At 37.2% G+C, this 134,823-nt stretch overlaps 5 protein-coding genes across 9 annotated transcripts in view; 2 read left to right on the top strand and 3 right to left on the bottom strand.

Annotated features, from left to right (window-relative positions):
• Positions 1 to 12,491: 12,491 nt before the first annotated feature.
• On the top strand, positions 12,492 to 26,314 carry imp4 (IMP U3 small nucleolar ribonucleoprotein 4). Its single transcript, XM_030144637.1, has 9 exons — positions 12,492 to 12,563; positions 15,601 to 15,709; positions 15,812 to 15,895; positions 15,985 to 16,094; positions 19,313 to 19,445; positions 24,445 to 24,599; positions 24,693 to 24,787; positions 25,493 to 25,566; positions 25,880 to 26,314. Exons 1-9 carry the CDS (start codon positions 12,561 to 12,563, stop codon positions 25,990 to 25,992), a joined length of 876 nt encoding a protein of 291 aa, XP_030000497.1. The 5' UTR covers positions 12,492 to 12,560; the 3' UTR covers positions 25,993 to 26,314.
• Positions 26,315 to 27,422: 1,108 nt separating this feature from the next.
• On the top strand, positions 27,423 to 45,122 carry araf (A-Raf proto-oncogene, serine/threonine kinase). The gene is made up of 16 exons (XM_030144636.1): positions 27,423 to 27,488; positions 32,306 to 32,519; positions 33,525 to 33,628; positions 34,469 to 34,571; positions 34,715 to 34,869; positions 35,006 to 35,104; positions 35,205 to 35,349; positions 36,412 to 36,439; positions 36,531 to 36,661; positions 36,810 to 37,012; positions 37,172 to 37,348; positions 37,764 to 37,810; positions 38,999 to 39,117; positions 39,584 to 39,715; positions 40,933 to 41,067; positions 44,227 to 45,122. Exons 2-16 carry the CDS (start codon positions 32,409 to 32,411, stop codon positions 44,365 to 44,367), a joined length of 1,830 nt encoding a protein of 609 aa, XP_030000496.1. The 5' UTR covers positions 27,423 to 27,488; positions 32,306 to 32,408; the 3' UTR covers positions 44,368 to 45,122.
• A 9,701-nt stretch (positions 45,123 to 54,823) lies between these two features.
• Positions 54,824 to 76,394, bottom strand: LOC115426494 (leukocyte surface antigen CD53-like). The gene is made up of 8 exons (XM_030144638.1): positions 76,162 to 76,394; positions 75,411 to 75,495; positions 73,610 to 73,798; positions 63,013 to 63,087; positions 62,826 to 62,930; positions 60,789 to 60,890; positions 60,617 to 60,700; positions 54,824 to 55,342 (listed from the first exon to the last, which is right to left on the bottom strand). The coding sequence occupies exons 2-8, from the start codon at positions 75,471 to 75,473 to the stop codon at positions 55,271 to 55,273; spliced, it is 690 nt and encodes a 229-aa protein (XP_030000498.1). The 5' UTR covers positions 75,474 to 75,495; positions 76,162 to 76,394; the 3' UTR covers positions 54,824 to 55,270.
• A 19,441-nt stretch (positions 76,395 to 95,835) lies between these two features.
• On the bottom strand, positions 95,836 to 123,571 carry LOC115426305 (ras-GEF domain-containing family member 1B-A). 5 transcript variants are annotated; one of them, XM_030144339.1, is made up of 14 exons: positions 123,356 to 123,571; positions 117,136 to 117,315; positions 116,866 to 116,988; positions 116,586 to 116,723; positions 114,163 to 114,378; positions 113,842 to 113,916; positions 111,433 to 111,528; positions 110,887 to 110,989; positions 107,446 to 107,525; positions 105,388 to 105,483; positions 100,938 to 101,033; positions 99,686 to 99,809; positions 97,605 to 97,677; positions 95,836 to 96,735 (listed from the first exon to the last, which is right to left on the bottom strand). In XM_030144339.1, exons 2-14 carry the CDS (start codon positions 117,307 to 117,309, stop codon positions 96,711 to 96,713), a joined length of 1,419 nt encoding a protein of 472 aa, XP_030000199.1. In that variant the 5' UTR covers positions 117,310 to 117,315; positions 123,356 to 123,571; the 3' UTR covers positions 95,836 to 96,710. The 5 variants fall into 5 exon arrangements, with proteins under 5 accessions (XP_030000199.1, XP_030000200.1, XP_030000195.1 ...); XM_030144340.1 differs by having other exon boundaries at positions 111,433 to 111,519; positions 114,163 to 114,381; XM_030144335.1 differs by having other exon boundaries at positions 114,163 to 114,381.
• An 864-nt stretch (positions 123,572 to 124,435) lies between these two features.
• LOC115426353 (uncharacterized) overlaps positions 124,436 to 134,823 on the bottom strand; it is an 11,513-nt gene continuing 1,125 nt past the window's right edge. The window contains exons 2-3 of the mRNA XM_030144421.1: positions 131,575 to 132,225; positions 124,436 to 128,252 (exon numbers count right to left, since the gene is read on the bottom strand). Coding sequence (XP_030000281.1) covers positions 127,759 to 128,252; positions 131,575 to 132,225 — 1,145 coding nt within the window. The 3' untranslated portion in view covers positions 124,436 to 127,758. The remainder of the gene's footprint in view (positions 128,253 to 131,574; positions 132,226 to 134,823) is intronic.

The following is a 134,823-nucleotide window of genomic DNA, read 5'->3' on the forward strand; positions in this document are numbered from 1 at the left end:
GACCGAATTTGGTCTTCATATCTTAATCCTTTCCATGTTAGGCTCAAAACGTTTCAGTCGCCCCTCGTACCATGAGCCATCAAACATTTAACAACATCTAATAAATTAGAGTTGTACTTAATTAAGTAGAAGTGTTTCGTTTTACCTGACGTATTTGTTTTGTTGTTCCTGAAAAGAAAGATGTTACAGGTTACATAATATTCTTTTCATGTGAAAATGTATATTAGCACACACCTTATTTCCCTTTCTTTTTTTTATCATTTACAGAGAGAAATGAGTCTGTTTATTATGTTTCTTTACTTGTAAGTTTGGATTGGATTGGTTATTTACAATGTTAGGAACAGTGTGAATTGTGTGTGTTCAGAACAAATTAAGGAATAAGTTTTAGTTGAATGGTTCTTATCCCTCATTGCAGAACCAATGACCATTAAAACTGTTTTGATTCCACTTTTTTTTCCCTTTAATTTGTCACTAGTCTATAAGGTGCAAGTCTTCCTTTGGTGGTGGAACAGGAGTGGATTTCCCCCTGGGGATCAATAAAGTCTATCTATCTATCTATCTATCTATCTATCTATCTATCTATCTATCTATCTATCTATCTATCTATCTATCTATCTATCTATCTATCTATCTATCTATCTATCTATCTATCTATCTATCTATCTATCTATCTATCTATCTAAAATTATACATTTACACAAACATGCACACATACATAGGGAACCACACAGACACAATATATACAAACTAATTATACAACAAACCTTGAAATCTACCAAACGCCCAAAAAAGAAAAAAAAAACACAACAAACAAACAAACAGAAAAACAACAAGATAAATAACGTTATCAACTCCTCTTTACAATACTCAGGGCTGACCAAGAGTCAATACAATGCAAACCAACCACACATTTCTCCATCAAAAGGACCTTGAAGACAGCAGGACACTCTTGTTGACAGTAGAGAAAAAGGGATTCCATTGTTGATAAAACAAATTAATTTGTCCACGGACAGAAAACTTACTCTTTTCCAACTTTAAAAAAAAAAAAAAAAAAAAAAGTAAATCATGCACCCAGTGCACAAAAGTGGGTGGCAGAGGAATACAGTTTATTTATATCTGCTGGAGAATAACTTACTTCTGTAGTAAATGAAGGAGAAAAGGCTCATCAGGAACAGAAGAAGCAGCAGAATCCAATGAAAGAGACTCCAGACGTAAGCAGCAGGAGCTACAGGGAAACGTTATGTCATTGTCAAATAATGCACAGCAAAACAGCAGTATGGCAGTATAAAAACTTTACAGAATAAAAACTCCATACTGTCTATACTGGAGGGCTGTAAACCAGAACATGATCATGTTAATGTTGAACCTTAGAATAATTTTTCAAAGATTTCTAAAATGATGGATGTTGCATTTCTGGTTTTATTTTTGCCTCATATTTTTATTCCTGACACCAACTGCACTAAAACTGATTTAATTCCAAATACATAGAGTTGGTATGAAACGCTGGGTTGTCTGTGTAAATCTGGGCTGTTATGGAACAAGTTTATTTAACGCCAGAGTGTAAAAATACTCCAGAACATGTGAAAGTCATCTTTTAAAAGTGCTGTTTCAGAGATTGTAAAGTATATCATTCAAGTACTAGAAGCAAAATATGTTTATGTACCTGACAAAAATAGCTTAAAATTATGCAGAAGAGAATTTAGATTTCAGATAGTTGTTGTTCCTCTAAGTACACAGTTAAATCGAATGAATCTTCTTTATTTTAGTCAAAGATTATGTTTCTGTGTATGATCTGAATCTGAAAAGTTGCGAGTGTTGCTGTTTTATAAATGCACAACAATAAAATATACAATATAGGTGAATATTCAAAGTTCAGCAAAAAGATATTGGTAGAAATATATAGTATAAAAAAATGCAGTAGATATGCTGAAAAGCTGCTATCGTTTTATCTCTAAACTGAGACAGCATTGGTGCAATAGTTTGTATATTTTATAATGTGCTTAATTTTTTTTTTATCTCCTTTTTATTCTTTTTATTCTTTTTTATCATTTTTATTTTATTTATTCTGTATGTTGTGTGCTTGTGGTTTATGGACCTGTGTCTGCAATAAAGTTTATTATTATGTGGAGCCATTGTACAGATCTAAACTGAACTTATTTTCAAGTACACTACTGTGAAAAACTCTTAGTCCACCTTAGGTTTGTTGTTTTTCAGGGTTAAAATGTGCATTTGTATTTATTACTCGTTCTCTTTTCTTCAGATAAAACAAGAAAATACAGTAAATATGTGCATGGCCTTAAAAGACGCACAAAGAACTGACCTAAATGAGTTGTAAAGGTTAAAGTCATTATTTAGTTTGACCTCTGACCCCATGAGAAGAAGCAGCACAAACAGCTACAAACATCTGGCATGTGTTGAATGAAATCTGGAATAAAACATCAGAAAATTAATGCAATAAATGTCATATTGTCTGAACAAAAGGGTTAAAGACATGTTAAGTACAAAGGGAGGTCGAACTAAATACTTTGGTTTGGCTCACTTTGTTTTTCCTGCTGTACATACCAAGGATATTATCGTTAACGAAAACTAATGAAATGACGAAACTAGAATTGTAAAAACATTTTCGTTAACTGAAATAAATAAAAGCTATTATTAAAAGAAAAAATGGTAACGAACTGAAACTGTATTGTGTGTTTATAAAACTAACTAAAACGTATAAAAATTATGGATGAAATTCCCTTAGTTTTTGTCTTTGTCAATGGCGGATTGGTACGAAATCGATTTATATTCCTCAAGCAATTTTAGCTAGCGGCACCATATGATATTTAACGGTCTGTCACTTCTCATTACATGTTGTTTAGTCGTCTTCTCATCCCCACTCTACCTGGAAATATGGAAACTAAAGTTGGGAGAAAGCAGAGTCCTGTCTGGGATTTATTTGAATTCGACGGCGAAGAAGATAAAAGATATGAAAAAACTCAAACTAAACTAAAACAAAGCACTTCGAAAATAACAAAAACTAATAAATATCGGACCAATGGCCCTGTAGCTTACCGGCCAAATTAAAAGCTTTGGGAAATGTATCCAGATGCCATTTATTATCACCCAGTTATGTGTATGTATTCTATTACAGAAATAGCCCATGTTTTGGTCATATTCCAATCAGATCTGTAAAAAATTCAAATTCCAACTTGATATCATTGATACTGATTTATTGGATCAATCCACTTCCTATCTGTTATAATGGGAAAATTTTTCAAAGTCGCACCAAATCCAGAATCAGATCCAGATGAAAAGAATTTCAATACCTTGTGTTGACATCATCATACAGAAGCTGTATACCAAGTTTGAAGTCAATCAGAACTGGAGTTTCGGAGAAAAAGACGATTGAAATTTTTTCCCCATAAGAGCCCATGGATCCAGAAGAAGATCCTGATCAGCATGTGGACATTATGTTTTGGTCATCTCCTCATCAGGGCTGGACTGTAGACATTTACACTGGATATCATTTATATTTACTGAGTTATTGCATCCATCCACTTCCTATCTCTTATAATGGGGAAATTTTTCAAAGTCGCACCAAATCCAGAATCAGATCTGGATCCAAATAATTTCACTAAATTTTGTTGACATCATCATAAAGAAGTTGTATACCAAGTTTGAAGTCAATCGGAATTGTAGTTTTGGAGAAGAAGACGATTGAAGTTTTTGTAACAGACGACAGACGATGACGATGACGATGACGACAATAGCTTATGGCCTGTCGGCCGGTAAGCTAAAAACTAGCAAACCTGCTCTAAAAACTAATTAAAACTAACTGAATTAGAGAAAAAAAGTCAAAACTAAATAAAACTAAACCATAATGAAAAATCCAAAACTATTATAACCTTGGTACATTCTACAGTAAAGTATGTAGAGCAGGAAAAACCAAAGTTTCAGTGATAAAAACAGCTTCTGTAAATATATAAGTGGTCGTATTCAGTGTGACCTTCCTTTTACACTGAACGTGTCTTTAATCCTTTCGTTCAGACAATATGAAATCATTGTCATTCACTTATTGATTTTTGATTCCAGGTTTCATTCAACACATATCAGATGTTTCTAGCTGTTTTTGTTGCTTCTTGTCATGGGGTCAGGGGTCACACTAAATATCAGAGTTGTACAAAATTCAGAACTGAATTGAGAATGACCCCTAAATTTGAGTTCAATTCTTGAATTTGAATTTGAGTTGACATTGCAAAGAAGATGTGGAATTGCAATTCAAATTCAAATTCCAGGAAGTAGAGTTAGAATTCCATGAAATTCAAAGAAATTCACGAAACATAATTAAGATGTATTTAACAATGAAGCTTTACAGTATATATTATATATGATTACAACATGAATTTAATACGGATATTATTGCATGGACTTTATGTCCACAAGACTTTATTATAGTAAATAGGCCTATTTTCTTTCTTTCTTTTTCTTTCTTTCTTTTTTTTTTTTTTTTTTTTTTTTTTACCACAAATTAACATTAAAAACATACTCTACAGAACAGATCATTAAAATTTGTAAATGATAATTGCATTTACCAAAACATTGTTTCATTTGATGACTTTGAATTGAAGATATTGCTAATTATTCAACATTAAGGGAATGTCTGCTTAATGTTAGTGTCTGTACTTCCATTTGGAAGAAAAGTAAGAAAAGTTTAAAGGATCACATTCTCACTGATATGTGATAAAAATGAACTTCTCTGAATTGCAATAAATTCAATTCCACTTCCTGTAATTCCAATTCAAATTCAACGTCCTGTAGGGTGGAGTCAATTCAAATTCAAATTCATTCACTGAATTGAAATAAATTCAGAATTTTGTACAACCCTGCTAAATACTGACTTAAATCTTTATAACCCATTTAGTTCCATTTTTTGTGTGTGTCTTTTAAGGCTGTGCACATATTTCCTGTATTTTCTTGTATCTGAAGAAAAGAGACTGAGAAGTAAATCTGCATGTTAACCCATAAAGACCCAGTGCTACTTTAGTGGCAGTTCCCAAATGTTTTTTCTCTCTATTTAACCTTTCCTAAGTGATTTATTAATTTATTATGACATTATCCTCTGTATTGTGCGTTTTTTCAGTGAACATCAGGTATTTTCTTTTATTTAATTCACTGATCATGTAGATGTTCATAAAACCTCAGATTAAAGTTGAGGGTTATTATGTCAGAAACAGAGAAAACTGAAGATAAAGTAACTTTTTTCAGCAAAATCTGTCATTAACTGAACATAAACCCAGTGTCTCCTTCCACTGTCATTGATCCAACTCCATGGGTTTTACTGGTGAATCAATGTTGTAGAGATGTCGTTGTTTCCATGGTAACTATGGAGCCTCTGAATATCCAAATGGGTCATATCTGATGACCATGAAAAGATGACAAACTGTATTTTACACCAATTATTTACATGTAATGATAGAATTAGTGGATGAACAGTTATAAAACAGTTCAGAGCAGTAGATGGTTTTGGTCGTCGGTAGCTGTTTGGGTCTTTATGGGTTAATTTCAACAATACGAAAACAACAAATCTAAAGGCCGCCTAAAACTTTTGCACAGTGCTGTATGTTGGGTAATGTGTGCACTATTCCATTTTTTTCCCCTATGTTTTCAAGGTTCAAAGTTCAGGGTTACTTTATTTATACCCGTGGATAGATTTGTTTTGCAGAAAGAGTGATTGCATTTGGCATTACAAAAAAACACACACTGAACCTGTAAGGCAGGTATTTGATTGAGTGTCAAGACAAAAAGTGCTCAGAGTTCCACCATTCAACAGTATAGCAGCACAGATAAGTAAAAGAATAAATGGCCTGATCACAATCAAGGTGTACAAGTATATTTGCATCAGTTATTAATCAGTATTGCAAAAAGATCCCCCCAAAACCATTCCAAAAATGTTTCTTTGCCCATCTTTTTACTAGATCTTGCAATCCTCCAAATCTGAAGAAAATCAGATAAAAACTGATAAAATGGCGACCCAATGAGCGTGAAAACGTGCACAATTTTATTGTGATAAGAGAGCAAAATTATTGTACATAATGTTTTGTAACACAATAAATAATTCCTACTCAACTCCTGTGTCTTTTTTATTACAAAATACACACATCACATTGCTGTTCATTTATTGATCATTTTTGTTGAACAGCTGTTTGATTATCAATTCTTATTTTCAGTATTAAGACAATCAACCATTTTGTTCTGAAAACCCTTCTTTTACAGCCCTTTAATTGTAATAATAGAATGGGAACCTGTTATTTCAGTATTATTATGACTAAATATGCACAACTAGACAGATTTTGCTCTGCTCCCTGGCTGCAGAAAATTTGGGAACAATGTAACAAACAGATGTTTATGTCGAACCGCATGTTTTCAATGGTGCGTTGTTCACCAAAATTCATGTAGTGTCCGAACACCATTATACTTCCATCAATAATATGGTGTATATGCCTTATAGATATATTGTTATAACTTGTTCACAAATGTTTATTTCCTCCTGTACCAGGAAGACTTAGTTACAGATCTAACACAGATGCCACCATGTGGTAAGCCAGATTTCCATTCCAGTCTTGTAGAGTCCGTACACCAAGTAGTGTCTGTACACCATATTCAGAATATGTGGGTCTAATTTTATTGTTTCTGTCAATATATGGAATTTTTCAGCACGCATGCTTTGGACACGACATCTATGCAATAAACAATGCATGATTATCCTGAGTGCTGAAATATTTGTATATCTTTGTAGGCATTAAATATGGAGGCTATTAGGCTGGAGTGTCCGTACATCCAATAAATTCTGATTTGACAGGGGTACAAGCCTGTGAAATTTTTAGCAGACACCGTAATACAAAAATATTTTGGACTTTTAAATAGAGAAATATCAGACAAATAAAATGGCCTGTCTGATTTTTTGATAGAGCATTATTATTTTTTATCTATATGTGCACCCTTTCTGGTACCCTGGATTGTGATCAGGCCGAAAATAAATAAATAAGATCAAATAAATAAAAACAAGATGCAAAAAACACAATAAAATCTTCAAGAAGACAAAAATAGACTCTGGGATAAAAAAAAAAAAAAAAACATGATAAGAACATAAAATTTACAAATTAGAAGTCACTTTAATGATAAATAGAGCAAAGAAAGAGTGCATTCCTCCACTCACAGCTGTAGAAGTATCCTTCAGCCAGCTTGATGATGGTGTTATTTCTGCCCAGAACTCCACACCAGTACACCCCAGCTCCATCAGGGGGCTCCAGCAGGGCCACAGTGAAGGAGTCCAGGTCCTGGGTCACCTTCATTTTCCCTCCACCCAATAAAGTAGAGTTGTGGCTGAGGATGAGGCCTACGCAGCAGTTGACGGAGCTCTGTCTGCACCAAACTGTCTGCAGGTTCCTGCTGGTTTCTGCATAAGGACATTTTAATTTCTGCCACAGCAGTCCATGACAGGCACCTGTAAACAATCCAACAGTAAAGAAAAACAGAAAATGATACAATCGCAGAAGTCTCTTGGTTTGTTTGTTTGTGTCTTTCTTTTTTCTAGAAAAAAATGCTCCATAATCTGCCAGATCAGAAGTCAAATACATAAATCTGAGTTTACATTATGACTAAAAACCATTATGTTCGCCATCGTGTAACAGTGCGTGTAAATCAACACATACCCACTGTAAAAAGTGATATAAAAATCAGACGCTGCATCATCTTGGTGTTGATGATTTCTTCTGACTGATGAGGTGTGAGGCAGAAGGAGCTTTAAATTGTTTTTTTTTTTTTTAGATGTAACAGTTTCAGGAAGTGGCGCACTCAAACCCTTATCTCTGTTCCTGAACACCACATTCTGTTATAAGTTTATATGATCACAACAGTGGATTAATGACTCAGTTTATATAATTTCCTTTACCTACATCTGATTTAACCCTTTCATTCATACTGTTCACTGCAGTGGACAGCTATTCTACAGCTGTTCTTTTTTTTTTTTTTTTTTCAGATTTTTATTTAGAAATATTGACAAAAATTCAGCATACATTGAAATTACATTATGATCACGTAACAGGTATGTGACCAATGACCAAACTTTCCATTCTCAACATTTCAGTTTTTCTTTCTTTTTTTTTTTTTATTGTTAATAATAAACAAAACAATTGAACAATGAACAATGGATGCATTGTTACGTAAAGAAAACACACACGAAAGACCAAGAGACTTTGACCTCCTTTCTCGAAAGAAAAATAAATAAAAAAATAAAATATAAAAAGTAGAATTAATTAAATACACAAAAAACAGAACAATTCCAGATATATTGTCATTATATTGTCATTTCTTGTACATTTAGGGTTCCAGCAGATTGTGTTTGGTAAGTGTAAACAAAAAATATCTATTTTGACCATAGATTTGAAAGTTTGTTCATTTGTAACCAAAGGAAGAAGGTTAGTCTTTCCATCTGGTAAATTTCATTCACAGTATCTGCCCATTTTTCCAGATTAGGTGGTTCAGGTTGGAGCCAGTGCCTGGTCACAGCCTTTTTGCAGCAGTTATTAAAATTCTACACAAGTAGGCATTGTTCACTAAAATGTCAGTTTTTCCCCATAATTAAGGTGGCAAATTCAAAAGGTAAAGTGACATTTAGTACATATTCTATATTTTTTTGTATATCCTTCCAAAATTGTTTTATTTTTGGGCAGTCCCAGAATATGTGCCAGTGATTGGCATCTTGGCTTCCACACTGTCTCCAGCACTTCAGCCCCTCCCCGCTACAGTGGCTTTTTTGTTTAGGAGTAATGAAAAACCTAATCAAGCATTTCCAATTGAATTCCTTCCAAGAATATGAGTTTGTGCATTTCCACACAGATGTACAGTAACCTTGCCATTCTTCATCAGTAATAATAGTATTCTACAGCTGTTCTGTTGTTTATTCATGGGTTTTGTTGTTTTAGTTCCATATCAGCCAACACAGTGGACGCTTATGCATCATCCAAAACACTGCAATTCATAAAATTATTGTAACTTTGCTGCTCTTGATAAACCTGATCTGCAGTAACATGTTTAGTGTAAATCAATTGCTAATTGTTATTAGACTGTAATTAATGGTTTTCTGGAACAAAAAGGTATGATTTTTTTTGCATATCCTCCTGAAACCAAGCAATGCATTTTGTCCTCTATAGGGCACAAAAGTTTGACAATTTAACTTGAATGCTGTCCATTGCAAAGGGCATTCCATTAAAAAATCAATCAATAAATAAAAATGATTTTAAAATGTATCTGAAAAAAACGATGCATTATGCAGTTTCCAAACAAGACAATTTTTTTAGTGTAAAAAAGCTAAAATTGTCAATTTCCTGGGTCTCAGGAGGATATTATCTCTGTGAAATGAGTAATAACTAGTATTAGAGTATAATAAAATGTGAGAAAACATCAGATTAGCTGCATTAAAAATGTTTTTATGTCATTGTTTTCACACAGTATATCACTTTGCTGTTTCTTTGCTTCAAAAATCATATTTATGGCGTCCAGCTGATTGGACATTTTTGTGACTCAACAAAAGAATAGGTTCATAAAAAAAAAATTCAGTTGCATTGTTTTTTTTAATGCCTAAAGAGGAATAAAAGCACTCAAGAAAAAAATATTGACTAAGGTTCTCATAATTCATGAATGAAAGGGTTAATGATGTTCTTGTGGCTGAAACACGTTCTATACATGAAGTCACCTGGTATTACAAACATGTCATCATTAAAATTAAGTTATAGTTAAATTGATGCTTTGACACATCGGCACATCTGCACTTTATCTGATCAAATGATGTGTGTCCACGCTCTTTCTTTAAAGCAGATTAGTCAACATCTGTTGTTTGAGCCCTTTGATACACAAGCTGTAATAATCCCTTCTACAGGGCAACACTTTCATTTCCTGTTGTGTTTATTTTCAATATATTTTAAAACTCATTTGTTCCATCATGTAACCCTTTATCGCAGGGGTCACCAATCCTGGTCCTCGAGGGCCGGGATCCTGCATGTTTTAGATGTATCCCTCTTCCAACACACCTGATTCAAATGATAAGTCTATCATCAAGCTCTGCAGAAGCCTGATACTGACCGTCAGGTGTGCTGGAAGAGGGAAACATCTAAAACATGCAGGATACCGGCCCTCAAGGACCAGGATTGGTGACCCCTGCTTTATCGGGCAAGTGACTATTTTTGGTTATTTCCACACTCATTACCAGACAGTGACAGTAACAGTTCCAGTGAGGACAGTGAGTCAACACTCTCAGGTCCAATGTGGTCTCAGCTCGACATGATGTGAAATTATAATCGCAAATGTAAAAAAATATCAACTTTCCGGAGTGCTGCCTTGGAGCACTTTTGTGTCCCCACCAATGTCAAAATCAAACCTACTCCCTTGACTTTTTGTTATATCATCCTCTGAATTTTGCGTTTTACAGTGAAGATCAGGGGTTTTCTCATATTTACCTCCGCCAAGGAGGTTATGTTTTTGCCGGCGTTGGTTTGTTTGTCTTTCTGTCTGTGTGCAAGATAACTGAAAAAGTTATGGATGGATTTGGATGAAAATTTCAGGAAATGTTGATACTGGCACAAGGAACAAATGATTAAATTTTGATGGTAATGGGGGGGGGGGGGCACTGATCTGCCTTGGCGGAGGCCTGCGCTCTCCAAGTGCTTTTCTAGTTAATTTATAGAACATGTAGATCAGTGGTTCCCAACCTTTTTTGGCCCGTGACCCCATTTTAACTTCACAAATTTCTGGCAACCCCAGACATTCAAAACAGAGACATTTCTTTGCTAAAATTAACCCCTTTTTGGCCCGTGGGCCAAAAAAATTATATTAATATTCATCTACTGTAAAAATATAATAAATCAGGACAATTAATGTTTTTCTCAACTTTTGCTCAAAGTTTAGACCCTAATGTTAATAAAAGTACATCGAAAGTGTATTTTAGTGCAAACTTTAATGTTCAAACATTATTTTTAATCTTTGTGGGGTGAAATATACACTATTAAAAATCTCGGACACGAACAATTAATTAATGCTTATCATCGTCAATCCAGCCGAAAAAAAACAGGCGAGGATAAAAAAATCAAATTTCTCTTTTAGTTTGTTACAGTTTACTCAGGCATAGTAATAGATACAATATTTTAGACAATGGGAACAGATTATGTGAGGTCTGTAAATGTCCACAGACACCAAGAACATCCATATGAACCTTATTATTGTGGAGTAATTCTTCATTTACTTTGGGTATGTCTGTTTAGGCATTTTCCCCTGAAAATATGGTCAGGGTTGAACAGGTTAATTTGTTTTTGATCATGTAATAGTTTGCTATACTATGTTGCAAATAAACGTTAATTTTAGATGACATTTAGTCTATATAATGTATATTATTGTGGATGGAGGCAGAAAAGCCAGGTGCAGATTACTGCACAAAGTCAGAATTTTATTTTCTTTGGTCAGGATATGTACAGTCAGTCCAGCTTGGATTTACAAGGCTGACAATTAATACTGAACAAACAAGAACTCAAACTATGAATTATGAAAGAGCTGCAGCATCTGAAACTGACCACAATGAACATTTGACAGATAAACAGAACCACAGTGCTTCAGTTTCAGCTTCACAGTTTGTCATGTCTTGTATGGATTGTGATTGTCTCTGTCAACTCACCATATTTTTATTAGTAAGTTTTTTATTTTTATTTTCATCAATTACTAGAAATTTCAGGTGACCCCATTTGAATTCCAGGCAACCCCACGTGGGGTCCCAAGCCCAAGGTTGAAAAACACTGATGTAGACGTTTGTAAAAGCTCAGAGTAAATTCAAAGGTTATAATATTAAAGCATAGAAATAGTGACTTTTTCTGGGAAATATATCATTACTTGAATGTAAAATCAAGCATCTACAACCACAATCATTTGTCAAACTCCATGGGTTTTACTGGTGAATCAACATTGCAGAAGATGATGATGTTTCCATGTTCTATATGGATCTTCTGAACGTCCAAATGGGTCATTTCTGATAAACCATGAAAAGCTAAGAAACTGTATTTTACCTGGATTGTTTACACATATTGACAGAATTAATGGATCAGAAATTATTAAACATTTTAGATCAGTAGATGCTTTTGGTCACTGGTCGCTGTTTAAGTCTTTGAGAGTTTATTATGAAAAAACAACAGATCAATACATAAAATACTGGATGATGAGGCGGATTTATTGCAAAAATAAAGAAAATAAAAGCTTTATTATTAAAAAAACTGACTTGATTTTTCTGAGTCATTATAGGTGACGTTAGCCTTCTTTCTGTCTTTCTTTGCCTCCGTCTTTCTCTGGATCAAGTCAGCAAAAATCTGTATATCTTGGCCATTCCAAGTATGCTTTTATTTTGAAAGCGAACACGTACGTCAGTCAGTAACGCGCCTTCTCATTGGCTCGTCTGTCAGCCAATGAGAGGAGGTCTTATACGCAATACTTCCTGTGTCCATGTGAGACACACACACCGCTGCTACTAGCTAAAGGAAAACATGGTAAGTGTAAAGTTAATGTCAATAAATGTAACTTTTAAGAGTCGCTTGGAATGAACTGTGTTAATTGGTTCATTAACAGCGAAGCTATGGGCGAAGGAGCGGTAAATAATGTCTGTCGGATCTTTATTTAATGTAAACATGTTCACAGCTCGATAAAAGTGGGAGAAAACGCGTGGAAAACGATCACAGAGAAAAGGCTAGTACACAACATGAATTGCGTGATTTCTACTGCATTTTAACGTAGTGTCAATGGTAAAAGAAATACTCAAGCAAAAGTAATAATGGTGAAAATATTGCACGAGTGGAAGTTGCATGCATTCATTATTATATTGGTGTAAATATATAAGGGTCAGTCCATATAAAATCAACAGATTTTAAGAAAATTTCCCACCTGACCCTCTCAGATTTTTCTAAATTTTTACATACTTATAGAACATTATATATGATGGGAAAATCCAAAATTTCAAGGCTTAATTGTAAATAGTCCCATATATCAGTTCCATATCCCATATTTTAGCCGAAAACGTCCATATTTAATTTGAACATTTAACAAAGAAGGATTTGTAGAAGCAAGTTGTGCTTGGTGTCGAAATTTAAAAGTAAAAGACACCATGTGAAAGTACAGGAATTGCCCTAAATTTTGACATCAAGCACAACTTGCTTCTACAAATCCTTATATGTTCAAATCCTTCTATGTACAAATGTAGTTTACAACCACCAGAGTGTGAATGTGAGGGCGAATGAATAATGGGTTAATAATGTAAAGCGCTTTGGGCGTCTAGAAAATATATAAAATCTAATTTAAAAAAAATAATAATAATCCAATCCATTATTATTATTATTATGTTCAATATTCAAATTAAATATGGATGTTTTCGCCCCCATATTTTAGCCATAATGGCCCATATTTTAGCCCATATTTTAGCCATTATGGCCATATTTTAGCCATTATGGCTAAAATATGGGATTTATAGAAGTAAGTTGTGCTTGGTGTCAAAATTTAGGGCAATTCCTGTACTTTCACATGGCGTCTTTTATTTTGTGAGACTACCTATCCCATGTGCTGATATTGACCTTTGAATCCGAAGGTCGGACAGATATTTTTGATTTTAAGCTGGTCATATATCACACATAACATAACATAGGACCTTCATTTTACACAGATCCATTCCCTAAGTAGCCATGATATAGCACATAAAATTTCTAATTAATATGATGATTAGTGTTTGTGTAATGAGTGGCCAAAAATAGCATTTTAGAAGTTCGCGATGGATAAAATCTCAACTTTGTCATTCTCTGTAACATGCAATTATAAATTTTAAGTAAATATTTTCACATTTCTTAGGACTATAGATTCCTGTGAAATGATTCTGAAAATTTCCGACCTCTAGCTCTTGTTGTTCAGAAGTTACAGAAACCTGAAAATAGCTGAAAATTTCAAGTTGTAATTTTGGTCGCAATTTGAGGGTACCCCCTACCTACTTCAAATGGTCATAACTTTGGAACTATTTACAATTAAGCCTTGAAATTTTGGATTTTTCCATCATATATAATGTACTAGAAGAATGTGAACATTGAGAAAAATCTGAGAGGGTCAGGTGAGGACCACTTGATGAAATTATATGGAATGACCCATAAGTGTTAACAGGGAGTGCTTTAACAAACGGTGAAGTATGAACAGTAAATGTAAAATGGCCCCAGTTGATATTTGACTATTGTATGTGAGGTTTCTGGGTTCACATTACAGCTGCAGTCATGTGTATGTTGTGTTTTCCTGCTGTAAATGTTAAAGAATGACTTCATCTGAGCTCTTTATACACTGTTGGTCTGTTAATCTACAATGATGCATTAGCTTCAAGATCATATGTTGTATTTAGCATTTTTTTTATCCAAGATTTGATTTGATTTGATTTATTTATTTAATTCGAACATGCAAAGAAACAAAATAAAGCATTTAAATGGACAGAATCTATCTCCAAGCACATACAAGTCTGAATTTTGTATGGTCGAAAAGACGTAGGAAGAAATATGAACTTATTTAATCCTACCCCTCAGTGCTTTTACACCTTTATTACTAACTTGATACAAGAATCAAACAATACTATTTTCATAATTTTGGCATCAAACCACAACAAATACATAATGCAGTAACTGAATTACACACAACAATATGATCATGGCAGTACCATCATACAAACAGACTCAACAATTGAACTATTTTCTTCACTAATTACAGCAGATTTATCAGTACAACATCATCCATAAACAAACAGGCCTCACTGTCATTATTAAATACTGAACCTCTCAAGAATAATTTTTTTAAATCTTTTTTTAAACTGAATTATGTTTGATATTTGTTTTATCTCCACACACAATTTGTTCCACAATTTAACTCCACAGATGGTGATACAGAAGCTTTTTAACGTAGTGCGTACTTTATGAATCTTTAAATTTAATTTTCCTCTTAAATCATAGCCTCCCTCTCTTTCTCAAAACATTTCTTGAATATTACCCGACAGTAAGTTATTCTTTGCTTTATACATTATTTGAATAGTTTCGAACTCAACAAGGTCAATGAGTTTTAAAGTTTTAGATTGTAAAAATAGTGGATTTGTGTGTTCACGAAAACCAACATTGTGAACGATTCTTATTGCTCTTTTTTCTTTAAGTTTCTTAAGCTCAAGATGGAGGAGAAATTGAAACTCGAACTACAAAGGAACACGTCATTGCTCACTTGATCATAAACAAAATTAACACATTTAGAGATACGTGGTTTTCTCTGGGACCAAAATTAATTTTAAATGTAACTTAAGTTATCAAAGTAAGAGAGAGAGGAGTAAAGACTTAAAAGTCATAATATTTGCCACTTAAATGTGGTACAGTAGTAGAATAGAGCTGCAAAAATTGGAAATACTCAAGTGAAGTAGAAGCACCAACAAACTTGAGTTGCATTCCATCAGTGCCTTCAGTAATAGTGATTTACTTTAACTTATGTGTCAGTGAATGACTTAAAGTGGTGTCCCCCCCCCAACAACAGCTTCGTCGGGAGGTGAGGTTGAGGCGGGAGTACCTGTACAGGAAGGCTCAAGAAGACAGGCTCCGCACGATCGAAGAGAAGAAACAGAAGGTGAAGGGAGCCCTCGAAGGTAGGATCATCACTTCCTGTTTGCAGGCAACAGCCTTTAGTCTAATCACAAGTTCTCATGTGACACAGGACTTATGAACTACTGGTTTTATTTTCACTACAGAAAACCGTGTCCTTCCAACTGATGTACGAAAAGATGCTCTGCAGCTACAGAAACTACTGGAGTATGACGATGAAGGGGCAGAAGGCGAGTATTATTTCATGCTGTTCTCATCAGTATCCTATCTGATACCAATAACTTATTAATTGCTAAAATTCATTGATTTCCCTGTGCAGGAGTCAGCTCTCACATGGATGATGAGTATAAATGGGCTGGAGTTGAAGATCCAAAAGTCATGGTCACCACATCCAGAGACCCCAGCTCTAGGCTGAAAATGTTCGCCAAGGTCAGATGAGTTGATGTGTAGATGAAGAGAAGGGAGGTTAATAGTTGAGTGGTGGAATTTTGTTGGCGTTGGGTAAGGGGTTTATTCTGCTTCTCTAGGAATGTGAAATCCTCATGATAATCACTTGTCACAGCATAGCTAAGATGCGTTGGTTAACAAGTTAACTTCAGTCCAAATATGAGCTAATTCTCTAAATTGGGGTGTTCGGCATTTTTTATGAGTTACTCCATTCATGGTTGGAGGTTAGAAATGATTAAGCATTAAGAACCTCTGAGTTGCATCATTTAACTCAAACTTAGCAGAAGTAGCTGATCTAGATCACAGGTGTTAAACATGCGGCCCGGGGACCAAAACCGGCCCGCTGAAGGGTCCAGTCTGGCCCCTGGGATGAATTTGTGAAATGCAGAAATTACACTGAAGATATTAACAATCAAAGATGTTTAAATCATATTGGGTCAATTGAATCTAAAGTGGGTCAGACCAGTAAAATACAATCATAATAACCTATAAATAATGAAAAAGGCAAATTTTTCTCTGTTTTAGTGTAAAAAATTTATATTGCACAAAATTTACAGACTAGCCTTTTACAAAAAAAATGTGAATAACCTGAAATGTCTGAAGAGAAGTATGTGGCATTGTACCAGTATTCTGCCTATTACTAAATGTTGTGTGTATTTGTAGATCTAGTGTGATCTGTAAGTTGTGATGCACATGTATAAATGATGAACTAAGGCGTAATATTGTTAAAATTGCACTTATTTTTCTTAAGAATTTTCAGGTTCATATTTGTTCATGTTGTGTTCAAGTATGATTCGTAGATGTAAACATTTTCATTATGGAATTTGACTTTTTCATTCAAAAACATAGAAAAAAACTTTGGAGTTGACATTATTTATAAGTTCTTATCCTATTATTTATAGTATTTTACTGGTCTGTATATCATATTAGGCTGTATGTGACCCCTGAACTAAAAGGAGTTTGACACCCCTGGTCTAGATGATACCAGTTGTCCAGGATAGCCAAGGCTGCAGAGGCAATCATACAGACCAGATATAAACTATATGAAAGACTGTCATGGTCACTGCTTACTGCTTTTGGTTTACTGAATGGTGCAGTGTAATCGCATTTGGTTCCTCCTTGTGAATCTCATGATGTAATGAATGTGAGTGGACTGTGTGGGTGGCTGTTTAGTCATTAGTGAAGTTAAGTTTAAGACAAACACTGAACACGACCATTTAGAGCTTTAAAAACATTTATAGTAACGCTTTATTTTATGGAGCTGTAGTTTTGAACCAAGATATTATTGATAGAAATAAAAGTAACAAAAAAGAGGAAAAAAGAAAAAGAAATTAGCAAATTCAAAAGCAAATACCCAGAAACTCTAAACCACCCACACAGGTAGCCTCTATAGTACAGCGCTTTTACAACAAAGCAGTAGAATGAAATTTATCTCAAACACAGTCACTAAGTAAATAATTACTGTCAACCATGATCTCATTCAGGAAAGGAATGGTTCCCACTTTTTGATAAAGCAATCACTGCTTCCCTTAAGTGCATATTTATTTTTTCCAGGCTTAAAAATAAATATTAACCCTTTCATGTATGAATTACGAGAACCTTAATCAAGATTTTTTTCTTGAGTGATTTTATTCCTCTTTAGAAATTGAAAAAACAATGCCATTATTTTTTTTATGAACCTATTTTTCATGGAGTTACAAAAATATCCACTTAGTTGGACACCATGCGTTTAATTTTTGAAGCAAAAAAACATGTATTTACTGTGTAAACTATGAAAGAAAAACATTTTAATGCTGCCATTTTTGCATACTCCAACACTAGTCATTATTCACTTCATGGAGATAATATGCAAAAAAAATTATTTTTTTTTTTTTTGTTAATTACAGTCTAATAACAATAACATGGAACTTATTTACACTAAAACATGTTAAATCAGGTTTATCAAGAACAGCAAAGTTCAGTAATATTATCAATTGCAGTGTATGGGATGAGCATAAGCATCCAATATGTTGGCTGATGTGAAACTAAAACAACAAAATCCATGAATATACAGGAGAACAGCTGGAGAATAACTGTCCACTGGAGTGACCACTATGCATGAAAGGGTTAATTTTTGAAGCAAAGAAACATTTATTTAAAACCCATCATTAGAAAGTGATATACTGTTTGAAAATTATGAAATAAAAACATTTTTAACCCTTTCATGCATGAATTATGAGAACCTTAATCAACATTTTTTTTCCTCTTTAGGCATTAAAAAAACAATGCGATTGAAAGTTTTTCATGGAGTTGCAAAAATGTCCACTAAGCTGGACACCAGAGAAGCAAAGAAACAAGTATTTACTGATATACCGTGTGAAAATTATAAAATAATTTTTTTTTTTACTGCTGTTAATCTAATGTTTTCTCACATTTTAACAAACTCTAATACAAGTCATTAATCACTTCATGGAGATAATATGCAAAAAAAACCATCTTTTTGTTGTTAATTACAGTCTAATAACGGTAACAAGCAATTGATTTGTACTCAAACATGTTAGATCAGGTTTATCAAGAACAGCAAAGTTACAGTAATGTTATCAATTGTAGTGTATGGGATGATGTGTTGATGACATGTTAGCAGATATGAAACTAAAACAAAATCCATGAATATACAAGAGATCAGCTGTAGAATAATTGTCCACTGTAGTGACCACTGTACATGAAAGGGTTAATCATAAAAAAACCCTACAAAGTATTATCAATGTTGGGAAGTTCACTGTTTATACTGTAAAAGTGTAATGGCTAATGTAAGTATTTTAATTACTTTATCAAAGTGATGTTAGTTAGTACCTGTGATGACCGTTCGAACAAATGGACCATAAAGCTGAAAACTGCCATAGAAGTCATTTAAACCAACACAGTAATGGTACAACACTGTTTGACCACATATTTATACTGAAAAGAATATATTAACAATTATCTTGTTTATCAACATTTTGATTATTTGCTTTATGTAAGTATCTTTATTCCATTTACTGTAACATATTGCAAATACATTTGTTTTTTTTTTTACATAGTACTATTACTAATATTACGTCATCTAACTGTTCAACACTGTGTATAATACTGCAGATAATATTGTGTCAGTGCTCATCAGGTGAGGTGGGCATGTAAAAAGATGACAATTTAGTCATGTGTTGTAATTTCTGCTGCCACAGGAGGTGAAGCTGATGTTCCCTGGAGCCCAACGTATGAACAGAGGAAACCATGAGATCAATGCGCTGGTGAGAGCCTGCAAAGCCAACAACGTTACAGACCTCGTCATCATCCATGAAACAAGAGGACAGCCAGGTAGGTCTGCACATGTACCGAGGAAGTGAGTGTGCAAAGCTTAAGGCATAGTTCATCAGTTTATTCTTTTATTATTTATTATCTGCAAAAATATCTAATCATTGTGTAATGAGGTGAAAGGTTTTGGTGTTCTTGTCGTAAAGTCTGATCTTGTTTACTGTTGTCTGAAGGCAAACAGACATGATAATTGTGGGTATGAGGAATATCTAGCGCCAGGCCAAAAAGAAAGTTCCACACTCTAATATTTCATTGGACTGTCCTATTTTTTGTCGCAAATCTTGTATTGATGATGGAGAGTTGGACCGCTGTGTAAAGTCTTCACAATCGCATAGGTTGTCAGTAGGGTTCAGGTCTGGATCTACGGTGTCCAGACCAATGTGAAGATGATATGTCATGGTCCTGAACCATTCTATTAGAATAGAATAGATCTTTGTCACTGCCACTGGAACAATAAAAATCAGTTTAGCAGCAAAAACAGTTGTTGCAAAAAAAGGACTATAAATATATAACACAAAATACTGAAAAATGTAGGCAATATGCAAATCTACAGGATAAAATATTAAGTATACATATACTACTAAAGTACTACTAATGCTACTGAAATATACAAAAGCTAACTCTATACTACAGATGAGAAATATGTACAGCAAATAAGGAAGGAGTGTAGGATATATACAAGGTAAGATTAAAAAAAGGTGCATGGGTTGTACTATTACACTGAGGTAGGGTGAGTATCGATCTGTCCATTAGACTGGGGGTGATGGGGGGGGGGGGCAGATGTAACTGCTTGTGGGTAAAAACTGTGCTTGAGTCTGTTTCTGTTGTCCTGAATCTCACTCATGAGGGGAGGGGGGAGAAGAGGGAGAGTCCAGGGTGTGAGGGGTCTTTGAGTATTTTGCTGGCTTTCCGCTGGAGCCTACCAGTGTAGATGTCGATCACCCACTCTGCTGCTGCTCTGACCACTCGCTGCAGCTCCCTCCTGTCCTCTGCAGGACAGCAGCTGAACCACACTGTGCAGCAGTAGGTCAGGAGGCTCTCAGTGGTGGAGCAGTAGAAATCGATTAACAGGGGTCGGGGTAGGTGGGCCTGATGGAGCTTCCTGAGGTAGTATTGTCTCTGTTGTGCCTTCCCCACCTGGTGAGAGGTGTTTGTGGACCAGGTGAAGTTGGCTGAGATGTGGACTCCAAGGAACTTGAAGCTCTCCACTCTCTCCGCCTCCTCTCCATCAATGTAGAGCGCTTGTTTGGATCTCCTAAGGTCTATTACCATCTCCCTGGTCTTTGATGTGTTTAGGTCCAGGTTATTGTCGACACACCATCGCCGCAGATGCTGGACCTCCTCCCTTATAGGCTGACTCCTTATTTTTTTATTTTTTTTAATTCTTTGTTTATTTGGAAAAGCACATGGTACAAAACTTCTCTTACGGGCACAATTCAATTTCTACACGTCAAATGAAAAATGCTTATCCAAGATTTTTTATCATATATAGAACATATAAAATAAATAAAGAAAGAAAAGTGGGCTGGAGAAGAGGTCTTGCTCCACTACTTCATCAATAAGACAAGAAACTTTAAGGTGTGAATGTTTACATCAATCTAAACACAAGTGTTTCACATATAAAAGTATTCACATCACCAGTGTATTCATTTCACATCCATTACAAATTTAACATAGTTTGTCCATTTTGACCAAATAGTGAAAAAAGATTCCTTTTGACCCTTAAAACAAAATGTCAACTTCTCCAGAATGTAAATGTCCTGTACAATGTCGATCCATTCTTCCATTGCGAGTGTTTCAGGCTTTAACCATTTTCTAGTGGTAGTCTTTTTACTCGCTGCCAAAAGCATTAACAACAGTTTTTTATCCTTCAGAGTCCAGTCCTCACATGAAATATCTCCTAAGTATAGGGCTTCACATTTACAAGGAATTTTTTCAGTAAAAATGTTATTGACTCCTTATTTTTAATCAGTCCTGTGACAGTGGTGTCGTTGGCAAACTTGACGATAGTGTTGTTGGTGTGGATTGGAGAACAGTCATGGGTAAAAAGTTAGAAGAGAAGGGGGCTGAGGACACAGCCCTGTGGTGTACCAGAGTTCGGGATAAGAGTGGATGAGGTGTGGTCTCTTATCCTGACATTCTGAGGTCTGTTAGTGAGGAAGTCCAGTATCCAGGTGCGCAGTGAACTGCCCAGGTTGCCTAACTTCTGAAGCAGTTACAACCTGATCCTAATGAATCCTGGTATTGCCATGTTCTGACGTGGTCATTCAGTATATTCAGATTCATCTGACCTCGTTTTATGAACACATAACATTGTGGACCTAGACCTGACCAACTGAATCAACCCCGGATCACAACACTGCCACCACAGGCTTATACTGTAGGGACTACGGATGATGGGTAATCGCTTCATCTGCCTCTTTTTCACCCTCATGTGGCCATCACTCTGGGACAGGGTCAGTCTGGACTCATCAGAACACATGACCTTTTTCCACTGAAACACAGTCCAATCTTTATGCTCTCTAGTAATTTGGTGTTTTTTCTGCTGATTGTTTAGTTTAGTTTATTTCAGACACAGACATAATACAAAACATATGGAAGAAAAATAATAATAATAATAATAATAATAATAATAATAATACACAAATAAAAAATCAAATAATAGAAAATCAAATAATAGAAAAAAAAGAACAACTGTTTTGCCTGAAAGGGAGTAGATAGAAGCCACTGCTTATCCAGTCCTACCCCCTGATTCCAGTCCTCAGACTGTTAGTGCTTAATCACTTGATATCCAACATAAGATTGTGATTATCCATAAACACACCCCTACCAACCTGTACACCCATACAGTCACATACATATATACATATACACATACAGTCACATACACACATACAGTCACATACATATATACAGACACACATACAGTCACATACACATATACATACACACCAGTCTATGTCTACCGCTGTACATCAACACACGTCTGCACCCCCATGTTTATATACACACACCATACAATAGAACAACCTGACAATCCAAATACTGATCACACCCTTCCTTGAGCCAGATGTTGTGAAAATAACATTTCTTTGTACATTTTTTTGAATTTCTGAATATTTGGACACTGCTTGAGGTCTACCCCTGACCCATTCCAAAGCTTGACCCCACACACTGATACACACAAACTTTTCCTAGTGGCCCTGACTGCTGGGACTTTGAAATTCCCACATCTCCTCAGGTTAAAGCCCCGCTCTCTATGAGCAAATAGTTTTTGTATGTTGGCTGGTAGTTGATTTTTATTGGCTTTATATAGAAGTTGAGCTGTGTAAAAATTTACCAAAATCATAGAGTTTTAATAGTTTTGACTACAAGAATAATGAGTATGATCCAAATAGCCGACTTTATGTAAGACTCTGACTGCATGTTTTTGTAATATGAAGAGAGGGTGTAGAGTAGTTTTGTAGTTATTGCCCCATAATTCTATGCAGTAGGTTATTGTCACTGATTAGTGGTTTTCTTAATCACTCATCTTAAGCTGTTTAGTCCCAATACCTTGAATTCTCTTCACATTGTGTTTGTGGAAATGTTCTCATTTTGATAATTAAACAAAGCTGTGAATTGTGCTGTAGGTATTTTTTGACAATCTGATCTCCAGATAATAACTTGTTGCAGCTGAAACATATTAATCACTGCTGTAATTCCTTAATACGGGACTCTGACCTTTTAGCTTATTAAATCCAGGTGTGGACTTTTTTGGCCAAGCTGAGAACTTTTTCAACACTAGTGTGGAATTAAGGCACAGTGGACAAGTCTTTGCTCACAGCGGTGACCCCTGGAGGTTATCATGTTTATTACACACTGGAAAACATGATGACATTTGACATTTAAGAAACAATAGAAATTTGCACAGTTAACCTCCAACTAAACAAGTAACACTGTTGTTCCCAGGCTTTTTAATTGATGAGGTGATAAGTAAATTACTTTGGTAGCAAGTACCCTGTGTTTCTTCTGCTGGTAATACACCACTAACACAGGCAGAATGTATGGATTTTTTGTGCTGGAAAAAAAAAAAGTCTACTTTTATGTTCAGGGTTGGCATTGAATAAGTTACTTTTATTCTCAGCTGCAACAACAACATGTTAAACTTCCTGCCGACCTCACAGAGGTCCTCTCTGTCATTAAAGGAGTGATATTTTGCTTTTTTAAAATAGAATTATGCATTGTAAACATTTCCCTGTGGGCTACTTAAATTTTAAACGCTATGCTTGGGTCTGAATTCTTCATTAATTCAACTCCACAGGTCCATCTTCAACCCTATTTCTGAGTAATGACACCAGAAAGGTCATTTTGAGCACTGGCCCTTCAAATGCAAATGAGCCACTTCAGGCCCCGCCCCCTTCAGGTTGTTGGCTGTGCTGCTCTGTCCTGTTCAACCAACAACTTAACATTGTAGGTAATCAGCTCGAAGTTTAGATATATTTTCAGTATGGACTACAACCGCTGCTGCTGATAAACAATTACGTCGTACTCAGAGAAATGTTCGTCGGAAGTCTGGACCTTATATGTGCAAATGTCGTGACGTAACTAGTTGTAAAATGTAACAAATTAAGCAGGAATTAAAATGGGTCGTGGAAATTCACTTGATTTTTGCCAAAATGAATATAAAGATAGCTTTGCAGCACCTGGAGGGTTCAAATTCAAACTTTATGAACTGTTAGGGTCCAAATACACAAATAAATGAACCAAAGACTAATAAAACTGGGTTTAGCAAAATATGACCCCTTTAAAGCCAATATTTGTCTCATAACTTCCACTGTACAAAACTAGCAGGATTACTCAACAACTACTGTAGATCAAAACCAGCGACCATAACACAGACCTTTAGGAGAAGTAACATTATCTGGGACAGTCACGAACAAATGAAACCAGGTTAACATGAGATTATCTCCCTCTCTCAGAAGTTGAACTTGAGTGTTTTTGTTTGTTTTTTTGCCGACAGATGGGCTGGTGGTGTGCCACTTACCATTTGGACCCACAGCTTATTTCACACTTTACAATGTGGTAATGAGGCACGATGTTCCTGACATAGGCACCATGTCTGAGGCCTACCCCCACCTCATTTTTCACAACTTCACGACGCGGCTTGGCAAGAGGGTGAGTACTGGACCACACACTCTACACATGCCACCGATATTCTCTTTCACCACTTGTTTGTTGTTGCGTACAACTCATTAATTCTGCTCGTAGGTATCGAATATCCTCAAGTATCTGTTTCCAGTGCCCAAAGAGGACAGCAGGCGTGTCATCACATTTGCAAATCAAGAGGACTTCATCTCTTTCAGGTCAGACTGAAAGTCATGCCATTCATGTCTTTATTACCCCGACCCCCGAAGGGGAGGCAAGGGGTATTATTTTTGGTTTGGTTTGTTTGTTTTTTAACCCTCTAGACGCAAAACTCTTTGGTGAATTCATGACAAATTGGGCGTATAGATTGCCAGTGACCCAGTATAGATCTGATCTTACATTTTGGGAACAAAGATCGAAGTTCAATTTTTTTATGAATTTTTTAAATCTTTTTTTTTTCCCCATTTATTTATAATTGACGAAATTTCAAATGTCTGTAACAGCAAAGCTATTGGGTGAATTCATACCAAATTGGGTTTATAGATTCACAGTGACCCAGAATGGATCTCATTACATTTTGGGAAAAGTAGATTAAAGTTCAAATTTTTCATGAATTTTTCAAACCTTTTTTCCATCTCCCATTTACTAATAATCGGCGAAATTTCAAATGTTGATAAAAACATCAATTTAGTTTCAATTTACTTCAAACTTGGCACATATATAGAGGCAATTGATATACTGACATTGGCACATGCATAGTCATGATGACATCAGCTGGATCGATGCCAAAATAAGCTACAATACATGCGAGGGGCGGGGTTTGTTGTGCCTGGCACCACTTGTGTTATTGATGCCATTGTGTTTTATTTGTTTTGATGTCTGTGTACAGCGTTAATCTTAATAATGAGCTTTTTTTATTCTAGACATCACACCTACAAGAAAACAGATCACAAGAACGTAGAACTGACAGAAGTGGGACCGAGGTTTGAAATGAAATGTAAGTGAAATGACTAAAAGTGGAAGCAAACAGTTCTGCATGTTATGAATAAAACTCTTGTTCCTTCAATGGATGTACTTAGATGTATTTTCTGGTGAAAAATCAGTATACACATTGCTTCAGGTTCCATGCACTTAACTGAATTAAGTAATAAATTCATGGTGTGTTGATCTAATTTATCTTCTAAGGAGATAAATGATTAAGGTTAGAAAGGATACAAGCTGCAAAAATTCAATTAAACGGCTGCAGAGAAAAGTAATGTTATATGTGTGTAATGTGTTTGCATCTGTTCTTTTTCTGTCTTTTTTTGTAGTATACATGATCAAACTCGGCACCCTTGAAAATGAGAACACAGCGGATGTTGAGTGGCGTCATCATGCGTATACACACACGGCAAAGAAAAGGAGGTTCCTCAGTGTGGAATAGGAACTGATAATAAACTAATACACCATAAACTGAGTGTTACGGCTCTTTGGACTGTTTTGTACATGTCTTTTTTTTTTTAAATTAAAAAAAAAAAAAGAATGGGTTTTTGAAAATGCAGTCAGTTATGGCCAAAGAAACATCATTTTGTTATTATTTTATTATATTATGGTTACATTTTATAATCGGTATGTAACAAAACATCAAAAACTAACTGTTTTTCAAATAAGTTGAGCCTTTTCAAAAAAATAAACCTTAAAAGAATAATGTACAATGCTGTACTTATGAGTGTTATGCTGTTTTGTAATAAAATGTGTTACTGATATTTGCTATTGGCTAATTTGGTCTGCCTTTAGTTAAATAACACGTGTTAATGATTTATGTCCAGTGGTGCAATATACAAAAGTACTTTCAGACTTTCCAATTTATGTTATGTATGATCCATTAAATCTCAGAGGCAAATATTTCACTTTTTATTCCGCATTATTAGTCTGACAGGGAACACTTTAGATGGATGAAGTGTTCATTTATTATTTGGTTTGTAAATTTTTTAATCTATTTTCCTTAAATTTGTTGGAAAATGCATTGTCACAAAGCTGACAACTGATTTTTTTTTTTTTCTTTTTGTATTTTTTTACTTTAAAGCTATGTTCTCACAGGACAAGCTCCAGACACGATGATCTTATACAGTATGATGCATTGCTGTAGATTAAACTCCCTATACTACATAGAGTTGTTGAAATTAGGTAGCTTTGAGCTTTGAAATACAACAAATGACTGCTTTAGCATTTCAGCTTTAAGTATGCTTTTAATTACCTAAGACTGGATTTTGGAACTGTTCATTAAAGTGGAGCATTCTCAGAAGTATTTCATAATATAATACAATTTTAAAAAATATATAAATTGAGATTGCACTACAGTTGGATGAAATGTTCCTTTATTGAATGGTTGTAAAAGTTATCACAAAGCAGTCAATAGGACTTTTTTTTTTTTAATCTCATGAAAAGTTGACTTTATTCAGAGATGGTGTGCATCTCCCAGGACAAAGATGCTCCAAACATGATAATCTTATAGAATTTGATGCTTTGCTGTGGATTAATTTCCCTACAGTATTTGAAGTTACTATCAAGGTTTTAATACGGAACAGCTATTGTAGTGGAGAATTTTCATTCATATTTCATTATACAATACAATAAAATGAAAAGCAGCATTACGGATCTGCAGAACGAGATGCTGGCAATGTCCAAATTAGAACAGGTGTGAAAATTGCAGTAAATAATAAGCTCAACTTCACAGACTGTGTGTGTAATGAAGACTCATTTACATGACAAAACACTACTCACATTTTAAGCCCCACCCCTTCAGTGTATGAGCCAATCAGAAGACGCGGCTAGAAGTACCAACCAATGAGGAAGCAGCATTTCGGAGATTTTCCGCTTTCCCTGAAGTTCTTGACAGATCCGACTTCAGATTGAGAGAATTCAAGATGGCTGCTACAGGTAAGAGTTTACTAAAAAATCCAAACTGTATTAAACCAGTTGCACGGTAGGAGGATCGCGCTGGTGTTCTGACAAGTGTATAGCGGTGAGTGTATCATGCTGTGTGACACATGTCAATTAAATAAGTCACCGCTACGGATTTCAGGAAGACACCAGAAGTGGCTAACAAGCTGACGCGCTGGTAAACCCCCAAGTTGGCTAACGTTAGCTGGCTACTAGTAGCATCAAAGCCCCTGACAGTACAGTAAGCTAGCAGTCGAGTTAGCCGGATAATCTCCTCTCCCACTACAGTTAGCACTTAGCTAGCTAGCACTGTTTCAAGTCGTGCTAATGAGAATCAGAAAAAAACTAAATAACATTGCATTTTGGCACGATCCTACATTTTTTCACAATTTACCCACCGACCACTGGACACATAAGAACTTTGCTCGTTGGCTAAAGTCGTTAAACTGGCCAGCCGACAGAAACATGGCCTCCCTAAACTCGAAATGTCATATTACATAGCAAGCAAATCCCCACACGAAGCTAACTGGCTAAGTCAGCTAACACTAGCATCATGCGAGTAGTCATCTTAAAAATGTAATGTTTTATCGCTTTAAATGTGACTTTTATAGTGAGTTTTTGATAGTCATTTAGTTCTCGGTCTGCCCAGTGTTTACGGTTAGTTACATCATTTAGGCTCAGTAAATATTGTGTAGGCTTACCCAAGTTGTAAACATCGTTGTCGGTTTTCTGTACTGCTAAATTTATCATATCAAAGACCTGCAGCTGTGTGCCATAAACTCTTGAATTAATAAATATTTCTTAAATGACAAATAGACGTGAAAAGAGCTCAGATGCTTTTGCTTAACCTAAGTTAAAGCAGATAAACCACAGGGTGAAAGTACTTCACTACAGTCACAGCATCTGAAAAGTGTTATCTGCAAAATCTACTATAATTTACTGCAACAGTTCATAATTAAGAGCGTATCATGGTTATAGTTGGACAATGCAGAACCACTTCTAGATACTTTGTGTACGTCTAAGTAGATTAGCATAATCCTACATCATATCATATCAGCAATTTTTGTTTTATAATGCTACAAGTAACTAGAAGTGTTGACTAAATATAGTGCAGTGCAGTATTTAATGGACTAGAGCAGGGGTGTCAAACTCCTTTTAGTTCAGGGGCCACATCAAGCCAAATTTGATCTGCAGTGGGCTGGACCACTAAAATAATAACATAATATATAAATAATGTCAACTGCAAACATTGCTAAATGTTTTAGTGTGAAAAAAGTTAAATTCTGCAATAAAAATGTTTACATCTACCAACTATCTTTTAAAACTGTGAATAACATGAACAAACTGAAATTTCTTAAGAAAACTAAATACAATTTAACAATATTATGTCTCAGTTTATCATTTACACGTAAATTACAACTTACTGATCACAATGGATCTATAAATACACAAAACATTTAGTAACAGGTATAATATGCGTAAAATTGCACTTCAGACATTTCAAAATGTTCATATTTGTTCAGGTTATTTGCATTTTTTTGTGAAATGGTAGTTTTAGTGTAAATAAAGTAACATAACATGAAAGTGTTTACATTTAGAGAAAAATTTGGAGTTGTCAATATTTATAGGTTATTATGATAGTATTTTATTAGGAGTGTAAAGGCACAGATATCCCACAGTTCGGTCCATTCCTTGGTTTTTGGGCCACGGTTTCGGTTTTGTTTCGGTACGTGCTTTGTATGTAAAGAGAACTTTTTTTTTTTTTCTCCCAAAATTATGTTTTTATTTTGCTTGTCAGCATAACCTGAATTTCACAGTAGGAACAAATTATGTCATTGTGCTGAATAAAACAACACTTTCTGTCCTGAACAATAGAACCCTTTCTTATTCCTTGACTACTTGTATACAGTTGTATAAAACAGACACATGCACACATAGGGCCCAAAAGGGCCTTTTTTGATATAAATAAAGTCTTGTTCTGCAAAGGGATGTAAAAGGTATAAAAATGTCATGGTTATCTACCGTACGTATTTCCTTGTAATGGTGTGCTACGGTACTTAAAAGTGAGTTACTGTGTAGACAGTGTGTTTAATCACGGGTTGGGTCGGGTTGCAACCACGGTTTTCCCCGAATACTGTTGCATCCCTATATTTTACTGATCTGACCCACTTAGGATTGAATTGGTCTGATGTGGAATCTAAACTAAAATGATTGTTAATATGTTCGTGGAATTTTGCATTTCACAAATTCATCCCACGGGCTGGATTGGACCCTTTTGCAGTCTGGATTTGGCCCCCGGGCCACATGTTAGACACCTGTGGACTAGAGGGACAAACTGGCGTAACATGGTTGTACAGTAAGGTTCAATAAGATTTAGGTGAATCTAATTACAGAAATAGAATACAGTATTAATAATTATGTTTTCATTGGAGTATAATTGCATGAAAATGAGAATTGCTGTGTTTTCTTTACCTTAAAATGAGTTGTTTATGAGTGCAGAGACACTGCGTTGCTCTCATGACCATCTCTTCTTCTTTTTCCATCTTTTAGCAGTTGGGTCAGGTCAAGCGGTGACACATTTACAGGTTTGGTGTTCAGTGGGCTCTAACTTTGTACATATATAACCTATATCAATGTGTATTATATATTTCAGTAGGTATTTGGAAGTAGTTAAACACAGTGAGGATGATGATTGCATAAAATAACATTTTTGACCAAAAATATTTTAAAATGTGCCCGGTTTCACGGTTTCATCAAAATGTCACTGATTTTGACAAGGTTTACACCAAAGCGCTTAACGTGCGGTTCCCACAGGAAATTCACTTGAATTTTCCTATGATGTGTTAAATAACATATCAAGCTACACTGATGTCAAAATTTAGGAAAATATAGCCTATTGGAAACTTTTGGACTTATTGACACAGATTTAAAGTAACACAGTTTCAATGGGTGAGTGACATGGTTTCAATTCTTGATCCTATTATGATGCAATGTGTCTAGAAAACAAGTCAAATATTTTTAATACAAGCATTTATTATACATCACACAGTAATAAGCTAACAAATGAGTGCTTACAGAATCGGATAAGAGAAACTGATTTTTTCAGATGTGCATGTTCCCTTGACCTGACCCAGTTACCATCCAGTGTCAAGGTGCATTACCATCACACATTGTATACTCTTACTGTAACAAGTGACTTCTGCATTTTTTGTGATTATTGTAGGTGAGGATAGCAGGATATTCAGTGGCTTATGAACTTTATTTTTGTGGCTAGGTGTCAAACACTGAATGAGTAAATGTTTGTGCACATGGTTGTAGGATTTATTAATGTCTGCAGCATTCAGATTATTATTGTGTTGATTATTATTGTTAAGCTTTTTGCAGTCACGCACTATTTAATCTTCTATTTGTATTTAGTACTGTTTTTTATGCTTTGTTTTGTGTTCCATGACCCTGGATGAATGCTACTTCATCTGACAGTGTATTAAGAGTATGATTGAGACAACAATGAAGTTGAGGTGATTTAAGTGTATCTAAGTCAAAATTATATTTATGTTGAGTAGTTAAGAAAGTGTACTCAGTTACTTTCCACCACCACTCAAAAGTCACGCTATTTATAATTTCTCTTGTCATATTAGCTTTCTCTGTGTGAAAACTAGAGCGGGAAGAGTAGTGTAGTGGAAACAGAGTTAGTTCCTCTTTTATAATCACGAAACCAAAATCTATGTTTAACACATTTATTACAGGACATTATTTTTTCGTTCTATCTTGTATGGATGGATGAAAGGGTATTTGGTAACCATACTGGTTTTGATGATATAAATTTAGACCCTTTATATGTGTTAAGACTTTGATATTTGCTTGAACGGTTGTGGTGAAAGTCATTTTTATGTTCATTTTAAGTTTCAGGGATGTTTTGCCTTTCCTACACATTTTGTGGCCATGTTTCACATGATTTTGTCAGTCATTATGATCGTTACAGCATATGTCCCCCCCCCCACCAATTAGCTGTTTTATGAGTGCATGAATTAGGGGTGCAATGGTACACATCGCACCGAACGGTACATCCCTCATGGTTCGGTATGAGCATGTACCGCGATATGGCTCATTTGTCATTTTCAAATGACATTTCAGGACAACTCGCGTTTATATTAGAGCTTTGCAAGACATCTGACTTACGGAATTCTACTGTCATTGGTTGGAGCCCAACGCAGAGCCCAGCTAAAGCATTACACAAGTGGACCCTGTTAGAGCCAGACGCGGCGTAGCCCATTAGAGTTGAACGTGGTGGAGCCTGGCCCGAGCCAGACACAGAGCACAGCCCTTCTACTTCCAACTACCCTTCTCAATGTTAACATTAGTATCCACATTAGTAAAACCTCCTCTGTCATTGGCATGTTTGTTATTATTGACTTTCTTCCTCCTCTTCTCATAAAACTTTACTCTTCTTCATGGTATTCGGCCAGCATGGTAATTAAGAGCGGTGCCCTCTGGTGGACTGATTGAGAAACGCTCATTCCAACGTACAGGACGCATGAAAGTATGGAGGCAGTGATGCATGACAACGTTAGAAATGGACGAACCTATTTATGTACGTAAAGCGAGCATAAATGAGCCTTAAGGTTCTCAATCAGCTCCCAGTTACATTTTGGCGCACAGCCGGACTCCAGCTGGCCTCTGTGTCTGAACCGTACCATGAACCGTGACTCAAGAACCGCAATATGTACCAAACCGTGGATAACCTGTACTGTTGCATCCATCCCTAGCATGAATGTTAAAGAAAGTCCATAATGAAATATGTTTGTTTTGTGCAGGTTCTTTCTAAAGGCCTAACTCTTCTGGATCCCCTCGTGCATGACGCTTTCCTGAGGTTGTGGTCTTAAGTGCTGTGTCCCCCACCCCCTGCTGCCTCTCATCATGTCCTCCACCTCCTCCTCATACTCCTCCTCGGGGGAGACTAGTCCAGAGGATGTACCTCGAGGTGGGGGCACCATCCGAGTCTACCTCCCCAACAAACAGAGGACAGTGGTGAGTTAACCGGCTCTATAATTGTCTTTATGACATTTACAAACGATTTTTTTTTTTTTTTTTTTTTTTTTTACAGTGCATTTTTTTATGTACAAAAAGAAAGTTATTCATTTGTTTTATTTACATTTACCTCTTTGAAAGAAATTTGCTCTCATTTTTCATTGTAAGTGTAATTACTCGCCCAATCTGTCAATTTTCACAACATGGTTATGAGTAGTCACGAGTCAGTTGGTGACTGGTTTTACAGATGGTTTTTGCAGGCATTTTCTATTTATTCATTGAATGTTATGCTTTCATTCTTGTCCAACACGGTAGTATTGCGTGAAATGATCATATTTGCATTCAAATAAGAATGTATATTAAATGTCATTCATCTAGATTATCTAACTTTTTCATTTAATTGAGAAAGTTTACATTGCAGGACATCTGTAATCCCTTCAATGTGTCTGCTAACATGTCCAACAGTTATGTCTGCCAGTACAACCTCAGCATTTACATTCATACAACACAGCCACAAGTACGTATTACCAGAGCTCTCCACCTCCATCAGACCAATTGGATTATAGGAGAACATCTCTGGCCAAAAGAAGTCTAACCACATCAATTGTGCCTGAGTTCTTACAGTTTTCTGTTTATCACTTGACATGAACAATGGAAAGTGACTTTGTTTCAACTGTATTTCTACTTGTGAATAAGATCAACGGCTCTAGCAGCACTGCTCGTGCATCCTACGACGTACTGTCAACAGTCAGAGTTTTGTTGTGGTCAGAATAGGAATGCAGCATTATTATTTTGTGAACAAGTGATCTGTACACTCTGTTTTATTTTTCCAGCACAGTGTGTCTGTTAAAACATGGGTAATCTGCAAAGTCAACATTAACTGGATGTACTGCTCACATTTTGACTCGTCAGCATGTTCAGTATCCTCCTTGTTACCTGAATGTGTGAGACCAGCGAATGTTATTTTAAAGTCACTCTTGTTCAAATACAGTTTTCTGTTCTTAGGTGAATGTTCGTCAAGGACAGACTGTGCATGAGAGTCTAGATAAAGCGCTCAAAGTGAGAGGCCTAAGCCAAGAATGCTGTGCTGTATTTCGCCTTCTAGAAGGGTAAGATTGCATTATTGCCTTCTGCATGTCCTCCCACTTCCGATAGGGATAATGCGTTGCATTCCTCGTCGCCTACATTAAAGACTGAGGGGCAGCAGCAAACAGTTACAGCAAATCACAAGTCTTCATGTTGCACAGTGTGGTCTGGAGAAATATTTGTAAAATGTCAAGACTGAATGCAGAGCAGGAAATGTGGTGCAGTCTGACTTTGTGTGTGTTCAGATATTTATACACACTCAACAGCCCACTACCTAATATACATCACCATTCTTGTATTTACTTACTTGAAAATTTGTAGGAAATCTATTCCATCCCATTATTGACAATCCACAATTTATATATATTGATGTAAAACACTTGACCAGAGGATGCTCATTGTCTTCTTCACTCTAGATTTGACTGTCAGTGCACTGTGCATACGGCTTTATGTTTTCACTTCCCAATTGTGTAAGCTGCATGGTTATCTGATGTTCTGATGTGACAATCATGCTTGGAAGTACACACTCTAAACCTAGATTTTATGAATTGTGTCCTTAGAGAACTTACAGCCACATTTTAAAGTAGAGGAAGCCTTTTATATCAAATAGCTTATTGTAAGAAACAGTTCAGGTGGTAATTGAGGTTAGTATATACTTAAAAAAAGATCAGGTATACACAGCATTTTATCTGAGGCACCATTTCTGTAAACGGCTACACTCAGTGGTGGAATTTTTAATATGACAGTAACAGTGCACACTTCAGTTCAATATGCAGCTGTATGAAAAACATTGGTGCCTTTTAGGGTTGGAAAGGTCACAGGTTAAACGAGTTGTGTTTTTCATGTACACTCTTGTTTTGTAGGCGTAAGAGACTGACAGATTGGGACACGAATATCACTCCTCTGGTTGGAGAGGAACTTTTAGTTGAGGTCCTGGATGATATTCCCCTCTCAATGCACAATTTTGTAAGTAGCTGCCAAACACATAAACCCTGTTTTATATGTTCATGTCAGGCCTTAAAGAACAGAAAACAGTATTCTGATTTTACTCCTCTTACATGTAAATATCATTAAAATAAAGCAATTTTGCAACTTGGTTTCTTTTGTAGGTACGGAAAACTTTCTTCAAGCTGGCTTACTGTGATTTTTGCCACAAGTTTCTTTTTAACGGCTTCCGATGTCAGACATGTGGCTACAAATTTCACCAACACTGCAGTAGCAAGGTTCCCACTGTATGTGTGGATATGGATACAGTGACCAAACGGTGAGTTGAGCAGTCCTCTGACTGGTTATTTTACCACTGTACTTTGAATGTCAATGCGGGCATAAGTGAAAAGTGAACCCAGACCTAATCGGATGCCTTTCCTTTCTCTGTTTTTTCTTCTCTGTGTTGACTCCAGGTGTGATTCCAACCCGTGCACAGATGAGTACCCTCAAATCCTATTGCCAGAACATTCCCCATCGCAGAGCAACCTAGCCTTAACCCCAGAGCCTGCTGGGTAAGCTCCAGAAGAAAACAAATCATAACTCAAATTCAGACCCCATCGTAATGTGTTAAACCTACACAGATATACATATATGTCACTGTTTGATGCTCAGGATGGACCTGCTGTCCCCAACCTCGGCCTTTCGCTTCCCCATACCTGGTGGAGATGGTCAGTCTCTACAGAGGCATCGCTCCACATCCACTCCCAATGTTCATATGGTCAGCACAGTGGGCCCTGCTGGTGCCAACATCATAGAGGTCAGTAGTTACATTGGCTGCCTTAGCGTCGACTTAAGTGTCCCAGTTACTATTAAGTCGATGGAGTATCCCATTTTTGTGCATGTAAATATTAACATCCTGATTTCAGAAACCTGTATAATCCCTTTTCCCGCTTCTGGGTTTTCCTGTGTATTCTCACCGGATACTAATGAGTGTGAACATCTTCGCCCACTTTCATGCTGCTACCTCCATATAGCTTCAGCCAAGGGATGTTAAAGAAGTACAGTCACAGTATCAAAAGCATTTCACTTCTGGAGCAATACAAGAAGATTGTTCTTTCAGTAATATGTCATATTCCTACCAGCTAAGTTGGGAAAAGGTGTTGAAATAAATAAGTAAATGACAGAATGCTACAGAAACCTGATTTCCTGATAAGTGCAGCAGAGTTCAGTCAGGTCACAGTGGTAAACACTTAAGAAATATTACCCCACAGCCAAACATCTAAACCAGAGTAGTGGTTATGATGTGATCCAGCAATGTTCATATTTAATAAATTGTTAATGTCCCCTGACCTCTGAAAGAAGACAGGAGTATTTACCAGGTATTTAAATAAATTGTAAAACATATTCTAGAATTCTAGATTCTAGAATTTATCACTTATACCAGACTAAGAATAACCAGATTTCAATTATTTATGGTTTTTAAACACTACTGATTTTATTTGATATTTTCATTTACTAGTGAAATGATAGAAACATGGTTTGTTAACAGTTGAGCTTGCAGTCTAAACATGTGGGGAAGCAGTTTCTCACCTTTTGAGAGAACACCCATTTCACATCACTTCTGAGGAAAGCTGACTTCACTGTGGTTGTGTGAAATATTTCGAGATGAACCAACAGGCTTTGATAATGCAAGTTGCAGCGAACAGTATTCAGTCAAGTCATTCAGTCAAATGAATACAATGAGTCACAGCTTTGTGTAATGCAAGAAGGTCAAGTACTTTGTCACTATGAGGCTGCAAAAAATAAATTAATAAAAGGAATTGTTCTTTGTTGATCAAGGCTTCAGATGTGACTTTATGTTGTTTCTGCTCTCTTTTAGGAAGCACTTAAATGCAACAACACAATAGGTATGTTCATGACGCCCGCCGCTTTGTTTCATTCCTTACACCCCTCTTGTTGAAACTCTCCATTTGAGCTGGTTTGTTGTCACGTTTCCAGGTCCTGAGCCCTCACCCAAGCCCTCCACCAGTCCTCCCTCTTCTCTGGGCTCTCCAGGGAGGAGGCCCCCCAAATCCCCATCAGAGCACAAAGAGCGCAAGCCCTCTTCGTCTGATGACAAAAAGAAAGTGGTATGTATCCTCTGATATTTTTACCAGGTCAGTTTTTTTTTTTTTTTTACATAGCAGAACAAACAGGTGATTCATACAAATGTTTTACGATGGAAATGCATGTAAATTCATATAGTATGTTGTCTAACATCAGCATCATAAATTTCAGCACCGAGGTGGCTACAGAGACTCCAGTTACTACTGGGAAGTTCACTCTCGAGAAGTCACCATCCAGAAGAGAATAGGTGCCGGCTCCTTTGGAACAGTCTTCAAGGGAAAGTGGCACGGAGATGTCGCAATTAAGATTCTTAAAGTCACAGAACCAACGCCTGAGCAGCTCCAGGCCTTTAAGAATGAAATGCAGGTCCTACGGTAAGTCGCACATTGAATTAACTTTGATTCTTTACTGTACGAAATGTCACATGTAGTGTTTATTGAAATTAGAGTTTGTATCGTTGTCACACTTCTGATGATTTATTACCAAAACAAAATGTGTGTAAATCTGGTCATTATCATTTCTGCACCATGCAGGAAGACCCGCCACGTCAACATCCTGCTGTTCATGGGCTACATGACTAAGCCCAACTTCGCCATCATCACACAGTGGTGTGAAGGCAGCAGCCTGTACCGCCATCTGCACGTCACGGAGACCAAGTTTGACACTATGCGACGCATTGAGGTGGCCAGACAGACAGCGCAGGGCATGGAGTAAGATTGGCTGACAAATTCCATTTCACCCATATCACTTACTCACCACTGACATCCTGTTGAAGGACTGGATATCAAGTTTCAACTGATGCAGAGTCAAAGTACACAAAAAACAAGTATAGTCTGTGTACATTTAGTGCTGATTGGTATCATTAATTTACTGATTTTTGTGGTTTGCATATCACAAACGTTAAAAATGCAGAAAAACCTGTGTTATAATAATGTTTGGGAAGATGTTTTTCAAATCAGGCTCTCCAGTAGTAATGTGAAAAATAAAATGGAACCTTTTTTTATCTTTTATTGACATATGTAAGAGGAAGCTTATGGGTCAGTGTTTTGACTTTCTAAACTCGTGAAGATACACAGTCATAATATTGTCCCTCATCACTTTCCTTTTCTATGTTTTGTCTTTCAGTTATCTTCATGCAAAGAACATAATTCACCGAGATCTCAAATCAAACAGTATCCTTTCTTTGCACAGTGTTAGCTGTGACTTCATGTGCGCCTTCATGTATGTATGTATGTATGTATGTATTTATTTATTCATGTGCATGTGTCCCTGTAGGTTTTTATTCTTTGCTGCTGTACGTTTGACCAACAACCACAATAACTATATCTAACACCGTATTCTGCAGCTAATGACAGTTGAAGTACAAGCATGAATCATAACCTTGTAATAGGAGACATATACACTGCAGAAGTTTTTTTTCCCAGTGTATGTTCCTTACAGGTGCACATTGGCATTAAATGAAACCATTGACTGTAATGTTAAAGATGGTTTCAATCCGGGGTGTCACACTCAAGTTGGCTAAACATTCAAGTGCTTCAATAAAACCCAATATGTCTGAAAGTCACTTTATTTTTATCATACTTAACCAAAATGCAAACAGCGCATTCTGTAAATTTTTCTGTGCATTAGTTTATTTCAGTGCAGCTAAGCTCAGTTTTTAGTTTGACAGAACTTTTCCTCTTACTTTAGTTTTTCAATTGCTTATTAGAACAATTCACTGAAGTCCGAAATGCAATCCCTCTAGATATGTGTGTTTAATTATGCATCGAATGGCAACAGCTCCATGCATTTCCAAGTGCAATAGGTAAATTATTGTGTTTCTTGACAGGCATATACTGGCTTATTTACGTTCGTTATCACTTTGTGTAATGTGTCTTTTTAATGTAGAAAATCTTCGTCCTAATCAGGATACTTTTCCTGAAATGTCACCATAACGTCTGCTTATTTAATGTAACAGAAAAAATGGTAGTTTTTCCAAATATCTGCATTCGCATGGACAGAGCACTAAATTAGTGTGGGTCCAGTGTTCCTTTTTGAGTCACCTTTTTTCTTTACAGCCACACAAATAAAGATTTAATACCTACTTTTTTTATCATGAACTGTTTGGGCATGTGTGGACATTTGACCAGTGTTTTCATGTTTTCAATCAAACTTGATATAAAAGAGCCTCTGTGTTTCTAAAATTATTGTGCGGGCTGGATTATGCTGTATTTTTGTATTGAGTTTTTGTATATCTGAGCCAGCAGTTGTTGAATTGGTGGTTTTGAGAAACAGATTAAGATGAACTTACCCCTTTTAACACAGAGACAAAGTGCTTTTTTTTTTTTTTTGTCGTAATTTTTCCTGAGCTCTGCTGCTAGATATTTTTCTCCATGAGGGCTGGACTGTAAAGATCGGCGACTTCGGCCTGGCCACGGTGAAGTCTCGGTGGAGCGGCTCCCAGCAGGTAGAACAGCCCAGTGGATCCATTCTGTGGATGGTAAGCCTCTCATGAACTGTACAGAACAACTGATTGATGATTGAGGAGACCCAGACATGCCTCTTCCAATATATCCTCCTGATTCCTTGGAAAATGCCTGTGGGAACCCAGGATTTTTAAGCATGTGCATTCTTGTCTGTTGTAGACTAAAGGTGTTTCTTCAAAGGCTGTAATACAGTTAGAAGAGCTAGGTTTAAATCGTAAATGGCTGATTAATGGTGATAAAATGTTTATAATGATTGATTGCAAGTCTGTTCGGCCAGCTTGGGTTTCTGATCAAGAGAGAATTTGTTGTTGTTGCATTTTGGATTATAGCTATATCAGTATTTCCAGATAATAAACACAGCAGATTTTTTCTTTTTGATGTTATTCAGTTTATTCCCACTGTGGAATCAACATGCATCGTTTGTTATGAGTCTGAAGGTTTTTCCCATGACTTTATTTTTCCTCTCCTTTTCTTTCCAAGGCTCCGGAGGTGATCCGAATGCAGGACAGTAACCCCTATACGTTCCAGTCCGATGTATACGGCTATGGTGTAGTGTTGTTCGAGCTGATGTCAGGGACCCTGCCTTACTCCAATATCAACAACAGAGACCAGGTTACACGACACTCTCTGATAACACTTACCAGAGTATCTGACAGGGACTTGAATTGTTAGCATCTGACAGGGTGTATGCAGATCCGTAAACAGACTTAAAGGGGTCATATTTATGTAAACCCACTTATATTAGCCTTTGCTACATTTATTTGTTTATTTGAACCCTAATAGTTCATAGAGTTTGAATTTGAACCCTCCAGGTGCTGCAAAGCTATCTTTATATTCATTTTGGCAAAAATCGAGTGGATTTCTACAACCTGTTTTAATTCCTTCTTAATTTGTTACGTCTTATAACTAGTTACAACACGACATTTGCACATACAAGGTCAAGACTTATGATGACCATTTCTCCGAGTACGACATAATTGTTTGTCAGCAGCAGTGGTTGTAGTCCATATTGAAAATATGTCCAGACTTTGAGCCGATTAACTAAAATGTTCAGTTGATGGTTGAACGGGACAGAGCAGCACAGCCAACAACCTGGAGGGGGTGGGGCCTGAAGTGGCTCATGTGCATTTAAAGGGCCAGCGCTCAAAACCACCTTTCTGGTGTCATTACTCAGAAATAGTGTTGAAGATGGACCTGTGGAGTTGAATTAATGAAGAATTCAGACCCAAGCAGAGCATTTAAAGTTTATGTAGACCACAGGGAAATGTTTTAAAATGCATAATTCCATTTTAAAAAAGCAAAATACTACTCTTAAGTTATGTTGCCATAAATTTGTTCGCTGGATTGTGTTTTAAATGTGTTTGGGAAATGTCGAAGATGCAGAGAAAGTAACGCTAGTCTACTCAGTTCCACCTGACAATTTATATTGAAATTAGGAACCAATTATTGTTAACGTTGCAACCCAGGTGTTGGAGCAAATAAATACATTTTCCTGAATTCTAGGAGTCATGAATTTTTGCTAGTATGGCTGTGAAATAGACATTTAATTCAGATCTAAGTAGTTTTAAAAAGGTCTTAAATTTAACCTGTAGAAACCTGTAGGAACCCTGAATTTTAGTACAGGGTGTATTTGAATCACGTTTTCTCTTGAATTCATGTAGCTAGATATTAATCGGTTAAAATCATAAATTGTCCGTAGCATTAAAAAAAAAATGATTTTGTTTAATAAGGATTACATACAAAATTCTCCTGTGTCAGGATTGTTTCATTTAGGAGATGTGAGTTCCATCCACATATAGAATCTCTAATGCTCTCGTTCTCTCTCCTAGATAATCTTTATGGTTGGACGAGGTTACTTGTCTCCAGACCTCAGTAAGCTGTATAGTACCTCACCCAAGTCCATGAAAAGGCTGATTATTGATTGCCTGAAGTTCAAACGTGATGAGAGACCCCTGTTTCCACAGGTGAGTAATGTGGAGGGTTACACTGTTTAATGTGGCACACAGAGTTTTTAACTTGAATGAAGTCACATCCACAGACGATAAAAAAAGAAACACATGAAAACATATAGATTGTCACGTCCCCACAAAACGTATTTAGTGATAATACATTTTATTTATGCAGCACCTTCTTATAAATCTTAAAGTGCTTTGCATTAAAAAGCTGCATACACTGGTACCTTCACCTGCAGCAGATATTTGATCAACATAAAAACTGAGATACAATGCTCTTATTAATGACTCATAATAAAATAACAGTGAAATCAGGATTAGCATCAGACTTGGAATACATTCATTGCAATAAAACTCAGAGTTGTTTTCTTCATGAGCCCATTTTAATCAGTGCCAAAGTCTTCTGCAGCCATAGACGTACAAGACCTCATTTCCCAACAGACACAAACTCCCCACTCAACTTGATTACACAGAGATAAACATTTCTCATCATTCTCAGAACATCTTCCCACGGGTGCAACCTCACTGTGGATCGTATCTCTTTAGGGCATGACCAGAGTAACCCCCGAAAAACCACCCATAGTGCTACTGTAGGAGCTCTGGATACAAACAAATTCTTTTTTTTTTTTTTTTTTTTAAATCCCGTCTTACTTGAAATCAAACATAATAGAACTTAGAGAATAATATCATGACATGTCTCTCTCATAAAATTGTTTCATGTTCACGCTGTAGTGTATATTCCGACTAAAAGCCTTAAAGTGATCGATACACTCAGTTATTGTCTATTCCAGGGGTAGGCAACCTGTGGCTCCGGGGCCACATATGGCTCTTGTGCCCTTTTCCAGTGGCTCAATGTATATTTGTCAAACAGCATATGGAACACTTTTTTTTTGTACACAGTTTGCCATAGCAATAAAGTGATTCTGACGTCATGCAGTTGTAAAAATGTAGACTTTACCCCAAATGAATTCTAAAAAAAAAAAAACTAATAGTAATAGTAGCAATAGTAAACTACTTTGTAACGCGGAAGGTATTCATCTGTATTCTCCATTGCAAAGAAAGCCTTCACTTAACCAGCTGATTTTTGCATCAAACAAAAATAATGACGAATGTCACTGTTTTCTTTAGTTTTGTCATTTTTTGTAGTTGTGTAAATGCACTGAAACTTTGATTTATTTTCCACATATTCTGTATAAACTAATCCTGAAGAACATTTTAAACCAGTTTGAGGAAAGATATAAGGGTATCTTTTGGCTCCAGACAGTTTTGTTTTTCTTTTTCCATCCTAAAATGACTCTTTAGATTGCAAAGGTTGCCAATTCATGGTCTATTCCCTTCAACTCTAACCCAACGGCTCTGATTGTTGTTTTTCAGTAGTCACCACTAGGAGGCACCAAAGTCACAATTTTTCTTCATTTTATAATTGTACGTTTTCATTTGGGAAAATACTTTACAACAGGGTAAAACACAAAAAAAAAACCCAACTAATCACATTTGTATATCATTTCTGAAAAATCAGGAATGGTAAAGCATGAAATTTTATATAAACACATTCCATATAAGTTCTCTGTTTAGAGGAAAAAAACAAACAAAAAAAAAAAAACTCTTCTTAAAATAAGTCTTCCCTTTTTTTGTTATATTTTGTTAAATAATATACATTAGAACAAAAAGATGTCACCTTTTTGCCCTTTTTTTCCACTGTTCTTATTTCAAAATCCACATAAGGTTCAACTTCATTACATTAAACCAGTACAAATATAACTTGTCATTTCCAGTTAAGTTAAATCTGGCCTCAATGGGGTGATATATACAATCCATTTGGATCACATTGCCATAAATTTATCCTGCTTTACTTTTAATGAAAAGGACACTTTCTCCATTACATAAATTTTATAGATAAAGTCACAATTTTTCAGTCATACATTTTGTATTTAATCATGATTCACATAAGTTAATCCACAGTTGGGATGCAGTCTGTTCTCTTTTGGTTCAGCCCAATTTGCTCTCAAGTGGGCTGGACAAGTAAAATAATAGCACAATAGCCTTTAAATAATGGTAACTCCAAATTTTTCTCTTTGTTTTAGTGCAAAAAACATCAAATTATGAAAATATGGAAAGAAACTATCCTTTCACCAAAAAAAGATGTGAATAACCTGAAAAAAACCTGACATTTCTTAAGAAAAATAAGTGCAATTTTAACAATTTTATGCCTTAACTTATCATTACCTCCGCCAAGGAGGTTATGTTTTTGCCAGGGTTTGTTGGTCTGTCTGTTTGTTTGTCTGTCCGTTAGTGTGCAACATAACTCAAAAAGTTATGGACAGATTTGGATGAAATTTTCAGGGTTTGTTGGAAATGGGATAAGGAAGAAATGATTAAATTTTGGTGGTGATCGGGGGTGGGGGGGCCCACGGGGGGGGCGCAGACCAGAAAATTTCATCAAAATCTGTCCATAACTTTTTGAGTTATGTTGCACACTAACGGACAGACAAACAAACAGACAGACAGACAGACAGACAAACAAACCCTGGCAAAGACATAACCTCCTTGGCGTAGGGGGGCCCACGGGGGGGGCCACTGATCAGCCTTGGCGGAGGTCTGCGCTCTCCGAGTGCTTCTAGTTTATACATGTGCATTACACACAATGTTACACAAACATTTGGTAACAGGTAGAATATTATTAAAATTTTGGAATTTGGGTGTAAAATTAGAACAATTTCTACAATATTACATCTCGGCTTATTATTAGCACAACTTATAGTTGGTAGTCAATCGACAAATGCATAAAACATCTAGTAACAGGAATAATATTGTTAAATTTGCACTTGATTCTCTATTGTCATTTCAGGTTGTTCATATTTCTTTGGGGAGTTGTCATTGTTTATAACGTGTAATTTTTGCACTTCATACATTCATTTCATGGGGTGGATTGGAACTTTTGATGGGCTGATGTTGGCCCACGGGCCTTATGTTAGACACCCCTGATGTAGAAAATGTATCAATATTAAGAGAGAGGATGAAAAATCAAATGTCCTGTCTTCCACATTGCTCTAAAAGTTGTTACTTTGACCTTCAGTGGATGAAAACCATTTCTATCATAGATCAGAAAAAGTGAAAAACACATATTTGTAGATTTAATCTCAAAGAGTGTTTTCATTTCACTACTTTCAGATCCTGGTAGCCATTGAGCAGGTTCAAGACCTGCTGCCAAAAATCGAGCGCAGCCGTTCAGAGCCCTCACTCCATCGGGCCGTCCACGCTGAGGACCTGAACCCCCTCCTGTTCCACACCACCAGGCTGATGCCCCTCTAAGCTCCCACCAGCACCGGGCGGACAGGCTGCCACCCTGTCCACAACCACAGCGTTCAGGCCTCAGAAAGGCCACAGCGGGCTGTCCTGACAGACGAGACCCTCAACCTACCCCTCACCTCTGCAGAGACCCAGAGCTGCAGCAGTCAACGCAAAACTCTGAAACAAACTGCAAATGTAACCTGAAGTTAAGTCCAGTCATAAGACTCATTTTCCCTTATACAGTCTGTCCATGAGAAAGTAGGTTCAGATACGCCTGGTCAGACACCTCCAATCAAACATTTCGACCTAAAATGTTAAAATTGGGCAAATTTGCACATGAACTGCTTTAGTGAGGAGTTCTGTGATCACAGCCCAAACCGTTAATAGTTTGAACAGTGGTCCCAGTACTGGGGCTGCTGGTTCAGGACACCTGACCAGCTCACATACCACAGATGCTCATGTCACGTGACCCTTTCAGTCCAGTGAATGTGATCTGAGATGTGACGTTTATGATTTCTAAACAAACTGAGTGCCTGACTGAGAGCCTTCATCCATGTGTGTAAACAGAGATAATCCCATCTGTTCTGTCAAAGATACAACAAAGTGAAGCAGCAGTTTGTTCTTGGACATTTTCCTTTTTAGTTGATATTAGAAGTGGAAACCGTCTAAAACCTGTGATGTATTTTACCACAGCAACAAGCCAGCAAAAGACAAAGAGAAAGCTCAATCTGTTAGAAGCTTTAATAACTTTAGACACTGAACTGTGCAGATGTTTTCCGGTAAAAATGAGCAGTAGAACTCTTTGGTTAAGTGGACGGTGATGACTGTACCACTTGACAGACGCCCTCAGACAGGCACTCAGCAAAACCAAAGTTCATCTCAGCACCAACTTCATTTTTAGATCACACTGGACTAAATAAAACATTTGACACGTGGAAGCTGAACAGCTGAACCAACAGGATTTAGTAATAGTGGCTGTAGTTCCCCTGCACACAGATACACGTTCAATCACTTATTGAGTCTTAAAACCATGTGTGTGAACATGGAAAAGTAGAACCATATTCGACTGGTGGCTCATTCTCAGACCTGTTGAAGTTGGGGTTGTATGAGGTACTGATCCATAGTCAGAGTATTACCCACAGACGCAGAACCATGTAGAAACAGAAACCATTTTATTTTATCCACCTTTAAAATCAGCTTTAAAAGAGTCACTTTAAATCAGTACAAGTCTGTGTATCTTTTCTTTGCCGTCAAACAGCTCTGTCTGTGGAAAACTGGAGCTGTTTTTTTACTCTCTTCACACCTACCAGGTCTCCTTTGACAAAAACATTAATGTTACTTCACAAAACACAGGAGTTATCGGTCTACAGCCTCCATTGGTTGGTACGAGTGTTGTTTAGATCCACACCGAGTCACACAACGACACACACTGCCACTCTTGTGTTTTGTGAAGTATAAATTAGATGTCTCTTTGAACAGATTTGATGCTACGACTCCTGTCTGCTAGCCTGGCCAGCCATCTGGTTTTCTCAGTGTATTCAGTACTTGGAAAACAGTCTGGAATTGGGCCAATCACTGTGAAATACGGTCGATCTATTCTATACCGACCAATCACAAGTCTGAGGGGAGGGTGTTTCGCAATGCGTCGTACTTCTTTTTGTCAGTTCCAACTCTGCAAATCTTTTTTTTTTTTTTTTTTCTTTTTAAATCTCTTTATAAACTGTTGTCGGTTATTTACTTGATTCAAAAATCAGGTTTGAATTACAGTTTCTTTGACAAAAGCATCACGTCCGTCTTATCTGTGATTGGTTTACTCAGCACCTGTTAGTCCCGCCTTCATATTTGGATTCAAACCCCGCGATTCCGGATGGATTTCTCATTGAGAAAGATGGATGGCTGGCCAGGCTACCTATCTGCTTCTCCGGTAATGCAGTGACTATAGAAAAGTATGTCAGACAACCCAACTGTTAAAAAAAAAAAAAAAAAAACCTTTACAATTCCCATGGGTTTTGTTTGGTCAGTGCAGAATAACCTGTTGAACCCATAGTTGGACCATCACAGGACACTAAAACCCCACAGGATGTTGACAAAAGGTTCATGCAGACAGAAGACTCAGGTTTAGGGCTCTCAGTAGACCACCAGGATCATATTCTTCAATGCTAAAACCAGGTAAAACGGCAACATTTCACAAGTCTGTGGGCCCGTTTTATCAGTGTAGCAGCCCGCCCTTATCGAACAGTGACACGCACACACACACACATTTCCACACACCTTCCAGAACGCTGCGTCACCAGCAAAGAACTCTAAAGGATCCCGGAGCTCTCCACTGTCCTTTCACTAGTTTTTTTTCCCAGAAGGCCATCGTCACGCTCCACACTGCAGGACAGCACATGAGGTGGTTTCCACGTCGGATGATGTGTTCTTCAGTTACTGTACAGATTGTAAGATAAGTCTTAATATAAATGGTTAGTTGTATTGCTGCTATCCAACAGTGATTTTAGTCATTTCTCCGCCGTCTGTGACGAACGCGCTGCGCCGCAACGGCCCACGGCTTCAAGTGTCTGTACTTTTCTGCAGGCTCATCTTAAAAGCATCATCTTAACAGCACAGAGAAAACCGAAACTGGTCCATATTTCACACGTTCACCCCGTTAGCGCTGTAGCCAGTAGGAATAAATTTACACTGTGAGGAAATCGGCTTCAGTTCGGAAAAGACCGGAGGTGCGAGAGGTGAAAACACGGACTCAAGCACATCTAAAGGCTGAAGAGTTTCTGTTGGACATAAAATGGAGACAACACTCGTACTTGAAGGCATGCTGTACTTTAAATGTAGTCTGCTTCCACACCTCCACGTAACAGGCCTCAGTTATTGACCCTGATTTTTCCCTGTTAATTGTAAAGTCGAATGAAGCCCCTGATCGTCCCGATGCTCATATTTTCACCTCTGGCTTCAAACGTCACACCCCACCGTTGTTTCCACTCACTTCTAGAGTCTGTTTTTTTTCCGTTGTGGATTGTTTCTGACTCCTCACGCTGTGCTCAGGTGTACGTCAGCTTGCTCTTCACACTTTAAGCTGCCTTATTAGACAAGGACACGGCTGCAGAAAGACTCCAGAGCCCCGGCAGTGGCGTTAACGAGCAGAGGCTGTACGTAAGGATGGAACCATGTTATCTTGATCGCCTTTTCACTAAGCCTATTTACATGCGCACAGATTCTCCGATCATTGTCCAGTTTCTGGAGTTGTCAAGATTGTGCAAGTGATCATGTAAACGGGATAATCTGATATGTTTGATCAGATAACAGCTGTGATCTGATGATGAGAAATCGGATTAACTCACCTGGATTTCTCCCCAATACTCTCATGTCTTTGTGCTTGTATACCTGCTAATCTGATTTAGGTCATTCTTTTACACCAGCGCATGTTTAAAAAAAAAAAAAAAAAAAGAACAAGAATTTGGAAGAGGAAATTGTACAAAACGGAAGTGACATAGTCAAACATGAGCTGAAAACAGTAACAGGAAGTTTGTTTACCGTCTCTATATTTGTACATACTCAGAAAGAAATCCAATAATGAACTAAATAATTTAAACCAGGGTTTTTTGATTGTCGTGTTTATGAAGTGCATGTAAAAGTGTCAGATCTGATTGTTCCCTGTTGTCATCATGTAAATAGGCTCAATGAAACAAATCTGAAAATTCAGACTAATTGTCCCATGAATGTTTCAGACATTTCTGTAGATTTCATCAGGCTAATTTATGCTGCTCATCTTGTACCTATGCTTAGAAACAGTAGTTTGGCCACTATTAGTAAGGCCGATATTTAGTCATTTTGTTTTTTATTCCCCTGTTTGTACAAGGGAAACAAAGATCTGCATTGTAAAAATACCCAAGATGTATTCAAATCTTTCCAGCTTTTATAACAGAAACTTTTAATTCCAAATAGGATGATGAAAAGCATTTTTAGTTTCATGATAATGTAAAAGGAACATAATCAGTTCTCGTATCTCTACTGTGAAGTATCAACATGGCAGCTCGCTCCCATCTTTACGTACAGCCCATAGTTCTAGCGCTTGATGGTTTTTACATGTAGACTGTTTTTCACGCAGCTCAGCGTCTCTGCTAAAGGGCCACCCGATGGCCCGTGCCTTGCTGTTAGCACTAGAGTCTGTTTACTCCTCGTAGGAACAGGGTGCATCCTGGGATTTTCAATTGCTGGGAGTTTGTGCTAGTTTTTATGGGGGTGTTTAATCCTTTCAGGGGCCGTTCAGGGACAGCTAATCTCATCCAAAAGCACTATTCACTAATGTAGAGACCTGGACTACGCTACTTTTCCTCCCTGCTTTTATCAGCGTGAATGGAATGCGTTCTACTTCCCGACAGTTTTTTTTTTTTTTTTTTGCCTAGCGGGGTCAGTAATTCCATCTGTGTTTGATTTCATTTTTACCCTTTTCCACCAAAGCGGTCGAAATCTGGTTTGGAGTTCATCGCTTTAATGTAAATATCTCACTTTCGTAGCAACGTTAGCACCAGCTTTCTGCACAGTAGCAGTAGTGGGATGTATTGTCTTTGCAGGTTTTGCTCCGGGCTTTGAACAACAGCCTAGACGTTACACCAGCACAGCTTTGTAGAAACGTCAGGCAGGGTTCTAGTTGTTTTTTTTTTTGATAAAGACAAACCCACCGTCTGACAAAAGCAGTTTGTGACTCCAGCAAAGTGTCAGTGCCGCTCTAGAAGAAGTTTTCTCCTTCTCAGAAGCCCGTTTTGTGACTGTTAAAGCACAAAGAACCACTGCCTTGGTGGAAAAGGGTTATGTGTGGTACACTATACGGACGAAAGTATTGGGACACGTTGAATCCAGGTGTTTCTTTTGTAATGTGGGTCTAGGATACAAAGCAATAATGATAAATGTCATAATATAGTTTTATATTTTAAAAAAAATCATTGCATGGGGTAGTTTTAGTTTTATTTAAGGGGGTCATATTTTGCTAAACCCACTTTTTATGAGTCTTTAGTTCATTTATTTGTGTATTTGGACCCTAATAGTTCATGAAGTTTGAATTTGAACCCTCCAGGTGCTGCAAAGCTATCTTTATATTCATTCTGGCCGAAATCGAGTGGATTTCTACAACCTATTTTAATTCCTGCTTAATTTGTTACGTTTTATAACTAGTTACGTCATGACATTTGCACATATAAGGTCAAGCCTTCTTATGAATATTTCTCCGAGTACGACATAATTGTTTGCCAGCAGCAGCGGTTGTAGTCCATACTGAAAATATGTCCGAACTTCGAGCCGATTACCTAAAATGTTCAGTTGTTGGTTGTGTTATTGAACACTAGTGGCTGAACTGGACAGAGCAGCACAGCCAACAACCTGGAGGGGGCGGGGTCATGTGCATTTAAAGGGCCGGCGCTCAAAACCACCTTTCTGGTGTCATTACTCAGAAATAGGGTTGAAGATGGACCTGTGGAGTTGGATTAATGAAAAATTCAGACCCAAGCAGAGCATTTACAGTTTATGTAGACTACAGAGAAATGTCTGAAAATGCAAAATTCCGTTTAAAAAAGCAAAATATCACTCCTTTAAATTATCTTTGCTTCCAAAATGCCTCAGAGATGGTTTTTACCGAATTTCTCTAAACATTGATTTTTGATTTTTAAGTGTTCTACCTCTAAATTTCTGAAATATTTTTCGTACTCTGAGTGTAAATAATAATTTTCTACCACAACTAAACCATCTACTTTCTTCACATCTCACTGTGGAAGAAAAACCTCCCATTAAACTTTAAGGAAATATTGGTGTTTATGTCTCCCACCAGCATGACCAGGACATCTTACAGCTGTAGCCATGATGTGTCCCAATGTTTTTGTCCATACAGCGTATCTGCTGTCAGGTGTTTTTTGGATGGAGACACAAATATAAGCCATAATAGTCCAGTGATGTCGTAAATGACGCACAGAAGTGTTTACTCTCAGAGCTATGTTTCTACAGCGGAGTCGGTAGCAACTCGTGGTTCATTTTCGGGGGAAATACATGAATATTAAGCGATTTACCGAAGCGAACAGAGCCCAGGGTCGGTGCCGCGTCACTTTAGAAGTATCGGCTCTTTCCCCGCGAGTCTTATTCAGCGTCACAGTGGAGTGCAGAAGAACTCGTAGTAGCAGATCAGATCAAACAGCAGCGTCAGCCGTCACTAAACAGGCCAATGAGCAGAGAGTTTCCATAGCAGCAGATCCGATGTTTGATGTTTTAATGTTGTGAAAATAGGGGCTGGGTACCCTAACTGTTCTTGTCTCATTCCAGTTCTGTCGGTGGATGTTTTTTTTTTGGCTGAGGAGGGGCGGGGGTGGGTGGGGGTTTGTTTCTGTCTGTCAGTCTCCTATTTATTGATATCGTCGTCCATCGTCGTCCGCCAACGCGACTCTTTGAGGTGGATAAAAAATGTATAAACACTTCATTGTTGAGAATGTTCTTTTAGGCACGGTACTGTCTGCTCCTACAAATGTATTCCGATGGCTGCAGGGGTATTTCTAACGGCTTTCACGAGTACAAACTAGGTATCAAACTTTTTCGCAAACAGTAATTTTGATAGTTTCACTACGATAGCAACACTTCAGGTTCTTCTGTGACCGAGCTTGTCCTGTGATACTTAATAGAGACCTACGACTGCAGAATGAAGTAAACCCTGTACTTTCTAAATAAATGAGCTGCTTTTTTTTTAACCTCTCAGCAATACCAAGAACAGAATGTTGGGGTTTTTTTTTTATTTTTTTAAAACAACTCCCAGAATGCATCATCAGCAGTGCTTTATCATAAACCCAGGTTTCCTGTGAATCAAGTCAAAAGTGGATCTCCGCTTTGACTGGTTTTACTTCCCTGTTCAGAAATGGCTGTTAAATAAATAACGCCATTTTTTTTTTTTTTTTTTTGGTTTTTATCGTGGTTTTGTCCCAAAGAGGACTGTGTTCATCTGCAGGAGGAGGAAACAAGTGCCACAGTTACTGGAAGAAAAAAAACAAAAACCAAACAGACCCGAACGACCTGCAGTTAATAACCTCATGACGCATTCGAGACACCGCGCTGCCTCTGGAGACTTTACAAAACCAGGGGGAGGAACAAAGTAAAACAAAAAAACACAACGGCTGTTTGTTTCAGACAAGAGGAGAGCGACAGAGCTGTATCAGAGTAGTTTTTTTTTTTTGTCTTTTCATATCTGTAGGTGAACTGCAATATTTGTTTATGGTTTCTGAGGTGTCAGGGGTGTTCAGTTTGCAATAAATGGTATATTCTGCTGTGTACAGTTTTTTAAATTACAAAAATTGTACTTGTTTCTATTTTTTGTGTGATGGTTTCAAAAAAAGAACAAAATTATTTTAAAATGTAAAGGAAATCTTAGTATTTTTTTAGTTTTTTTTTTGTTTTTGTCTTAAAATATTGATGCAGGATTTATTCTTTAAATAAAGAAATTCATCTGTGTTACTCGAGTTTGTTTCATTTGTGCGAAGAATCCGCTTGAATAGATTTTTACTCGGAAACTTCAATCCTACAGGTCCATACTGACGGCTGTAACACTTAAAAATGCTAAAATGATTAATACGTGTGTCATAGTTTTTAGAGGAAACGACCTATGAACAGGGTGCAAAAAAAAAAAAAAAAAAAAATAGGAAGTGGTTGCACATTTGCAGCTCCACCAAGATGAGCAAGGTGTGACTAAAAGACAGGAAATTAAGAATTCATAAGGCAACATTGACACAACTGACGATAAACAGTACTTTATTGGTGTATTTTGGCATTTCCAAAGTGTGTCTGTGAAAGAATGCGTAAGGGAAGGTGTCTTAGTACGGAGAATTTACTTGAAAAATGTACAAAGTTAAACAAAATGTAAAGAAACAGAACATGTCACATACAAAACTCATCTCACAGCTTAGACAGTGGTGGAAAGTACATTTACGCTACATGAGTATGACTATGTCTCTTATTTTTTACTTCTATACCGCTACATCTCAGAAGTAAATATTGTACTTTTACTCCACTTCATTTATTTGAAAGCTTTAAATGATTTCAATAGGAAGATTTGACACAATGGAGAGTAACACCCTATTAAAATAGAATATACGGTTATAGATTAAATCAGGGGTTTCCAACTTTTTTGGCTTCGACCATCTTACAAAAAACTGTTTTCATTCTAAGACATGCTCAAATTATCCACTTGGTCACCAAAAGTCAGAGAGTTAGAGGAAGTGAAAACTGGAAACACATGTAAATGTATCTGAACTTGAGTTTTTCTACTTTCGTGTCCCATTTCAGATTTAGATTAACCTGGTTTCTGTGTCTAAAACTGGGGAAAAAAAGCAGCAGAAACATTAACACATCACAGCACTGATTCTTCACTATTAATCTAATCATAAAGACAAAGAACAGGACTTTAACTTTTGCCTATACCTGAGTATTTTTAATGTGTTTATATTCATTTACTTCACCCATAAAGACATAAACATCCACTGGTGACCGAAACATCTACTGATCTAAACTGTTTAATACCTGTTGATCCACAAATCCTATCAATACGTGTAAATAATTGGTGTAAAATACAGTTTGTCATCTTTTCATGGTCATCACGTATGAGCCATTTGGACGTTCAGAGGCTCTGTAGTGACCATGGAAACACTGTCATCTTCTACAACATTGATTCACCAGTAAAACCCATTGAGTTGGATCAATGACAGTGGATGGACACACTGGGTTTATGTTCAATTATTGATATCTTTGCTGAAAAAGTCACTTTTTGTTCAGTGTTCTGTGCTTTTGATATAATAACCCTTAACTTTAAGCTTTTATGAACACCTATACAATTAGTGAATTAAATATACGGCTAAAATTTGCTTAGAGGTCTTATTTGTGTCTTTGTGCATAAGAAATCAATATAAGTGAATCCCCAAAGGAACTTTGTGTTGGTAAATGCAAGTTCTGCAAATTTACAGGATTTCACTTCTGTTGCAACATGTTGATGGTCATATGAACTGTTTTCAGCTGAAAAATGTCCAATTTCATCACAATTAATGCTATATTTTCATGTCACAAATGGCCAAGTTATATTTGAACTGAATTTACCTGAAAAACAAATATTCTATTCTTTTAGATTCCCCAATTTTTCTTACAAGATTATATCATACATATCGTCGACTTCCTGATAAAACCTACTGAGTGGCATTTTTGGTTGGGAATAAAAACCTGCTATCTCCCCTATTATAGCTTCACATTTCAGTCTCCTGTGAAAGTTGTTTACATTCCATCATAAGTACCAACATTAAAGGAACAGATATTTTTTTTGTCATATTTCACAGTTTCCTGTTATATAAACAGGTTTTTGTTTCTCCTGTAAAATTTGCCAAAAGTCACACAGCAGGTTTTATCAGGAAGCCCACGATATCACGTTTTATTTTTACAGGTTCAATATGGAGTATGGTGCTGATCCATCCTGCTTATGTTACGCCAATACATACATTAAGAATGTCACACGTCACTTTTTAAATCAACAGTTTTCTAATAATAAGCATTTTTATAAGAAATAACAATTCTATATTGTTATTTACTCTTTAGTATGATGATAAACTATACAATAAATAATTCTGATCCTAGTTTTTGCACAGGGATCATTAGTGTAAACGGTGACATGGCTGCCGAGCATCAGTATGATGGGATCTGTAACAACCATGTCACATCCGTCCACTGACACATTTTGTGTTTTTGTGTCAGCTGTTATTGTTTTAGATCCACAATACTAACATTTATGAATAAGAGGAGAATTAGCAATAGTAAGTATATAAGTTTATTACTAATAAAGTACTGGTACTGACCAGAGCATCATGGGTAATGTCACGTCCGTCCACCAGCAAAAGTTTTCACATACACGTACTATTCAAAATCCAATATTTCTGAAAATATAGCTTCCACTGTCAAATAATATCAGTAGTCTGTGCACAAATGGATTAGCATTATTTCAACACAGTTCTATGCATTTCTTACAACTTTTTTTTTTTTTTTTTTTTTTCACTCATTTGACCCCCTAAGTAAATTTTAGCCGTACATTAAAATACCTGATTTTTACTGAAAAACTGTAAAATGCATAAGATAAGATAAGATTAAATGGTGATAAATGACTTAAGAAAAGTTAAATATAGAAAATAATTAACTCTGGGTCTTTATGGGTTAATAAAAAATGATTTCATAGGTCACTGATATTGTAAAGTTTTTTAATCCAATTTTTAATCAAGCTTCTATAAACCAGACTTTGTACATAATATATGAAAAACACTGTAATCAAAAACCAAACTGAGGAAGAGGATGAGAGATTTTACTGTAAAAGTAACTTTATCTTCAGTTTTCTGTTTCTGATCTAATAACCTTTGAATTTACCCAGAGTTTAATGAACATCTACATGATCAGTGAATTAAATATAGAAAAATGCATGATTTTCACACAAAATAAGTAGGGTAATGTTACAATAAATGGTGATAAATCACTTAAGGAAGATTAAATATGGAGGAAAAATTCATTTTGGAGCTGACCCAAACGTAGCTCTGGGTCTTCATGGGTTAAATACAGGATGTGAATACTTCATCCACCACTGGACTGACGACTCACTTCATCTCATATTCACACAAGGCTAAACACTCTGAGAAGCATTTCATCTTATTTTCTGGTACATGACCAATTTTGCACAAACATATTTTATGATTATGAAGGAAAAAAAAAAAAAGCTCAAACAGACAAAAATAACAGGTTCACAAACTAATTCCCATCCTTAATAGTTTGTTCAGAACAAGTAACATGTCATTTTTACAGTTTTGCATCTGTTCTGCATCATTTGGAAGAGAAACGACTGTACAGTGTGATGCTTTAAGACAAAAGGACCCAGTTTTGTCTATAATTTGTATCCCAGTCCAGACCGACTGATGTGGCAGAAGAGCGTCATGGCGAAACACATCCCCAACACCTGACAACAAACAAACACAAAGGTCATACAAAGCCATGCACTCCATAATGACAGAAATGAGGGCGTTCACGACAACAAACCAACAGATATTTGAAGAATTCTATCAGGAACCTCTGCCACCACTTTTGTGCAGTGAGTGCACGATTTACTTTTCTTTTTAAAGTTGGAAAAGATTAAGTTTTCAGTTCTTGGACAAATTAATTTGTTTTATCAACAATGGAATCCTTTTTTCTCTACTGTCAGTAAGAGTGTCCTGCTGTCTCCTGTGTCCTTTTGATGGAGAAATTTGTCGTTAATATACATTATATTAACTCTTAACCAGCCCTGAGCATTGGAAAGAGGAGCTGATAAGATTTATTTTGTTGTTGTTGTTTTTTTGTTGTTTTTTTTTCCTTCTTTTGTGTTTAATAGAGGGTATGCACGCGACGTCACCGCTAGCGGAAGTCACCGCGGTTCCGCCCACTGAGTGGCAGAAAGAGGGAGATGAGTGGCAGCGTTGGCTTCAATACTGTCTAAACTGAAGAACAATATTTAATTAAAAAAATGGGGCAGAGCTGTTGTGAGATTGATTGTATGAACAGGTTTGAAAAGCAGTGGGAGCTATCGTTTTACAGACACCGAAAGACAAAGAAAAGAGACGTAGATGGGTCCACAAATCCAGGAAACCAAACCTAGATCTGTGGATCCCATTTGGTGTCAGGTAACATTAATTTATGCTGTATTTTTGGGTCAAATTATACTTTAAATGACGTATTGTTTTGGGTAACGTTACTTCTTAGTAAAGCTCTTGGTTTCATGATCAGATCTTTCATGGTTTTTGTTTTCATTTTGTGATTCTGAACCTTGTGCTCCTACATGATTAGTAAACTAACTGAAACTGAGGCTAACCTAGTTTTTCAAATGGAGAATAAAGCTACGACGGAGTATTAGGACCACATGAGAAAATAAAAACACTTGTCACTACGAGTATAAAGTCAAAATATCGATATAAAACCCGTAATTTTATGATAATAAAGCCGAATACAAAAAGAATCACAATGTTATGAGAATAAAGTTGTAGTTATAAAAAAAAAAAAAAAACCTCATAAAACTGTCATTCGTTTATGAAATTAAAGTCGTCATATTCCGACAATGAAGCCATAATATTATAAGAATAATGTCGTAATTTAAAAACAGGTGGGAAAAATCTCCTAATTTCCCAGAATCCAGTGGTGCCCTGCTGGTCCACAGCAGTAGTATGTGTGTTGGATAAAGTACTTGATCTGAACTAGACTCAGTAAATCTCTTCAGCCCCAGTAGATCATGCATATATTCACTGGGGTCAGTCCACGGTCTACTGTAAATGCACTTTGGATCAGCTGGTTCTGGGCCCTAGTTTTGGACCCTGGTTGTCAGTGATGATGAAACTATGTATGTTTGTTTCAGGTAAAAATAGCGATGATCCCCTCCACCCTGGATGTCAGGATACTCCATTTCTGTCCACATGTCAGTGTTCATGGACCACTTGTTCTTTGGTACGGATCCATGTCCAGTCCAATTGTCCTTAATTTAATTTCATATTCCACATTTTTCCCAGTCTGGATGTGTTTACTGCTATACTCCGTCATGTTGAGCAGGTTAGTTTTTGCCACTCAGTCTGATTTAGAGGGACGTGGCCTGGGGGGGAAGTGACGTATGTGCATACCCTCTATAGGTCTGTAGGTTTGTTGTATAATTTGTTTTTTTGTATTGTGTCTGTGTGGTTCCTAATGTCTAAGTACATATTTATGTAAATGTTGAATTTAAAAAAAAAAAAAATTCTATCATGGAACCATCCTCATATTTTCATTTGTTTATGAAAAATACACTAGTAGGAGTTTCAGTGGGTCAAAAAACACCAAATAAATCATCACAGACAGGGGCGTAGTAAAAACAAAAAGGGCGAAAAAAAGGACTGTTGCAGAAAAAAAAAAGTAAACATCAATCATCAATGTGCAAAAAAGAAGTCAGAAGTACAAAAATAAAAGTCCTTCATTAGGAAACTATTCCTGACACTTTTCAACTGTGGAGTCTTCATCAGGACCCTACACTGTGGAATTATTCACCAGACTCATGCAGTTGGACGTCTATGTACTGGATGGACGTATGAAAAGGACAGGTTTAATCTATGTCAGTTGGAGCTGAACTGACTCATGGTCGGAGATTTCAGGAACAGATCTGCGCTTAGTATTTTTTTTTTTTGTCACCCATTTTCCTGCTGTGAAGAAGGTCAAAGGTAAAGATTGATGCAACCAGTTCCTTATGTTGAGAACTTATAAACCCTCTATCACAATGAAAACAGTGTTAGAACACATGCTATACAGATGATGATGCACTATGGGTTAATTATAAGAAGAAAATAAAAAAAAAAACAATTACATTAATTAACAGATCATTTATAACCTCTAGACCAAGCATTCATTCTACACTAAAAAAAAAAATCTGTAGTTTAACAGAATTTTCACTGTTTATTTGACAGATTTTTCCTGTATTTTTAAGATACAGGAAAATATCAATGAAATGAAAAAAATAGACTGTGATTTTACACGTCAAATGTAAAATAACATGAAAAAACTGTAACTGTGAATAACCATAAAATTTCCATTTTTTAAAGAAATTTTTTTCTTTTTTCACAGAAAAATACAGTTAAAACTCATTTGCAAATGTATTGTAATTTCACAAATATTTCTTTTCTATTTGTGAGATCAAACTGTTAATTGTAAGTTTAATACTGTAAAAAAACAATATTAAAACCAGATAAAATTACTGACAATTAATCGTAAAAGAAGTATTTGGTCTGTAAGTTTAACAAGACTTGTTTGTTAATAGACAAATATCTTGTGTAATTACAGGAGGTTTCACAACAAAAATGTTGAATAAATGTATTTTTGTGAATGTATAACATGTATAAGCACTGATAAACTGTCCAAATACAGCTTTTATCAGTGGATTGTACAACTTAGTCTCACTGAAAATTTTATATACATACATATAGATAGATAGATAGATAGATAGATAGATAGATAGATAGATAGATAGATAGATAGATAGATAGATAGATAGATAGATAGATAGATAGATAGATAGATAGATAGATAGATAGATAGATAGATAGATAGGTAGGTAGATATTATTTTTAATTATGGAAAATTACCATATTTTTATGAGATGGTTATTTTCCATTATTTAATAGTATTTTTTTGGCACCCCTGCTGCCGGAATATTACCATTTTTTTGCAGTTTTTTTTTTTTTTTACTGTGTAGTTCAGGGCCACATACACTTACTATAATCTCAAATGGTTTGGATCAGTAAAATAATAACACAATAACCTGTAAATAAAGTCAACTCCAGTCTTTTGTCTTTGTTTTAGAGTAAAAAAAAAGTACAATTACATTATGAAAACACAAAACATTTAGTAACAGGTAGAATATTGATAAACTGGCACTTTCTTATGACATTTCAGGTTATATACGGTTGTTTATGTTTTTCCATGTTTTGGGAAAAGATAGTTTGTAAATATAAACATTTTCATGTAATTTTTTTGGTCTGTATGTGGAACCTGAACTAAAATGATTTTATCACCCTTGACTGTTAATATCGTCAGTGTAATTTTTACCCTCAGCCCTCGCTGCAGGGTATTGTCATCAGTTTGTCGTCTGTCTGTCCATCTGTCTGTTCATCTGTCCTTCCATATGTGCAAAAACTTTGGCGTGGACTGAAGGCCGACAGTTTTCAATGCCGGCACATTATGTTTGTATTTTACAAATTCATCCCATGGGCCAGATTGAACCCTTAGGCGGGCCGGTTTTGGCCCACAGACCACATGTTTGAAACCCTTGGTTTAGAACAGGGGTGTCAAAGTCATTTTAGTTCAGGGGACACATTCAGTCCAATATGATCTGAAGTGGACGGACCATTAAAATAGTAACAAAATATATAAATAATGTCATCTCCAAACTTTTAATTTCTAATTTCTATGTTTTAGAGTGAAAAAAGTACAATTATATTATGAAAATGTTTACATCTACAAACTATCCTTTAAAAAAAATGTAAATAACATGAACAACCATGAACAAGCTAAAATTTATTGAATAAAATATGTGTCTCAGATCACAGTGGATCTACAAATACACAAAACATTTAATAACAGGCAGAAGATTGATAAAATTACACTTAGTTTTTTTTAATAAATTTCAGGTTGTTCATATTTGTTCAGGTTATTCAAGTTTTTTGTGAAAGAATTGTTTGTAAATATAAAAATTTTCATGTAATTTTACTTTTTTTACACTAAAACAAAGAGATCATAGGTTATTATAGTAGAATTTTACTGATCTGAGACACTTGAGATTGAATTGGAACCTGAACTAAAATGATTAATATCTTAAGTAAATATTTTTGCTTTTACAAATTCATCCCACAGGCTGGATTGAACCCTGTGGTGGGCTGGTTTTGGCCCGTGGGCCGTATGTTTAAAACCCTTACTCTAGAGCACAGGTGTCAAACATGTGGCCCGGGGTCCAAATCCGGCCCTCCTAAGTTTCCAGTCCAGCCCTCAGGATGAATTTGTGAAATGCAAAAATTACATTAAGATATTAACAATCCTTTTAGTTCAGGTTCCACATTCAGACCAATTCAATCTAAAGTGGGTCAGACCAGTCAAATACTATCATAATAACATATAAATAATGTCAACTCCAAATTTTTCTCTTTGTAAACGTAAATTTTTTTCGTATATTTACACTAAAACAAAGAACAATTTTGCAAAAAATGTGAATAACCTGAACAAATATGAGCAACCTGAAATGTCTTAAGAGAAGTAAGTACAATTTTACCAATATCCTGCCTGATACTAAATATTTTGTGTGTTTGTAGAACCACTGTGATCTGTATGTTATAATGTACATGTGTAAATGATAAACTGAGGCAGAATATTGTTAAAATTACACTTGTTTTTTCAGTTTGTTCATGTTATTCACATCTTTTGAAAGGACAGTTTGTAGCTGTAAACCTTTTCATAATGTAAATTTACTTTTTTCGCTCTAAAACATATAGGAAAGTTTGGAGTTGACCTTATTTATATATTATTATGTTATTATTTCACTGGTTCGGCCCACTACAGATCAAATTTAGCCGAATCTGGCCCCTGAACTAAAATGACTTTGACACCCCTGCTCTAGAAGGCGCTCTTGACTAAATCACAAAAGATATCAAAATACAAAAAAGTGCAAGATAAATAAAATGAGAAGTGAGATTACCTCGATAATGCAGAGGACAATGACGGCAATCCCAGTGCTCAAGAAATTCTCCTCAAAAAAGTTCTTCAGCGTTCCAAAACAACCCTGGAAAGAGACAGATGAAGTCTGACCTCTGTGTGTTGTATAAAATGTAAGAATAGAACAGGAGTCCGGCTGGTGCACATAAATGTACCTCTGTGAAGTATTTGGGAGGCGTTGTACATGTTTGGACGCAGCATGACTCAGGCACGTGGGCCCCCCAGTCTGAGGAATTAGTGACTCCACAACACTTCAGCTGAAACACACAGAAACAGTTCATATCCTGTCATTACCTGTACTGCAACTGACTATTTTAACTGTTTTGGTTAATTTGACATTAAATTCTTAATTTTAATCAAGACTGTTTTTAGCTTTTGTTTTAAAGGGGTCATATTTTCCTAAACCCGCCTTTATTAATCTACATTTATTTGTATATTTGGACCCTAACAGTTCATAAAGTTTGAATTTGAACCCTCCAGGTGCTGCAAAGCTATCTTTATATTCATTTTGGCAAAAGTCGAGTGGATTTCTACAACCTGTTTGAATTCCTGCTTAATTTGTTATGTTTTATAACTAGTTACGTCATGACATTTGCACATATAAGGTCAAGACTTCTGACGAACATTTCTCTGAGTATGACATAACTGTTTGTCAGCAGCAGCAGTTGTAGTCCATAGTGAAAATAATAATTATGATTTTAAAAAGTCATAATTATGAGATAAAAAGTCATAATTATGAGCTAAAACATACACATTATGACATAGAAACTCATAATTATGAGATAAAAAGTAATAACCATGAGATAAAAAGTCATAATTATGAGCTAAAAAATAATAACCATGAGCTAAAAAGTCATAAAAAAGTCATAATTATGAGCTAAAAAATAATAACCATGAGCTAAAAAGTCATAATTATGAGACAAAGTCATAATTATGAGCTAAAAAACACACATTATGACATAAAAAGTCATAATTATGAGCTAAAAAACACACATTATGACATAAAAAGTCATAATTATGAGCTAAAAAACACACATTATGACATAAAAAGTCATAATTATGAGCTAAAAAATACACATTATGACATAGAAAGTCATAATTATGAGCTAAAAAATACACATTATGACATAAAAAGTCATAATTATGAGCTAAAAAACACACATTATGACATAAAAAGTCATAATTATGAGCTAAAAAATACACATTATGACATAAACAGTCATAATTATGAGATAAAAAGTAATAATCATGAGCTTAAAAGTCAGAATTATTAGACAATAGTCATAATTATGAGCTAAAAAGTACAAATTATGAGACAAAAAGTAATAATTATGAGATAAAAAAAAGTAATAATTATGAGATAAAAAAGTAATAATTATGAGATTTAAAAAATCATAATTATGAGATAAAAAGTAATACATATTAAATAAAAAGTCATAATTAGGAGATAAAAAGTAATAATCGTGAGCTAAAAAGTCATAATTATGAGACAAAAGTCATAATTATGAGCTAAAAAATACACATTATGACCTAAGAGTAATAATCATGAGCTAAAAAGTCAGATTTATTAGAGAAAAGTCACAATTATGAGCTAAAAAGTACAAATTATGAGATCAAAAAGTCATGATTATTCAATAAAAAGTCATAATTATTCAATAAAAAGTCATAATTATGAGCTAAAATATACACATTGTGACATAGAGAGTCATAATTATGAGATAAAAAGTAATAATTATTCAATAAAAAGTCATAATTATGAGATAAAAAGTAATAACAATGAGCTAAAAAGTCATAAATATGAGACAAAAGTGATAATTATGAGCTAAAAAATACACATTATGACATAAAAGTCATAATTATTCAATAAAAAGTCATAATTATAAGATAAAAAGTCATAATTCTGCTCCTGCAGCCAGGGGAAACAGTTCTGAGTGGTGATATGTACCTTGCCACAACACTGGCATTGTTTCATGAAGATCGGTTATATTTAAAGTTTTTTTTAATGAAATTGGTCTCCTTCACTGTACTGCAAACGTACCAAAAACACACCGAACTGAAATGTTTCTGCAGTGTTCCACCTCTAGTGTGAACGGTACTATACAAATACACTAGCTGTGCCATTCCACACTGAGCTGTGACACCTTCCACTTCCACATCACTGTTTATGTGACCGCAGAAAAGCAAACACCCACGTTTTTCTGAACAAAATTCCACGCTTCGGTCAAAGTTGAATTTCCAGGATTTTTTTTTGCGTCCTTCAGTCCATTTTTTAGATCTTCTTCCACCCAGCCCGCAATCTATGCATGGGAGATTAGAACATGAATTAGCAGATGACACCAACACCACACACATAATGATAAGTGGAAGTGTGGATCATACCGAGTCTTCGTACAGGAGGAGCAAACAGGCTGCAGCCAATTCCACGAGCATCAGGATGAACAGCAGCAAGAAGAACTGTGGACGAAAGCAGGAACGTCATTCACATGTTCACAGAGTCAGATATGTGATGAGAACATGACGAATATGAAGCTTAAAAATCCTAAACCAAGGCAACTCTCACACTGTAGTCCAGTGGTTCCCAACCTTTTTTGCCTCGTGACCCTATTTTGACATCACAAATTTCTGGCGACCCCAAACATTCAAAACTGAGACTTTTTTTGTTTTTTGCTAAAATTCATTAGTTTTTGATCATGTAATAGTTTGCTATTCTATGTTGCAAGTAAAAGTTAATTTTAGAGGACATTTAGGCTATATAATGTATTATATACATTCACTACAAACAAAAAGTTACGGATATCTTTAATTTTTGGGCTAGTTTTTTCAGTTGGGATTCTTGCACAGTGCTTTTTACTTTTTTGTGTGTGAACTGAATTGAAACACATTTTTTTTTAACCCTTTCATGCACAAATTATGAGAACCTTAATCAAAAATTTGTGTTTTTATTCCTCTTTAGGCATGAAAAAAACAATGCGACTGAAAATTTTCTTCTGAAAAATAAATAAAAATAATAAATAATAATAAAAAAAAATACATGAAAAAAAAAAGAAAAAAAAAATTCTTATGAACCTATTTTTCATGAATTTGTAAAAATGTCCACTCAGCTGGACACCACATGTTTAATTTTTGACGCACAGAAACATGTATTTACTGATAAATTGTGTGAAAACTATGGGGAGGGCTTGTGATTCTGGGGGTTTTTGCTCAGGGGAGATCTACATAATGTTACCGATTTATGTCAGAAAACACATGCAGTGTCTTAAAACTTTAATAAAGATATGTGTAAAAAAAAACAACAAAAAAACAAAAAAAAAACAACAACTAAATCCGTGAATATATAATAGCACAGCTGTAGAATAGCTGTCCACTGTAGTGATCAGTATACATGAAAGGGTTAATGATCAGACGTAGCTTTATTTACAAATGGCAAAAATGACAAAAAAAAATGACCCAAATAAATTAAATATCCTTAATTTTTTGTTTGTAGTGTACATATACTCTGTTCGGTCCTGTTTTCCACTATGACTGTGTCCAGGCAGGTTGAAATGTGGTAACACATGCGGTCACATGATCGGGTCAATCACGATATGTCCTCTCAGATATTATATCCTGCATTTTATTTGAACTGGATTTTTACTAGGAAAAGTTTGTGGTGTTTTAACCCTTTCATGCATGAATTATGAAAACCTTAGTCAAGATTTTTTTCCTGAATGTTTTTATTCCTCTTTAGGCATGACAAAAAAAAAAAACAATGTGATTGAATTTTTTTTTTTTAAATGAACCTATTTTTTTCTGGAGTTACAAAAATGTCCACTCAGCTGGACACCATACATTTAATTTTTGAAGCAAAGAAACATGTATTTAAAATGTAATAACAGAAAGTGATAAACTGTGTGAAAACTATGAAAAAAAAAACTGTTTTTAATGCAGTTAATCTAATGTTTGCTCACATTTGATCATACTCTAATACTAGTTATTACTCACTTCATGGAGATAATATGCAATAAATCAATCAATAAATAAATTTTTGTTTAAGAAACCATTTAATTAAAGTTTAATAACAACTAGCAATTGATACACCCTCGACATGTTACTGCAGATCAGATTTATATCACAACTGTAAGTGTTCTATCTGCACTCTTCTCTTTTATTTTATTTTAATTGATTATTATTTATGTTTATTGATTATGTTTAAATTGTAATTGTGTGTTTTTAACCTGTCTCTTTTCCATTTTTGTAAAGCATGTGTATGAATTGTACTATACGAATAAATTTGCCTTATCAAGAACAGCAAAGTTACTGTAATTGTATGAATGTCAGTGTATGAGATGATCCATACGTGTCCGCTGTGTTGGCTGATATAGAACTAAAACAGCAAAACCCATGAAGAGAACAGATGGAGAATAACTGTCCACTGTAGTGACCACTATGCATGAAAGGGTTAATTAGAATGAAAAATATATTGAATCATCAAAAAATATTTTTATCAGTATTTTTTTTTTTTTTTTAATCAATTACTAGAAATTTCAGGCGACCCCATTTGAATCCCAGGCGACCCCACGTGGGTTCCCGACCCCAAGGTTGAAAAACACTGCTGTAGTCCTTAGTCTAAAGCAGAGGTGTCAAACTCATGTTAGTTCAGGGGCCACATATGCAGCCCAACATGACCTGAAGTGGGCCGGATCTTTAAAATATTAATATAATAATCTATAAATAGCATACATTCCAAAATTTGTATGTCTAGTTTCTATGTTTTAGAGTGAAAAAAGGAAAATTATACTATCAAAATGTTTACATCTACAAACTATCCTTTAAAAAAAAAAGTGAAAAACATGAACAAAAGGAAATTTATTAAGAAAAAAAAGTGTAAATTTTACTATTTATGCCATTATTTTGCCTCGGCTTATCATTTTCACATGTTTATTACAACGTACAGATCACAGTGGATCTACAAATACACAAAACATTCAATAACAGAATAGCAGAATATTGGTACAATTACACTTCATTCTCTTGAGACATTTCAGGTTCATATTTGTTCAGGTTCACATTTTTTGTAAAAGGCTAGTCTGTAAATGTAAAAATATTTGTGTAATGTTTCTTTTTTTTTAACATTAAAACAAAGGAAAAAAATTGTGGTGTTCATTATTTATACTTTATTATGATAGTATTTTACTGGTCTGACCCACTTCAGATCGAATTGACCTAAAATTATTTTAACATCCTTGACTGTTAATACCTTCAGTGTAATTTTTGCATTTCACTAATTCATCCTGCGGGCCGGACTGGATCCTTTGGCGGGCCGGTTTTGGCCCCCGGGCCGCATGTTTGACACCCCTGGTCTAAAGTCTTATTTATCACTGGGGTCTGTTTTTTTATATATTTTAGCAATGTGTGTAGAGGAAACATGACACACACTGTCGAACAGAGTTAAATAATGCATGACAATGAAGTCAATATTTATGGTTTCTTCTGTAAATTGTAATTAGAGCTGGAAAACATATAGAATACGTTTGATCAATTGACGTTTCTCTCTGAAAAATGTGAAAAATGTCTAAATTGTAAAATAAAGATCATTCCTCAGGAGTCATTTCTTGCACAACATTCCAGAGTGCAGCTTGGTAGTTTCTTATATTATATTATTATATTACATTGTGACTGTTTCTCCAGTGTCTGTATTTACTAAATAATATGTGTAAGAATATTTTTGAGTCATTTGTCTTCAGTTCTTGTAGCCAGAAAATGATTGAAATATTGATATCAACCTTCCGGTATCTGGGTGCACCTTTTAGGCACACTTTGCACTTCGTTTTAAAAAACTTCATATTATTTTTCACAATTTAAATAAGGTTAGAATTCAAAAGTTGTTCATTTTTGCATGATCTCTAAAATTCTGACCACCCACTAAAATTTGCACATTGTAAACAAAAGAAAATTCCAAGACTAGCATCTGTCTCCCAAGTGTGCCTAAAACGCACTATTTGTTCCATTTGATATGTATGATTAGGGCTGACCTGGATTTACAAAAATAAAATCAAATTAGAGCAGAAAAATAAATCAATATATAATATTCAATAGTTTGATTTATAGGTGTGCATTTTACGCACACTTGGTGACAGATGCTAGTATTTATGAACATTTGACCTAGCTCCAAAAATAATAATGCAAATTAACCAGTGTTGGAGTTAATCATTGACATATGCCAGGATGAAAAAATCAAATAATATGTGATCCACTTTTTATGTAGTATATTGAAAATTTTTTTTTTTGCATCCAAAAAATGGTTTGTTTACATTACAAACACGGCATTTAAAGGGTTAAAAAATGTGACAGTTATTGAGTATTTGGTATTTTTTATTTACAGCTCAAGTTGATGAAATAGAAAAAAGTGTAAAAGAATTAAAAACAAACTGTATGAACATTTTTTTGACATTATTCCACAAGCGTGCAAAAACGGCACACTTGGTGCTTAGTAAGGGCCTTGCTGGATGGGATACCGGAGGGTTAATTAGCTCTAATACTGAAAATAAATAAATGAATAAATAAACAAGTATTTCCAGGCACAACAAACCCCGCCCCTCACACGTATTGTAGTTTATTTTGGCATCGATCCAGCTCATGTCATCATGTCTATGCGTGTGCTGATGTCAGCATATCAATTGCCTGTATATCTGTGCCAAGTCTGAAGTGAACTGAAATAAAATTGATGTTTTTGTAGACATGTGAAATTTCGCCCATTATAAGTAAATGGGAGGAAAAAAAGACTTAAAAATCATAAATAATTGAAACTTTGACCTGCTTTTCCCAAAATATAATGACATCTATTCTGGGTCACTGGCAGTTTATAAACCCAATTTGGTATGAATTATTCAACCAATAGTTTTGTTGTTAAAGTGTTAAAAAACAAACAAATAAACCCCAAACCTCTCCTTTGGGGGGGCAGAGTAATAAAAACTGCTCCAGTTTCAACCTCCAGAGCTGAGAAGTGAAACCAGTACAAAGTGTAAGTGGGTGCTTCTATGAAACTGGTCCTAAAAACAGGACATGGGGCTAAAATTCAAACCAGATGTAGACTAATGTTATGAAGCAAGTTTGGAAGCACTTTGGGTCTATTTTAAAAAATAAATACTGAATGAGATAAAAAAGAAACTATTTTTCGGATAAAACACATTTTTATATTATTTTTCATTATATTTAATATAAAAATCTGCATGTAACATGATGAAAAGGACACGAACATTACACGCTGCTATATTTAAAAGTATCTCTTCATTCTCTCACAGGCACATTTTGGGAATTGAACTAATTATGCAAGGCAGAGTGTTTGACAAAAATGTCCGCTGTTGCAAAATCATTCATGATTTATATGTTTAACTGGGCAGGTTCTGTATGTTACGCAAGTGGACACGATGGGTTACACACAGAACCTGGAGTGAGACTCAGATTCATGAAAAACCCACACGTCTGGATTAGAAAAACCACTAGAATCGACCAATTAACACAGTGTTTTTATTTATAGCGCTATATAAGACCATTTACAGCCATGTTTTCCAGATCAAATGCACTGACACACTGGTAGTTTTTCATGTCCCAGTTTTGGTCCTATTTTTGGCCCCAATATTTGAGTAAAAATTGTTCACTTCTCATACATTCCCATTGTGCTGTTTTCTCATTAGATCTCTGCTCAATGCATTTGCCCATAGACGCTCAGCGTCCATGCACTTCAATGGGACTGAGTGGAACAGTCTTTTTCATCGCCTCAAAACTGGACGGTAATTGGAAAAATGCCACGATGTTGTCCCGCCCCCGGACGCCGGGCGTCTCTGGGGGTGAATGGAGCTGTGGGCGGAGCTCAGCTGGGCTGGATGCCAGGATTACACATGCTGATTGGAGGATCAGTCGAAAGGCTGAATCCCGTTTGATTGACAGCTAGTTTGAGATCTACTCCTTCACTGACACAGTTCAGTTTAATACCGTCACACATTCTGCTGTGAAACCGAGAGAGAAACCACTACGAAATGACTTGTTCATTTCTTGCACTGTAAATAAAACACACTCATTGTACTTCCTTGTTTCAATTTAGCATAATTTCAACGTTTTCTTGTTTAGTTGGTACGATAAGGTCACTGACCATTTTCTTAAAAAGGAACAGAGGGACAAATTTATGTTTAAATAACTTGACTTTTTTTTTTGATGTAAGCCGACAATGAGCTTCCCGTCTGAAAGACGAACAGCCACCACTGGTGGTAGGACTTACTCTCCTAAGATGCAGTAGTTCCAAATACATGTAAATCCAAAATAACAAAAACAGAGGAAAATAAAATGTGATAATGGTTTAAGTTCTCGTCTTACACATTGTGGCAAAAACAGAAAACACCTGCTCAGATGGAAGTATGAACCTGTGACAACAACACATGTAAGTCAACATCGCACCATGTTAGACACAAATATGTCAAAGATGTGAACTGTGTGTGTAAACATTCACATGAACTCAGACTGATATTCTATTTTAATGTGTGTGTGTGTGTGTGTGTGTGTGTGTTAAGTTATGTGTTCAGTCTTCAAGTGTGATACAGGTTTGTTGAGCATTTTCATGTAAGTTTTACTTACTAAAAATAATCCATCCAAGGTGTTACTTTCAGTTCTTACATCTCTACAGTTCTCTTGCTTTAACTCTTTCATGCATGAATTATGAGAACCTTAGTAAAGATTTTTTTCTTGAGTGTTTTTATTCCTCCTTAGACATGAAAAAAAAAACCAATGCGATCAATTTTTTTTCATGGAGTTATGAAATTGTCCGTGCATTTAATTAGTAAAGAAATGTGTGTTTAAAACTCAATATCAGAAAGTACAGAAGAGGATTAGGGCCACTGGAAAAAAAATATGATAAATTAAAATAAGGTCCAATATATGTATATTTTAATTATTATTATGAAAAAACAAAGTTAGAATTCTGAGATTAAAGTCAGAATTCTGAGATTAAAGTTAGAATTCTGAGGAAAAAACATCAGAATTCTGAGTTTAAAGTCAGAATTCTGGAAAAAAGTCAGAATTCTGAGATTAAAGTCAGAATTTTGAGGGTAAAAATGTCAGAATTTTGAGGGAAAAAATGTCAGAATTCTGAGTTTAAAGTCAGAATTCTGAGGAAAAAACATCAGAATTCTGAGTTTAAAGTCAGAATTCTGGAAAAAAAAAAAAAAAAAAAAGTCAGAATTCTGAGTTTAAAGTCAGAATTCTGGGAAAAAAAAGTCAGAATTCTGAGATTAAAGTCAGACTTTTGATCCTAAAGTCCAGTGGTCCTAATCCTGTTCCGTAAGAAAGTAATATGAAAACAATGAAATAAAAACATTTTTAATGCTGCAAATCTGATGTTTTCTCCCATTTTAACATATTCTAATGCTAATTATTACTCACTTCATGGAAATAACATGCAAAAAAAACCCTTTGTGTCTAACAAAAAACAAGTGATTTACACTCAGATATGTCCAGTGCAGATCAGGTTTATGAAGAACAGCAAAGTTACAGTACTAGTCTGAATGTCAGTGTATTATGGGATGGTGCATGAGTGTCCACTGTGTTGGTTGATATGGAACTAAAACAACAAAACCCATGAATATACAAGAGAACAGTTGGAGCATAACTGTCCACTGGAGTGACCGCTGTGCATGAAAAGGTTAAGATCGAAGATGTTGATGTAAACCAGATGAACCACAGACAGAATGATAATAAGATCTGCTGGTAAAAGTAAGGGTGTTAGACAGAGACAGTTTGGTTTTTGTCTGACCTGCTTTTAAATATATTTGTATTTATTCGTGGTGGTCACACAGACCACGAAACATATTTATACTCTCCCGTTTTAGTTTGCATGACTCATAGCCTAACCACAGGTTTGATTCCGAACTTTACACAACACCTCTCTCTATAAACCGTCTTTTAACCCTTAAAGACGGTTTTCTCTCCATTCAACCTTTCTGAACCAATTTATCACCATTTATTATAATATCATCCTCTATATTTTGCATTTTTCACTGTAAATTAAGGATTTTCCTGTATATAATTTCCTATATTTAATTTATATGTGCATGAAATCTCAGAGTAAATTTAAAGGTTATTGTATAAAAACAGAGAAAACTGAAGAAAAAGTTTTTCAGTCAAATCTGTCTTTAACTGAACATAAACCCAGTGTGTCCATCCACTGTCACTGATCCAACTCCATGGGTTTTACTGGTGAATCAATGTTGTAGAAGATGACAGTGTTTCCATGGTAACTACGGAGCCTCTGAATGTCCAAATGGGTCATATCTGATGACCATGAAAAGACGACAAACTGTATTTTATACCAATTACTGACATGGATTGATAGGATTAGTGGATCAGCAGGTTTTAAACAGTTTAGATCTGTAGATGGTTTTGGTGGACAGTGGAGGTTTGGGCCTTTATGGGTTAAAGACATAACCAGCAGCGAATAAAAGTATCTCCTGATCTAAAATGTTAATAATAATGATAATAATGATACTACTACTACTAATAATAATAATAATAATAACTTCTGAACCACTAATTCTATTAATCCAGGGAAATAATCAGCATCAGATGTGTCCTTTTTGGATGTTCAGAGGTTCCATAGTGAACAAGGAAACTAACACAATTTTTGATCCTGTTTGAATTGTCACTATCATCCATCCATCCATCCATCCATTCATCCATCCATCCATCCATCCATCCGTCTTTCCATCCATCCATCCATCCATCCGTCTGTCCATTCGTCCGTCCATCTGTCTGTCTGTCCATCCATCCATCCATCCATCCATCCATCTGTCTGTCTGTCTGGCTCTCCATCCATCCATCCATCCATCCATCTGTCTGTCTGTCTGGCTCTCCATCCATCCATCCATCCATCCATCCATCCATCCATCCGTCTGTCTGTCTCTCCATCCATCCATCCATCCATCCACCCGCCCACCTGTCCATCCGTCCGTCCATCCATCCATCCATCCATCCATCCATCCATCCATCCATCCATCCGTCTGTCTGTCTGTCTCTCCATCCATCCATCCATCCACCCGCCCGCCTGTCCGTCCGTCCGTCCGTCCGCCCATCCATCCATCCATCCATCCATCCAACTGTCTTTCCATCCATCCGTCCATCCATCCATCCATCCATCCATCCGTCTGTCTGTCTGTCTGTCCATCCATCCATCCACCCACCCACCTGTCCGTCCATCCATCCATCCATCCATCCATCTATCTTTCCATCCATCCGTCCGCCCGTCCGTCCCTCCATCCATCCATCCATCCGTCCGTCTGTCTGTCTGTCTCTCCATCCATCCATCCATCCATCCACCCGCCCGCCTGTCCGTCCGCCCATCCATCCATCCATCCGTCCGTCCGTCTGTCTGTCTGTCCATCCATCCATCCATCCACCCGCCCACCTGTCCGTCCATCCATCCATCCATCCATCCATCCATCCATCCATCCATCTATCTTTCCATCCATCCGTCCGTCCGTCCGTCCATCCATTTGTCTTCTCTTTCATATTACACATTAAATACGACTTCTATCAGTTCTCAGTATGAACTGAATGTGACCCTGAAGTGACCCACATGCACAAAAGAGGTGCTGATGGAATACATGACCACGCAGGTACGGACTGAGTTTATGGAAGTAACGTTCCTGGGATGCAGTATTGTGACATTTGTCGCACTTCAGTGACGTAGTGATCAGATAAATACGACCTGGCCGTTCAGACTGACATCACATTGTAAAATATCAGATATGTATCGGATTTAGGACCACATATGAAAGTAGCCTGGGTTAGATTTGAAAAAATCGAATTTGTGCTGTTCAAACTGTCTTTAACAGATTGAATACAGGTCACATATGGGCAAAAAAAATCCGATTTGGGCCACATTTGTCTGCAGTCTGAGCGTAGCCTAAATGAAGTTAACCAGAGAGAACATTAAACATCAGGTACAAGTTTAAATAGATTTAGAAATCACTGCTTTATGTTTTTTGTGCTTTTCCAAATTGGACTTATCCGGATTTTATTTTAGGCACTACCACCTTCTACCAAGGTTATAATAGTTTTAGATTTTTCATTATAGTGTAGTTTTATTTAGTTTTTTTTTTTCTCTAATTCAGTTAGTTTGAATTAGTTTTTAGAGCGGGTTTGCTAGTTTTTCTTAGTTTTCATTTTTTCTAAATGCTTAGTTTTAGTTTAGTTTTAGTTTTGTTGTATCTTTTCTCTTCTTCTCTGTCGTATTCAAATAAATCCCAGACAGGACTCTGCTGCTTTCTCCCAGCTTTAGTCTCCATGTTTCCAGGTAGAGTGGGAACCAGAAGACGACTGGAAACCACAAGTGACCACAACTGACGGACCGTTAAATATCATATGGTGCCAGCAGATAAAATTGCTTGAGGGAAATAAATCGATTTTATATCAATCTGACATTAACAAAGACAAAAACGAAGGGAATTTTATCCATAATTTTTATACGTTTTAGTTAGTTTTGTAAGCACACAATACAGTTTCAGTTAGTTATCATTTTCGTCTTTTAATTATAGTTTCTATTTATTTCGGTTAACGAAAATGTTTTTACAATTCCAGTTTTTGTCATTTCGTTAGTTTTCGTTAACGATAATAACCTTGTCTTCTCTAGGTGAAATCCTGATGAAGTGTCTCTTATGTTTAGTGTTTTTTTATTGCGGTTGACAAAATAAGTGGCCGTCATGTCAGTGTGTACTGTTACTGTTTAGAGTTAAGTTCACCTAAAATGCATGTTCAGCTGATTAAAAAGCATAAAACTTAGAATTCTGTAGTGATATGTTACTACAAAAAAAAAAACAAAAAACTGTATGTGTGACTAATGCATGAAAGGTGAAATATCAGAGGTACTTAAAGAAGACTGGATCAGGTTAAAGTTTGGAATAAGGTGCTCGGATCCTAGATCATCTGCAGATGTGGTGCATAGGCGTCGTACCGTCAGGAGGAGGCAGCGGTTCTCCTTCAGAGCTCCCAGGAACCCGAGGAAGGAGACACAGGTGATGATGATGCCGGTGATCACCAGTATGTTGGCGAAGTTGAAGCTGGCCAGTGTGGGCAGGAGGGCGGCCATCTTGAAGGTCAGGATCATGTAGATGCCCAGGCCCAGCACCGAGATGCCGCAAATCTGACAGAAGACAAGACTGTCTTCATTCATGGAGTTTTAACCAACATGCATTCAGTTCAACCACCCAGATTTACTGCAGCCTTCTAAATATAACACCATGGTTTGGGTTTTTCTTCTGCAAATTCAGAATACTGCCACATTACATTTACAATGTGATGGGTATATTTCCGCTGCAATGAGTCCATTGGTTAAAAACCCCCCAAAACAAATAGATTCACAAAATGATCAACAAAACAAAAAAATAAAGAAAATGAACAAAAATTGTAATTATAATGAAAAAAGAAAGAAAATGAACAGAAAATGAATAAAGTAATGAATAAAATGAAGAAACATTAAGGAAATAATAACTAAAATTAACAAAATAATAACAAAATAAAAAAACAAAATGAACATAACTGAATAAAATATTCAGCTGCAATGAATCAATGGGCATAAAATCGATAAAATAAAAAATAAAAAAAGTAAAAAATGATAAATAAAATAAAAAAAAACCTATCAAAATAATAAAAAATGAAGAAAATAATGATACATTTTTTAAAATAAAAATTATTTTATAAATGTGGGAAAAAAAACCAATTAATATGAATATAATAATGAACAACGTGATTAAGAAAAGTAACAACAAGTCAACAAAAGGAAAAATGACGGAATGAAAATAAAGAAAATGAAAAAAACAATCATGAAAATTAATCAGAGTAAAAAAAAACTATGTAATAATTAAAAAACTGAAGAGAATAATTAACAAAATTAACAAAGTGAATAAAAAAGAAAAAAAAAAAAACCAAGATGACCAAAATGATCAACAAAATAAATAAAAATGATCAAAATGAAACAAAAAAAGTCTGAAAAAAGAAATAAATTTAAAAAAGAAACTGCCAAACGAAGAAGACTTTTACATATATAAAAACAAAACTGAACGTGATGGAGTTAGAGTGAAAATGATCAGTGTTAAAGACCTGATCTGAAGTGAATCAGTGGGCATAAAATCAATTAAAAAAAAAAAAAAAAGATAAACAAAATGAAAAAAAAAAAATAAAAAAAACCATCAAAATAATAAAAAATGAAGAAAATAATAATACATTTTTTTTTAAAATAAAAATGATTTAAAAAAAGTGAAAATAAAAAAAAAAATGAATATAATAATGAACAACATAAATAAGAAAAGTAACAACAAGTCAACAAAAGGAAAAATGATGGAATGAAAATAAAGAAAACAAAAAACAATCATGAAAATTAATCAAAGTAAAAATAAAAAATCTATGTAATAAATTAAAAAATGAAGAGAATAATCAATAAAATGAACGAACTGAATAAAAAAAAAGAAAAAAACCAAAATGACTAAAATATTCAACAAAATAAATAAGTAAAAATGATCAAAATGAAACAAAAAAGTCTGAAAAAAGAAATGAATTTAAAAAAGAAACTGCCAAAAAAACCCAAAACAAGACAACAAAGAAAACGAACAAAAATTAACATGAAAATATTCATGTTAAAGAAAAACAAACATTCGTGCTTTAAATTCAGCTCCATTTCACCCTTATGTTGTCAATACACGCAGCAGTTTCAGAGTTAATGTTAGTGTTAAAGCATTAAAAAAAAAAGTCGTACGTACAAAACAGAGGAAGTTGGCGACACACATGGTGTATTTGAGACACTTGAGGCAGCCTTGAGCCATGGTGGATCACCTCTGATAAGACCTGGAACCACAAAGAACACCAACAAAGAAGAGTTTTATTTTAAAAAAACTGAACATGATGGAGTTAGAGTGAAAATGATCAGTGTTAAAGACCTGATGTGAGCTGGGTGTGGGTTTATCTGTGGCTGTGGGTCTAGTGCTGACAAAACGTCATGGCCACTGTGGAGGGAAGTGATGCTGACACATTTCACTTCCTGTGCCTCATCTTGGGTTTACAAACTCTGAACACACTGTACGTTTGTTTAACACAGTAATGAATACATATTTAAAAGACACTGGTGTTGATCTGACACCATGAAGGTTTGGTTTACAGTGGAAAAGTTCCCCAAAATGTCACATGAAACAGGTCTATGTAATGTAAAGACACAAATTCAAGTAAAAAAAAGCCACATTTTTGATATTTTATAGCTTATCTTTGCTGAATAATACCTCAGGAGTAACATATTTATATATTTTCTTGCCTGTCAACATGTGTACAGTTACAAATGTGCTTTTTTCAGTTGAGTATTTTTAATTTTATTTGTTTTTTAAATCCGTTTTGAGTTGATTACTGAACGTAAACACATCTCTACCACACAAAGAGGAAACCAGCATCAGTAAAACCCTCAGACTTCTCTAAAGTCTTAAAGTTCTTCATCAAACTAAAGACATTAAAGTTCATTCTTACCTTTTTGGGAGAATTATCTGCGTGTGTTGACTTCCAGCCTTGTTGTTGCTGAACTTTGCTGGTTGTTGTTCACACTTCCCCTTCTCATAATGCTGTGGACCGTGTAGAGCTTCACGGGGCTTTCAGCGTCCCTTCTCACTTCCTTTTTCTCGACATTGCATGGAAAATGTATGACTGAGAAAGTGCAGAGAGGACGAACCCAAACCAAAATAACACAGCAGAAACAACACACACTGATTTTATAATTAGACGAGCGGTCAGCTGTTTAGTGTTTTAACAGTCTGACAGAAGAAATAAAGACATTCAAATACGAGTTGTCGAGGAAGGGTTTTTGTGTTGTAGTCATGGAACAGATTCAACGTAGAGTTAAAGTAATTTAAAAGGAGGAACAAAGACACCAGTTTTAAGAGGTACAGGGAGGTACATCACTGGGTGTTAGAAAGATTGAGAATGAATGAATGAATGGATGAGTGAATGAATTTATTTTGGCTTGTACGTCAATCATTGCACTCAGTACATCAGTCGCAATAAACATAAAAACCAAAAAAGGAATAGGCTAGAAGCAAAAGCTTTTTTTTTTTTTTTGCCTATCCCTTTCACTTGGTACACTACTTACATCAACTTTAATGTGTACACTATCGAGCATTCACACCATTAAAAAAAAAAAAAAAAAAACCAACAGCAAAAACATATCAACCAACTCAATTCAATATTCCTAAATCATTTTAAACTTAAGGCACTTTTTTTGTAATTTCACCAAAGGAGTGAATAACTTAAATGCATCATCAGGTCCATTCCATAATTTCACACCCACAACCCCAGTCCATCTAGACTTCACATGTGTCCTCACTTTAGTCCACTCACACATATGAAAATCTCTGAAATTATAATTACTCTCTCTTAACTCCAAGAAACCACAAATGGTATTTGGGACGATTCTATTTGTATCCGTCATCTTCCATATACCTATTTAGAAACAATTTTTTATACCTTTTTTAAAATATATTTATGTTTGTACTTCCCTTTCCCTCCTGCTCTAGATCGTTCCACAAAGTCACTCCACAAAGTCCCAAGTATGTGGTATATGTATATGTATATGCATGTATGTGTATGTGCATGTATATGTATATGCATGCATATGTATATTCATGTATATGTATGTATATGTGTATATTCATTCATTCATTTTCTGAACCCTCTTTATCCTCACTAGGGTCACGGGGGTCGCTTGGAGCCTATCCCAGCTACACAGGGGCAAAAGTGGGGTACACCCTGGACAAGTCGCCAGTTCATCACAGGGCTGAACATATAGAGACAAACAGTCACTCTCACATTCACACCTATGGGCAATTTAGATTAACCAATTAACCTATCAGTGCATGTGTTCGGATGGTGGGAGGAAGCCGGAGTACCCGGAGAGAACCCATGCAGACACGGGGAGAACATGCAAACTCCACATAGAAAGGTCCCACCCCCCGTCGACTGGTGTTGGAATCCAACCCAGGACCTTCTTGCTGTGAGGCACAAGTGCTAACCACTGCACCACCGTGTCGCCCACTGTATGTGTATGTGTATATGTATATGCATGTATATGCATATGTATGTATATATGTATATGCATGTATATTATGTGTATATGTATATGCATGTATATGTGTATGTATGTGTATATGTATATGCATATGTATGTATGTGTATATGTATATGCATGTATATGTATGTGTATATGTATGTGTATGTAAAGAGGGGTTGGAATAACCGTCTTTAGTAGTGGAAAACTTGGCCGAATTAAAACGCGAATTATTAAAACCCAAGTCAAAAGAGAGCAGTGGTGTAACCAAAAAAAAGAAAGTCACTGTTAAAATGAATTATAAAATTTATTCAATGATAATAAATACAATTAAAAACACTAGGTTTGAAAGTAGAATTTAAAAAGGAAAACGGGGAATGAGGTGACACGATGGTCCCTTCTGAGCAGCGTCACGAAGGTGATCCACGAGGTTGAGTCCCGGCCTCAGCACGTCCGGCCCGCTCCTGAACAGAACACACATATACGGCGGCAGAACGGAGCACGGCCAAAGGCAAACGGTATGTGAACAGGTACAACGAAAAATACATACACGCCCGGTAGGGCTTCTCACCCTACCGCTGCGTCGTTCGGGGCTCGATGTGCTGAGCTGCACTAGGACCCACGCCAGCTCCAGCTCCTCACTCCTCCCGTTCAGGTCCACTGGCCGCACCTGACAGACGGCACACAAAAGGCCAGCACAGGACACAGCGCACCAAACCCCCAGGCCAAAGGCCGCTCCGGTCAGAGCATGTAATCAAAACTTTTCCAATACTCACAGGCAGGGAGAGCTCTCTGCTCTCCCGCTGCTGTATACGGCCCCACGGAGTCCTCTACACGGTGCGCTCCGGTCCGCCTTCCTGTCCGTCCATGTAGTAGCGGTCAACCCCTTAAACCAGGTTCGACTGCTGGCCGCTGCGTGTGGTCTCACCGTGGTGTCTGGCTGGTCCTGTGCGTGCCGCTGTCTTCTGGTTGCGTGCCTCGCTCCTTCTGTGTCCCTGCTTGGCGTCTTCCCATAATGACACTTATTGTTCTCGTGCCCCGCCAGGCACAGGTGCGCTGATTACCGAGTCCCGCAGATTGGGTACGACAGTCATGTGTCCAGGATGTTTCCTTGGCAGCTAACTAGGGAGGGGTGACAAACTCAAAATACAGACAGTGGAAAAACAAAAGCAAACCAAAACATGCAAAAGGTGAATTAAATAAAACACATCAAGAAAATGTCACACCAAAAACGCCATCCCTTTGGCTGGATCACACCCCCCCACACCTTGTAGTTGTCAGTCCCTGCAACTCTACACTAAAATTAGTCTCTGTAACGTGTTGGAGGTTGTCCAAAGTTTGCACACACAGAACGACGGGGCACGATTTCGGGGTCTATTAACTGAGGCTGTGGTGCGGCCGGTAAGAACCCGTAGAACACGGGCAGTTCACTCCTCGGGGTCTGGGGTGGAAGTTCCTCCAGAGGTGGCTCAGGTCCAGCAGGAGGTGCCATGCACACTTTAACAGCATTCCTATGAACAGTCTGTTCTCTGCCACCCTTCTCAGGGCGTACCCTATACACAACCCCAGTGTCCCCCACAGAGTCCAAAATTACAAAAGGTTCAGGGTCCCACCATGTATTCAGTTTTCCCCTCCCCTCCCTGCGTCTATTACGCAGCCAAACACGTTCCCCAGGTACCAGAGGCAAGGCTTTGGCTTTCTTATCAAATTGTCGTTTGTATTGGGAGGCTGTATCATCCGCTTTCCGCCGAGCAATATTATACACTAAAGAAAGTTTCTTATGGTGGTCTTTCACCCACCCTGTCACATCAAGTTGAGGCTGCTGGGAACTTAAACCTAGGCCTACATCTACCGGGAGTCGCAAGTGTCTGCCAAACATCAGAAGTGAAGGGGTGTAACCGGTGGCACTATGCACTGTGTTGTTGTAGGCGTGGACTAACTGATAAATAATCTTGCCAATGGCGCTGCTTTTCCTCCTCTAATGAGCGGAGCATATTTAACAAAGTTTGATTAAAACGCTCAACGCTGCCGTTGCCCGCGGGATGGTAAGATGTGGTTCTGCTCTTAGATATGCTGTACAGGTCACAAAGTTGTTGCATTAGGGCAGATTCAAAATTTGGGCCGCGGTCGGAATGGAAACACACAGGACAGCCAAATGGCTGTATTATGTGCTTCCAGATCATTTTTACTGTTGTCTGTGCAGATTGGTCAGTGGTTGGTATAGCCCATGCAAAGCGGGTGAACTGGTCAGTTGCAACAAGGATGTTTTGATATGTGTCGGTTGGCCGGCCTAATGTTAGAAAGTCTAACCCAATAATTTCAAGTGGGAAGCTAGCTTTAATTGGGCAAAGTGGGGCCATAGGCTCAATGCGGCTTTTTTGAAGACTACATGTCACACATTTTTGATTAAACGCCCGTACCTCCCTCTCCATGCCAGGCCAATAAAACTGCTGCCGGATCCGAGCAAGGGTCTTGTCAGCACCGAAATGGGCCCCAGCCTCATGAGTCCTCCTCCAGACCTCTTCACACCTGGAACTTGGGTGCACAATCTGGTGGTGTTCTTCATGGGTCAGTCCATTAATAACAGTTCGATATAATAAGTCATCTCTCACCGTCAACCTCTTCCATTGTTGGAGCAGTTTTTTGGCCCGGCTGGAGAGTGACAGACGAGCAGAGCAGTTTGGGAAGCTCCTCCTCAGAACATAGTCCTTGACAACCTGGATGTCTGGATCCGAGTCTTGGGCCTCCTTCCATCCAGCTTCAGGCATTACCTCGACAGCAATTGTAGTAGCTGGTCCTCTGTCAGGTCCCTCCGAAGGTACTGCAACACGCTCTACAGGGACAGGAAACCTGGACAGTACGTCAGCATTGATGTTGCTTTTACCTGAGCGATATTTCACGGTGTAGTTAAATGAAGCAAGCTGTGCCACCCAGCGTTGCTCCACTGCTCCAAGGTGTGCTGTCTGCAGATGAGCCAAAGGGTCATTGTCCGTGTAGACAGTGAACTCTGCTCCTGTAAGAAAATCGTTAAATTTTTCAGTCACAGCCCTTTCAAGGGCTAACAGTTCAAGCTTAAAGGAGCTGTAATTGGCATCATTTTGTTCAGTCGGATGCAGGCTTCTACTGGCATAGGCTATTACACGTTCGCGACCATCCTGAATCTGAGATAATACAGCGCCGAGTCCCTGGTTGCTGGCATCAGTATAAACAATGAAGGGCTTATCATAGTGAGCGTAGGCAAGAACAGGAGCTTGTGTTAGTGCGGCTTTTAAGGCATCAAAGGAGGATTGGCACTCAGGGGTCCAATTAACTTTCTTTGATTGTGACCGTTTATCAGCAGGAACACCAGTTAACAGTCTGTTGAGAGGGCGTGCCACTTTAGCGAACCCTGCTACAAAACGCCTGTAGTATCCAGCCAACCCAAGGAACGCTCTAACCTGTTTAATGGTCGTTGGGGCGGGCCAATCCAGGACAGCCTGGATTTTCCCTGGGTCAGGTCTCACACAATGCCGATCCACCACTTGGCCGAGGAACGTCACCTGTCGTTGTAGAAGCCTACACTTGTCTGGGCGTAGCTTCAGCCCATGGCGCCACAACCGCTCGAACACCTGGTCAAGATGCTGCAGATGGGAAGAGAAGTCAGCAGAGTATATAATGATGTCATCCAAATACACTAATAGTGACTCTGCTATCTGGCCATTCAGGCATTGCTGCATTAGCCGCTGGAATGTTGCTGGCGCATTACAAAGTCCGAATGGCATCCGCTCGAATTCATATAAGCCAAGCGGGGTGGTAAAAGCTGTCTTCTCTTGGTCATCAGGGTGCATTTCAACCTGCCAGTATCCACTGGCAAGGTCCAAGGTTGAAAACCACTCAGACTTGCTTAGGCTGGTTAGTGTCTCTTCAATGTGGGGCAATGGAAAGGCGTCTTTATGAGTTACAGCATTTAGTCTCCTATAGTCAACACAAAAGCGCCAGCTACCATCCTTTTTACGTACAAGAACTATAGGGACAGCCCAGGGGCTACAGCTCTCTTTTATGACTCCCTTTTCAAGCATACCTGCAAGGAGGGTCTTCATTTCTTTGTACAGCATGGGTGGAATCGGGCGGTACCTCTCTCGGACAGGGGCAGCATCTCCCGTAGGGATTCTATGTTGCACCAGGTTGGTCCGTCCAAAATCCTCCTCATGCTGGGCGAATACTCGTTCCCACTTCTGAAGCAGGGCGCATAGCTCTCGTTCCTGCTGTTCAGACAGATCAGACCTATCTACCAACATGCTCACCTCTGTAGGCAGCTGCGAGCTTGGGGCAGTGGCCGCAGAGTCCACTAGAGCCACCTGGATAACACCATCCTCCTCCAGGGACAGGGTCAGATCACTGGAGCCATGCACATCTGAGGCGTCAATGGAATAGAGCTGAACCAATTTCTGAAACCGACCTATGGAAACACTGTATGGATGTGGATTACAAACACGCACTGGAACTCTACCCTTTCTCACTTCAACCAGGGCCTTCGCAACACCGACATCACCAGCACCACCATCTGGCACAGCCTCTAAAAGAGCATAATAGTCTGTCCCACGTGGACCTGTTTTTGTCCGGCCCCACACAAACAACTCGCTCTTTGCAGGGACTGTGACATGGTGTTTAGAAGCTAACCTCACATAGCCTACTAACCCATCCTCAGCAGGGGAAACCTCAATGCGGCGACAGGTAGCAAATGCATCCCTCCAGGCTTTTTGTTCTCTAAAGGCTTGGGGGAGGGCAGGTTCTCTAACACATTTAAAGAGGCTGTCCCAACAGGCTACGATTATGTTCATACCAATGATTAAAGGGTGTGTGCACTTCTCATCCTCAACAATTACCAATCCTCGCCCTGGGACTGTAATACCCTCAACCTCTAGGTCTAATACGGCATAACCGATATAGGGTATTTCTAAACCATTAGCAGCCCTTAAACGGAACAAGGTGGGAGTCTTCCCCAACTTAGCTTGTGTGAAATGCTCATTAAACACACTCTCAGCCATTAATGTAACCTGTGACCCAGTATCTAAAAGTCCACTTAATTGAACACCCTCAATGGTTATCTGTATTGTAGGGCATTGGCCGATTAATGTTTCAGAGGCCCTAATTGGTGGTGGCGTATTAACAAGCCCCGCTACTCGGACCTCAGCAGCAGGGACAGTTAGTTTAAAGCCGCCTCAGGTGTAGCAGTGCCTCTACAATACCTGGCTATGTGGCCTGCTTTCCTACAGCGGTGACAGATGGGTCTCCCTTGTTCATCCCGATCACTGCGAGGTCTAGGTGTGTACCGCCGGTTCCATGTTGGACTGGGGGAACTAAGTTGAGGTGAAGCTGGCTGCAGCAGTGGTTTGAGTTCTGCAACGAGGTCCTGGGTCAGCCCCTTCATTTGTGCCTTCACATCATCCATGATCTCCCTCTTTAGTTGTTCCTTCCAAGCGGCATCCTGTGGAGGTCTAGGAGAGCCATATTGTTTATTAACTGATGAGCATGTTACCTCGGATTGTGTATGGCCACATTCTGAGTCCAGCTGCAACGCTTCTTCACGTAGTTCAGCAAAATCCAACCCAGGGTTGCGGCGAGCGTAGACTTTTAAGGCTTGGGCCAAAGACCCATCCCGGAGTCCAAGCAGCAGCTGGTCCCGCAAGGCACTTTCGGAGGGGGCGCTATCAGGATCTTGTCGCTGCAGCCTGCTGAATAATTCTCGCAGCCTTAAAATAAAAGATTGCACTGGTTCCTCCAATCCCTGTGAACAACTATAAAATTTTGATCTCAAAACTGGTACTGGGGTCTGGTCACCATAAAGAGAATCTAAATAAACAAATATTTTAGCAGTCTGATCTCTTTCATCTTCATCTAAAACAATAATTTGTCGTTTTGCCTCTCCACTTAGCGCTCCCAACACAATACTAACCTTCCTTGCCTCTGTTAAGTCCTGAGAACCAAAAAGCCCTTTGATTTTTTCTTTCCAGTCACAGTATTTTAAATCATCATCTGGCCCTTTAAATTTTGGTAGCCAGGGTGCACCAGGGTATACAGGCATCATCATGTTTGCTTCTTTTTTTTTGGAAACACCAGCTCTCAACAAAAATGTATCCTGCCGACAACGCCAAAAATATGTAAAGAGGGGTTGGAATAACTGTTTTTAGTAGTGAAAAACTTGGCCGAATTAAAACGTGAATTATTAAAACCCAAGTTAAAAGAGCAGTGGTGTAACCAAAAAAAAGAAAGTCACTGTTAAAATGAATTATAAAATTTATTCAATGATAATAAATACAATTAAAAACACTAGGTTTGAAAGTAGAATTTAAAAAAGGAAAACGGGGAATGAGGTGACACGATGGTCCCTTCTGAGCAGCGTCACGAAGGTGATCCACGAGGTTGAGTCCCGGCCTCAGCACGTCCGGCCCGCTCCTGAACAGAACACACATATACGGCGGCAGAACGGAGCACGGCCAAAGGCAAACGGTATGTGAACAGGTACAACGAAAAATACATACACGCCCGGTAGGGCTTCTCACCCTACCGCTGCGTCGTTCGGGGCTCGATGTGCTGAGCTGCACGAGGACCCACGCCAGCTCCAGCTCCTCACTCCTCCCGTTCAGGTCCACTGGCCGCACCTGACAGACGGCACACAAAAGGCCAGCACAGGACACAGCGCACCAAACCCCCAGGCCAAAGGCCGCTCCGGTCAGAGCATGTAATCAAAACTTTTCCAATACTCACAGGCAGGGAGAGCTCTCTGCTCTCCCGCTGCTGTATACGGCCCCACGGAGTCCTCTACACGGTGCGCTCCGGTCCGCCTTCCTGTCCGTCCATGTAGTAGCGGTCAACCCCTTAAACCAGGTTCGACTGCTGGCCGCTGCGTGTGGTCTCACCGTGGTGTCTGGCTGGTCCTGTGCGTGCCGCTGTCTTCTGGTTGCGTGCCTCGCTCCTTCTGTGTCCCTGCTTGGCGTCTTCCCATAATGACACTTATTGTTCTCGTGCCCCGCCAGGCACAGGTGCGCTGATTACCGAGTCCCGCAGATTGGGTACGACAGTCATGTGTCCAGGATGTTTCCTTGGCAGCTAACTAGGGAGGGGTGACAAACTCAAAATACAGACAGTGGAAAAACAAAAGCAAACCAAAACATGCAAAAGGTGAATTAAATAAAACACATCAAGAAAATGTCACACCAAAAACGCCATCCCTTTGGCTGGATCACATGTATATGTATATGCATGTATATGTATGTGTATGTGTATATGTATATGTATATGTATATGTGTATGTGTATATGTATATGCATGTGTACTCCATGTAGGAGGTGGAAGACAGATGGATGTCGGTGAAGCCCTGAGCAGCTCCGTCAGCACAGACTTCTCCATCCCCTGTGCATGAAGGAGTGCTTCTGCAGGTCAGTCCTCCCACTGCCATCAGACTGTACACAGTACACAGTGACCCTCCACCACCCCATGTCACATGATGTTGTTTTGCTTAATGTCTATGTCTTATGAATTTTCTTTTGTTTGTTGGTTACCTCCGCCAAGGAGGTTATGTTTTTGCCAGGGTTTGTTTGTTTGTCTGTCTGTCTGTTTGTCTGTCCGTTAGTGTGCAACATAACCCAAAAAGTTATGGACAGATTTTGATGAAATTTTCAGGATTTGTTGGAAATGGGATAAGGAAGAAATGATTAAATTTTGGTGGTGATCGGTGACCTTGGCGGAGGTCTGTGCTCTCCGAGTGCTTCTAGTTTGTTTATTTATTTTTGTTACCCCTGTCACAATATTTTTTCTAGCACTGAATAAATTAAAGAAAAAAAAAAAAAAAGAACAGAGTAGACATACCACCGTCACACATGAGCAGGCACTACTTGGTTGAAGCTTCGATGCAGTTTCAGTATGAGATCAGTGTGCACCACGCCTGAGCAGCAAACTGAGCCACCTGTGAGGACCACACTGGTCTACAATGGTTTAGAAAAGATCTGCTTCAGAGATTAGATGTACTAGATGTTATGTATTTTAATAAGATTAACTGGAAAACAAATGACAAAAGTGCTGCTTTGCTGATGTTTTCAGGGTATATGATAAAGTCTTATTCCACATAAATATTGGTTTATGTCCATTTATCCAACAGATTTCTAAATGTTCCACTGATAGAACCTGTAAAGTGAATGTATTGTCATGTGCGGACAGTGTTTTAAAGTAGATCTGGTAGCTCTGACACTAATATTCCTTTGGAGTTAAACCCATTCTCTCATTAATTCTTGAATTTCACATTTTGACCCAAGACTGTATCTGTCAAACTTCAGCCAAGTCAATATTTAGGACTGGATTTTTTTGTATCAGTGACTCACACGTGGTAAAATGTCACTATTTTTATTCAGGAAGCATTTGACTTTTAGACCAGGGTCAGTGACAAACTATTCAGTCTGAGTCAACTCAGCAGCAAAAACACACGCCCAGGAAGTGGATTCATGTTTCTGTCAACGTCTCCATGTTACTTATCATAGAGTAGGTGTGATTTGGACAGATGACGTACACTATATGGGCCTTTCCATGAAACTCAGTTTATTTTGACTTTTTAGACCCAATAATAAAAGAGAAACTTAGACATATTTCCCCCCAGGATGTACCTGATGATGACCTCAGATAAATGCAAAAAAAATTATTCTGTTGCTCTGACCCATCCCAAAATTTATGAATTTTAATAAAATTCATTCATTCATTCATTCATTCATTCATTCATTCATATTTTTTTAAATAAAATATCGGGGCCAAAAATAGGACCAACATTGGGACATGAAAAACTACCTAGGTGTCAGTGCATTTGATCTGGAAAACATGGCTGTAAATGGTCTTACATACCGCTATAAATAAAGACACTGTGTTAAATTTGATGATCCTAGTGGTTTTTCTAATCCAGACGTGGATTTTTCATGAATCTCAGTCTCATTCCAGGTTTTGTATGTAACCCATCGTGTCCACTTGGGTTACATACAGAACCTGCCCAGTTAAACACCAATAAATAACGAATGATTTTGCAACAACGGTCATTTTTGTGAAACACTCTGCCTTGAATTAGCTCGAGTCTTAAAATGTACCTGTGAGAGAATAAAAAAATATATAAAAAATATATATATATAGTAATGTGTACTTTTCGTGTCCTTTTGGCCATGTTACATGCAGATTTTTGTTTGCGCACCTCAAATAAAAATGTGTTTTATCTGAAAAATAGCTTCTCTTTTGTCTCAGTAAATATTTATTTTTAAAATAGACCCAAAGTGTTTCCAAACTTGCTTCATAACATTAGTCCACATCTGGTTTGAATTTTTAGCCCCATGTCTTGTTTTTGGGACCAGTTTCAGAGAAGCACCCATATGGACAAAAGTATGTGGACACGTTGAATTCAGGTGTTTCTTTTCTAACAGGGGTCTGGGATACAAAACAATAATGACAAATATCATAATATAGTTTTATATTGAGATAAATATCATTGCATTAGTCAGTTTGATTTAAGTTGTTCAAAATCTTTGTTTCCAAAATGCCTCAGAGATGGTTTTTACTTAATTTCTCTCAACATTGTTTTTTTCATATCCATGTCTATGATTTTAAATGTTCTTATTCTAAATTTCTAAAATATTTTTCCTGCTCTGACAGTAAATAATAATTTTCTACCACATCTAACCATATACTTTCTTCACATCTCACTGAAGAAGAAAAATCTACCATTAAGGAAATACTGATGTTTATAAACTATATGGACAAAAATATTGGGACACATTATGGCTACAGCTGTAAAATGTCCTGTTCATGAGGATTTGAGACAAAAACGTCATCTTAAATTTGTCTTTTTTTTTTTTTTTTTTTGAAGAGAAACAATGATAGAAATGAACTCTAAAAGCACCAAACCATCCTCCCCCTACTGTCCAGATGTGCTCTGACCCAGGTGTGATGAAAGTTGAATCCTACTTGATTGTAAATGGAACACGTGTGATTGAGTGTTTGTAATTAGCAAATGTGACCCCGCCCACTAAACACCATATAAGGGCAGGTTTTGTGCCATGTGCAAACAGCTGACTTTGGATCAGCGATTTCAAAGATTCTACCAAAAAAGAAGAAATTTAGCAGCAATGAAATCAAAATACTATCAAATCAAACAAAGGAAACGTGATTGTTAATAGTGTCAGTACTGGTGTCAGAGAAAGAATAAAATCACAGCAGAGGAAGTAAAAACTATATGTGATGCTGTGAATGTCAGCAGTGACGACCAGTTACAGAAAATGAAAAAAAGGTGGTTTGATTTAAAAAGCACTCTATAGCAGTGGTGTCAAACTCCTTTTCTTTCAGGGGCCACATTCAGCCCAATTTTATCTCCAGTAGACCAGACCAGTCAGATAATATCATAATAGCCTATCAATAATGACAACTCCAAATGTTTTATATGCAAAAAATAACATTAAATTATAAAAACATTTACATTTTACAAACTAACCAAACAAAAAAGATGTGAATAACCTTAAAAAAAACTAAAATTTCTGAAGAAAAATAAGAATTAATAATAAGAAAAATGTGATCATCATTATGCCTCAACTTGTGATTTATACATGTGCATTACAGAGCAGATCTACCAAGACACAAAACAGGCAGAATAATGTTAAAATTACACATATTTTTCTTTAGACATTTCAGGTTGTTCATATTTGTTCAGGTTATTGACGTTTTATTATTAAAGGATATCAGAAATAATGTTCTTTGCTGTAAATCCAAGAGAAAAAACTGGTGTTGCCATTATTTATCGGCATAATGTCATTTTATTTTTTTCACATTAAACCAAGAAGAACATTTGGAGTCATTATTATTATTTCTAGGTTATTATGCTATTATTTTCGAGTTCGACGCCCTTGACTTCTACACTTTGCAAATTCATCCGGCGGGCCGGATTGGAACCTTTGGCAGGCTGGTTTTGGCCCCCAGGCCGCATGTTTGACACCTGTGCTCTATAGTTTTGCAGGTAGAAGTATTTAAAAAAGTGGGATCAGTAAGTCCTGTCAGAGTATGCCTGGTGTTTGTGTTTTGTCAGGTTATACAGATGGATCTAGGCCAGTGATTTTACAGTAAATATTTGTTTACGTACAAGACGGATGTAATTTTATTGTACACAGAAACTTGTTCCTGATAAAGGTTTGGTTTGTGTGTTTGGGCAGTGGTGAGACTTCATTTCTTAGTCTAGAATGGAGAAATAAGGCGACTCCTTCCCACCACCAGCCTGGGTAGACACCGGTGTCTGTGTGGTAGAACAGCTTTGGCCAAAATAAGTTATATTTTGGCCCTGGGTGGCACCAAGTTGGCAGTCTGTAATAACAGTGGTTTGCTTTGTGTTGAGGACACCTCCTGTTTCAGTCACAGTGTTGTAAGTCTTGAGCCACTTAGAAATAAATCTTATCTGCTGAAACATTTTATTACCTGTTGATCCACTAACCCTATTAATACAGGGTGACCCAAAAAAACGGGAATTTTTGAAGTGCGTATTGGCAGACATGAGCAAGTGGCAGCACTGCGGGACAGTGACCTTGAGCAAGTAAACACACCCCCATTTTAGTAACCATTGGCGGCTGCGCGAGAATTGTTCGGTAACCGTGTGATCTCAAGATTCGGTAACGTTCCCTGGCCCCCTAGATCGCCAGATTTGTGCGTTTGTGATTTTTTCTTGCGGGGCTATCTCAAGAGTAAAGTGTACACAACTCGACCAAGAACTCTGGATGAGTTAAAACAGAGAATTCAGGATGAAATTCACAGTATCCCAACTGAGATGTTGCAGCGGTCAATGAGGAATCTCAACAGCAGATTTCAAGAATGCATTCGTACAGGAGGACGCCATCTACAGGAAGTAATTTTTTAAAAATGAAAATTCCATCATTGTTTCTTAAATGGCATGTTTTAAGGTTTCAATTACTATGAATAAAATATTTTTCTTCCATCACTCTTGGGTTTTATTGGATTGTTAAAAAGTTCCCTTTTTTTTTTTTTTTGTCACCTTGTACATGTAAATAATTGGCGTAAAATACAGCTCATTATCTTTTCATAGTCATCAGATATGACCCATTTGGATGTTCAGAGGCTCTGTAGTTGCCAAGGAAACATCGTCACTTTCTACAACATCCTACACCATTGCGTTTATGTTCAGTTAATGAGGGATTTGACTAAAAAAGTCACTTTTTCTTCTAGTTTCTCTATTTTTGATATGATAACCCTCAACTTTAATTTGCACTTTTATGAACGTCAATCATGATCAGTAAATTAACCCATAAAGACTCAAACAGCCACTTGCAACCAAAACCATCTATTGATCTAAACCACAGGTGTCAAACATGCGGCCCAGGGGCCAAATCCGGCCCGCCAAAGGGTCCAGTCTGGCCCCTGGGATGAATTTGTGAAATGCAAAAATTACACTAAGATATAAACAATCCTTTTAGTTCAGGTTCCACATTCAGACCAATTCAATCTCAAGTGGGGGGACCTGTAAAATACTATCATAATAACATAGAAATAATGACAACTCCAAATGTTTATCTTTGTAAATGTAAATATTTTCAGTATTTACACTAAAACAAAGTATAGTTTTGCAAAAAAAAAAAAAAAAAGTGAATAACCTGAAATGTCTTAAGAGACATAAGAACAATTTTAACAATATTCTGTTTGATATTAAATGTTTTGTGTGTTTGTAGATCCACTGTGATCTGTAAGTTCTAATGTACATGTGTAAATGATAAACTGAGACAGAATATTGATAAAATTACACTTATTTTTTCAGTTTGTTCATGTTATTCACATCTTTTGAAAGGATAGTTTGTAAATGTAAACCTTTTCATAATGTAAATTTACTTTTTCACTCTAAAACATTGAGGAAAGTTTTGAGTCGATATTATTTATATATTATTATGTTATTATTTTACTGGTTCGGCCCACTTCAGATCAAATTTAGCTGAACGTGGCCCCTGAACTAAAATGAGTTTGACACCCCTGGTCTAAACTGTTTAATACCTGTTGATCCACTACTCCTATCAATACATGTCAAAAATTGGTTTAAAATGCAGTTTCTCATCTTTTCATGGTCATCAGATATGACCCATTTGGACGTTCAGAGGTGTCGTAGTTACCATGGAAACACCATCATCTTCTACAACATTGATTCACCAGTAAAACCCAAAGAGTTGGATCAATGACAGTGTTTGGAGACAATTGTTTTTATGTTCAGTTAATGATATCTTTGTCATTTTTCTTCAGTTTTCTCTGCTTCTGACATAATAACCCTCAACTTTAATCTGAGCTTTTATGAACATCTACATTATCAGTGAATTAAATATAGGAAAATACATGATTTACGCTGAAAAAATGCAGAATAAGGAGGGTAACATTACAATCAATGGTGATAAATCACTTATGAAAGTTATAAAATAGAGAAAAATTCATTTGGGGAACTGCCATAAAAGTAGTACTGGGTCTTTATGGGTTAAATATGGGAAAAAACAACAACCTTAATTTCACTTCAAAATGCAAAATACTGACCATATTATTAGAATAAATGGTGATAAATCACTTAAGAAAAGTTAAAAATAGAGAAAAAATCATTTGGGATCTGCCTCAAAAGGAGCACTGGGTCTTTATGGGTTAAATGTGGAAAAAAATACCTGATTTTTCACTTCAGAATGCAAAATACTGACCATATTATTAGAATAAATGGTGATAAATCACTTAAGAAAGCTAAAAATAGATTTTAAAAAAAAATCATTTGGGATCTGCCACAAAAGGAGCACTGGGCCTTTATGGTTAATTTGAGAGTACTCTAAAATCAGGTACCAGTCCTAATGTCCCTGTACAGTGTAAATATACAGAGAACTGAGACAGTGGTTGGGGTTAGATGTTTTTATTGTTTCCTAGAGAGGAAGAAATGTGCTTGTTTTGGTGACAGCTGTGGAGCTGAGTGTGTGGGTGAAAGGCAGAGGGCTGGGGTTCTGCCCCTGGTCCTACACCTCCACCTAGGGGACCAACGGGGTCATTGATCCTAGGTGTTGTGGTACCCTGCCTCTCAGTCTGCCTCTGCTCTCTTTCTCTGTCCGCTGGTCCAGTAGATGTTGGCTTCAAGTCCTGAGATGGTGAAAATGGTTGACTAGAAGTGTTGTTAGGTGTGTTTTTCTGATATCATATAGGTGTTGTCTGAAACAGGTGAGTAGTGGCTGTTTGGTTTCTCTGATATAATGTTTCTTGCAGGTGGTGCATGTGATGCTGTATGTATTATATGGTGGGTGCGATGAACAGCTGTAGGGGTTGGGGATGTATTTTCTGTTGGTCTAAAACCGGGCTTCTGGAATGGTGATTTGATTATATGGAGTAAAGGTAGATCTGGCAAGGCAAGGCAGATTTATTTGTATAGCACAATTCATACACAGGGCAACTACTTTTCAAACTACTAAATTATTTATCCACTGTGGGTTTATCTGGAAGGAAACCATGCAGTTAGTATCAGGAGAGGTTGAATTTAATGTATGCCAAGTTTCATTGCTGTGGAATAACTCCTTCTTAGTCAGGCTATGAACTTTTCAGCCCCCCCTTGTATATGAGGTTGTTGTAGACTGACTACTTCCTTGCAGTTTATCTATCTATTTACTATTTATTTATTTATTTATTTCATTGTCTCCTGGGTTGGTTTTTATGCACTTTTATTGTTTTTTTGGCACACACACACACACACACACACACACACACACACACATATAAATATATATATATATATATATATATATATATATATATATATATATATATATATATATATATATATATATATATATATATATATATACTACCAGGCAAAAGTTTGGACTCAACTTCTTATTTAAATGACATGAGATGGACCACAGATGGCCAACAAGTGCTCAACATCATTTGGAATTCCTTCCACACTTTTGGAAAACATTTCAGGTGACAACCTTATGAAGCTCATCAAGAGAATGCCAAGAATGCACAAAGCAGTAATAAAAGCAAAATGTGGCTATTTTGAAGAATCTAAAATAGAAAACATGCTTTGAGTTTTGTCACACCTTTTTAAACTACATAATTCCATATGTGTTCATTCATAGTTTTGATGCCTTCAGTGAGAATCTACAATGGAAATAGTCACAAAAATAAAGAAAAACCAGGTGAGTCCAAACTTTTGCCTGGTAGTATATACATACATATATATATATATATATATATATATATATATGTGTGTGTGTGTGTGTGTGTGTATATATATATATTTTAATAGATGTACGTGGGCTTTGTTTTTTTTTTTTTTTTTTACAGAATTATGTGTTTTGTCTAGTATCTTTTATCTGACTCCCTGAACAACCACACAAAAGTTCCTATGTGTATATGAAGGCACAAATGGCAAATAAAGTTTTTGAATTTTTTTAACCTTGATTGTTCTTATTTTCTTCTAATAAGCTGCTCTAGCAGAACCAAGTGCGTTCCTGTATTTACTTAGACTGTCCTGCCAGACTGACTGGGGTTCTTCCAGTTTAGTAGAACCATACTTTCTCTCCAGTTTTGGGGTATGCTGCTGCTGCAATTGGTGAGTATGAGAATTAAACCACACTGTAAAAAAATCCTGTTGTTTTTACATTAAAAAAAAACTGGCAGCTGTGGTTTCCAGAACAATTCTGTAAAAAAAACACATCCAACTGTAAGCATATTTACGGAGTAACATGTAAATTTAACATTTTAAACATGCAGATTTAACATTTTAAACATCGAGATTTTAACACTGGATTTAAATGGTAAATGGACTGCACTTATTTAGCACATTTTCTCCACCTTCATGGTGTCCAAAGCACTTTCCAAATCCACCAGGTCCAACTGGGAACAGTTTAAGGTTCAGTGTCTTCCATGGACACTTGGACATATGGACAGTCAGAGCCAGGATTCAAACAACCAACTATTTGGTTATTGGACGAGCCGCTCTACCAACTCTACCAACCCATTCATTTACAAATTTAAAATGTTACATTGTTAAATGTTTACTTTTCATATGTATATATATATATATATATATATATATATATATATATATATGTATATATATATATATATATATAAAGCAAATATGCCATTATTTCAACATTATGGTCTTGCAATTTAAATGGCACCACATTGTATTTCAATTTAGTTTTATTTTCTAAAAACAATAGAAATACATCATTTCTACATACAAATCTGGTTTTGTTCACATACTCGTCCTGTAAAAACTGCAGCTATATTTGATTTAATCGTTAACACAAAAATCTTTTCAAATAAACAACTTCGCATTGTATTGTCACTTACAGTTTTTTTATGTTGCAATTTGACAACTTTTTGATGTTAATTCTACAGTAATTTTTTACAGTTCAAGGAGCTCCTTTCCCTTGTTTCATCATCTTCTTTTTACTATGATTGACTGAACTGGAGAAAGAATCTACAGTGAAGTCCAGATGTGGATTAAATGAAGCGCTGTTGGATTTCCTCCTTCCTTAAACATGGTAATGCAATGACTCTGGATTCAACCCCCTCCCTCTGATCCATAAATATCATATACATAATCGCAATTTATCACAAAAATATAGGCTAAATTAAAATTTTTAATCAACTGTGTTTGTGTTTTTTCCATAAAAGGCTGTAAAAAAACGCCTAGTAAAAATTATTTTGGTAAATAACTTAAAAAGCAAAAAAAATCTATACGATATGGACAAATGAGTTTTCTTTCACAACAATAATAACACACAAGCAAAGTGAGTGTTCCATTATTCCATTTTAACAGTCCAAATACAAATGAACACAGGAGCGTGAAAAACAGTGTGTACACAATACACTACGACAGCATTCTGTACTGAGAAGACAGTCAAAATAAAGTACACATCAGTCAAAATGATAACACAAACATTCAACTTCACTGTGAGAACCTTGAAGATTAAGTGTCTTTTATAAAGTTGTATAAAAAATAAGAGTTAAGTCAATATGTGCAGATTAATTAAACAAGTTATGGACCTAATAAAATTAAATAACAATAAGATAATTGTAAATATTGTCATTAGCACATAACGACACACACATATTGACATATAAACAAAACCAATATGGAGAATAAACACATGAGAGTATTATTACATTCTTAAAAATACACAAATATAGTTTTCTGACTGAACCACAAGTACAATCCAACTAATTTCCATCTACACAACAGGAACAATAAACAAACGTGTGTCTGAGTATTTTACCATTAATGATCAAGAATGACTTAAGGAAATGCATCATTCCACCTTCTGCAAACATTCATAAGCTCAGTCTTCACTTAACAACTTTAATCACCTTTTAATGAGGTATTACAGTCACATGAAGGATTAAAAACATCTGATATTCTGAGAAGAAACATCAGATGATAAAGGCATAACGCTGAATCAGCTGTGATTTCTATTAAGAAATTTGCAAAAAGATAATTACAACTTATACGTTTCAACATTATATTTCACTCTATCCCAGCAATCCTATGACATTTTTTTGTATATTATAATTATTTCTCAAATGTTAATTTTTTCTCAAACATTATGACTCTGCCCCAGTTTTCCATGTAAATATAAAAAATTTAAAGGCTAGAAAAGCTGCACTCTGCTAATATTAGCGCAACAGTAATAGTAATCATCATAATATCAGTAAAACATGTCATAGAAAAAAACGTCAAAAGCACATGTGGGAAAAAGGTGGAAGACATGTTAAGTCATCAGCATGTAAAAGTATGAGAAAACTATGATGAAACTTTGTTTTCTGTGTTGCTTCCTGGTTTCGAAGTTTAAAATACAAACAAAAACATGCACCCAGATTCTTCTAGATCACCAAAATAAAACATGAGGAAAGAAAGAAAACAGGAATCATACAAAAGGAACACAAGACGAACAAGTGGTGCCAGGCACAACAAACCCCGCCCCACAACAAACCCCGCCCCTTTATGAAGATTACAAATTCATAAAAAATTTGAACTTTGACCCACTTTTCCCAAAATGTAATCACATCTGTTCTCGGTCACTGGCAATTTATAAACCCAATTTGTTCTGAATTCAACTAATAGTTTTGCTGCTAAAGTGTTAAACAAACAAACAAAGAAACAAACTGAACCAAAAACAATACCCCTGACCTCCCCTTTGGGGGGGGGGGGGTAGTGACAGCTTCATCATTTCAACAGGAGTGTTGAGGTTGGAGTTCTTTATGAAGTTAATAAGGAACCAGAGGGACCAGAGAAACCACAAGGACCAGAGGAACCAGACGAACCACAAGGACTGGAGGAACCAGAGGGACCAGAGAAACCACAAGGACCAGAGGAACCAGACGAACCACAAGGACTGGAGGAACCAGAGGAACCACAAGGACCAGAGGAACCAGAGGGACCAGAGGAACCAGAGGAACTGGAGGAACCAGAGGGACCAGAGGAACTAGAGGAACCAGAAAGACCAGAGGAACTAGAGGGACCACAAGGACCAGAGGAACCAAAGGAACCAGAGGAACCAAAGGAACCAGAGGAACCAAAGGAAACAGAGGGACCAGAGGAACTAGAGGAACCAGAAAGACCAGAGGAACTAGAGGGACCACAAGGACCAGAGGAACCAAAGGAAACAGAGGAACCAGAGGGACCAGAAGCACCAGAGGGTTTGTGTTCTGTTAACCAACCAGCAGCTGACTGATGGCTTCAGTTTAAAAATGTATTAAATGGTTTTGTAGGAAAATCTGACATTTTTCTTTTAAAAAATACAAAAATATCTGTTCTGAAATATACAGCACCAAGACCAGGAAGGTCAGGAAAAGACAGAGAAATGTGAGTGAAGGAACTCCAGAAGTCCTCCTCAGTAAAGCACAGATGATTATTTCTCCTCAAACTTGGGATTCTTCAGTTCGTACAAGAGCATCAGCTGGTTTACGCTGGAGTTAGAAGAGTGGATCTGTGGAGACAGACCAGAGGAAAACCTGTAAATACCACAGAACAGATCCAGAAAACACTCAGATCCTCTCACAAATGCATCTGACACCAAAACCTTAAAGAACCTTCAAAACACACTGCAAATAATGTAGAACAAAAACACTATCTGAGGTAGAAACCAGAGTAAACGGACGTCATTCTGTATTTTAGAAGCAGTTTGTCTGACACAATAAAGCTGGATTAAACTCCACCAAAGTTCTAGATCCACAACAAATATGAATAAAAAAAACATTCATGTTCTGGTGTAACTGAGAGCTGGTTTGGGATGAACTGGACAGAAGAGTGAAAGCAAAGACACCTACAAGTGCAACACATTTATGGGAACTTCTGCAACACAGTTGGGAAGAACTTTCTGAAGAATATTTGATTTCCATTGTCGGAAGAATGGCACAAGTGTGTTCAACTGTTGTATCTGCCAAAGGTGGACACTGTGATGAGTCCAACATTTGGAATACATTTTGGTTTCTAAATTGATTCCATGATTTCTTTTTTAACTTCAATTGTTTATTTGTTTTATGCTTTAATTTCAGAGTACACTAAGACTTAAACTGCATCATTTTCAATGACATTCTGGAAAAATTGGGGTGTCCTAAAACTTTTGACTGGTAGTGTACATGGATACAGAAATCCTTCAAGGCAACACAAATGAATACACAAAGTAAACAATAACAAAAAGGATGTAATGAACGCTCATTTATTCAATAACATACAGGTCGGTATCAGTATGTGACCCACATCCTTCTGGATCTGTGGGGTCAAAGGTGACAGGCACGATAGAAGGGACCCCCCCTAAACCCCCCCCGGGATGTGAGTTGAAGGGTTCGTACAAACCTCAGAGTCCTCCATCTGTCCTTCTCCATGTTGTTCTCAGGACCTTCACTGTCATATGATGCCAGATACAAATCTACAAAAAGAAAAGCAGGAAAAATGAGAATGCAATTTACACACACACACAAACACACACACACAAATATGTACAAGAGCTGAAATGATTAAGTGACTCAAGCTGATTAAAAACAATTAACTGATTACACATTTCCTTAATTTCTCTACTGTTTCACACGGACGCTCATTGTGACGCAAATGAGGCCAGGACCAACACAAACAACAAACAACAGAAGAGACGAGGACAAAAAGGCAGAAAATGTCTATATGTTGACTATCACTTACCCTTTTAAACTTTGAAGCTTTAACACAAACATTATAATCTAAGTCTGTATTCTTTTATCCAATTATTATTTTTAGCAGTTATTAATCCAAGTAATACTCCTGGTATTGTGACATCACTATTTATGTGTGAAAGATTTTTATCCTGTTTTAATGACAAAATCTCTACGGGTCAGGGTTAGGGTCTGTCTGACTGTGTCGTCCAGTGTCATTTGTTGCTCTCTCTCTCTTTCTCTCTCTCTCTCTCTTTTCTTTCTGTCCTCTTTTCACTCACTCCAAGAACAATTCTGTTGGATATTTTTGTTTGGACTGTAAATGATCCCACTGTCCCCTTGGGCTTGTTCTTGGAGGTTTGTTGGGTTTTTCTCAGGACAATATTTTTTTAAAATGCTGTGCTCTGAGTTTGTCAAGTGCTTTGAGATAAATCTGTACCATGATTAGTGCTTTATAAATAAAACTGAACTGAATGAAAATTGACTAATTTCTTCATTCTGAGTTCATTCATTCATTTTCTGAGCCCGCTTTATCCTCACTAGGGTCATGGGGGTCGCTTGGAGCCTATCTCAGCTACTTATGGGCGAAGGCGGGGTACACCCTGGACATGTGACCAGTTCGTCACAGGTCTGACATATAGAGACAAACAGTCACTCTCACCATTTACACATATGGGCAATTTAGATTAACTGATTAACCTATCAGCGCATGTGTTTGGATGGTGGGAGGAGCCAGAGTACCCAGAGAGAACCCACATGGCAAGGTTATAATAGTTTTAGATTTTTCATTATAGTTTAGTTTTATTTAGTTTTGACTTTTTTTTCCCTCTAATTCAGTTAGTTTTAATTAGTTTTTAGAGCAGGTTTGCTAGTTTTTATTAGTTTTTGTTATTTTCTAAATGCTTAGTTTTAGTTTAGTTTTAGTTTCTTTATATCTTTTATCTTCTTCAACCGTCGTATTCAAATAAATCCCAGACAGGACTCTGCTGCTTTCTCCCAACTTTAGTCTCCACGTTTCCAGGTAGAGTGGGGACCAGAAGACAACTAAACGATGGGTGACGAAAAGTGACGGACCGTTAAATATCATATGGTGCCAGCAGCTAAAATCGCTTGAGGGAAATAAATCGATTTTATATCAATCCGACATTGACAAAGATGAGAACGAAGGGAATTTTATCCGGAATTTTTATACGTTTTAGTTAGTTTTGTAAGCACACAATACAATTATAGTCAGTTATCGTTTTTTTTCTTGTAATTATAGTTTTATTTATTTCAGTTAACGAAAATGTTATTACAATTCTAGTTTTCGTCATTTCGTTAATGATAATAACCTTGCCACGTGGAGAACATGCAAACTCTACACACAAAGGTCCCACCCCCATCAACTGGTGTCAGAACTGAACCCAGGACCTTCTTGCTGTGAGGTACGAGTGCTAACCACTGCACCACCGTTTTGCCCTCTGAGATAATAAATGTATTAATTTGCTTAGGAAAGATTATATCGACAAAACAAAAACTAAAAGACATTTCGCACCAAGCCCAGATTTGGGTGTAAAACTTTACATGAAAAGACTGATTTCATAGTTTCTTACGAACGCTTGCACATCAGTCAGTACGTGTTTAGCATTAACTCACCTCTGACCTCTGGCACAACATTGAGAATAATTCAGAAACCAAAGGGTGCCATGTCAACAGTTACAGTAAATCAGTAAATGCCTGATTCCTTCATCCTTCATTCACCGCTCTACCTACCATCCTCAGTGAACACCGGCGCCGTCAGGACGTACTGAAGGATCCTACGATCCTTCTCAAATGGACACTCAACTTTTTTCCAGGTCATGAACTCACTCACTTGTTTGGCGAGTTCCCAGAATTTCTGAAACCAAAGAAAATAAGACGATATAAGTCATTTTTATTCTGTACCAACATTAGGTATGACATGTGACAGAATGGAAGTGAGATACTATAAAGACTGCAGATGTGAGTCTGAGATGGAATTAGTGAAACTCTGCTTCAACAGACAAACTCTACAACACAGGTGTCAAACATGCGGCCCTGGGGCCAAATCCGGCCCGCCAAAGGGTCCAATCTGGCCAGTGGGATGAATTTGTGTAAAGCAAAAATTACACAGAAGATATTAACAATCAATGGTGTTAAAACCATTTTAGTTCAGGTTCCACATACAGACACATACAGTCCAATTAGATTTCAAGTGGGTCAGAACCAGTAAAATATTATCATAATAACCTATAAATAATGACAACCCCAAATTTTCTCTTTGATTTTTTGGAGTAAAAAAGTAAAATTACATGAAAATGTTTACATTACCAAACTGCGCTTTTACAAAAAATGTGAATAACCCGAACAAATATGAACAAACGAAACTGTCCTAAGAAAAGTAAATGCAATTTTACCAATATTCTGCCTGTTAATAAATGTTTTGTGCGATTGTAATGTAAGTTGTAATGTACATGTGTAAATGATGAACTGATAAACAGTGCCATAATACTGTTAAAATTGCACTTGTTTTCTTAAGACAATTCAAGTTGTTCATGTTATTAGATTTTTAAGGAAACTTTGTAGAAGTAAACCTGATCATAATATAATTTTACTTTTTTCACTGTTATCATGTTACTGGTGCGGCCCACTTGAGATCAAATTGGGCTGAATGTGGCCCCTGAACTAAGATGAGTTTGACACCCCTGCTCTACAATATAATGTGCATCAGTGAATCCCAGGACAGAACGAACCCTTAAATAGTGGTTCAGAGGAACTGGACCACAGGCCACATAAAACACTGATAGTTTCATTTTCCACAGATACAACTATAAACTTCACACGTTTCAATGTGGATTCATCTGTTTGTGAATTCAAATAAAAAGTAACAAATGAAGTGTCATGTTGTCTGAATAGAACCATCAGAGTTTCCATAACAACATCTTATACTATGTGTTTTTTTTCCTTTTCTATCTTGGATTTTTTTTTTTTTTACAGTTCAGTTTACCTTGAAGTTGACGTGTCCATTCTGCAGCCTGTTGACACAGCCCTGGTTCAGGAAGTAGATGTCTTTTATGAGTAAGCTGAAGAAGGGGATGACGATCTGTGAGACAACAGAAAAAAATGGAATAGAACTGAGAAAATATAAAAGACCCAAACAGAGTTCACCCACTTCTCTGCTGACCTCTGACCTCTGGTGGAGCATCCACCCCAGGCCTGAGGAAAAGCTGGTGCTGCCTTGTGTCAGTCCACTGTGGACGTCCACAGTGGACGACAGAAAAACTGAGCCCTAAAGCATAAAGGATCACCTGAAATATCCACATCCCACTGCCTCAATAGGACACAGACCCCTCACATCCACAGCCTCCAGGTGGCGCTACAGACCAGTCAAATTACACACCACCAGTCCAAGGTTCTAATAGTTTTGGATTTTTCATTATAGTTTAGTTTTATTTAGTTTAGACTTTTTTTCTCTAATTCAGTTAGTTTTAATTAGTTTTTAGAGCAGGTTTGCTAGTTTTTATTAGTTTTTGTTATTTTCCAAATGCTTAGTTTTAGTTTAGTTTTAGTTTCTTTATATCTTTTCTCTTCTTCTCCGTCGTATTCAAATAAATCCCAGACAGGACTCTGCTGCTTTCTCCCAACTTTAGTCTCCATGTTTCCAGGTAGAGTGGGGACCAGAAGACAACTGGAAACCACAAGTGACCACAAGTGACGGACCGCTAAATATCATATGGTGCCAGCAGCTAAAATTGCTTGAGGGAAATAAATTGATTTGGTATATTCTGACGTTGACAAAGATGAAAACGAAGGGAATTTTATCCATAATTTTTATACGTTTTAGTTAGTTTTGTAAACACACAACACAATTTCAGTTAGTTATCATTTTTTTCTTTTAATTATAGTTTTTATTTATTTCAGTTAACGAAAATGTTTTTACAATTCTAATTTTCGTCATTTCATTAGTTTTCGTCAGCGATAATAACCTTGCACCAGACTCACAAAGACTCCTCTGGGCCTAACCCTAACCCTAACAACCACCTAAGAAGGACTAACAACTTGTCCTTTATTCCAGAACCAGTAGCAACAACCACAAAAAGTACAAAAGCAAAAATATATTATTAAAATATCTACACTACAAACAAAAAGTTAAGGATATTTTTAATTTTGGGGCAATTTTTTTCACTAGAGATTCTTGCATAGCGCTTTTTACATTTTTGTGTGTGAATGGAATTGAAACACATTTTTTTAAATGACCAGACATAGTTTTATTTACAAATGGCAAAAATGACCAAAAAATGGAAAAAAAAAAGAGATATCCTTAACTTTTTGTTTGTATTGTATGTAGAAATTACAACAACAACAACAACAACAGTATAAAAGTATAAAATTATCTACTGATATAATCAACACCAAACCAGTCCAATGACATCTATAAACAACCTGTCAGGTCAGTCTTCAACACATTTGGATCCAACTGACTAACTTATACCAACTGAACATGGAACGAACATACAACTGTGTGTTGATTCTGGTGTCATGTGGTGTCATGTGTGGTGTCATGATAAGTGTCCGTGTGAAACACAACAGTGGAACCAATGTTTAACAGCAGAGAAATTAAGGAAACGACACTTCTATTCAGGAAAACTGGAGTGGATTGGTCTGAGGCAGCCTAATTATTGTCAAAGTCATTATTGAAGGTAAATGAATGAATGACTGAATGAATGAATGAATTTATTTTTGGTTTTACATCAATCATTGTACTCAGTACATCAATTGTAATTAACATAAAAACCAAAAAAGGAATAGGCTAGAAGCAAAAGCTTATTTTTTGCCTATCCTTTTCAACTAATACACTGCTTACGTCAACTTACATGTGTACAGCATTGAGCATTTACACCATAATAACAAAAAAAAAAAAAGTCAACAACAAAAACACATCTACCATTTCAATTCAATATTTCTGAATAATTTAAACCTAAAGTACTCCTTTTTTTTTTTTTTAAACTTCGCCAAAGGAGTGGATAACTTTAATGCATCATAAGGTCCATTCCATAATTTCACACCCACACTCCCAATTCATTTAGACTTCACATCTGCCCCCACTCTAATCCACTCACACATATCAAAATCTCTGAAATTCAAATTACTCTCTCTTAATTGCAAGAAACCACACCTGAACTTTGCAACAATACTATTTTCATCCTTCATGTTCCCTATACCTATTTAGAAACAATTCTTTATACCTCTTTTTAAATACATTTATCTTTATACTTTCCTTTATCTCCTGTTCTAGATTGTTCCACAAAGTCACTCCACAGCGTGTTATGCACATACTTTTCATTGTTGTTCTTGGATGTGTCTGTGTTCATAACTCCATGAGTCGTATGTAAATCAACTGAAAAAGTGGAGATGGCACCGTGTGAGCAGCTGCAAGTGATGGCAGTTCCACTATACAGACTATATGTTTATAGTCTGCATAGTTTTTTTATTACTATTATCATTTTGTATTTTATATTGTTTGTTTTTTGTACTATCTTTATGCATGTACACTTTTTTCTTGCACTTTATTCTGTTTCTGCCTAGACCTTATAACCCCCACCCCACCCCACCTGACCCTCAAGCACAGACGTCACAGCAGTAAGAACATACCAGACTTCTTGGGAACTTTCCATTTCATGACCCTGACCTTTTGTCCGAGTGGGATCTCTCCTCAAAAACCAACAGTATGTTCTGTTCCATAAAATACACACACACACACACACACACACACACACACACAAATATGCCAACACTTTAAGGAGGGTTCAGGCGGGAACATCCAGACGCAGCAGAGAACACTATGTGATCTGGAACACGTCCTTGTTTATTTCCTCTGCTTTCATGTATGCTTTTCACTGCATGTTTGAGGAGGAGGAAACCAACACCCTCTTCACACTGAACTTCAGATACCCTGTTACACAACCTCTGCAAAGCCCACATGACTTGGCTCTTGATGGAAACATAATCAACAGTAATGAGTTCAGAGAGGAAGAGCCACATGCATCAGTAAACACGTTGTTTACTGAAGCTGGAAACTGGTCAGAAAAGTTAAACTCACACCTAACCATAACCCAGACTAACCTAAAGGCCAACGTTATCATCTCTGACATACTGGTCAAGACTCCATAAACTCTGTTATTCACTTGATGTAAATACTGCACAACGTCATAAATGTCAACCAAAGTTAACATGTTTTAAACTTGTAACTTTTGTGTTTATGCTGCTATAAAACACTCACAGCCTGATCACAATCAAGGTGTACAAGTATATTTGTATCAGTTATTAATCAGTATTGCAAAAAGATCCCCCCAAAACCATTCCCAAAATGTTTCTTTGGCCACCTTATTACTAGATCTTGCAATCCTCCAAATTTGAAGAAAATCAGATAAAAACTGATATATCATTTTTGTTGAACAGCTGTTTGATTATCAATTCTTATTTTCAGTATTAAGACAATCAACCATTTTGTTCTGAAAACCCTTCTTTTACAGCCCTTTAATTGTAATAATAGAATGGGAACCTGTTATTTCAGTATTATTATGACTAAATATGCACAACTAGACAGATTTTGGTCTGCTCCCTGGCTTCAGAAAATTTGGTAACAATGTGTCAAACGGATGTTTACGTCAAACTGCATGTTTTCAATGGTGCGTTGTTCACCAAAATTCATGTAGTATCCGTACACCAATATCCTTCCATCAATAATATGGTGTATATGCCTTATAGATATATTGTTATAACTTGTTCACAAATGTTTATTTCCTCCTGTACCAGGAAGACTTAGTTACAGATCTAACACAGATGCCACCATGTGGTAAGCCAGATTTCCATTCCAGTCTTGTAGAGTCCGTACACCAAGTAGTGTCTGTACACCATATTCAGAATATGTGGGTCTAATTTTATTGTTTCTGTCAATATATGGAATTTTTCAGCACACATGCTTTGGACACGACATCTATGCAATAAACAATGCATGATAATCCTGAGTGCTGAAACATTTGTATATCTTTGTAGGCATTAAATATGGAGGCTATTAGGCTGGCGTGTCCGTGCACCCAATAATTTCTGATTTGACAGGGGTACAAGCCTGTGAAATTTTTAGTAGACACCATAATACAAAAATATTTTGGGACTTTAAAAGAGAACTATCAGACAAATAAAATGGCCTGTCTGATTTTTTGATAGAGCATTATTATTTTTTATCTACATGTGCACCCTTTCTGGTACCCTGGATTGTGATCAGGCCGTCATCACCAACCTTGAAAAATGACGTCAAATTGGACTGGGACTGATTTGACCCTTACACCAAACCTGTTAATCTAGGCCAATTCTAAATCTAAATATAGTCTCTATGTTTTTACTACTCAGAAAAATATTATCACACATTACATAATATATTACAGTGCAGGTCTTACTTTCTCTCTGTTGCTGTTGGCGGTGATCGACCTCTGTGTTGCTCCTTTCAGTGCTGTTCTGTAGTTGTAGAAGTTGTTTGAAGGATCCATCTGGTGCTATAAAGACAAAAAAGGGGAAAAAAAACCCCACTAAATTAGAAAAATCACTTATATATTGGTTTGCACTAAAGCAGCACACCCTTAAAAGAACATATGCCTTCTTTAATAAAAACCCAACATAGACTTTTGGCCTAAACCAGGAGTGTCAAACTCATTTTCTTTCAGGGGCCACGTTCAGCCCAATTTTATCTCCAGTGGGCTGGACCAGTCAAATAATATCATAATAGCCTATAAATAATGACAACTCCAAATTTTTTATATGCAAAAAATCTCATTAAATTATGAAAACATTTACATTTTACAAACTAACCAAACAAAAAAGATGTGAATAACCTGAGAAAAAAAAACAAAAATTGAAAAGAACCTGCAACAGAGTCTTTGAACCTTTTGGATCTAACAGTGAGTCTTAGACTGACTCACTGTAATCACACACTTATGGAAGCATCCGTTAAATTCTCTCCAAATGTTAATTTTTATAAGATTTTCCAACAAATGTCCATTTCACTCATTACACTTTACTGAGAGAAGCACTAAGAACACACATCTACAACTAGCGATGGGAATCGATAAGAATTTAATGATTCTGATTCCATTATCGATTTTGCTTATCGATCTGATTCCTTATTGATTCTCATTGGGTGAGGGAATAAAAGAGAACAAACGGGTGTGTTTGCATTAACTGTCCTTTATATTTCCATCTCTGCAAAGAAAATATACCATATACAGCATGTACAAATAATAATAACAGATGACGGCAGGCCAGGTTGGGGGGGGTTGCAGTGAAAGTGAAACTTAATAATTCCTCTATTGCTGCATGTCCACTACGTGGAACCGGTTTGACTCAGCTCAGGTCGACTTCCGTTGTTGTGCACCTCATTTTCTTTTCCCTATCTTCGGAAACTTGTATTTGAGGGGGTACAATGTTTGCTGCCCGCACCAGAACCAGAACTGGGCCCGGATGACGGCCCGGCGTTCACTCTGCCACTAGATTCACAAGCGCCGCTAAGTATGTGATATTCCTGTAAATGAATCACATGCTGTGGACAAATGTTTGAGCAGATTGGAGGGATTCCACCCTTTTGAAGACATGGAAACTTTGCAACTGTTACCAGTGGACCTGGTGTCGTCTGTTTAGACCGTTTCTGCCTCACCGCCATGTTGGCTACATCCTGACCAAAACAATGCAGCAAATGTGTGACGTCATCACGCATGTGCAACAAAGGCGGAATCGATAAGCAGAATCGTTAAGCAGGCAGGCAAACGATTCCAAGGAATTGAGCTACTGGGTTCTCGATTCCCATCCCTACCTACAACAGTTATTCATTATTTTTACAAACAGAAACACTAATATAAAGTCTCAGATAAACATGGATAAAACTACTCAAAAATGAGAGAATGTCGAAAAGTGAAGATGTTTGAGTTTATTTTTGTTTCTGATATATGTATTATTGTTATGAAAGGGACTGAGTTTATTGTGATGTGTAATGTTGTGAAATGGGTAGAGTCTATTTTTGATGTGTGTGGCATTTTTGTGTTTGTGTTTGTATGTAGGATTTGGTGAGTTATTTATGGATCTGACATGGGAATTCAGGGTAGATAGGAGGATGGGGTAAAAGGGGCAGGAGTATATAAGCTAAACTTCATCCCACTCCTTTTCAAATATGTTTTCTTTTCTTTTTTTTTACATTAAATTTTCTTGTTGTTTTGGTTTTAATGTTATATTTGAAATAAAATAAACAATCAATCAGTGTTAAGTAGAAAAACCCGTTATTTTTCTTAGAATTGAAAACATTTGAAATGCATTCTTTTTAACATTTACCAGGTGACTCGAAACCCACTGGGGGGATTCAGGTTCATTTTTCTGGATTTTCTAACTGATGGGAGATGTTAAAGGTGTTACATCCACAAATCCTGAAATCAGCAGAACAGCATCAGTTTTTACAGATTTCACAAACTTACTTCTAAGATGTCGTACTTGGCCATCTTGACTTTGCTCCAGGTCTTCTTGAGTCGAGACACAGGACTCATGTTCATGCCAGCTGTGAGATGGACACATAAAGTACACAATGAGAGTGGAACCAGACCAAACAGGGACATGTCTTCATTCAGACACTGCCCAACCCCCTTCACCAAGAGTCTGTTCTTTATGAGGTTTGTACTGATGCAGTGAAGCAGAAGGACACAGGAACAATGCACTTCACACATGCTTCAGTTCTCTGCTTCCATATGTTCACCCTGTTCAGGCAGCAGAACCACCACAGATCACAACCACGAATACAAGTATAAAACTCAACATAAACTACACTCATTCTCTTCCCAAATTTTTCAAGAGACACTTTGATTGAAATCAGCCCCATGGTGGTGTCATATAAAACCCAAACTGTAACCAAGGCGATGTGTGACTGACAGAAGAGTCCTGCTGGTTAAATAGACGGCTAAAATTGACTTAGGGGGTCAAATGAGTGGCCATTTTTGTTTAAAAAAAAAAAAAAAAAGTTGTAAGAAATGCATAGAACTGTGTTGAAATAATGCTAACACATTTGTGCACAGACTACTGATATTATTTGACAGTGGAAGCTATATTTTCAGAAATATTGGATTTTGAATAGCACGTGTATGTGAAAACTTTTGCTGGTGGACGGACGTGACATTACCCATGATGCTCTGATCAGTACCAGTACTTTATTAGTAATAAACTTATAGACTTACTATTGCTAATTCTCCTCTTATTCATAAATGTTAGTATTGTGGATCTAAAACAATAACAGCTGACACAAAAACACAAAATGTGACAGTGGACGGATGTGACATGGTTGTTACAGATCCCATCATACTGATGCTCGGCAGCCATGTCACCGTTTCCACAAATGATCCCTGTGCAAAAACTAGGATCAGAATTATTTATTGTATAGTTTATCATCATACTAAAGAGTAAATAACAATATAGAATTGTTATTTCTGTATAAAAATGCTTATTATTAGAAAACTGTTGATTTAAAAAGTGACGTGTGACATTCTTAATGTATGTATTGGTGTAACATAAGCAGGATGGATCAGCACCATACTCCATATTGAACCTGTAAAAATAAAACATGTGATATGTAGGAGAGAATCTTGTAAGAAAAACTGGGGAATCTAAAAGAATAGAATATTTGTTTTTCAGGTAAATTCAGTTAAAATATAACTTGGCCATTTGTGACATGAAAATATAGCATTAAATGTGATGAAATTGGACATTTTTAACCTGAAAACATAGTTCATACGACCATCAACATGTTGCAACAGAAGTGAAATCCTGTAAATTTGCATAACTTGCATTTACCAACACAAAGTTCCTTTGGGGATTCACTTAGATTGATTTCTTATGCACAAAGACAGAAATAAGACCTCTAAGCAAATTTTAGCCGTAGATTTATTTACTCACAAAGACTCCTGTGACTTTAGGGACAGCTGCCCCCCCAATCAGTATGAGTAAACCAGTATCAGTCAGTGAGACAGATTGAGTTAAAGTACGTGTTGGCGTTGTTTGTTCAGTCGTAACCTTTCCACTCCACCACTGTCCTAGAGACGTGACCCAGTACTGGGTGATAATATGTCATCTTATTAGGAGTGTAGCGGTGTACTCGATTGTACCAAAGTGTTTCGGTTCGGGGCCTTCAATACAACACAGAGGTGTACCGAATGAATACATGTAGCCGATGTGAAGAACGCAAACACTCACCTTAAAGCTGCGTACGACTTTCGTCACCAATTTTTCACCAACTCTGTAAAACCCCAGTCATAGCCTAAGAATCTTTCCGTGATTACGCACCTGAATCTCTTCCCTCATGGTGAACAATTTCGAGGTGTACTCCACCATAAACAATCCATTCGTTTACAAACAGAGCCGGTAGGTCACTTGGGCATTTTTGGAAATTTGTTGCAATGTGCATTGTGGTAGCGGAGCTCTGCGCAGCTGCAGTAGCAACAGCCAATGAAGCCGTTTCTGTGTTTGTTGCGCTGCGGTCATAATGCGGCTGCATGGAACTCCACTTCCCACAATGCACGTCTGTACCGTTACACTCCTACATCTTAGACTGGTGTCTGCTGCACAGGGTCAGTGACCAGTCCATCTCAGTGCGCAGACATATGCCCACAAGACATATGCCCACAACCTTAATGAAAAAAGAGACAAATGCCCACAACTTTATTTCATAATATTTTATTAGCAACAAAAGTAACAAAATTATATACATTGTTAGGGGTTACGGGTTACGGGTTATGGGTTAGGGTTAGGGTTAGGGGTTAAGGGTTAAGGGTTAGGGGTTAAGAATTATGGGTTAGGGTTAAGGGTTAGGGGTTAGTATTTGCATGCTTCATATAGTTCCCCCATTGGAATAATGCCATACTACAAAGTGAGGGCATTTGTCTCTTTTTTCATTAAGGTTGTGGGCATTTGTCATGTGGGCATTTGTCATGGAATCGTCCATCTCAGCCCAGGTAATGGGACAGCTGATCACAAACATCCAAACAGCTGCACATGTGATAATCAAGTACTTAATGACAGGTTTAGGGTGGACCCAGTACCAATGAAGAAACAACTAATGCCATAAGAACACTTCATAATGGAAAGACACCAGTCCCACTAGAGTTTTTTTTTTTTTTTTTTACAAAAATCTCTGCTCAGCTGGTCCCGCTTTTACAGAATATTTGTAATTAATCTTCTAAGTCAACCATATAGACCTCATCCATTTGTCCTTTTCTGAAAAAGAATAAAGTTCCAACTTGCTCAGAATCCTACAGCCGAACATCACCGTCATTGCCATTAGAAATGTATCATTTATTGTAATCTTTCAAGTACCCAAAATGCTTTGGGACTGTATTTGTTTGTTTGTACAACTACATGAATCTTGGGTCATCTCCAGGGAACAGTGTGAGTGTTTTCCTTCTCTGAGGGCAATGACATGCATGGGCTATTCCAGTGCCTCATGATGTCATTAGACTGAAGTGCATTATATAAGATGGAAATGAACTGGGAAGTCACAAGATGTTACAGCTGCAGTGGGAAGTTTCCACTGTACAAATTTGTGTCTGAACAACAAATTGCATTTTCTATGCTGACTGAATTTACTGCTCATCTAAAGAAAAAACTCTCTGTTTAAAAGTGGAACACACAGGGAAGAAGTGAAGTTAAGACGGGTTCAACTGAGGCTGCCTTTTAAAAATATGATCTCCATTGAGGGATTGAAGTTATCTTTTACTTTTGACATTTACTCATTAATCAGTGACATTTTAGGCTTAATCAGATAGAGTTTAAGGCGAATCCTACAGTTCCATGTGAGTGTCAGATGGTTTCTAATCCAGCAAGATTACCACAAAATGACAAAATGCATATTGTACCAAAAACAAGTAACAACTCACAAATGATGGCCATGAGGGAATTGAAGTTGCCGATGTTGAAGCATTCACGTGCCACGTCGATGAAGAATTCAATGACGCGTACCCGTTGTTTCTTCTTCACAGACTGTGGACAAAATTGAAAACATTTACTACTGCTCAACACCACTGGATAAGAAAAGGGTTTAGTAGAAAATGGTTATTATCATAATTACCATGATCAAGACAGCTGATAAAATATACTTTAACCAAATTCCTGAGATGCTTCATTCACGTTATTTGTGGATCTTTGTGTTCATATATATAATTTTTTTAAGTGTTCTTTAACCTTATTCCTGATATGTATTCTTGGATTCATTGTTGGGGTTTTCTTTGATTCAAGTATTTATTTGAATTTATGTCAAAATAGAAATTGCACTTTATTTTTGTATGTATTTTTGTTGTTTTGAATATTACAGTGTTGTGGCATGTGGCTTGGCCCACCTCAATAAATGGACCTTTGACTCATTGAAAAATTTCTTTATGGTCCCATAAGATTTGTATTTGAGTGTCCCTGATCTATAGACTCACCATGCAGATCTCTGTCGCCACCAGATAACTCAGTCTGTTGAACCATTCAACGTAGGCCTCCAGGGTGTTGGTCCTCTGATGAACCCTGACGCAACTCTACAACACAGAAAAACACAAGATGTTCTAGGCAGCTGTCATGCAAACCACATGAAATTAAGCTCTTTAGCAGATCAACAGTTCTATTCATTGACTTGAATCAATTGAAAAAATTATCCTATTACAATTTTCCTGAATCAAAGCTTCATTTCCTTATTTTTACTAAACATTAATTGGCTTTGTTTCAGTTGGATGTTTGTTCCATGTTCAGTTGGTTTAAGTTGGATCCAAATGTGTTGAAAACTGACCTGACAGATTGTTTATAGATGTCATTGGAGTTGTTTGTCTGTCTAATAAAGGACAGAAGTTTTGTCATTTTCAAATCTGTTTCATATTTTTACTGATTCAAATAATCATTAAATCAAATCGAAGAAAATAATCAATAAATTTGTATTTTTTATTGCAAAAACCATCAGTAGCTGCAGCTCTGCTCCTTAATGAGTATGAAACTTCAGTCTTGTTTATATGGCAGTCTTGTACATGCTGTGTTGCTCTTTTCTTGTCATTATGCAGGATTCTCCTTTGTGTATTCCTCTTGATCCAATTCCACACATTCCTTTGGATTTCCACTACATTTCTTCATATGGTGTGTCCGGCCGGTGTAGATTTTACACAGTTATTCCTGTCTTTCCCAAGGGGGTTTGTTGGAATACGAGGCCTATCCTGACTTACAAAGGCGGCCTTAGCCCCACCCCTTTATTTACAACAATGACTGTAACGGCCTTGCAGCCAAATGCCAGACACACAATCACAAACTAATCCTTTAGGAGATGAACACACCCATCTAATCCACTCCACACACTAGGATGATCTAAAGAAACCGTCACAAATCTGTGTGTGTGTGTGTGTGTGTGTGTGTGTGTGTGTGTGTGTGTGTGTGTGTGTGTGAGGGTGTGTGTGTGTTCCTACAGTCTACAATATCACTTGCCCTCACTCTGACCTGTCTCGAGGCCAGTCAGTGTTATGTAAACTTAGCAACTAGACTGACTGACATAAAACACATCAGATGGACACAAATCACATCTCACACACTGCAGCTAACCCTAAAGATGACTGCATGACCTTGGGATATGCTTCTATTACTGGGGATTTGTTTCTGGACAAAAAAAACCCCACTATATTTTGCAAAATATTAAAATCCCAGAGAGAGAGAGACTGGATAGCTCAGTACCGAAGGTCAGGGGTTTGAATCCTGCCAGGAGTGAAATGATACAATGAATGATAGAGTCATCGCCTCTTGCTGGGTGAAGGGGTGGGGCTTCATCGCCCCTGCCCAGGGACCCTTGCCCTGCATAGATGGATCTCATAGTGGCTCCATGGTTGTGGTTCTGGCTCTGGCCTTGGTGGTTCAGCTAGTACTCCTGCCTCATGGCAGAGATGCTACTGAGCACACAGGTTGTACTTGATACAAGACTAGTGCAGTGATTGGTTTATTTTTCCTTCTTGCTTTAATCTCAAAATGGAGGACTACATATCCAACATCATTTGACAATTAAATTTTGACCTTAAATTAAATATGTGTCACATATCTATGTGTAAATAATGCTGATACGAGATATGAAACATAACCTGTTAACTATTGCCGATCAAATGGTGAATCGGATACTGTTATATCCAGTTTTATTTTAAATTTTCCTGTTGGTTCCTGTCAGTCCACCTGAGCCTTAACGTCAGAGTCTATGTAACCAGGCCCTTAGGGTTTAGGGTTAGGGGGTTAGAGTTTGTGTGTCCTAAATGTGTCCTGTAAACCTGGAACAGGTTTACAGGACACATTTAGATCCTTGTATGGAGACATTTGGTCTTGGTTTTGGTTTGATTCAGTTTTCTATTGTTTCAATAAACCTTAGTTTATCGGTTAATTGTGGTTGTGTGTCCATCATTATGTTCTATGTTTTGGGTTCATATATTTAGCTCCGCCAAGGAGGTTATGTTTTTGCCAGCGTTGGTTTGTCTGTCTGTCTGTCCGTGTGCAAGATAACTCAAAAAGTTATGGATGGATTTGGATGAAAATTTCAGGAAATATTGATACTGGCACAAGGAACAAATGATTCAATTTTGGTGGTGATCGGGGGGGGGGGCATTGATCTGCCTTGGTGCCAGTCTGCGCTCTCCAAGTGCTTTTCTAGTTGTAGATGTGACTCAGCGGACATGAACTTCACATCACTGATAGACACACAATGAGAACAGGAATTTAATATTGTGCATTATTTCTTTCCTATTACTTTTTCTTTTACTCGCCGGGAGCAACTGTAACACACAATTATTTCCTCTGGGAATAAAGTATTCTGGATCTAAAAATTATGCAAATGTTACCGTATCATTGTCCAGAGGGTCCATTTGGACGAAGGCCTGGACAAATTCTTCCGGTCCAATGTAACCCAGTCTCTCCTGAAAAGAAAAAAAAAACAATCACAAACTAACAATGATTTAATAAATGATTCTGGGCCATGTGGATTAAAGCTGGTTTATGTATAGAGTTGTTTTGATCAATAATCATTGTCATCTGTAATTGGGGGAGTGTCCCTAACAAAGAAAAATGATAATGGATACATAATCTTTCCAAAGACGTGTCAGATGTACGATCAAAAACAGGACCATGGATCTAAATTAGTACAATTTCTGAATTTTTCTCACCAGTTCTATGTGCGTGAGCTGCTGGGCGACAGTGAAGGGGTCACTACAGATGGACAACAGGTCTTTGTGGATTGTCACTTGGGGTTTGACCTTCACAGCTGTTAGCTGCTCTGCTGCTGTGGCATTGATCTTGGAAAGCGCCTCCTCATACTGGCTGAGCACCGTCAACCTCCTGAGCAGACCCTGACTCATCTGGACCACCGCTTTCCTGTAAACCTGCTGGTGGGAAGAGTCAATGCAGGAGAAAGAGAAGGTTTGTTTTACTGTGAAACTACTGACAAAACTAAGCACAAGTATAGCAACTGAGCTACAGCATTGGTGTAATAACCTTAAAGACATGAGTATGATTACAATGGGCTGAGGCACTAACACACTGCCCTGAGGCATCTCTACAGTACCTCCAACAAGGACAGATCTAATGGTTGAGGAAAATCACTAACCTAAAAACATTTCTGTGACAAAAACACATAGGAGAATTGCATGTAGACTACACGTAGGTGGAATTTATTGTAAGAGGATGCAAGCCCACAGTACAAAACAACCCTCAAGATATGACACATCCATGATTTATTCACTCAGACACTGTCCCTTTGGTCTGTACTGTTACTCATTATGTTACACAACAGTCTTCCTGCCAGTTCCATAAAAGCAGAAGAGCAGAGGAAAGGGGCTGTTAGTTCTGTGACAAGGTTAAGAGGCTGTCGTGGTTAGGATTAGGTTAGGGGTTAGGGTCGGCATCAGGGTTAGGTTAGGAGTTAGGGTCAGGGTTAGGGTTAGGGTTAGGGTTTTTGCCTTTCTCTCAATATTTGATTTATTTTTTTAACAGATTTTTAAAAAGTTTCTGAAAAGATTGAAAGTTAAAACTCCAAATGAATCTCTGGGTAGGCGGGGTATCAGTGAGAAGGAGGGGCAATGTGTTGTGTGAGTGGGCGGGGGTATTAGCAAGCTCCTCCTACATTTTCACTTGTTTCAAAACTTTTCAAAAATTAAAAATAAGTAATTAAATTTGAAAAAACTAGCACATGCCAACAATGTCCTGTTCTCTATCTCTGCACTGAGCTAAATGTCTTCAAACTCCACGTCTCTCTGTTACAACATTTTGCACAAACTAAAACTAGCACTTTTTACAGTCACCACTAGTTAAAACAGTTTGCCTACCATTAATACCAAACTGGAACACCCAGGGGCGTAGAACTGTGTAGGAACGCCAGGGACATGTTCCTACCAGTATCCAGCCACTAGTCTATCTGTAGTGTTTAGTCAATGATTATGGCACACAAAGGATTAACAGTCAGTCTCTGCTTGAAGTCCTGCCTCTAACGTAGATATCACTCTCCGATTGACTCTTTGGTTTTGCTAACGCACACGTGATATGGTGTCCCTGCTGTCACTCCATCTACTTGTAAACAGAACCTGCTAGTTGGACCGCTAACGCAAGTTGTCAGTATGTTTGGCATTTGTTCTGCCTGGGTCATGTCAGTTAAACGGATTTGAATATCAGTGATGTCATTTACATGTACATTTGTACATGTGTCTGTTTGCGAGTGTGTGCGCCCCTGCATGTGTGCTCAGTAATTAGGATGTAAAGGACGTCAAAGAAAAGAAAACTGGACAGAAGACACTTCTTTAGGAGTCAAAGTGTAAGTTACTTCAAGGGTACAGAACTGTAGAGGCTCAACACAGATATTGAATAAAAGACACTATTTAATACCACACAGACACACTTTTTAAAAGTTATTTTACTTATTATTTTCATGTATTTCTATGGAAGAGCAACTGGTTCAAAAACACAAAGACAGTTTGTGGGGAAAATACAATAGAACCTCAGATTCTAAATGTGATTCTAGATGTGATTTTATCCATATTTTTGGGGAATAAATTACATGTAATAATAGAAAGTAAAAGCCTTTTTTGCTCAGGCAATAACTGTACCATCAAACTGTATGATCACTGTATCCAGAATCTGTTCATATGTCATGCATCAGCATATTTATGTCAGGAGACAGACAGTAGAGAGGGAGGAGGAGGTAGAGGAGGAGAGGCTGGAAATTCACAGGTGAGGTTAAATAATAATGGATATGTTAATCATGAGAATAACTTTGCAGAATGCATTAAATTCTTGTATTCTCTTTAAATATTCAGATATACATTATAAACATGTCAATTACTGAATTTTTTTTTCTGACTATGATTGTTTGTTTGTTTGATCAGCTCTACATGACATGGAATTATGATTGCAAATGCAAAAAAAACATCAACTTTCAGGAGTGCTGCCTTGGAGCACTTTAGTGTCCCCACCAATGTCCAAATCAAGCCTACTCCCTTGGGAATACCTACATGTGACCAAACTGGTTTGACAAAAACAGTACCAAAAAAACAAAACCAAAAGAAGGGACCCATTGTTGTACAGTGTGAGCGCTGACCTGGTCTCCGTTGGCCAGTCGCTGAGTCAGCTGTTTCAGACTACACATCATCCTCTCATCTTTGAAGTCGTAAGGGAACGTTTCTGTCCACTCTGTCAGCAGCTGCACCATTCTGGGAGCAAGATTCCTGACTTGTGTCTAAAAATGTTAATTAAACATATATTATTACAATACTGAATCATGGATTGTTCAGATATTTAGCTGTAATAGAGCAAATAATAAATACAATTAAAACTGTGGGTTTGCAAAACAGAGATGGAAGATCTTTTAGCTCTCCAACCTCATCTGTGTGGGCATCACTGAGTCGCTGCTGCTCCATGCACAGGTAACACACTCTGGACATGAGTTCATATGGATGGATGAACAGACGAGAACTGAGCAGGAAGGTGAATATATATGTCCTCTGAAGGGGAAACAGATGTATTAGAACAAAAGCAGAACCAATTCAACCTTGAATAGAAGGACGACTAAAAAGCAGAAGACCTTGTGAGTCTCCACATACCACCGCTTCTCAAACAGAACGAAAAGAATCTAAATAAAAGACACTCACATCTGGAAAATATTCGACAGTAGGGACCAAGTGCTGGATGAGGGCCTCCAGGGACCCAGACACCAGGTTGTTGTCCTGATAACAGAGGCCTGCACGGCTGTCCTCTGTGGTCTGGTATGAGTTCTGGTACCCACTGGGTCCCAGCTGCTCTGTGAACGGTGGCGTTTGAGGCATGTTGTCCTGAAAGTGGAGAAGAAAAAACACAGGAACAATGAGTACTGAGGCCTTTTCCACTGCAGGAACTTTGAGCATTATCCACAACTGTGAAAAACCCTGGTGCATTTCCACCTAAATTACCCAGGTCCATATTGGACCAGTTTATATCAGACTGGTCTATATTGGACCAGTCTATATGGGACCAATTTGTATCGTAAACAGTTTATATCGGACTAGTGTATATCAGACCAGTCTATATTGGACTAGTTTATATCAGACTGGTCGATATTGGACCAGTTTATATCAGACCTGTCTATATCAGACCAGTCTATATCAGACCAGTTTATATCAGACCAGTCTTTATTGAATCAGTTTATATCAGACCAGTCTACATCAGACCAGTTTATATTGTAACTAGTTTATATCAGACCAGTCTATATCGGACCAGTTTATATCAGACCAGTCTATATTGGACCAGTTTATATCGGAACAGTCTATATCGGACCAGTTTATATCAGACCAGTCTACATCAGACCAGTTTATATCGTAACCAGTTTATATTGGACCAGTTTATATCAGACCAGTCTATATCAGAATCAGCTAAAAAAGTAACATCTGGATTTAGTAAAACAAATCGTTCAGACCGTCCTTTAATGATTACTGCTGGGACTAATATGTTTGTGCTGACATCCAGTGGTTTAACTCCAGCTGATGCCGTCACTAGTTTTTCATTTCTTCAACAACCATCACTTCTCCAGGGGGTGGACCAAGTGATTACCCATCCCACCTAGTCTATACTGTATACTGTATAGGCCTGGGGGGGGGGGGGGGGTTGTGATCTGGGGCAATTGGCAATATAATGTTCTCAAAAAATTAGGTCAACTGACTTCCTGAATAATCAGGTTTTCCCATCAACCCAGTTTTTCCTCCCAGATGGTGGGGGCGTGTACCAAGATGACAATGACACCACTTTTACAGAGCGTTATCTCCATGGAGAATCTATGAGCTGTGCAAGAGAAGACTACACACACACACACACACACACACACACACCATCATCAATACAAGATCTTGGAGAAAAATCGGAAATTAATCAGCGGAAATCGGCAGAAATTAATATTGTTTACTGTGATATTCCATAAGTTTTGCATCGCCTAAACAGTGCCATGGTGAATGAATACCATTATTCCATATCCATTATTATTAGCTAAACGTGGTCTAACGCAAGACTGTGCATGAGGCACTTTTTGGCCAAGTAGTGAAGGTTAAAGGTTTTAACCCTTGGGAGTAGGGATGTAACGATATGAAAATTTCATATCGCAGTTATTGTGACCAAAATTATCACGGTTATCATTATAATCGCGGTATTATTGAAATTGTGCTCAAAATGTTCAAAAAGTACTTATACACACACTGAAATAATTTAACCAAGATGTATTAATTAAATAAATAAATAAATAAATAAATAAAATAATCAGCACAATGCACTTTGTGTTGGCAGAAACATTCAAGTATTAACCCCTTCGTGGTCTGACCCTATTTTGTCCGTTTTTCAGTCCTTTTGATTTTGCCTTTTTATACTATATAAACAAATGTTTACTATACCCATGGTTGGTATCTTTTTTTTCAGCACGACTTCATTTATATCATCTGTCTATTTTTTTTTTTTTCACTTAGTATCAACATAAAAGGCCAGAAAACACAAAAAATATATAAAATCCAATTTGAAAAATTTATATACTTTATTGCATAAATAATACACAGATGCTTCACGAATCTTTTCAAAGACTTTAAAAGTGCATATTGGTTCCAAATATTAGGTATATAAAATCAAAATTGTAATAAATTAAAACTATTCTCAAATATTTGACATAAAAGCAGATCTTTACATAGGCGTTTTTTCCCCTAAAAGTGTGGTAATCAAACATGGTTATCATGATAATTAGAATTTAAATGGTAATAGTAACCGTTGGCAATTTTACCGCCGTTTATCGTTACTTCGGTAATCGTTACATCCCTACTTGGGAGTCTGACTATACTTTGGTTGTTTCCGAACACTTTTGATTTCACCTTTTTATTTCTCATTAAAAAACTGTTTACCTTGACTTGTCTGATTTAACATTTTTTCAGCACAACCTCCCCTGTGACTTTACAGTTATTGTTTTCAATTGACATGTTGTATTAACATACTGAACCAAAAAAAAAAAAAAAAACACAAAAAAAGTGAAATCTGAGTCCAAAAAAGTTAGATTCTTTAGTGTTTTTCCACCAAAAACATGTTGAATGAACCATTTTATAACATAGACTGAACATATAAATCAAAAACTTTGAAAAAATTATTATAAATTTGGCAAATAAAATTATGTGTAACTATTTATTTGAAGATGCAGGTGCTTTTTAGTAAAAATATATATAACTATTTACAAAACAATCTGGTGTCACAATAAAATGAACAAACATGTTCAATGAACCATTTTTGCAACATACAGAAAACTATATAAAACCATAACGAACAACAGTCAGGTGTTCCAACACGACACACCTCTGATTGGTTGATGTAGTTGACTTTAACGACTTATAATCCTGTTGTTACCGTCTCTATCTGCACCAAACATGACAATAATATTGGCGTAAATCCTGTTTTTATTGTGTATCATTAGTCTGGTTTTACTCGTCCTTTCAACACTATTGCTTCATAGTTTACTTTAACATCTGCACTTTTAAAATGAAGACTCACTGAGGCTCTGTCTGCTCATATGTCGTCTTAAATGGGTTTGTGGTTTGGACATGATGGTGTGTTCAGGGACTCCATATGGTTACTCCTCAGTAAGTGCGTTCATGAACTCCTCAGTCTTAGATGTAAAACTGAATTTGTTCCTCACTAAGATACAAGTACCAGTCCATGCTGTGTTCTATCCCAGTGGACCACTCTCCTGACCTCTACCCAGGGGTTCAAGGTTCAAGGTTCAAGGTTTAAGGTTCAAAGTTACTTTATTTGTACCCAGGGGTAGATTTGTTTTGCAGTCGAGGTGATTGCTTTGGCATTACAGCAAGACCTATACTGAACATGTTAGACAGGTACTTGATCGAGCTTACAGACAGGACAAAAAGAGCTCAGAGTTCCACCATTCATCAGTATAGCAGCATGGATGAGTAAAAGAAATAAATAAGATCAAATAAATAAAAACAAGATGCAATAAAACACAATAAAAACCCAAAGAAGATTAAAACAGTCTGGGATAAAAACCAGGATAAGAACAAAATTTTAAAATTTGAAGTCACAATAATAATAAATAGAGCAAAGAAATAGGATAAATAACTAAAATAAGCTAATAAAGTGTAATGTCACTATTTCTTCTTGAGCTCAGTGACAGTGACAGGAACAAAGCTGTTTTTATAAACACTGTGTCCTGCACCTTTGGACTAAGAACCTCCGTCCAGAGGAAAGGAGCTGAAATTCACCTGGTAAAGGATGGAAGTCATTAAGAACTGATGAAACCATCCTCTGGACCTGTTTAGTGTACAGGGAGGCAGGACACAAGAGGGGCGGACTGGCCACTGGGAGTACCAGGAGTTTTCCCAGTGGGCCACTGGGTCAGTGGGCCGATTCGGCCGGTGACAGGACAAAAAACAAACTGCTGTTGCCAATACCTAGACAAGGTTGTGACCAGCGGCCCACACCAAAGGTGAGTACTGGCACAGTTAGGCTGGCCTTTAATCTGGTTTCCAGTGTTTTATGGGCTAGTTCCACCAGTGACAGTCCAGATCACTGTGGTCTGTGTGGGTGTGTCACAGCCCCTCTCACTTGGCGTTTGGGCTGTCTCTGCCAATTGCAGCCATCAGTTGGGTACATATTATTATGTGTATTATTATTGTTTTGTGTATTATTTATTATTGTGTGACTTATTCATCTTATAAATACTAACATTAAAAATATTAAACATTTGTTATAACCCAGACCTTAGGTGCAAGGATGTGTCCTTTCAATAATGTGTACATGCATAAATGCAAAGGTTTTCCACAGACATAATTATGTTTTGGTCGAATATTATGGCTTTTGGGAGAACGTGGTGTTCTGTTCACATCTGTTAGAATTACACGTGTACAGCTGAGGGTTTGTGTGTCAAACATACACTGTCATTATTTTGTTGTGGGCTGATTTGTGTGACATAAACTTAAATAATATCAATGTTTTATGGGACATGACATTTTTTTCAGCTGACCACTGCCACCCCATCCACACCCCCTGGAGAGTGGGCCACTTCCCCGTCCAGCCCTGCCTCTACCTAACCCTTCCATGGCAGACCCAGTCCTGTTCCTGTGTGCAGCTGAGGCACATCTGTGCAGTAACCTGCTGTCTAATCAGCATGTCGATATGACACACCAGTGTGGTGGATGCATTATCTCAGCAAAGGATGAGTGCTCACTAACACAGATTTAGACAGATTTGTGAACAGTATTTGAGAGAAATAGGCCTTTTGTGAACGTAGAAAAAGTCTTAGATCTTTGAGTTCAGCTCATGAAACATGGGAGCAAAAACAAATGTTGCTTTTGTATTTTTGTTCAGTGTAACTGATAGCTGTACACGTAAGAAATCACAGTGGTTCCATAAACTCTACATTTTACTCATCCTAACACTCACAGTACTTAGCATTAGCATTAGCATTAGCACACATTAGTATCAGTGGGCTGCCACTGAAGGGGCTCAGGGACCAACTCCAGACCTTCATCACCACCGTATCCTGGATTATTCATGTCCACGTATAAACATGAAGCCTAAAGTCCTGTACATTTTCAGTTTTACAAACTAAAAGAGTATTTTGTCACATTGTTTTATTGTTAAACTGTAGTTCTGAAAAAGCTGGTGATCCATAATGGGAATCCTTTATTATACTGGTCTGATCTAGACTGGTTTATACTACAGAATAAACATAATAAAACTGAGAAGTCAATGTAGAGGAATCCATGGAGAATAGGCCAGTCAGGATTACCTTCACTGATCTCTCACTGTCTCAGATAAGAGACCCCAATCCTCTTAAACAGAAGACTGCAGGGTTTAAAAATAGTTCACCGTAGATTCAGACGACAAAACCCTTCATATTCAGGCACTCAAGAGGGTGAAATTTAGGAAAGATGACATGAAAGCGACAGCTATGACGAGCACCCCAGGGTTAGGGTTAGAGTTAGGGTCAGGTTAACCCCAGGGTCAGAGTTAGGGTTCGGGTTAGGTTAAACCTAGGGTTCGGGTTAGATTAACCTTAACCCTAACCCTGTCACTTGTCACTACTGGAATGGTGCATTTTCTTCATCAGAAACTCAAGTTGAGACAATTTAAAGTCAAGTTTGGAGAAATGGGAATTCACTACAAATGTTGCATTAGTGTGCTCTCCTCTCAGTGAAAAAAAAATGTCGTTATCAGCAATTTGGAGAGAGCGAAAAAAAATGTATGAATCAACTCGAATGAATTAAAAACATTATTCAATTATAATGTAATTTTTTTTAACAATTATATACATATATTAAACTATATATATTATCTACAATATTTTGCAATGATGTAATTATATAAAAGATCATCAACAAGGTAAAAACAATTACAATATTAAGAAAAGAAATAAATACACCACTGTAAAAGCAGGAACAATTCCTAAGGTAAAAACTCTACCTATCCAGTCAAAGAATCAATAACAAAAATCATTGATAGTTGCAGTTCAGGATGTTTGGGTCAAACCTCAGAACAGTGTTAAAGCAGACTCACCTCAGTCCAGTTCACAGTGTTAAAGCAGACTCACCTCAGTCCAGTTCACAGTGTTAAAGCACACTGACCTCAGTCCAGTTCACAGTGTTAAAGCACACTGACCTCAGTCTAGTTCACAGTGTTAAAGCAGACTCACCTCAGTCTAGTTCACAGTGTTAAAGCACACTCACCTCAGTCCAGTTCACAGTGTTAAAGCACACTCACCTCAGTCCAGTTCACAGTGTTAAAGCACACTGACCTCAGTCTAGTTCACAGTGTTAAAGCACACTCACCTCAGTCCAGTTCACAGTGTTAAAGCACACTGACCTCAGTCCACGGATCCAGATGGAAAACCTTCTCCTGTCTCTGAACTGTGTCCAGTCAGCCCAGATGGGTTAAAGTGAATCCAGTCCGTCCCTTGGACCCGGTCCAAGGCTCATGGTTCAGCTTTACAGGAACAACAGTTCAAAGACACCGTGGATTCTCTCAGTAAAACTCTGAACTGCTGAATATGCTTGTGTGATCTGCATCAGCTCCAGTCTCCTCTGCTGTCTGAGCTCTGGAGCGTCTGGGAGTTTAGTAAGGAAAGATGCATCAGCCAATCAGAGCACAGAACGGCCCCGCCCACAAGCATAAGCTCCTCCTCCTCCTTCTGTTGACCACAGATCAGCTGCAGCAGGTTTACAGACTTGAACTGGGGCACTCACAGTTTTTGCCTTATTATTCTGACATTATGTGAGATGTAATTACATAATTACAGCCACTGATACTGTTCAAATATTACAGAAATCCCTAATGTGTATTGTTGAAGCAAAACATTTAACTGCGCAACAAATTATGCAAAGATTAGCAAACAGAATGGTGGTGATGTTTGTTTCTATTTAAGTTGTACTTGAACCATTGGTATCATTTTATTAGGGTTTAGTGGGTTCTTCCTCCAGTGGTTAATGGTATATTAGTATTACTAATATACCAATATAATAATATACCAATATACTAATATACCATTATACTAATATACCAATATACCATAATACTAATATACCATTATACTAATATACCAAAATACTAATATTCTAATATACCAAAATACTAATATTCTAATATACCATTATACTAATATACGAAAATACTAATATACCATTATACTAATATACCAATATACCATTATACTAATATACCAAAATACCAATATTGTAATATACCATTATACTAATATTCTAATATACCATTATACTAATATTCTAATACACCAATATACTAATATACTATTATACTAATATACCAACATGCTAATACACCAATATACTATTACAGTAATATACTAACATACTAATATACCAGACTGCAGCTGTTTTGCCTGTGTAACGTTTACACTGTATTTTAGAAAAGAACTGCTGCAAAACCATCAGAAAATAACATTTTATTTGTCTTTCACCCCCTCTCCCCATTCAGTCTGTTAATCACTTGACCCATATCCACTGAGCAGGAGTCAACTTTACATACACAAGTGAGAAATGTTACATAATTTATCTAAAAGGTGCTGCATTCAGTCAAAACACAAGTCACTCAGCTCTGAATGTCTGTGTGAATTATTAGAAACTGGATGCAAAGAAGGGCAACCTTGGGAGTTGAATGAGTTTTTCTCTGTGATAAAAGACACTGAAATCCAATAATGTGCAGCACAGATTTGATCATTTCCTTCAAATCCTCCAATTTACATCCATTCCAGGTTTATTCAAATCACCGTTAAGGCCCATTCATGCTCTACATTAAAGACACATTGACAAGAGCAGGTTTATGGATGTAGTGAAAGAGAACAAAGGAAAAGAAGACGACGATGATGTATATGGACGGAGCGTTCTGTCTGTCCTCTGTCTTTATTATGTCTGTATTTCTGTCCATCCTCTGGGAGTTTGTGGATGTGAACCCAAACAGAGAATACGTTGCAGTACCACTGGGAACCACAGGGGGAAAATAATTTCCAGAAATGGCAGAACTTTTCCAAGAGTGACTGTGTGAGTTGATGAAAAACTAGTATCAACATTAGTAAAACCTCCTCTGTTATCATCATGTTTGTTATTATTGATGGTCTTCTGGGCCAGGTCAAGCAAAAGTGAACATCAGTGTCATCACTTCTCAAATAGGCTAATTTCTCAGCTTAAGAACTCTATTTTATGGAATTGTTTAAAAAATGTCAGTATCACTTGTAGAAAAAAAGATATAATCAATATAAAATCAAACCTAAAAAGGACTAATATATGTAAATGCACTATTAACTTTAATACTAATGTTTTTTCTTGCTTGTATCAGTGATATTTTAAGTCTGTGAATCGGTAGGAACTATTTATTCAACAGTACAAGAATACAGGAAGGTTATGTTCAATCTAATTATTAGTCAAATACGCTCTGCTATTAGCTGTATATATTACTTCAGCTTTAATATGTATGTTCAATAAAAGTTTATTAGCATATTTGTAGAGTTTTAGTTCCAGCAAAGTCTTTTATTCTGATACTGAACAAAGTGACAAACTGCTGTCCCCGTGTCACACATATTTGTGTTCATAAAAACTTATCATTTCAACATTTTTATCCAATATTGATCACAGTTGTAGTTTAACATCATAGCTAAAGCCCTATGTTTCATTTAGGATCAGTTTCTAATGAGAACATGTTTTGTAACCTTGCGTAAAGTAAAAAAAAAAAAAAAGTTATTTAAGTATTGTATGTATGCAATTTAAGTATTTGTACCCCAAAATTGTATTTCTGTAAATTATAACGTGTCATGTGAAAGTACTTACTGAGACCTACTTATACATGTGTGAAACATGGAGATAAGTTATTTAGTTTAAACACACAGACTATTGAACATGAAATGTGTCCCTCTGCTACTGCTTGATCTGGCCCTTCTACTACTTTTTAAAAAACTTTGCTCTTCTTCGTGGTGTTGGGCCAGTATGTTAATTCAGAGCGGCGCCCTCTGGTGGATTGATTGACAAATGCTCATTCAAACCCAACAGCCCGATGCCACCTACGTCATCAATACCGGAAGTAAACAGATACGCCACCATGGAAGGCAAGAGTGGAAGCAAGAGTGACAGACTGTGTGTTTAGCAGCTGCTTTATCAGTGATAAGATATTTTAAAACAGGTTATTAGTGACAGTTTATTGTTTATATATGGTAGACTGTTTTCAAACTCTGAACCCTGCTGAAAGGAAATGCTATGCTGAGAAACTGGCTGTGACTGATGGGTTTGACCCTTACAAAGACACATGCTGAGTGGGAGCAGGAACACCTAAAATTTATAACATTTACATTTTTCAGCTATATTATGTACCAAAACAATCATTATTTTAGATGTGTAAACACATCTTTTTTTTTCTTTTTTCTTTTAACCTTTCTTCATATCACTACCACTACACAAAGTAGACCTGGGGTCACCTGTTGTGGCTCTTCAGTCATGGTTCACAGCACAGCCTGGACTCAGAGGCCGGCTGTCCTGTCGAGCCAGAAGCCCGAGCTGGCCCTTGCGCCTGAACCGCGAAGCAAGGACCGCAATATGTACCAAACCGTTGATAACCTACACCGCTGCATCACTATTGTTCACCACTTTTAATGGTTATATGTAATTTACAGCCGACAGGAGACCGTAGGTCTACTACCATACTCGGTACTCTGTCTCTGGGCACTGAGGTCCTTATATTTTTCTCCCTGGTTGGTTAAAACAGAGGGGGTCCTGTAGAAAGACTTCTCACCATGTCCCGCTCTGTTTGAGCAGCCTATTACTGTGCAAAAGTCAACCATGGCTACAATTATTAAGTACAATTATCTGTCTAACAAACCTGGCACGGCTCTTTCTAGCTTGTGGATTACCTTCCAATATGGCCGCATAAACATAAATCACATGACCCCTGACGTCATGTGGCATCGGTCTATAAACACATCTAATTCTGAAGCCAGTGATGTTTCCACTGTTTGAAAAAGACAAACCTATTTACTACGTTAAGAGCATGAACGGGCCTTTACGCTCCCTTGAATGCAGCAGTTGCAAGCCACTTTAACACAGAGATCCTGAAAAAAAGGTGAGATGTGATCCCACCTTTTTCCACCATGGACTGATTTCCACAGCCAAGCCAAAGGAGTAACAGAGGTGAGACAGGCTGGACTTTTACACAGTGGACCTGCGTTCTGGAATCAAAGGGGTGGTGGCACAGTGCAGTGTATAATGTGACGTCTAACTCAGAAATCCCCTAAGCATAGCGGTGTTGCTAACCTCTCCAGAGTTTGCCCATCTTTCACTGTTCCACCAATGTTAGCATGGATAGAGTCCTCGGCCTGAAGTGACAACAGCTCACGGATCTCGGCGTCTCACCAGTTCGACATCAGTTAATGGTCGTGTTGATATGTTTGTTTACTGTACACGGCTTGCGCTCATTTTTAAATTCCCCTGGTGTGGGGGTCACACACACAGTACGTCATCAAAATGTCACACCTTGGCTGCAGAACGAGAGGTGTTCCTTTTACATAGCATTCCAGAATCATGATTCCACCTTTATCACGGTTCTGTTCCTTCCTCCAGAGGTGTTACAGAGCCATGACAGAGGTGGAACCAAATGATCCACCATTTATTTCATTTACACAGACATCGCTCTGGAATAAAGGTGAAATATTCCTGGAACAGAAGTGCTATGTAAAAGGGGCTATAGTTTCAGTGCCAGTGTCAGTGTGGTCATTTGGATCCTCCTGAGTTTGGGTCTGGAGTGACGGTTTCATCATGGCTGATGGTGTGATTGGAACCGGCAGGAGCAGCACTCCGACACCTACAGCCTCGTTCCTGTGACAACCAGGTGAGGAGCTCCAGGACGCGGATCTCATGCTCCATGCGGGCCTTCTCTCTGCGGTCCTCCCTGTCGGCCTCCTCCCTCTGTCGACGCTCCTCCCTCTGCATCCACTGGGTCAGGAGCTCCTGGTGCCAACGGGCCTGCTCCATCCTCTGGGTCTCCAGCTGCATCAACAGACCCCGGGTCTCCGACACAAGGCTCTGGAAACACTCTGACAGGTGTCGGACGGCCGGTTCCAGGCAGGGGGACTCAGGATGAGGGTGGCTCATGTGGAGGAGGGAGGAAGAGGAGGTAGAGTGAAGGACAGGAGGAGGAGCAGAGGGAGCAGGAGGAGGTGCAACATGAGGGGAAGGAGGACTCAACATAATTTCTCTGGATGAACCTGGAAAAGATAGAAAATACTTCAGAGCCAAAAATACTGATTTATACAACTACAGAGGACAAGAACTGATTCAGAGCTGAAACCAATCATTGATTCAAATCGATTCAAAAGTGATTCCATTACAGTTTCCTCAGTGGTTCCACTGTCGAGTTTCACACGGATGCATATTGTGATGCACATAAATAAATGTATTGTATAAATGGACAGAAAGCAATATATGTGGAATAAAACACCATTATTCATGGGTGCTTCTATGAAACTGGTCCCTAAAAACAGGAGATGGGGGCTAAAAGTTCGAATCAGATGTAGACTAATGTTATGAAGCAAGTTTGGAAGCACTTTGGGTCTATTTTAAAAATAAATACTGAAACTATTTTTCAGATAAAACACATTTTTACATCATTTTACATTATTTTTAATACAAAAATCTGTACGTAACATGGTCAAGAGGACACAAAAATTATACGGTACTATTTTTAAAACCATCTTTTTATTCTCTCACAGGTACATTTTGTGAATTGAACTAATTATGCAAAACAGGGTGTTTCACAAAAATGACCGCTGTTGCAAAATCATTTGTGATTTATATGTGTTTAACTGGGCAGGTTCTGTATGTAACACATGTGGACACAATGGGTTACACACAAAACATGGAATGAGACTGAGATTCATGAAAAACCCACGTCTGGATTAGAAAAACCACTAGGATCATCAAATTTAACACAGTGTCTTTATTTATAGTGCTATATAAGACCATTTACAGTCATGTTTTCAAGATCAAATGCACTGACACCTAGGTAGTTTTTCACGTCCCAATTTTGGTCCTATTTTTGGCCCCAAAAATTAATTAATTTTGGGATGGGTCTGAGCAAGAGTCTAATTTCTTTGCACTTACCTGAGGTCATCATTACTTACATTCTGGGGAGGAATATGTCTAAATTTCTTTTTTATTATTGGGTCTACAAAGCTGGTAAAAAGCCAGATACCAAAATAAACCCAGTTTCATAGAAGCACCCAGATGTCATTGGACTGGTTTGGTGTTTTTTATATCTATAGATATTTATATATATACTTTTATTCTGCTGTTATTGTAGTTGTTATATCAATGTAGATATTTTTTTCTATATCCTTTTCCTTTGGTACTTTTTGTGGTTGTTGTTTCAGCTGGTTCTGGAATAATGGACAAGCTGAATCAATGAAAATAATAAATTCAGCAATTGCAAAAATAATTGATACCTGTAGCTCTTCAAAGGAGTTAGCATTTTTGCCTCATAAGACCACTTCCTTTAACTTGTTTGTCTCAGAATCCAAAATAATCTATTTAAACACCATAACGGCAAAGAACACCGGCTGCAGCATTTCCGTTTCTCTGTGGACTGTGTTAGAGTTAAGAGTCCTTCAGGTCCATGAGGGAAATGACTCTATGATATCAACTTTTAGACATGCCTTCACTGGGGGGTTAAACCAGTACAAAAACTCTAACTCCTTCAGAGCCTCATATGGTTCTGAATAAGTGATCCTCTGTTACATAGATGTCCCTGAACTACTCCCATCACCTGGACATTCAGACACTGATCAGCTCGGTTTCAGTTTCATTCCAACATTGCATCTTTTTTCAGTGGAGTCGGAACGGTAAGTATACAACAATACTGTACTTTCCGGACTATAAGCTGCTACTTTTTTCTCGTTTTGAACCCTGTGGCTTGTACAGCGATGCAGCTCGAGTATAGATTTATACGGGCTAATGGCCACCAGGGGGCGCTCTAGCAGGAAGCGCAAAGGTGAGACAGACAGGGGAAAGAGGTGATGCAAAGAGAAGTTTTAATCTTAACTTTTAACAATCATTTTGCATGTCATGCACAAACCCTCATCATGGAAAACACATGAAGGAATGCATATTTTGCAGCTTTTAAGTTAAAAGCAATCGACGTGTCTGTCTAAGAAGGAAAGTTAAGATTAAAACATGCTGCTAATTTTTTTAATCCTGCACTGTAGTATTTATTTATGTGTATTTATTCTTTTTTTTTTTTTTTAGATTTTTACTGTTATTATCAGATTTTATTATTATTATCTTTAATATAGGATTCATTTTGTAGGATTTTACCATGTACATGGCTGGACCTGAGTACTGATTTTGTTTGATGTATACAGGGTGGAGAAGCAAAATTTACAATGAACATTTAGTTGTTTTTTCTCAGCAGGCATACGTCAATTGTTTTGAAACCAAACATATATTGATGTCATAATCATACCGAACACTATTATCCATACCTTTTCAGAAACTTTTGCCCATATGAGTAATCAGGAAAGCAAACGTCAAAGAGTGTGTGATTTGCTGAATGCACTCGTCACACCAAAGGAGATTTCAAAAATAGTTGGAGTGTCCATAAAGACTGTTTATAATGTAAAGAAGAGAATGACTATGAGCAAAACTATTACGAGAAAGTCTGGAAGATACTATTAAAGAAGAATGGGAGAAGTTGTCACCCGAATATTTGAGGAACACTTGCGCAAGTTTCAGGAAGCGTGTGAAGGCAGTTATCGAGAAAGGAGGAGGACACATAGAATAAAAACATTTTCTATTATGTAAATTTTCTTGTGGCAAATAAATTCTCATGACTTTCAATAAACTAATTGGTCATACACTGTCTTTCAATTCCTGCCTCAAAATATTGTAAATTTTGCTTCCCCACCCTGTACACTACATGTAATGACAATAAAGTGAACCTTGAACCTTGAAATAGAGCTGCAGCACGGAAGTGCCATTGAGCAACAACGGAGGAGAGACATAGAAGGTGTGTGACGTAGTCTTTGAGGCTGTTCAACTGAAGAACACTGAAGAAGATGACTGCAGTGGTTTCAGTGAGCAGAAGGAAGATGAAGATAGAGATCAATGACTTTTCTGGGTTTTTTAACCAACCGTGTTCCTGCCGTTTTACTGCCGTGTTACAGGCACTGTTTGGAAAAAAGCTGTTTAGGTATGGATATAAATATTTAAATAATCTTTCTGTTTACCATCTTTCTGTGTAAGTATCTCATGTGACAACATGGACACCTGCGGCTTATAGTCAGGTACGACTTAAAGTCAGGCGCGGCTTATAGTCAGGTGCAGCTTATATTCCGGTGCGCCTTATAGCCCGGAAAGTACAGTAATTAGAATAAGTATAACAGTAGTAATATTAATAAGAGCAGTATGAATGTAGACTCCACAGCCCTGGTACAGAGGACCTGAAACCTGAACAAGGTGCTTTATTTGTGTTGTGATGGTCCTGAACACACTGAGCTCTGCTTTTACACTGTATACATTCACCACCGTACATACCACTGGGTTCAAGATGAATGGAGGGTTTGCCAAACACTCCATGCCGTCTTTCTCTCAGGTTCTGTGGAAATCCTGTGTTGCTGACCTCAGAATCATCTGTTAACTCTCCTCTGTCCTCCAGCTTGACTTCAGAGTCGAGGCGCCAGGACGGGCATCCTCCTTTCTTTTCTAAAGGACTGTGATGTTGTCTTACTGAGGCTTTTAAAGGACTAAAGCGGTGCTCGTTGATGTCTGTATTTGGGTTTAGGTCTGCTGGGATACTCCCGGTCCTGTTAATGGAGCCCAGTTGATGCTCCTCAATCCCTTCAGGTGAAACCAAACAGGGTGCTCCATCTCCCTCCTCCGTTCTTCGGCCCAACACGGCATCCATCTCAGCAAAGTATTTAAAGGTGCAGGGCTGTGAGCTGTTGATGCTCCTCTGTAATCGGGTTCTCATGTAGTTAGCCTTCAGAGTTTTGACCCGTAGCCGACACTGGTGTGGACTCCGGGAATATCCCATTTCACTCATGCGGGCTGACAGGTGCTTGAAAACATGTCGATTCCGGAGATTTTCTGCCAAACTCTTCTGAACACGCTCATCGCTCCAGGCACAAAGCAGTACCTGGGTTTCCTCCACCGACCAGTTGACTGAACGCTCGGCTTCTCGTTTCCCTGAATGAACACAAATACAGCTCAATAAACCTACGATTAGGGGTCAAACACACTTTCAAGTCACTTTCTCATTACAATTGATACATAAACCTCTGACTTTAACCCTCAAAGACCCAAAAAGCCACTGCAAATATCTGAACTGCTTAATACCTATTGATCCACAAATCCAGGGGTGTCAAATTCATTTTAGTTCAGGGGCCACATTCAGCTAAATTCGAGCTGAAGTGGGCTGAACCAGTGAATCAATAACATAATAATATAGAAATAATGTCAAATCCAAACTTTTGTCTATGTGTAAGAGCGAAAAAAGTAAATTTACTTTATGAAAAGGTTTACATCTACAAACTATCCTTTCAAACAATGTGAATAACATGAACAAACTGAAAAAAAAGTGTAATTTTAACAATATTCTGCCTCAGTTTATCATTTACACATGTACATTATAACTTACAGATCACAGTGGATCTACAAATACACAAAACATTTACTAACAGGCAGAATATTGTTAAAACTGTACTTACTTCTCTTAAGACATTTCAGGTTGTTCATATTTGTTCAGGTTATTCAAATTTTTTTGCGAAATTATACTTTGTTTTGGTGTAAATACATGAAAATATTTACATTTACAAAGAGAAAAATTTGGAGTTGTCATTATTTATATGTTATTATGATAGTATTTTACAGGTCCCGCCCACTTGAGATTGAATTGGTCTGAATGTGGAACCTGAACTAAAAGGATTGGTAACATCTTCAGTGTAATTTTTGCATTTCACAAATTCATCCCAAGGGCCAGACTGGACCCTTTGGCGGGCCGGATTTGGCCCCCAGGCCGCATGTTTGACATCTGTGCTCTAATCCTATCAATACATGTAAATAATTGGTGTAAAATTCAGTTTGTCATCTTTTCACGGTCATCAGATATGACCCATTTGGACAATCAGAGGCTCCGTAGTTACCGTGGCAACACCTTCATCTTCTGCAACATTGATTCACCAGTAAAACCCATGGAGTTGGATCTGTTAGGGTTAGTTTGATTAAATAAACAGCCTAGACAAAAAAAAAAGAACTACCTGGATTTAAATAACCCTTCCATGGGTAAGTACTGCAGTGGTTAATAATGTTTCAGCTGGAACAGGTTATTTAACTGTAACTGATGCAGTGAGTGTCCTCTCATGTCTTTAACGTCTAAAAGATTGGACAATTCCAGGACTGATCAGGATCATCAGGCTTGTGACAGAATGGTTCAGGGAGAATGAGACATCATTTCCACACATGGATTAGCCTCCATAAAGTCCAGACTCTAATTTAGGATGTGATGAAGACTTGATGCAGCGGTCTGATTCTCCATCATCGGTAATCAAAAATTAATGCAACTATGGATGGAAAAAAAATATTATGAGCCTTATTGTGATACTACATAAGCATTATGTGGCAAAAAAGATGTGACAGTGAATGCTTCTCCTGTAATCAGAACCAAAGGTGGTGCAGTCGAATTTTGCATGTACAACTTTTTTTTTTTGGCTGAATAGTGTGTGTGTGTGTGTGTGTGTGTGTGCATGTGCGTGTATACAGTCGTGGAAAAATTATTAGACCATCAAAAGTCATCAGAAACTATGGTTATGCAATCAAGTACTAACTCCTGTGTGTATCATGTGACTAAAACAGACAGAAAAGAAAACATGGAATGTCTAAAAGCATTGTTTTTGTCAGTACAGTGCCATAGATACTTATGTAAGAACTGAAGTGATTTTGGTTATTATCAAAAAAACATGGAAAATGGATAGATATCAGCTCTGAAATTAAACTGTTATGAGCTATTTTTGTTGTTATCATTATATTTGTCCAAACAAATGTACCTCTAGTTGTACCAGGCATTAAAATGAACAAGAAATTAAAGAAAAGAAGGGTGGTCTAATAACTTTTTCCACAACTGTATATATACACACACTTTCAAACTGCCCTTATTGTTGTTAATTCAGCTAAAATTTACTTAGGGGGTCAAATGAGTGGCCATTGTTGTAAAAAAAAAAAAAGTTGTTAGAAATGCATAGAACTGTGTTGAAACAATGCTAATACATTTGTGCACAGACTACTGATATTATTTGACAGTGGAAGCTATATTGTCAGAAATATTGGATTTTGAATAGCATGTGTATGTGAAAACTTTTGCTGGTGGACGGACGTGACATTACCCATGATGATCTGGTCAGTACCAGTACTTTATTAGTAATAAACTTATATACTTACTATTGCTAATTCTCCTCTTATTCATAAATGTTAGTATTGTGGATCTAAAACAATAACAGCTGACACAAAAACACAACATGTGGCAGTGGACGGATGTGACATGGTTGTTACAGATCCCATCATACTGATGCTCGGCAGCCATGTCACCGTTTCCACAAATGATCCCTGTGCAAAAAACTAGGATCAGAATTATTTATTGTATAGTTTATCATCATACAAAAGAGTAAATAACAATATAGAATTGTTATTTCTGTATAAAAATGCTTCTTATTAGAAAACTGTTGATTTAAAAAGTGACGTGTGTCATTCTTAATTTATGTATTGGCGTAACATAAGCAGGATGGATCAGCA

This window comes from Sphaeramia orbicularis, chromosome 9, assembly GCF_902148855.1.
Source record: "Sphaeramia orbicularis chromosome 9, fSphaOr1.1, whole genome shotgun sequence".
NCBI classification, from domain to species: Eukaryota; Metazoa; Chordata; class Actinopteri; order Kurtiformes; family Apogonidae; genus Sphaeramia; species Sphaeramia orbicularis.

Bases quoted from the DNA above. Each gene is read 5' to 3' on its own strand.
- imp4 (XM_030144637.1), top strand. The intron at 19,446-24,444 runs GTAGGTCTGCAC...TTTTGCCGACAG, and splicing joins TGAAACAAGAGGACAGCCAG to ATGGGCTGGTGGTGTGCCAC. The intron at 24,788-25,492 runs GTCAGACTGAAA...TTTTTATTCTAG, and splicing joins GAGGACTTCATCTCTTTCAG to ACATCACACCTACAAGAAAA.
- araf (XM_030144636.1), top strand. From the start codon at position 32,409: ATGTCCTCCACCTCCTCCTCATACTCCTCCTCGGGGGAGACTAGTCCA. The intron at 34,870-35,005 runs GTGAGTTGAGCA...TGTTGACTCCAG, and splicing joins ATGGATACAGTGACCAAACG to GTGTGATTCCAACCCGTGCA. The intron at 41,068-44,226 runs GTGAGTAATGTG...CACTACTTTCAG, and splicing joins AGAGACCCCTGTTTCCACAG to ATCCTGGTAGCCATTGAGCA.
- LOC115426494 (XM_030144638.1), bottom strand. From the start codon at position 75,473: ATGGCTCAAGGCTGCCTCAAGTGTCTCAAATACACCATGTGTGTCGCC. The intron at 60,891-62,825 runs GTGGGTGTTTGC...TGTGTGTTTCAG, and splicing joins GGAATTTTGTTCAGAAAAAC to CTGAAGTGTTGTGGAGTCAC. The intron at 60,701-60,788 runs GTACATTTATGT...GTCTCTTTCCAG, and splicing joins CTCCCAAATACTTCACAGAG to GGTTGTTTTGGAACGCTGAA.
- LOC115426305 (XM_030144335.1), bottom strand. From the start codon at position 117,309: ATGCCTCAAACGCCACCGTTCACAGAGCAGCTGGGACCCAGTGGGTAC. The intron at 107,526-110,886 runs GTGAGTTGTTAC...TCCATCTCACAG, and splicing joins TTCCCTCATGGCCATCATTT to CTGGCATGAACATGAGTCCT. The intron at 97,678-99,685 runs GTAGGTAGAGCG...TTCTTTTTGTAG, and splicing joins GCCGGTGTTCACTGAGGATG to ATTTGTATCTGGCATCATAT.